The sequence below is a fragment of the Aquila chrysaetos genome, chromosome 4 (assembly GCF_900496995.4).
Source record: "Aquila chrysaetos chrysaetos chromosome 4, bAquChr1.4, whole genome shotgun sequence".
Classification (NCBI taxonomy): domain Eukaryota; kingdom Metazoa; phylum Chordata; class Aves; order Accipitriformes; family Accipitridae; genus Aquila; species Aquila chrysaetos.
The window spans coordinates 24,636,143-24,753,381 of NC_044007.1; the positions used below are offsets into that span (position 1 = coordinate 24,636,143).

The following is a 117,239-nucleotide window of genomic DNA, read 5'->3' on the forward strand; positions in this document are numbered from 1 at the left end:
ATTTTAGACCGCTTTGACCTGAATGTCTGTGCAGTGCTACAAAACCCATTAGAGTCCCACCCAGCAGCCTGCCTCCTGGATCCCCATCCCCTGCGCCGTACAGCTCTGCAGCATGCCAGGCAGCCTCCCCAGCAGACTGTAGCAGAAGCTGCCGTGCGGCAATCCCAGCTGAAAGACAGCACGTCCCAGATCCCTTTTCCCTCTGCCACCAGGGATGGACATGCATATCTGGACTGGGAAGGGCTGTGACATTGGCGTGGTGCCTGCCTGTCCATTGGGATTTCTCATCTCCCAAGCTAACCCTGCAGTACTTTTAGCAAGCAATTAGAATATTTTTTTCTTCTTCTTTTTAGTAGTCTTTGTCTACATTTGGATTTTCAAAAGTAGCAAACTCAGGAACTGTACAGGTTAAATAAATGCAATCTCAGAAGTCGACTAGAGGCTTAATGGCATAATCCCTACTTTGCCATCCCCACATCCCAGGACACAGGGGAAAGGGGAGGATATACACATATGAAAGATTCATCCTGAAGGATAACACAAAAATAGAAAAGACAGGGGGACGAGACAAGACTTTACAGAAATGGCAAACACAGCTTGCATCCAATGTGAATATTTAAGGGAAACCTGTTATATCCTTCAAACTCCAAAGTACCATTTCTCACAGAGAATCTGTATCAGCCGCTAGGAAAAAGGGAAAAAATAAAACCTCCTCAAAATGTCAAAGACCTAAAATCCCCCCTGGCTTACAGTTTCTATCTGTATCTCAGCTATTTATAAAGCCAATCTCCACCATTTCCGTCATACATTTCAGTTACACATGTCCTGAGCTAGCAAACTAGTGGATACAAACCTGATCTACATAACCATGGCAATAAGTGAAGGTATCTGTACACACTCTAAACTGTGCTTATTTAAATAACAGGAATTGCTGCATTTGATTTATAAAGAGATGAGTAGGTTTCTGCATGAAACTCTGCTAATAGTTGAAAAAACCTGTTCTGCTATGGACTGAAAATGGGCTCTCCCCACCCACACATGCATCTGGGATTTGATCACCGACCTTTAGGAGAAACCCACAAAACCTATTCCGCTTAGGAGAGTATATTACAGGGCAAAGGAAAACCTTGCAGGCTTGAGATTTGGGTGGAATCTATTTGTTCCACATGTGCAAAGACTGGATGAGGAATTGGAGGATCCGCAACAACCAAACTGAAACCTCTCCATGTGTTACACACATAAGCCACTCTTGATTGAAATCCTGTAAATCTTTTCCTTATATAATACGTTTCCTTGTCTGGTATAGCTTGATTTCAATTTATACTGCTCTTTTTTTCTTTCCATCATGTTCAAAACTATCATAAACAGTCTGTAAACTCTGTATTGCAAATGGCTTTCTAATAATAAAAAAAGGTATTTTCAGAAGAAAGATCAGTTCCTCATGTCTAACTTGAAAAAGAGACACTGTCACGCAGTCCAAGGTAGAAAAAAAAGATCTATTACTCTTAAAATCATTATAATATGGTAAAAAATATAATAAATATGGGAAGGAATGTTCTACAGACTCTAAATAAGGAACCAAATTTCTGGCAAGAAAAGAAATACTTTCCCCAAAGGAAGTTAAAACTCATGGAGCATCCCTGATGGAGGTATTTTCTATATGAATTGTTTTTAAGAACTTGAATACATATTCTGAAAAAACTGCCTATGTCTAGAAAAAACCCAAATCACAGGCAAAATATGTATTTTCTCTACCAATGAAGTTAGCTGCTTCTTCAGTGAAGTACTTGAAATCTATCATTTGTCTGAAGGAAATGTAATATGCCCCCAACAGATACCCCTGCAAAATCCTGTTTACTTATACCATGATAATATTCCTCACCAGAGCAAACATCTGCACATCTACAACAAATGCTTCAGGGATCTCTACTTGCCCTTTCAGGAAACATCTGTGTCAATACACCTCAGTGAAGATGTTTTCTGCAAAAGAAATCTATCACCATGTTCTTGATTTATTATTATTTACTGTTGTGCTGTCCAAACGATCCCAAAATTTTATCCCCATTTCTGACCATCTGTATAGCTTTTGTTTGCTTGGATGGTTTTACAAGGATGAAAGCAGCATTTCTGAAACACTATAGTGAGTATCGCTGTAGTTAAAGCAAAAAACATTGGACTTTGATCTTTGGCATTTATAAAAGCTAGTTTATAATCAGGGTGTCTTATCTGTTCTTAGAAGGCAAAATGGTACATTTATGAAAACAGAACTTCTAAGGAAATAAACCTATTGAACATTAATTTAAAACGCAAAAGCATAAAAAGATTTTGTCCTTTGTAATGTGAAGAAAGCTTGTTTCCAATTCTCCAAATATTTTAACAAGCAATATTTTGTATATGCAAGCTTTGCGATATCAACTGACTGGTTATTAAACATATTTGAGCTCTTCCCCTGCTCTCAGCACACTCACACACACACAGACGTGTGATATTCATGTTAACAATTTGTTTCTTGGAGGGAAGAAACCAGTGTGCTCTCAGTCCAGTTATCCTGAAGGTTGCCTCAGGTTATTTTAGTTTTTATGTTTAATATTTCAGGGATTTTATGGATTTACCAAAATACCATAATTTTTATTTTTAAATCACTTTTTTTTTTTTTCCCAAACAGATCCAATCCAGATCGGACCTTATCATACTCTGTTTCAGTTCACTGCCACCATATGTGAGTGCTGTCAAGGCTGTAATAGATAAAGTATCTGGCTCCAGGGCTGGTTTCACTGTGGTTTTGGAATACAGATTTTATAATATGCAGTTTCCTTCCTCTGAAGTCACTGGGCTATTCAGTAGAATAAGGTTTCTGAGGTACAGGTCAGATCTTCAAAGGCACATAGGCACCAAAATCCTGTTTAAGGATATTCTACTGATTTGAAGTGAGGTGCCTGCCTTATGCCCTTCAAAGGTGGGGTGGCGGGGAATTCCCCGCACCATAGCTGGAGCCAGGTTAAACAGGCAGTTCCCAGACAATCTCATGTCTCCTTGTCCCCTAGCCTCACTGCTAGGCCACTAACATAAGACGTAGGCAGGACATGCCCTTCTTTAGGTGAGACTCAATTGATGCAAACAGAGCCATCCTCAGATTGTTCCAATTCATGCCGTGGATGAGATTGAAAGACCTGATGGATTTTTTGCCCTTGGATTGCTTGAGTTTCTGTGTTGTTACTGCATATACACGTGCAGTGAGCTTGCTGCACAGATGGTCTGCATACACATGCCTCTGGTATGGACATCTGATGCTTCTGGGCTGCACCAGACGGGCTGAGCAGGAGCAAAGAGGCTGAATAGCACATAAGCAATAGTGTTGATAGTGTCCAGAAGCACTGTGCTTTCTATGTCTTCTGAAGCTGGCCCAAAGCTGCCCCAAAGCATCAGATCTGCTGTGTTGGTGTGTCGTGATAACAGCACATGCCTCCAGCAGAATTCATCTGCAGCAGCACAGTAGCCACGGCTGCAAAGTCTGGATGGGTGCCAGCGTACTTGGAGCTATTGTACTGGACCTTCAACCAAAGCTGCTGTAAGCCCAGAAAGTCAGCCAAACACAGCAAAATCCTCAAAACTAAATTAAATCACCAAGAGAGAAAAAGAGGACATGTGCTGGAAAATTCAGCTGTATGGCATTTTGACTCTCAGCTCCAAAGGAATGTTACCTTGCTTGGCTGTCCCCTGGGCTCTGGCTATCTTATTTGGACTTGTGCTTTCTGATAGATCAATGTTCTCTGATTTCTTGGGATGTGTGTGGACAATGGCAGATTTAGGTCAAAATTTTCAGTGGCAGAATAACAATTGCAGCTGTGTATATGTTCATTAAGAAAAACAGTTTTGAAAGGGCCCTTCAGGCCAGAGCTGCACTACAAAGTCTTGTTGCTTTAGGTGTTTTAAAAGGTGCATATGACTGGAGGAAGACGCAAATGTACAATGTGTGTACATGTGTACAAAATTTAAATTGTCAAGCCAACAGGATGTAGACTGGGCATGTTTGATTGTGTTACAGGTCCTGCCATAAAAGAGGTAATAAGAGGCAGGGAAGAAGCCTGGCTGAAGGTTCCCAAAGGTTTGCCCTTACTCTGAAAAGCTGTGTCATTGATTTCAGAGGGAGAAAATAGAGCCCTCATGTACGTCGATTATAGTCTAAAACTTGTTGGCCAAAGTGGGAAAGAGTACGTCAGGAAAAAAAAACCCACACCACAATTTTCCCGCTACTCAGATTTTTTTCCCTAAGTCATCATCAACCACTCTTTGTGCCCACCTCCTTGGTGAGTTCTCATGTTCCTACAGAGCCAGAGCAGTGTATACCACCATGATGCGGTATTTGGTGTCAAAGTGTATCTTCCCTAACTACGTATATGAAAAGCAGGTGTCCGGATCCCCAGCAAGTTCCCCACCCCTTGCCCTGGATCTGAGAAAGATGCAGGTCTTTGGACCCGTGCTGGGAAACCCCAGGGAAGTGTAGGGCAGATCCAGGCCTCTCATAGGCCTGTGGATGGGGAGAAGGGGTGAAGGGAAGGCAGATGGGCACCCCCCGAGGATGGAAGAATTGAGCAGATATTTGAGCAAAACCTTACGGGCAATTGCTTCCAGCTAATCCCTGCCATAATTTTTCCCACAGCAAAGCTGATCCAGTACATCATTTCCATGAGACAAAAGGCAGTTTTATCACTGCTCACTTCTACTGGCACTTGCTTTTAATCATATAGTGTATGCTGACATCTGGTGGCATTCAGTAACCAAATCTTCATTAAACAAATAAGTTTCATTTTTAAGGAGTCTGCATTCTTATTTTCCCTTAGTTGGGTCCAGGAACAGGAATCCTCCCAGACCACTTCAGACTGGGGATTAGTCTAACGCACACGTATGGGACTGGCATGGTCCTGGATCTCTTGCGAGACACTTACGTGGGCACTGGCCTCCAGGTAAGGAAGGGACCATCAGCCAAGGGACCTGACTGTGTTCAAACACAGTCGTTCCAGCACAAAGTGGAGCAAACAGAATCTTACCATTCCCCATTCTGAACACAGAGAATCACTGCACTAAAAAGGAGTGATGCAAAACTACCATGAGCTTTAACAGGAACAGAGCCCCTGTAAAGTCTTAGCTGGTAACACTTCTCCTGTAATTTATTTTATCTTTATTTCAAACTGGAGAAGAAGCAGCAAACCGGCATGTATGAATAGCAAGTGAGATGTACCAAAACCTTGTTTCATGGCAAGTGAGAATAAGTAGCATGGAGTCAGCTGTCATGGTTTAAAAGATATCCGTGATGTAGTTGTTCCATTAAAATTTGGATTAAAATCACGTTTAAATTTCATTTCCTCCAGTCCTTACCCTGCTTTTGATTAGTTTTAAGAGCAGTTGATGGTCTTGTGATTTGAAGATTTTGCATTTTAAATTTTGTGTACATGGTCTGGAATTTTATGTGAAATTGTGGGTTTGATCTTTGACCTCTGTTTACTACAGTCCTGATTTGCCACTAATTTGATAGCAAGCCATAAGGGCCTACTGTAAACAAGCTGCTCACTTTACATGGCTATGTTTGGCTCCTAAATGAAGAAGTATGTATGGAATATACTTTGGGTACTGTAGCCTCCTAAAGAAATAATAAAAACCACATCACTGCTTAGCTCTCCAGGTAACATTTACATTTGGAGAAAATAAGTTGCATGCCTAACAGAGAGAGAAAATGCAATTCTTATCCATCTTAGGTTTGTTTGTTTAAAATTGTTCTTTAAAGTATTTGAGAGCTCAGGCCGCCTCTTTTGAAGTCAGTGGGAACTTTGCCATTGATTTTAAAAGGATCAGGATTAAGCCTAAATTGGTAGGGTCTAAAAGGCAAAAATGAAAATGTCCAAAGTCTACAAATCTCTCACTGATCCACCATCCAGAAAGGAAGGACAAAAGCCTTCTCCAAGGTCTGTAATGTACATCTTGATTCCAGGACTCCTGTTTTTTGTACATTTGTAGACTTCAAGATGGAAAGCAACTTCCAGTCGGGACTGTAATTGATAGCATATGAAGTAGTACATACTTGCACCATGGACTTGTAAAGCTGCTGGGGGAAGGGAGGTGAAAGCTGCTTGTAAAAATCAACAGACTGTCTGTAGACATCTTCCACAAGTTATCCTGTGCTAACACTACACAGTATACCCTGCCTGCAACCCACCCCAGGCAGATTCCCCTGCTCACAGGTTCAGGCCTTCAGGTATGGCCTTACACACAGGAACTGACCCAGCAAAAGTCTGCTTGTAGACACTTAACTCAGAAACACGTCTGATCATCCTGCACAAGCTTAGGACTTTTTGCACTAATGTGGCACTAGCAGCCATGTCCTCTGAGTGGTGGGTAAAAGCAAGGTCTTCAACTTTCTCCTGTATCACCAAGCTGGGACCATCCATCCCAGCAGTGAACTTCCCATCACCTGGGCTCTATCCTCACAGTGGAGAGAAGATGGTGGTAGGAACACCTAGGTACCCTGGAGGAAGGGCAGTTTTCCTATTTGGCAGAGGAGGAAACCATAACCTCTTTCATTTTCTGGCTTAGGGAGTCTTGATAACTGTGACTAGAGCCCAGTAGTCAAGGATGTGGACTCTTCTCAGCTAAGAATTTGGGTCATCTACAGTGACGAAGTGTAAGCTCAGAGAAGTGATGGGACATGGGCAAGCAAACACAAAAGGCCCTCTTCTTTCCTCTTCAGACACCCAAGTGTATTGAGTATCTGAAATGAAGTGACCCTGATGCCAGGTCAAGCTATCCATGGATGACTTCAGGAGGCTAAAGCAACCAGAGGTAGGAAACTGCATAATAACTCTGTTGGTTTATGTGGTGCCAATATAAGACAAGCCAGAGTTCGGGAAGATACATGGATCAAGCACGGTCCCAGATCATCTGAACCTGAGGCTGACAAAGCACCCATTGCAGTCTCCAAAGCCTTGTGACCCAACAGAGGAACATCATCTTCTGTTAACAGAGACCCATGTTTGGCCAAAGAATATCAGATAGAAATATAGCATCAAAGTAAGGGAATCCATGCAATTAAAACCCACAATACTCTCTTGTGTCTGCATTGCTCAGAAGTAACCCAAGCTGTTAAGAGCCTGACGGGAATGACTAGAGAAGGTGGATGCCATTTCTCAGGCTGTGTAGCCCCTTCTTTTCTACCCCAAAATGACTGGCAATAGAATGGGAGGTGTCAAAGATTGCCACCTTGCAGATTACTGAGTTTAATCAGCCTCGAGATTTTCTAGCAAACCAACTCAAGCAGCATCTACTCCATCTTCACAGGTGCTACCTCCTGCTGTGTGGTACTCAGAGGGAGCGAGATGCTACTCACAGGGAGAATCAGTGCTGTCCCGATTCTGATGTGAGTCAGCCACCACAGCCAGACACAAACTTGTATTTCTGTTGCCTTTGCCCAGGTGTAAAGACAGACAGAGCCAGCAACAGCAAGTCAGGTCATCTTTCTGAAGATACTTTCCCTGAGGTATTTTTTGAGCTACCCCAGATTCCCCACAGTACAAGGACAACAACCAAAAATACACACACAGGGAATTATACATGGTGCATTCTGAACATGTCCCCAGCGATGTGAACCTGACTCTGGTGCCAGATCTCTGCTGTGCTGTTTTGCTAATGTATTGTGGTGCCCACTGAAAACACCTTATACTTCCATGGTTTTGAAGTGGCTCCAGTCTATTCTGCTGGCCCACCTGGCAGAGGTGCTTTGAAGGACCCTCAAACAGAACTCAACTTTGGGCAGAAGCTTGCAGCACAGCTGAGTGCCACTGAAAACTGGAAATAATGTTCTCAGTCAAAACATCCTGCAGATCCCATCTTCTGCTTCCGCTTCATGGGACACTTCCTCAGAATATTTTAAGCATCAGTCTCAAGGGCTTTAATACCTTTATGCCAATTACCTCAGCATCACTTTCAGCCTGAAAACAGCAATGTGCAAATATAGGGACATTTGCACATACTGAGTTGTTTTTTTCTAATGGAGGGTGGTGACTGAGCAGAAATAGTTTCTAAAATGCTGTTTACTGGCTTACAACGTAAAGAAAGGTCAAATTTGTCTGAATAACTTTGGGGTTTTATACATGCAAGACAATTAGAGATTTTTAATAAATAAAGGATGCCATAAGGGCCCCTGGCATGTTTAGACAGAGTGGGCATGTCTGGACCCAGTGTGGAACAGCGATCTATCACTGCTAGATCAACTTCAAAAGCAATTCAACAAGGCCTCCACATACACAACATCACAGAAACCTGTTCCAATAGCTTTCTTATGCAAGAGAAAACCACAGTCACATTTGTATTTTAGGCAGTGAACCAACAAGAATGAAGCAAAACAACAGCAACTGTCCTCAAGAGATATTTTGGGCTGCTCCTCTCCTCCCACTCCCCTTACACTCCTTTTCAATCTCTTACCAGTTTGTGCATTTTTGGCGACAGAGAACCATACTGCAGAGGTCACTGGCAGGCTGGTGGGGACCAGTGCAGCTTTTGGCTACCAAAGACAACTTCCCCAGCCTGGGGAAGCATTGACCTCTTTGCTCCCCATTTTGAGCTGGGGCAGAGGTGACTGCGGGTGAAGGAGGCAGAGGAACAGGAGAATTTTCCTCAGCCCAGCAACCCTTGACTACCAGTTGCTGCCTTTCCTCCTCGCCCCAGGATCTGCTATCCAACAAGTGTAAATTGAAGATGACAAATAAGAACATTAGCCTGGTGTTTCTGCTAAAATGATCCGCCTTGAAGTAGCTGATGTTGACACTTAAATTGTCAGCAGACTTCCAGTTTAGCGCTCCAGTTAGAAGAATGGGTCCATTCACACTTCCCTCTGAGCTATTGTTTCAACTCTCTCTAGACTGGGCAAGTATCACTGCAGCAGTTTACAATCCAGTTCCACTTTAAAGGGTTTTTTTGCAACCATAACCCAAATTGCCTAGAAACCTTTTTTTTTTAAATGTAAGCTTAGACTCTGGAGAGTAATTACGCAATGCTGTAAAAATAGTCTGCAGCAATTTACATAGCTGTGAAATATTGGAGCTGTTTTTTTCCAGTGTACCTGTGTATACATGGCTGCTCCAGTATTTACAGAGGACTCACTGGAGCTCCCATCACAGAAACTGGTATTTCAAGTTAGGCCATAAACATGAACATTGTATTTCTTGTTCTATGTTCTTGTTCAAGTTAGGCCATACACATGAACATTCATTTCTTGTTATAAGGCAAGGTTTTGTATTTTGGGGTGTTACATCATCATCTAACTGAAGCACTACCTTCCCCCTTCTGCCTTTCCTATGTCACCTTCTGGCTGGATTCAAATAACATCCTTGTGGCTAATGCAGGCATTGGTTATGTAGTCAAGTAGGATAGTATTAATTTAACTTCAGTTTCTTTCCTGTATTGTGTGTTCCTTCCATTTTGAACAATTTAATCATACTGAGGGGCTGTATCCTCATTTCTCTCTCTGCAGTCAACTTTGCTGCTGCTCACTTCTATTAGGTATTACATATCCTTGCCTACTGGGAGCTCAGTCCCCAGCCTGCTCTCCTGCATGCTGACTTGTTCTCTCTTGATGCATCTCGCTTATGGTAGGACCACCAGTCCCACTGGAACTAAGCAATCAATCCCACTTCTTCTTAAAAGAAGGTGAAAACTCTGTTGTAGCAGGTGGTAGAATAACTGCCCACTGACCCTTGTCTGCTATGCTGTTTGTCAGGACTTTGGACATTTTCAAGCCCAGCTGACCAACAGGATAAACTAATACAACCCAATCCTTTCAAAGTACAGTTATGAGCTCTCTGGATTGCAAGCAATTATCTTGTCCAGACCCTGAAGATGCAGTGGCTTAATTCTTCCTTTCTGTGCTTCTCTAGAAGCCTATTTCTGTCTCCCATGTAATTCTGCCAGGCTCCTACCCTGCTAGCTCCTCTCCCATTTAAGGAGCTAAGTTGTTGTTTTCCCCAGGAGAGCTTAAGTGATCAAATCAAAACTAACAGAATGAATGGATAAAGCCACAGCCTGGGAACAAATCTATTGCCTGAAATCTCAGCAAAGAAACTATTCAGGAAACACTTACAAACAAAGAATACATGACAGAAGTAAGAATTTAAGCAAGTGACTATATGCATGTGGGAACAACAACTTCCAAGTCTTGCAATCTAGCAGTGAAGAATTAATAACTGACCATCAGATTTAGGCATTGATTTGAAGGAGTTAAATTCCCAGGCTGCCTTTTCAGAGCAGGGTGGGGCATTGGGGAAGTCAGACAGAAAAAAAAAAAAGGCACCTGAATGCCCTGGGAAGCAGCAGCAAAACCTTCTGTCAAGCTCGCCTTCCTCTCCTATGCTACAAATACTCCCCAGCTGAGGGTCTCCCAGTGCCCACCCGCAGTCGCAGCCCTCGGCTGCACACACCTGCGTGTGGAGTGACCCACGGGAGCAGCCTTTCCCACACCAGGAAGCAAGTGCCACGTCCCGTCCTGCTCGCCTCTCCTCACAGCCACCCGTCCCCACTGGTGTGACAGCACATGGCATGGCCAGTGGCCGGGGCCTGAGGGCAGGGACATGGGCATCCTCCCCGTTTCGGAGTGGGCATCCTGGAACACATCGTTTGGGGGGCCGGGCACCGGGAGCGGGCCCCTCTCCGGCCCCTGGTACAGCACACACAAGGTAAGTCCCTGACGTGCAGCACCATGCTGGGGCCCAGGAACAAGTGGGCTCAGGGAGAGCGGGGTAATCATTTCAGCCTCTCCCCAGCGTCCTCCGAAGAGCCCCCTTCCAGAGCCTGTTTGCAGCTGACACCTGCTCCCCCTTCACCCCGTTGTCCAGCCCGCACCGCCCTGGCTTCCCCCTCCAAGCAGTCCTTTCTGAGTAGAAACAGGCAGAGACCTGTGCTGTTCTGCGCTAGAGCATTGCTGGTTTTTGTCATTGGTGTTTCTGCCTCTGTCAGTGCTGACAATGCATTTGGGCAACTGCAAAAGAGAGACTGAAGTGGCCCCCGAGAACTAGCAAGTTGAAGCATCTGCTAACAATAAAAATGAATTGGAGGTTGATTAAACCCTTTACCTTTTCCCTGCTTTTTGCTTCACAAACTAGGAGGCATGGGAGGATAGTCAACATTCTTGTTTTTCGCTGCATAAGAGGCAAACCATTTTTTTACGATGCAAAGTATTGGTATAAATTGTGCATAAAATGGCTTGCAACTAACGCTCTCCTTTCTCTGCGAGCAGCCCAGTAGCAGGACATAGCCTGGGGAAGGTCCCAAAAACTTTCCCCTCTGGATTCTGCGTTTGCTACTGGGTGGATATCCAGATGGCAGGAGGCATTTCTCCTGTTCATGTTCTCAGCCCCATGTTCTCAGAGGGAAGGAAACCTGTGAATTCCTGTGCTCGGGCCCCCAGAGCAGCAGGCCTCCTGGCTGATGGCTGGTGGCCGTGCTTCCCGGGACCAGAGCTGGAATCTCTTATGGGAGACAAGAGTGTAAAGCCAAGGGTTACTGTGGGTTTGGGAGTTAGGGTCCCAGGGCTGGGGTGCTTGCAGAGTTGCTGGAGGAAGGCAGCAACAGAGAACGCCCTTGGCATGGGGACACCCACCTGCACGTCACGGTGGGGTTATTGGTTTGCTTGCAAAACGTGCCAGCCCTGCTTCTATACTCCTTGGAGTGGTTGTGTGAGGATTGCTGTGTTTTAAGCCTGGGAAGACCTCAATCATTTTTTAGTGTTGCTTGGGCATCATGGGCGAGACCGATTTTCTGTCCTTCTACTTGAGTTGAGGCTTTGGACCAGGTAATGGGCAACTAAGGGTCATGTGTTACCGCCAGCCTTCATTTTCCCAACAGTTAAATTCTTCTGTGCACCCCCATTTTCACATTTTACATTTCTGAAAATATCAGAAACCATTTCCTCCCTCCATTCCTGGCCATGATTCAGTGGATCAGCCCAGTTTCACGTCTTCACACAGGGGCTCTTTCCCTTCCCCTTTTCCTGAGGCCATTTTATCCCCTCGGTTTGGTTTGAAGAGGAGCTCTTTGCTTTCTGCCTCTACAAGAGACCATAACCGCACCAGCTCTCATCTGCCTTGAAACATCCCAGGAAAGCTGAGGTGAATTGCTTTTGGGGGAGTATTTTTCAGCCCAGTCAGCGCCATGAACCATCAGGAGGTGAAAGAGTCAGATTCCTTTTCAAGAGCCCCTAGACATGAGGGGTTCACCATGGCTGCTGGTCACAGCTACCTAGTGCCGTGTGGGCAGCAGAGACACCACATGGGATCACCAGATCTGACACGTGCATTAGGGAAATCCATGGCACTGGAGCAAGCCTTAAACAATGTCTGAACACACAGCTCCCTGGAAGAAGTTAAAGTGCCTGTGTCCACGTGGCTGTGTAGTGTAATGCCTCCTTGTGCTGGCATTACATTTCTTTGGTTTTTTTTTAATTTGGGTTATTCTCCTGCCAGGTCCCTGATCAGGCTAATTGGTGGTAGCTGTCCGCATGAGGGTAGAAGGAGGAATGCGTGGCCATAGGGAAAAAAAGGGTGGAGGCAGGCCTTCTCCTTGGCGTCAGTGTGGATGTAGCTTGGTTGATGCTGCTTAAGGAACTGCACCTCTGAAATCAGCAACACAGGATCCCGTGCTCCCACAGCCTTCCCTGTCTCAGCGCTGCGTTACATGTCACGCGACATGGGCATGTTTAATGATGCAGTAAAATCTGATGAAATACGTACTTAGTTACTTGAAGTATTTCCTGACAAAATAATATTATTGTAATATTTTTGAGTCTGCTGGAGTAATGAATGTAAGGAGCCACCATATGTGGACTTCTTCTGCGTAATAGAAAGTGTACGTAATTGCCACAGTTTAATCCTTTTTTATTTCCCTCAGCACTTCTTAAAGGTTGTTTATTTATTTCCAATGTTGTTTATGGACAAAAACATTTTGCAAGATTAGTTGAGATTATTATCTACAATATTGATGTTCATTTGACTTTGTATCAGAGAAGGAGAAAACAGCTGGGTGAGAATATTCAATGGAAGTTCGGATGTGATACTTCTTCCATAACTCAGTATTTCACACGGCTGTTGTGTGTAGTCACTGTGTGTAGTTGTTCAAGTGCAGAAGCTGAGTTGAAGATGGAAATTCATTTCACTTCTGCTTCTCTTTCCTCCTTTGCCTCTCTCTGAATAAACTCGGAGTTATTACTGGCTGCCCAGACACTCACCTCGAGAGAATGTTTTATTTCATGGGTTGTGGTAATAAATCATTTCGGCTCTATATTTGAGGTTTAAAATGTTGACAGCTCCTTCAGATGGATCTGTGGCCTCTTGTCCCGTGACAATATATCACAGCCTGTCACAGGCCATACGCGCAGGTGGCGATTACGTGCAGCCAGGAAAACTGATCCTTTGTGTGGTCTAATCAGCGGGCGGTGGTGGCTGCTATCAGGTGTGATGAGAAATCCCACAGATTAACCACATCGTTGTGAGGTCTTTCTAGGCTGCCTTCTATCGTATACATGAAATCTAGATCTCCTGTGAAGTACCACAATTAAGGTTTTTAGCTCATTCTGTTCAAGGAGAAAGTCTTCAGTGCTTCAACACACCCCACCTTCCTAAGGGCTTGATGTCCAGTGCCACTGAGCCTCAGCAAGGTGAGGGCGTGGTCTGGTCCCAGTTCCTTCCAGTGGCAGCACAGTCTCTGCTGGTACTTCTGCTGCTGTGGGGACTGCTGCCCCTGTCCTGTGAGGGACCCAGTGCAGGACGGCAGGGAGCTGCCACCATGGAGAGGAAGATCATTTCTCTATTTCCCTTGGCTGAGGAAGCACCCCAGAAACAGTGAGGGCCTCTTCAGCTGGCATTGCCACCAGAGAAAAGGGTTGTCATGGCACATCCTATGAATATTCACAAGGATATTTTAAGCACTTAAACAATGACATTTCCAACTACAGTTTTCAATCAGGGAAAGCTCTAGAGCAAGCCAAGGTGTCCACGGAAGTGAGGGTGGGAGCCAAAAGGGCAGCATGGCCACAGCACATGTGGGTTTCAACCAGGGCAGCTTTCCTCTGCAAGAAGCAACCACCAGATATTATCAGGCTCTTAAAGGTGAAGGCAAACCCTCCTGCTTTTTTCCACTTCACATGTTTTGTAGATTTATTTTAATGCCATTTTCTCAGTCTCTGTAGGGTACCTCATGCTGCAGTCTGCTCCCTGATGGACTGCAGATGTTAACTGTTACAGGTTAATCAGTAAACCAGTCCCTGAGCATGGGGAGAGTAGAGACAAACATGTCCTCACCCAGCTGTCTGCTGCTATACTCATCTGTGAAGACTATGGTGAAAAGTTTTTCCTTTTCTCCCCCAGCTCCTTATTCTAAAACTATTCACTGCAAGTAAACAAGGGTATCAAAACACTAACTCTATTTCATTGTGTTGTTCTTTACCTGTCAGATTTCAGAGTTCACACAGTTTCAGTTTCCTTTATCTTATGGGGGAATGTGTATGGGAAAAAATGCATACTGTCTTCTTAAGTGGGAAATGTGTGTTATTTTCAGTCCTTATAAATCAAAAGTTAGGAAGAGAACTTTGTGCAGCCTTTCAGATACACCTTTTTTGAATCAGTCATAGGGAATCCAAAAGTCAAAGCTTATAATGAAGAAACATTGCAAACAGTTGCTACCAGTGCCGATGCACACTCTTCTGGTGTTGTTCTGCTGCTGGGAATCCAGCAGCATTTCCATGGCTTAGTCCCCATTTAATTAGGCTCTGCTAGAAAAGGATGTGTGGCTTTGGGTCATAAATGCAGGACTGTCAGCTGGGCCAGCTTTGCACCCAAGCTTTCAGGCTCTGCCAGAGCTGTAGGTCTCATCTGCTGGGGGTTGTGCTCTGAACAGCTTTAGTGTGAGCGAGAAGCTGACATAAGAAAGAAAAATAGAGCACTGGTTAGAAAGGGTCACCTATACCTTTCTTACAACCTCATACATCCATTCTGCCTTGCCAAACATCAGCTGTCCCTGCAGATGTAAAGATCACAACATGTCTGGTGTGAAATGAGCATACAGCTCATAAGCTGCAGCCTCCAGGTTAAAGAAAGATCAGTTGCTGCATGGGAAGTTACTCATTACTCAAAGGTAAGGGATATAAGTACAGTAGAGCCTTACCCCTTGCCTGTCCCCTTGCACAGTACCATAGGCATGTTTGTATCATTGCGACTCTCAAATTCCTTAGGGGAATGTAGCTTTTTTCCTTCAATCACTGCAAGCAGAGAGGGAGTAAGCTGTGGAGCTGTTTATACCTCTGAATATAGAGGAGGCAGGGAATGGGACAGCAGGTCTGGAATAGATGCCCTAGGTGGGAAAGTAGCCCAAAGGCTGGGGGTAGCATGCAGCTTTTTGAGCCAGCCTGAGGAGTGACCTGCTTATCTGGTTTCCACCCAGCACTACTCTGTGTCCCAGAACAGCCTGATTTCCTAGTGCTGTGTTATTGGCAGGCCTCTATCACTCAGCTTGGTTATCTCCTATCAAGGCTGGAAGAAGTCAGGTGCCTGTGGCAGTTTCCCCCCAAAGCTCAGCATGGTACTGGGCAGCAGATACAGCAAACCAACTCAGGTCTGTGTTTTGAGCCTGGGGCACAGACCCAAAGCAAATGCTATTGATGGGACAGCTCATCCTCCATCTGTTCTGGACACTTTCATCTCTTCAGCATTGCTGGCAGAGCTACTTGAATGAGTGCTTCCTAGCCTGACAGCCAACAGAAGGTAGTGAGCAAAGCTCTTTTATTTAGGCTGACAACTCACAGTTCATTTTAACTAAAGCAGCCTTGGTGGCTCCTCCTGGAAACCTCAGCCAGGACATTGGAAACAACTGCCCTCGCAGGGCTGAGGCCGTGCTGAGCACCAGCTATAGCTCTGCCGAGTGCCTGTTGCCTGATTCTCACTGGGCTATTTTTCCCAAATCTCAGACTGTTTTCAATGCTTCCCCTCCCAACGGCTGCCATGGTAAAATGAGTTTTCAGTTTTTCAGAGGACATTAACGAACACACGCATTTGATTTTTTTATTTTATTTTTAATCATGAAGGTGACAGTGAGTTAAACAGGATCTTCATAATTACGTTAATCTCTTTTAAGAGGTTTGAGAATATTAAGTTGGAAATTTCTAGGCAATAAGGAACATTAAAATTCTTGCCATTTGTCAGAAAGTGGGGTGCAGAAGACAAATGCAAGGAAACTTGAGTAACAAGTTATACATATCCTACCTAGTGCAGAAATTAGTTTTGCTTTGGACTGCTTCAAAATGGTATTTTACAGAAAGATTGGGGGCATTATACCAGACTCTGTCTGGTATCCAGCTCAGCCACTGACTACAGGGCTTAAAACACTGGCACTGCTCTTCAGCAGAGTGATCCAGAGCAGCAGAATCAGATTTAGTCTGGAGCCAGTAGAGCAGGGTGAGTGCTCCTCTTCCCTTAGTCAGCACTGAGTAGGAAAGACTGAATCCCTACCCTGCTTTGGAGGTGTCTGGCTCAGTGCAGCTCTTTGCCCTCCCTGCCCCCAACTTCTAGATTACTCTGCAAATAAAATCGGCAGTGGCTACTGTGTTGATTTTGGTGTCTCACAGCCTTGCCTGGGAGTTGCAAGGTGATGTAGGGTGAAGGTCTGGCTGCTTAGGCAAACACCTGTCTGCTCCTGAGATTTCATGAGGTTGCTGCGTGGATCTAGGACATGGCTGCCACCCAAAGATGTGGTGTTTCTCCCATCTTGAATCTATGCTTCTGCTGCTTCATTTGCCCCAGCGCTCATTTGAGTCCTTGATGAGGCAGTTTGTCTGGCTAAAGTGACAGGAAAATACTCATTGATACAATTTTTTAAATAAAAGTTGCCCTTCTCATAAAATCTCACCTGTGGCACTGTGGCCCCTTACAATTTTGTGACCCAAAGAAGACTGTATTGCTCTTTGAAGCTGAAGTATGATCTTCCTCTTTCTATAGTCTTGAAGTTTGCTTTGGGCATCAAAAAAAAAGATATCTGAATCTTACCCTTGCATGTCTCCAACAGTCCACTGGATCTGATTAACTTCTGTTTGAAGGAATCAAAAGAATCCAAATGACTCAAGTAGAAATTTGACCAAACTCAAACCCCAGGGTTTTAGAAAGATGAACAAACAGCAGACTGTGCACTTTGTGAGGACCTTTGGCTAACCTAGTAACTGGAGGTTGCGATTATTCCATTTGGTGTTTTGGTGACATGTATAAACTGTTATGCTCATGTTTATAATGTCACCACAGATTGTCCCAGAAGAATGGCATTTGTTAATGTGAACAGTTGGGAGATATGCTTTCCATTCTGTGACTAATCTGGACTTTGAAACGTACTGCCAGCAGCTTCAAAAGACAGCCAGTTGGTGTGCGAATCAACGGCAGGCCTGGAGCAGAGATCTTAAGAAATATGGCAGTGGTATTTGCAGAGTGTGCTCAAAGGAAATAGTCAATATCAAACTAAACAGATGTGTACTGCTTAAATTGAGCTTATACCGGTGTAACTTAATTATCCTCCATGATGTCCATGATTGATTTACATCATCTAGGCTAGAAGCTTTGGCCTTGTTTGGTGATATGAACTGTTTTGCCCATAATGGGGGAATGAAGAGAGATTATGGAACTGTGGTAGAGACAAATCACGGGATCTTTGGAGTTTAACTCTTGGATGAGTCATGCAGTGACTCTCTGGCTATATTCCCCTTTGTATCCTGCTGCGTTCCACAGAAAGAACCCTGTGATGCAGAGGCCTATGGTGAATACAGGGTCTGGACCATGATGAGTGCAAGGTTTGGAGGAAACCCCCCCACATGTGGAAGCAATGACTTACAGCAAAGCAAATGCTGGCTCCTTGGACATGGCTTCTTCATGCTGGTTGAGGTGAAGTAGTAACATAGAAGTACATATCCTCTTGTTGACAAGCCTAGCTCTTGCTGAAATTTAATCCCCTAGAACCAAATCAGCTTCATGGGACCTAAAAACTCCATCAGAGTCTTAGCTAACATGTCCGATGACTTAACTGTCATCCTGCTCAAAACAAAGTCATCTTGCCAGCTGATAAGGATTGCACTTGAAGCCTTTTTCTTCAGCAGCCAAGGATATCTCCACTGGAGAGAAATTCCTGTGAAAAACAACCAGAATGTGAGTTTAGTGTACATAACAGACTTGTACCCAGATAGTTAACTCCCAGTTAAAATCTAGTTTAATTTCTGGGGGCTTCAGCTTGGGAGTAAATAAATTGTGACTCCATTTACTTGCTTTATGACTCTAACCCACTATTTCTTAATGTTTCTCTTATGGTTTTGTGGGGGGTTTTTTGTTTGTTTGTTTGTTTGTTTGTGGGTTTTTTCCTGCTTTGGAGTTGTCACAAGGTTCTTGTATTTATCGACTTCTGATTACATTAATCTCTTTCCTTTGTTTCTCTTTCTTTCAGTGACAATCTTTTGCTCCCTGCAGTGACTAAACCACCATGAACATTATCATTCAGTGTCTGTGTTATCATGCAGTAATGACTCAGTCATCATGTCAAGATGATGGAGAGCAAAGCTTGTAGTGTCTGCAGAAGCTTCAGTCAAACAAATAATAGCAGCTTTCATCTGATCAAGACTCTAGCTCCATCTCTTGACTATTGTACTGGTTTTGGCCAGAGTTAATTTTCTTCATAGTAACTTGTATGGGGCTATGGTTTGGATTTGTGACAAAAAAAGTGTTGATAACATGGGGATGTTTCAGTTATTGCTAAACAGTGCTTATACAGCATCAAGGCAGTTGCTGTTTCTCACACTGCACCGCCACCGAGTAGGCTGGGGGTGCACGAGAAATTGGGAGGGGACACAGCTGGGACAGCTGACCCCAGTTGACCAAAGGGATATGCCATAACATACGACATCTTGCTCAGTAATAAAAGCTGGGGGAAGAAGGAGGAAGGAGGGACTTTTGGCATTATGGCATTTGTCTTCCCAAGTAACTGTTATGCATGATGGAGCCCTGCTTTTCTAGAAATGGCTGAACACCTGCCTGCTGATGGGAAGTAGTGAATGAATTCCTGATTTTGCTTTGCTTGTGCATGCAGTTTTTGCTTTACCTGTTAAACTGTCTTTATCTCAACCCATGAGTTTTTGCACCTTTGCCCTTCTGATTCTCTTTCCCATCTTGCTGGGGGGGGAGTGAGCAAGTGGCTGTGTGGGGCTGAGCTGCTGGCCCCAGTTAAACCACAACATCTATAGATCAGAGGCTGCCAGGACAAATTAAAGGGCAGTGCATGGTTTACAAAAGCATAGAGATGATGGCATCTGACTCATGAAAAGGGTGCTCAGTTTTCCTTCATTTTTTTAATTCTGAAAGGGAGTAGACTGACTTTATCTTCATGGCCCCATCTCTATAGTAATCCCTGTCAAGAAGAAACTTTCTAATCATTCTATCCTATACTAATGCTAAAATACCAGAAAAAAAGTTCTATATAGGAGAATCCACATAAAGTACAGTTGCTGAAAGATCAATAATACTCAAAACTGGGGAAAAAACTCACCACCTTGTTATGTCTTTAAGTGCAACAGAGAACATAAAAATGTGATTAAGGTACCTAGAAGGGATCATACAGCTAAACTGATTCCTGTTTTCTGCAGCAGAAGTCAACTATGTAGTAGATGTTTTGGATTCTTGTGAACTAGACACTCCTTACTTCAGCACCCACCATGAACTACAAAATGGTAACCAATGCTTTAAATCAGGTTACAGTTTCTAGTAAAAGGCACAACTGTAATGTGTCACAGGGAGACAGCTGGGAAAACATAAGCCCATTGCCTATATCTCAGGCCCCTGCAAGAAATTCACGTATGAGATCATTTCTTTAAAGAGTTTATTTGTTATTCCCAGATTTGCATCTTACAGTTTTGACCAGAAGTATCTGCAAATTAAAAGCATCCAGTTATATGTTTGTGTGTGTACATACCCATATACATACGTGTGAATATTTTAGAGAGTGCAAGACCTTTTGTTTTTAAATCATCACTGATAATCTAGCAGTTGTTTATATTTAAATGAATAATGTTGCTAACCAGAAGGTTCTGCCTTCTGGAGTCCAGTCATTTCTTTTGTATTAGGAACTATCTGTAAATGATTAAGACGCTCTGTGGAAATGAAACTAGGAGACCAAGTGCGTGAGGTGCAGGAAGGAAAGCAGGGAACTAATGTACAGCACCCCTCCTCTGCAGGAACAGCAGACTGGAAGGGCCTTTGGGCTGCCCATTCCCCTACCATAAAATCAAGTAATTCTTTTAACATATGGATCAAACTTCATTCTAAATGCAGTCAGTTCTTTTCTTTTTCCCCTCCCCTGTTGTTACTCCTGTTAGAAGCCTAACACAATGAGTGTCTTCATTTCCAGCCTACGTTTACCCCTGGCCCACACATATGACATCAGGGTTCAACAACTGAGCGCGTTCACTCGGGTTGTGATGTGGAGAAGCGTTTTCTGTGCACATCAAAGGAAGGGTTAGTTATAGCTAACAGAGGATTAATTGAGACAGGATGGGAGACAAGCCTGCCTTTGTTGGAAAATGATGCTGGAGAGGTGCATGCTGGAAGAGGCATGTCATTCCTCTCGTGAGCTCCTCTTAGCTGGTAAAGGGAGATTTTAATGTAAAAGTTCTTTTTAGGATTTGGTAAATAATGTATTAAGCTGGCTACATTTCTGTCAGGGTTTTGTGTATCTGATTTAAATGGAATCAGAAATAGCTCATTTGTACTCCAGCAAGACTTGCACTACAATAACAAGAGGGAATGAGCTAGCTATGCTTGGTTTGGAGGCATGTTTGTGTGCACATGCGGAGTGAGCCATCTCTCCAACCGTACTCTCTGTGCCTTGTCCTGCAACCTGATGTCACTTTTAACAGCACTATTTACTCGGTTGTTCAGATAGCTCCCTTTTGAGCTTGCCTATCTCTCTGAGCAGAGGCAGAGCTAGCTCCATCTCGCAGGGTGTGAACTGGTACACTCCAGCTCCCTGTGAGCCTTGGCTCTCGATTTAGGGGTCCAGGAAGCCACATGAAGCAGGGAGAAGAGCAGCACAGCCTCTCAATGTGAGCCAGGCTGTAGCTTCTGGGAATTAATTACCTAGGCTTTGAGTGGTCTGGCTTGAACCTTACCTTGTACACCAGGAATTAGACAGGGTCAAACAGGAATATCCAGAAAGCCTGCTCCTGGGCAGCCATAGAGGAGTATCCCTGAGCCAACTGGCCATTTTGTGGGAGAAGCTGGTCAGGCAATGCTGGCTTGCCTCCTTGTTTCTCCTGAGGGACCTGCAAACTGGCAAAAGTTTATAATCCTATTCTTGCTTTTCCTGGTATGTAATTTCTGTAGTTGCCATAGAGATGTTATGTGATGGTCCTTAAGAAAATCTTTCTATTAAGATGTTATCAAGTGTGATTGAAATTTTTAGACCCTCTGTTATACAGTCATTGGAGAGGTTTTTATTTGCAATCTAACAGGCGGTATTAAAACCATGAAATGGTCTTTGATTATGCAGCAAAGTATCCCAGGCTATTCACCTGAGGAACAGTGTGAAAATCCATCCTGCCTCTTCCCCATTCTCCCATTTATTTCTAATTTTGAGATTTGTTTCCTGAGAATAAGTTGGAATTCAGGAGTTGGGAGGTTTGGTTGTAACTCTTCAAAAAGGAAAAAAATTACTACTCATAATGCTTGTTAACATTAAGTGAGCATATTGAAAGTTACTTTAGTATATTTTACAATTCATATTCTTCGTCTCTGTTATCCATTACGAACATTAATTGAAGTAATCAGACTGATGAAGATAAATAAGATTGCATGAAAATGATTAAAGCATGGAGATGAATAGAAGGGTCCCACTTCTGTAGTTGCTTTATCCTTTCAAGTTCCCACAACTTTTCATAACTTACCAGGGTCTCCTTCCAGCCTTTACAGTATGTCTTTTTTCTGGAAGAAGATATATTTTAGATTTGTGAGGTAACAAAAAGTAAAACCTAGTAAAGGCAAAGATGCTGTAATATTAATGAGATAGGAACTTTATCTACTGTGGTCTGGAATCCAGCCTGGTGACCTGTGTAAAATCTACAAACTATCTTGTCTTCACTCACATTTATCCTGACTTATTTACCAAGCCTCCTCTTTCCTTCTGTTCCTAACAAAGATGGCGCCAAATGTTTTTGTTCTCTCCTTCTTGTATATTGAACAATGTCTTTTCTCTTTTATGTCACAATGAACGAATCAAAGGTATTTTCATTACATGTTCCAACACTGGTAATTGCCCTTTTACTCTTATTTCAGCTGTCCTCCAGTACTTCATATGGGCCTGAACCCACATATGAGTATATGAATTGCACTGTGAAAACCATTGAAACAAGGACCTTGTTTTCTTTATACATCTGTAAAGCACCGAGTATAGCCAGAGCTCTGTGAATAATAATAGCTAGATGATAAGCCTCTCCTAATTCCACATGGTGGCTCTTTGAAAAATATGGTTTTTGTTAAGAACTCTGAATTCCCCTTGCTTCAGAGTTAACTCAGAATTGGAACTTTAGAAGGCATTCCGCCCCCCCCCCCCCCCCCGCCCTTTTTTAGAAGATCCATTGAGATCTGACAAAATCCTAATTACTGGAAACAATGTGTAGGTTTTGAAGCAGTATATGTCATTACATTTGTTGGGAACACCTTTCGATCACAAATAAATGCAGAAATAAAAATAGGAGGAACAGTTTAACTAGCCTCGATGAGTGAGCCGTCAACATACTTTTGAAGTGTTTATTTTCTGCTCATCTGTTCAATTTATAGGCATAGCAAGTTTCCATAAATAATGGCCATTTATCTTTTAGTCACTCTGAATTAAGTTAAACTTTCTAAGTTTTTATTTCACAGGCCTGACAACTGCAGTTTAATGTGCATTAGGAAAACATACATTAACATGGATAAATTGCATCTCACTGTATAACTGAGTCTTCAATGCAGATTTTAGTCTGCAAGGGATAAATTTATTAGAATTAGTGCCAAAGATTTAGATTTCAGCCTGGCTTTCATTTGCCGTAAACCCCTTACTTTACTTTGACAATAAAAAGAGAGCTTGCATGTAAAATGCCCTTTTAAAACACTGGCAGAATGATGTGAAAAGGTGCTAGCATAAATAAGCATCAGGTCCTTCATGAATGCTTGAAGTGCTTGAAGCAGCAATATGCCATACTGCCGCTCATCTATTTTGAATAGCAATATGTTGCCACTTCACTTGACAAATGGATGCCTACTGACCGATCGTTCAAACCTCTCTTTCCCGTGCCTGGGCTTGTGCAAAAGCCTCATGCGACTGGGGTGGGGGATGCCAGGCAAGAGATGAGGGTGCCTTGCTCGAGACAAATTTGCCACTTCTTGAACTCATTCACCCCAGCAGCCCCCTGTACAGGCCACTGTCACCCCTGGCAAACCGTGCAGGGTCACCATTTTAAAACCCTTGCTGTGGCTTGTGAATTTTGATGAGCCTTTAGTGTTAAACATTGACAGGTGGCTTATAAAGAACATAATGCTAATGGGGTATATTTTAAGAGGGTTATTTCAAACCTGGAACAGTGCCTTGCCAGCCTCACAAATAGTTGTTTTAGCGCAAATGAGGCAGTGAGGGAATGGGGGGGCAGAGGAAGGCATTCCTCAAGCCAGCTTTGCCACCGAGGAATATGTTGGCAGATCCACAGCGTCAGTCCATGGTCTGTGTGCTTGGGGACTATCTAGAAAGGACTGCAAAGCCAGCAAGTGACTTTCATGGCTTGTTCCAAACCATATTAAGGTGAAAGAAATCAAGTTTCTGTGGTGTTTTTTTACTTTCTGGAAAACTTAAGGGCAGGATATTTCTGTGACAAGTCTCATGCATTTGGAAGCACTGGAAGAATGCGTCAACAGTTTGAAATCCAGGGTCCAACAAAGTGGCCTGTATGTTCAAACAGATGTTTTGGTGATGAAGGGACTTGCATTTTACGCCAACAGTTTTGAATATTTAAGGCTTTTTCCTGTAGAAGTCCTTAGTTGACTGAAGTAGCACCATGGCTCTGAAGTTGTGTCTGCAACTGAATTCCCTCACGGAGGTTTGTCTCAAGACTTATGTGTGGGAAGCCCTGCAGTGCTGTGGATGATATCACAACTGGATATCACAACTGGAAACTCTGTGTTCAGAGAATGTCATGTTTATTACTTATAAAACTGGCTGTTCCACCAGTCCTCTAGCCTCTAAAGGATGTTGAATGGCAGACGCAGCAAAAATAATGAAGCCTTTTACATCACAAGATGGGAACAGAAGGGTTGCGGTGGCCTTCAGGGCAATATAGCAACCGTTTTGGTTTGGTAGGGTGATCTATCTTCTGTCACAGGTCATCTTTCATTCATGTACGGTTTTACTAGCCTGAGATACGGTATCCTATTTTTTCTCTCCTGCTTTGAGTGCTGCTGTATGTGATAGCTCTTGTGCATTAGAAATTGCCTGCTGATTTAAGATGCAGTCTGATTTGTGAAGTTTGCAATCTAATTTTCCTCTTTACTTCATTTTTGTTCCCTGTTGTTTTCTTTAATATTGGCATGTCTGAGTATGAACCTGTACAAGACAGTTTTGAGTGCTATCGCTGCATGGCGTTACTGTACTTTCATCTCATCTCCCTGAATGGATCCATGTGATATTTGACCTCCTTAGGGCATCGTACTCTGCTTTTAATCTTTAAGGGTCTGTCCAGCCCTGGGTTTGGAAGTATGGTGCTATCACCATATTAACCAGAGCTCATTAACACATGTCAGCCTGGAGCAGGCAGCGCAGTATATATGCCAACAGCAACGCTCAGGTGAAACATGTGGTCATTACAATAAAATGACCTGAGCAATGAGGGTAAGTTTTGAGCCCAGACTGCCACTACGAATTTGCCTTGATCGTACACATGCACTGTTTTTCCTTATGTGCAGACAGAGGAGGTTGCTTCAGTTAGGCACAAGGGAGTGTCACCTCGACAGCTTTGCATGTGTTTGTCAGGCGCCCACAGCCCTACCCGTCCCTGCCCACCCCCGGGCTCTCCCACCCTGCCCAAGGCCAGGGACCCCATTTCAGCCCCCTGGGGCCGTCAGCCTCTGCTCCAGCGATGCCACCGCAGGGCCGGTCTCCAGCTCCCCACAGCCCTGCCCTGGGTCCTGCTGAGCCCGGCCCACCCACAGGCCCATGTCCCAGCCCAGCCTCAGCTGAGGGAAATACTGATCTCGGTATTTCACAGGGAAGTATTGAGACAATGGTCACACATGTCTCGGTATTTCCCAGCAAATGAGGAGGAGACGACCAAAGTTTTTGACCTGTTTTCTGTTCCTGGCAGTTTCTGGAATCTGTAAGAAGAGGATTGACTTTTGGGTGATGGTTCCTGTTCAGACACCGGGTGGTCATCATGTTAGAGATATTATGTGTCCCACAAGGATATCTGAGCCAAGCTCACAGGTGCCTGACAAAGCAACCAATGTCGTTCAAAAGCAGTCGCTCTTCTGGAGGGGATGCCAGTGATGCAGGGCATTGGAAAACTTCCTTCTGGAGTCCCTGTCCATGCAGTGTGTAAAGCCATCAAAGGGTTATCCAGAGATGCAGCCATAAGGGTAGGATCGGCCACTGAAAAGAAAAGAGCCACAGAGAGACTGGGTTCTCTGCTGGGAGTAGTGTGGATGTATTACAGTTACTGATGTGAAAGCAATAAAATGATGGGGTAAATGAGGTGGCAGTTTCTGTTTTCTGTTCCTTACTGTCTCCTCTTTCTTAAATGCTTCATGACGAGGCCACTTCTCCACCCCCTCACAAGGGAGCATGTTGTTATTTGAAAAGAACAAATCTTTGGGACCAAGAAAACAATTTTGATTTAACTGCTGTTTTATTGAAGCTGCTGTGTGTGCAGGATGATGAGGGGCCTGAAATAACCCACCTGTGAAGTGGTCAAACTTTGCGCAAGATCAATGCTCAGAATTTAATGCTACACTCTCGAAGCCTCAGGAAGGAAAACCGATCCCCTCTACTTCTGTGGGATCCTGGGTGGGGACCATATGACAGCATTTCCCCAGCGTGGAAGGAGGCTGCAAAGGCTGCTTGCGTCCCTGTAACAGTTAGCACCTGATCTCAGCAGAGACGTCTGTGCCGAGGTGTGTTGAGACGTCTTGTCACACACTCCCCACTGCTCCCAGGGAGGGCTGTTCCCAGAGCATGGAAAATGCACTGTGCGTGAGAGCCCAGGACGCGCTGATGGAGCATCCACTGGAGGATACTGGGGTGCAGGGAGGGGATGCAAGATGGGAAGGACCTCCAGTGGCCAGGCACTAGAGGGTATGGGCAAAACTCTTGAGTAATTCTTCTCATCGAACGCCTCTTGTACGCAGGCTGTGGCACTGGTGCTGCAATACTTAGCATAAAGGATGTGTGAGCAAAGGGAGCTCTCTCACCTCCTGCATTCCCCTCTCTGCATCCCCTTGTACCCGTCAGTCACATCTTGGTGACACCTGGCAGCCAGCCAAGCATTTCACCCAGAGCAATTCTGTTGTCTGCTTCTCCTTCTGAGTCTAAGCCACTACAGAAATGCATGGGCTGGAGGCAGTTGCATTCAGCTGTGGCGCTTAAATAAGAATATTATCATCCATTTGTAATAAGGCTGTTGTTTCTTCACACTTTTGGGGATGCTCTTTCCCAGTCTGGGAGTTACCTAACCACAATAATAACCCTCCCCTCCAAGAGCTTGCTGGAACACATCTTGTTCTTTATAAATGTTGAAGGGCAACAGTCTCTGTGGCTGGTAGGCACTGCCTGTTCATAGGTGCTCAGGGACCTTCTTGGAGGAGTCATGAAAGCTGAGGAGGCTGCGAGCACTGAGTTGGATGCAGCTTTACAGCTTGCAAGCAATAGTTATGCTGGGTTATGTTACCAAGACCTTGTTTATAAGAACATGTTTGTCTTTGTCTTCTCTACAAGCTAATGGGGCTCCTCACAGCACCATACCAGTGACCTTGAAAGGGTCTTGAATACACTTATGACAATATACAAAGTGTAACAACATTTTGAAAGTAGACAGGGAGCTCTACCATGTACCTGTTATTTGAGATTGCTGAAATTGCATCTTTAAATGGCTGCTTTCCAAAATAATGAATCCTGCTTGAATGTTTTTAATTTCTCAGCTTCATAGCAAGTTTGCAAATCTTACTGAAAATTAGACAGGCTGATTAGAAAAGAATTTGATGAAATAACACAATACATTAAAGAAACTGTCAGGAGACCTATGTTCCCTGCTGCCCTGTCAAATAGCAGATATGTTAACACGTAAGATAATTGTGTTCCAATATGAACAGTTTGATTGCTGTTGATTTTCCTTCTGGATTATGTAACAAAACAGGTCCTTTTTTTCGAAAAGAAGAATACCTGTGTGTAGTGTTCAAGTGAGACCTCTCTAGTTTTTTCTTTCGTGAGATTTAAGAAGGTGTTCTACTGAAGGACAGCAAAACCACCTCCTGCACTGGGATGCCCTCTCCATTCCCAGCTGTTTACTACTTAAGCCCTAGTCAGCTGTGCAGAGATATTTTTTATCAGTGCAGCCTGAACTCAGTGACTGAAAAGTGCAATAATTTGTTTTTGATTGGGTTATAATGTGCTATCAGAAAACCACCATTGTATTATTCTTCTTAAACTAAAAAGAAGTATTTTTGTATTTCTTTGTTTTGTGATCTTGCAGACTCAGCTCTTGGGAGTTTTACTTGCTGCTGCTTCAAATTTTCTGATTAGTGTCTCTTTGAATATACAGGTATGAAATTATTTCTCTTTATTCAGAGTTGTTTATATTTAGCAAGTAACTTATGTTACAATTTGTTTTTATGGTGAAGTTCAAAACACAAATTTAGTTGCATTTAATAAACATTCCCTCTCTTTAACTGTAGGTTAACAGTGCCCTGCTGTAGTTGTTAGCGGTATGATAGCTCTCAACCTGTTCTGTGCTGTGATTCTCATATGGGAACAGAATAAAAATTCATAACTCCTCCTCCTCCTCCTTGTAATGTGCCATAAGGAAATACCAGCTGTGACCTGCTTGTGGTCCCACTGGACATCACATGAACCTGTCTCAGAGTGTCAAAATCTAAAATGGACTTGACCACAAGGTCTTAGGCACTGCTTAATGAAGTGATTAATGTAATCAAATGCATAGAAACATAAAGTTTTTTGTAATATTGGACCCCAAAACAACTTTGACCAATTTAGTTTTCCTTCTGCAATTAGGATGAAATAATCTGAATAAATATTATTTTACATCATAAAAGCAATGGGAGGTGCTGACCTTACAACTATGGTAAAGGGTTGTAGGATGAGATTTATAAAATCCTTTCTGTATTAATAATTAGAATACATATTCAGTAGAAAGTTAAATAATTGATTGTAATCTGTATCTCGTAGACTTCATGGTATTTTTAGGTCTTCTAACAAAAGTTTTTAAAGTGCAGAAGATGTTGCGTAAGTTGTCCAGAAAAAGTATTTTTGCTAGCTTGTATTTTGAATTGTATATGTCTCATATAATGCTATTTCTTGTTTTTTCTGTGAAGGATAAAACAGAGAGCTATGAATCTTCTATTCATAATAACCCATTATATTAATGCTGGGAGGTTCTTTAATGATTCCCTTCTATTTTAAGTATCTCTAGTTGGAGAATCCCATAGAAAGAAATCTGTTTAGCCAGAGATGGCAGGCAGGTTGAGATGACTGATGCTTCTCTAATATGAGTTCCAACTTGCTGATGGTGACAGTACTAGGACAGGCTCTGTTTCAACAGAAAAATTCTTGTTGGTGAAGTGGAAATTCAGTCCAGCCCATAATAATGAGGTTGTTCAGACTTCATATCTTTTGTTTGCTGAGGGCACTGAGTGCCAAAGTGGATGCTTTGCCAGGGGATGTACTGAAGCATGCAGACAGACTTCTACTGACTTGTAATCATTAACAGCATTTACTGGATTTGAACAATCTTCCAGCTTTTTAAATGCTGTTTGGGAAAACCCAATAGCTCTGCATTGCCACTTAACAGACAGTTTCAACTGAAATTTTTATTTATGCTTTAAAATAGATTCTTCTCCATTTAGTAACAGTATCTTATAAATATGAATAATGACTTTCCCTACATCTCAACATTTATTTTCACACTCATATTAAAAGCACAGGCCAAATTTTATTGTTCTCTCTCCCTCTCCCACCATGCAGTCAGTTATCCTGACTCTCTTCCCTCTAGCTGGTTGTCAGCTAAAGAACAGCCCACCATTTACAATGTATTTCAGCTGGATTATAAACAGCCTCCACCAAAATACCATCCACACACATTACTATGCAAAGAAGGGAGACATCTGGAGAAAGAAGGCTGTAGGGGAGCCGCTGAGCTCACCCTCCTGTGTTCATTGCATCTTTTCCATCACACTGTGCCCCCAAGAGTTATTCCTACAAGAATCTAGGGAGAAACCAGAGTTCAGGATTCAGTTAAGAACTCATCCTATTTGGTTTTCAGCAGAAATTTGGATTCTTGATTTGAATATTATTTAATATTCATTTCAATTGGATCTTTATTGGGCTTTTTTTGGTTTTGTTTATAAAAATGAAACATGCAAAATCCTGGATGTTACTGTGAACTGCTGGTCTGTAGCTCAGGGAATTTTGATTTCCTTATGCTCCTTTTCTCCTTGGAGGGCTAAACTTCCTAGAATTTCATCCCCTGAACATGTTCCACAGCATGAAGCTGCACTAATGTGCTGCATCCTCTCAAAAAGAGGAACGACTGAGACTATGGTGTATCACAGACCTTACTGTTTGGCCCATACTCTGTAGCGTAGAATACAGAGTAGAATGGGAGTATGTTTACAACTTCCCTGGGGCTCTGCAGGGAGACTTCCAAAATCAAATATCAACTGACGGAAAGAAAAATGTAATTTACCACCATTTATACTACAATAACCATATCATTTGGTTTCCAACTTTTTGACCCATGTGCAGAGAGGCTGGTGAGGAATCTGAGAAAGGAAACTATTCTGCAGAACTAATGTGGTAAACATTGCATCCTTGCCAATCATGACACCTTCCTGATGGAGACTGCCTGGACTCTGTTTCAGAAGACCAGTGTGATCAAAGTCAAATTATCCTGTTATATACAGGTTCTTGCTGTACAGCCAGAGAGACAACAATTACATGCGTCAATGATAGTTTCTCCAACAAGAAATGTTGATGAAGTATTAGTTGAGTATATATTATACCTGTTGATACAGGTATAGCTGGTTTTCCTTCTGAAAATAATGCTTTACCTGAGATCTTCTTCTAAGGTCAAACAGAAGATTGTAGCCAAATCCTAAATTCTACCTAATTAATTTAGAGTCCTCCCTACAGCAGATATGATTAAGTAAGTGCTGCCTTTTTCCTTTTGAAATTGTATTTCTGGCAAGGATATGTATCATGCAGCAGAAGCACCAAGTTGCCTGGTCCCCTTCTCGCGGTTTGTTGCCACAGTCTGATTCTGCCCCATCTCCTGCCCTTGAGTGTTTCCAGATTCAGAGCACAGCTGCTGAGCTTTGCTTTGAGAGAAGAACAGAGGTGTGCAGTGATAGCTAGGAAGCACTAGCTAGTATTCAATTCATATTTTTCAGGTTTATTCAGAGGTCTAATTTTTCAGTAATTTCCACCATGGTTAAGAAAGCACGCATCTGAAGCAGCACCGAGTTAACACAAAGCAGTGTGTCTGCAACAACAAGCTGAAAGTCATGTTTAAAAAGAAAACCTTGACACACCTGGAATTTGAAGTTGACAGCCCCTTTAATTATTCCACTTTTGTCAGACATAAGAACACAATGGAAGCCTTTCTTTTCATGCCTATTCCTAATAATTAATTTTCTAGAAACGCGCTCATCTCCGACTGGCTTGTGAAACAGAGCCGAAGCCCTACTACACAAGCAAGCTGTGGTGGTGTGGGATTACCCTCCTGGGGCTTGGAGAGGTGGGCAATGTCACAGCCTACGGATTTGCCCCCGTTGCCCTTGTTGCTCCACTGGGATGTGTATCTGTGATAGGTGAGATGGTTTGCCATTTCTTGCTTGGGTACATACTTTAATCAAATGCTTGTTTGTGACTAGAGGAATAATACCACAGGAGCTGCAGCAGGAACACAAGGGGAAAATGTTAGTTTTTGTGGTTTGAAAAGAAATTATTCATATAATTACATGAGCTGACAGTTGAACACAAACCCTTTACTTAAGAGACTCTTCTAATATCTTTCTTTTTCTATAGTTTTGTCGTTTGTGTCACTCTGTGCTCTGCTAGTTCCTGCCAGTTGGTCACCCAGTGCTGTACCAGTGTTACAGGCTCTGCAAGCCCTCGAAGTGGGAGGCTGGCATCCTGCTGACTGCATAGAGCTGTGGTCTGATCCTGAGTACCTACAACGTGTTTTCTGTTATCGTCACACCAAGCAGTTTCTGCTCCCTGTCCCCTGTCCATCACCATGATTCATGCTGACATGGGCAAACTTGCTTGACTTTCTGCAGTGTGTGACAAAAAGGGCCTAGAGATTTCCTGAAATGTTTAGCTCATTTATGGACATTATCAAAGTTGTTCAGTTGTTCCTTCATGTGCAGCTTAATTGGACATTAGCAGAATTCTTATCCTTAGGACCCATTTGATATGAACTTACTCTCTATTTCATGTGCTTTCTTTGTAATTAAGGCATTGACAGGTGTGAGATGTCTGTTTCTTTCATAAAGAAACATAAATTTTAAAATATGTTATCATATTGTGTTAAAGCAAAGCAGAGTGGACAGGGCAATATTGTGCAGAGGCTGTGAAAGCAGGAATACAGAGTGCAGCTGTATCCCTTAATCAAGTTGCTCCATATCCACAGCTGAAACATCTAGGGCTGAGATATCACAACAGCTCTGCATACGCTGGAGCCCATTTGCTTGCTATTGACAAGTGATAACATTTCATGGTTTGTCTCTAGCTACTAGTTTCATGCTTGGAAGTGACATTGCAGTGAGTGATTCTCCATGGGAAGGTAGAAAAGATGAATTATCTTCCCGGTGGACTGCCTGGTTGAAGTGGAAGGAAGCAGCCAACAATATATGGGTGCAATTTAGCAAAGAAATATTGGGGGAAGGAAACTGCAGGCAATTTACTGTAACCTTTAATGTTAAATTATTGCAGAATTTTGGAGAATGAGATATAAAGCCACAGTAGTTCACCATTATAGGAAAGATTTCTCAAAGAAAGGAATGAGATATTACCTGAGATTAAAATGTAAATTAATATGACAAATTCTGGTGTGATTTTTGTGGCGGTAGTTATATCTTTAACAATAGTAGACATTTCCAGATGTCTCTGAATATAAAGGAACATTGACCAATCGAATTTGTTGCCCAAACTGAATAAAATGCAAATATAGAAAACTAGAAAGAAGAAGTGAGAAGCAGTGGGAAGGGAAAAAAACTCCATGGGTTATTAAACTGTTGCAAAGAAGAGGTCACATTTAGGGCTGATTTTTATCTGGGCAAATTCCTTCTTTACCTTTGCAATATGCGAAGAAATGTTGCGTGTTTCCTCCGTTCTCCATTTCCCCTTACTTATAACAAATACCAAGAAACCATTCTCCTAACTGTTATATCTTATCAAAATTCTCATCCACTTTTTTTTTTTCTTTTTTAACTGACCCAAATTGCTTATCCTGGAAGACCCCAGAAAGTACTTTAATATTTTATATTCCATTTCCATATATCAGCTGACAGTATCCATTTCATAGCCCAAACAATAGAGATATCTAAAATTTTATTTAGTCTAGCAAACATTCCCTTAAGGAAGGGAAAGTAAAAATGATGTAGGCAGCCAATTATAACAATAACTTCCCAGTAACACTTCCTACCACTAGATACTTTCCTGTCTTCTGAAATTAAAGCCAGAGAGAGAGATCATCCTTTTAATTTTAGAAGAGTTCTTCATTTAGGGCAATGACAAACTGACCAAGACACATGTGCATCATCTGCTAACAATGGGGCAAAGGATAGTTTAGGCAGCAGGTCTCCCAATTTAAAAGATCAGGAAATATTTTTCTCATTAAGTTGTGGCCTGGTTTAGGTAGTGGAGGGTGGACTTTGTACAGTCTAGTTGGCAGTTGATTTGAGGTATTGTTGAATGTGTGTCTTTCATAAGTTAATTTTTTAAATGAAGAAATCAAGCACTTGATAACAAACTCTGAATCTGAACCCTAAGTCCACCCTTCTGATAAGCATTTTTTTTCCAGATTTGGTGTCAGGACATCCCTGTCAGCTGACTCTCACTGACATTGGGTACCCAGTACCTATGGTGTACTGAGGGGAAAGGTGCTTTGCAGTATGCCCAGTCATCTAGGGGATTCTCTAAAGATCTCCGTCACTCTGGGTCTGCATGGAAAGTTTCCTTTGCTTGGAAACCAGGGGTTTGGAGGAGGATAAGGCAGACTGGAGTCTCTGCCCAGAACAGATTTGGGCTGTACCCATCATATGTCTCCAGACCTCTGAGACGGGAAGCATCCTGCATCTTAAAATAGATGGAGCCAACATCTATTATGCTCTGCTACCACATTTAACTGCATCCAACTGAATTTTGCATTTAACCCGGTACCAATTAAATAGTGAAAAGTTTGTGCCTCATTCTATTGAGCTGGGTGTTTCTGATGGCTGATTTTAGAAAGAATCCAGCACCACAGACCATGAATTGGCATGACACCAGTAGATTTTTTTTTTTCTTAGAATTAAGCTACAAAGACTATATTTTTCTTCTTACACAGTGGAAGTATTTCTGTGTGTGGTTGCAATGATGCAAGCTCTACATCTGTTCAGGGTTTTAAATAGTTTGAGAAGACAGCAGTTGTTTTCTTCAAGAGGAGAAATTGGTAAATTTTTAATTTAAAAGTGGAGGAGTAATACATGTTTAATGTGATCATTAAAAAGCTTTTTATACTTAAAAATTAAAAATCATGTTTTACATGTAGCTCGGGTAATTTTAGGCTGCTGTGGTTTTTAGCTCATTGTCTTGCTTTTGTCTGCAGAAATAACTTGGGGGTGGAGGTGGGGATGAGAAGAGGCCAGTGGTATCAGAGATCATTTCTTCTGCAGTTTTCATCATTCTGTAGAGAGTTGGTTTACACTTAACTCGGTTAGACTGACGTTGAGATCCCTTTGCATTTTTATATGCTCCTTCTAAATAGCTGTGGGGCAAGAAATTGCTTTAGGCTTTGAAAACTGATATCCCTGATGGTGCTTTAGGAAAAAGATTCTCAGATATTCTTGTAGAAATGGATTTCTCCCACTCACTGTAATGTAACATCTTTGTGGCCCAAGAACTTGGGATTTTGAGAACTCTGTTACTAATGAGAACTAGGAAATATTCACCAGACTATTCTTTAAAATACTTTATTTGTACTTGTCTAGAAGATGCAACAAAAGGATTTTCAGGGTTCTTCTTCTCTCTGCAGTGTGCATGACCTATAATCCATTTTCCAGAATTAAGCTCACCTTAATGGTCTCTCTTTTGAGCAATTCCTCTGATACTTGGCTTGCTTTTTTTATTAGGATATTGGCATTAAGCATGGGGAAAAAATGTTTCATGTTTTGTCCACCACTTTTCCAGTACTAATATTTAATCATGTTAGAAATGTTACGTGTTCAGTGTGCAGGATAGCTATCAAGAGGTCAAGCACCAACTGACTAAATTCTGTAATATCTTTCTTTGTATTCAGTGCACCGTTAATATCTACCATATAAACTAAGAATAGGTTTGAGAAGTCAATTAACTGTGACAAATTTTTTCCCAGATGTCTTGGGCAGAGCTAGCTCTCTGTTCAACTCTGGCTATCCATACAGGTATTCTTTAAGTTTCTCCAAATTTGTTTTAATCCTCCCTGACACAGAGCTCTGGCCCTGAAGGAGACCCAGGTCCCATCATGTCTAAATGCATCCATCCTTCTCACACCTGGATCGTCTCCCCTGTCTACCCCAAAATGACCCACTGTAGGTCAGCAGACTGGTTTTCCTCAAGCTCCTGCCCTTCCCTTAAGCAAGACAGTGTATCTGAGGTGTAGGCAGGAAAAGATGAAGGAGGTTTTAAGCCAACAGTCTCAGGGCAGGTTGCTTCTCAGGCATGAATTGTCGAGATGCAGACTCTACCGTGGAGATGGTGCTACGGACGCTCAAAACCAGCTGTGATTTATCTGTCAGTGCCTGCAGAGTGCACATGGACTTGCCTGTCCTGGTGCTTTGTGCATGGGCATTAGGGGTCATCTGTGCTCCCTGTCCTTCCGTCCTCCCCAGTAGCCCTTTGCATGGGAGAGAGATATTTCAGTCTGCTCCAAGGCTGTGAGCACAGCTCCTTTCTCCAAACCAGCTCCTTTCCTTCTGAATATGCTTAATAAAAATGCTTGGGCACTTTTCTTAATAATTTTTTCACACTACCCTTCAGCTAAACCACATTCTTCTCATGACCAGCAATCTCATCAGTTCAGCCTTTTTTCTTGTCCCCTTCTTAGTGTGCAACCTCTGGATCCCCTGAGGAAATACTGGAACTTGCCCAGGAAGGCCTGCTCCCCATTCTCTGCCCCCTTAACCTCCTGCTCATTTGAGCTGCAGTGATCAAATGAACTACCTGCCTCATCACCTCTCCAGATCTTCCTGATTGTGTGGCAGACTACAATAGCTTGAGTTTGGGGATGGATTAAAACATCTCCAAGTGCTTCTGTACTGTGATGGTGCTGAATCTTTTCAGCTTGGAAGGTAGACTGAGGGTCTGTCTGTATAAAGGATACTTTAAGGTCACATCTTAAAATATGACCAGCAGCAACTGCATCCTCACACCTTGAGCACTACTCAACAGATTTAGTGCAAAATCAACAGGCTGAGCTTAAACTGCTCCATTAGATGGAGGCAGACCCTTAAGTTGCATAAAACAGCGTAAACGCTTGGTCTCAAAGTGAAATGTTTTTCTTGTTGCACAAACTGGGAGAGGTGCAAACATTAAACAATAGTCTTCGAATTGTCACTAGTACTCCTCCAGTATTTCATCCAGACCACCAGTGAAATGGGTACAAAAGTATTCTACAAAATGGGTGGGTTTAAATGCCTTTACCTGACTGAATCAGTTAAGCTTAACAGAACAAACATTTGAGGCAAATATTAAATTTTGTGTTTTTATTGGAAACTATTGGACAAGACAGAAGCAGTAAGAGCAGTCTATGCATTTGTGAGTAGAGTACTAATCTATTTAAAATACTACATAAAGCTCATCTAAGAATTGAAAAGAGGAAAAGGAAGGTTATGCTAGTATTTGAAGTTATGAACAGTTATGAAAGGAATTATTTAGTGTAAAACCTGACAATAAAAATAGAGGTTAAAAGGTGAGATTCATAAATAGACTCAATACCAGGAAAACAACTTAATAATGAAATATGCTTATTTGTGAAGTAGTTTTGGGTAGGAAAAATAAATGATGGACACTCTTTCATTGGATTTTTTTAAGGCTGGCTTGGACAAAATACAGAAATGCACTCTATGGATCAGTATGTATTTTCTATCTTTAACTTCTCTGATAGTGTATTATCCCTTTCTTAAAGAGACAAACAAGAAACAATCCTAACTGCAGCTTTCATGTCTAGGAGGCAGAGGAGTTGTTTTGTGAGCTGGGTTCTCACCATTCAGTGTCTGCTAGTGGCAGAAACCACATATCACACTACTCTTTATTTCTATTTGTGCTGGAGAAAACCTACATATGGAGATAATCGTAAACGATCACTCTCCTAAGAGAATGAGCAGATGACTAAGCTATGTGTAGGACCATTACAGCCCTCCCTTAAGGCACTTAATTGCATATCATGCAGAAAATGGACATTTTCTACCATTTTTTCAATTTAAATTGAAATTCACATGCTGCAGTAAATATATATTCATTCAATAATGTGAATATATATTCATTCAATATATAGTGAATATATATGCATTCAATAATGAATACAAACCAGCCTGTTTTCTGCTGATGTATGAGGAGATGAAGTTGTTTCAGCCTAACAATTAAGCTCCTGAACAAACTCTTTTTGTCCTATTTTCTTACGCAATACCTTTTATTTATCATGATTTTGATGTAGTGCCAAGTCATAATATTTTTCATTTGAAATACTAATGCTGCATTTCCACATTGAAGAGTTTCATGAGCCTTCAGAAAGGCTCTGTCATATAGATACAGATATTTTACAGGACCTATTTACTTCTCAATTTGTGGATATTAATATAAGCGTGATGCAATCAAGGCATGAAATGAACTCGAGGATTTCATTAGGATGTGTTGGCTCTGTAAGGTTTAATCTTTAACAGATCATCTCCCAGATTTTCTGCCTTTCTCTTGATCTAGCAGGCTATCTGCCACCACTCTCACTGGGAGTAGGATCTGTACCTAGTTTTGAAAATTTTACCTTAATAATTAGTTAAAAAGATAAAAATGTTCAGATTCCCCCAAAAGTGTACAAGTCTTCTCAGACAACCAGGGATGCAGTCTTTGCTTCAATGACTTACAGACTGACAGTTCGAGCTTAGAGTTAGTTATGTGCTGTATTGCTAAAACCAGTGGTTCAAAACCAACGAGGCTTCCGAGCAATGATAAATGCTTGTTTTGTTGCCAGCTTACACTTCAACACAATTTTTTGTCTGTATTTCTGTATTGTTGTATTCTCTTGCCAACCAATTAAAAAAAATAGAGACTATTCCTCACTCTAACACAGATCTCAATCTCTATAACTGTCTATAGCTTTTAAAAAAAAAAAAATAACAAGCAAACAAATGAACAGTTGCAAAGACACATTAATACTTTTCAGCACAGCAGTTGCCCAGGTTCCTCCATCTATTCATTCGTGGAGTTGAACATAATAGTCAGTGATTTATTTCCCACATCAGTATAATGGTGTAGGAGGAAGAGGTACACAGCTTCTGTGACAGAGGGTGAGCAAGAGGACCCTGGCTTGGGAAAGAGAAAATTGGGGCTGGGCGGTAGGAAGTTAGACTCATACTGCAGTGATGGGGCAAAATCATGGTGATGGGAAAGCGGGCTAGGAGGAAAGTGCGAGGGTGTAACATCACTGGTAATGAGGAGGAGAAGTGGGGAGATGGGAGGCACCTTGCCTCTGGTCTGAGGGATAGTGGGAAAGGAGTGGAGAGTCTGGAGAGCTGAGCCCAAGGGTTTCAGCAGGACCGCATTTAGGAGCTGAATTTGGGATGCAGTAAGGGCTTTAACTCTTATATCCGGTAGGCTTAGCTTGGCCTCTGGATGCCCACTTACTCTTCTGCCAAGGGTTCACAGGGTCCTAGGATAACTCAGGTTGGAAGGGACCTCAGGAAGTCCCTAACCCAGCCTCCTGCTCACAGCAGGGTCAGCTCAGAGGCCACCAGGCAGAGAGGAGCTGGTGGGGGGAATGTGTTGGCCATCTAGCATATTGTCTTAAACTGCCTTTTCTGGAGGAGTTAATGTCTTAAGCAGCTAAATGCACCTGAGACTGTAAGCTGGAGCCCAAAGGAGTTAAAGAAGAGGGGCAGAGCAGCTGTGAGGGCTGTACATTTCTCACTGGGCTCCTGGAGTACACTTTGGTGCCTGCCGTTTGTCTTGCTGGCCAGGGAAAGCTGCAAAGCCAGCCGAAGGCAAAACGAGCAAATGCCAGCCTGTGCTCCTGGGGCTTACAGGCTCCCTTCATACCCCTCTTTCTCTGGCCCATCATTTCTAGTGAGCTACTGTCTGTGTCAAGACGATCTGCCCTTGGTTTCTTTGATTTAACCTGGTTGAAACCCACCCTGCAAATTGAAGAACATAAAAGACTATTTATAAGTCAAACTTATGGAGCTTAAATCCCAGAAAATTAACAAAATAAAAATAAAATTAAATACTGTGTTAGCCAGTGTGTAATAACAAGGTGCTCTCTTGGCTGTGCTACCATAAATGCTTCAAATTCAGCCCTGAAGGTAATAACCAGAGTTTGCCAGGCTTCTGATCAGTCATGTATGTTCTCTAGCATCTCATCAGGTCTGTGTAACTGTTCTGTGCTTCTTCACTTGGATTTACCCCATTTGCTTTTCTTCTTCACTTGAATGCATATGAAGTGTTGGTGGCTTATCCACAGGGACAGTTGTCTTTTGTGTTCAGTCTCTCCTGGGTCTCACTCTTCTCACCTTGGTGTTGCACCTTCCCTCCTACTTCAGTTTTTCCTCCAATCCCAGATGGCCTAATATATGTTCTTAAAACCTCTCCTATTTTTAGATTCCTCTACATATTACACATCATGAAGAGCATTAATTATACATACATTCTGTTAAGCTCATGATCTCTTGTGCATTACCAGCTATCTCTGGAGAAAGAGCTTGCTGCATTTGAATGTATTATTAAAGTGGATGACAAGTTGAGTGACAAGTTTCATTATCTGGCTGCGTTCCAGTGTCTCCCTGTGCCCACTGCCAGCCTCAGAGGTTGTAATCCCCCCAAGCTGCCATTTGTCATCTCCAGAGAAGTAGGCAGTGGAATTTTAGGCATAACTTATCTCACCCCAAATTGGATGCCAACACTGGAATTGAACCTGAGATTGCATTTACTAGATCTCTGCTGAATGCAGACAGCCCAGACAACAGGGTACTCAAAGAAAACCCCAAGCCATCACTGAGGCATCAGTTCATTAAGCAACAGGTCTTTGCTGTGACAGTGACTGCCTAGGTGGGCTGAGGTGGGGTTTGGGAGAGCTATGGCAGCAGGGCGACAGAGCAGTAATTAATTCCTGCGCTACCTTGGGTTGATGCTGCTTCTTTCCTGGTTTATGTCCTCTTTCTTTTCTAAAGCTAGGTAGCTCTGCTATTACCAGTGTTGCCTGGATACCAGTGTCTTTTCTCCAGCAAAGTTGTCACTGAAACATTGATTAAAGACAACCATGTCAGGCAGCTTACTTTCAGTGAGGCATTTTCAGTTGAAGATTCTTTTATTGCACTTATTCTTTTGCGTATATCTCCATCACTCTTGATACAGTTTAAATTTATGACTTCTGCTATAGCTGCTTTTTTACTGACTGGATGACAAAGACATGATGCTGAATTTCAGTTCTCTGTTTACGTCTTGGTATGAACCTCTCTAGATTTATCTAGAGTACATCTACTAGCTAACCAAAAATTAAATTTTCCATCAAAACAATAGAGATAATGAGGCAAAGATGGTTGTGAAAAGGCTGATCTGTTATTTCAAGAATAAACGAAGAATTTCATGCTGTAGGCAGGAATAGAGCTCTTGTAACAGCACCCCATGATTTAGGTTCAATGTGTCCCTTCACTGTCCCTCCCGGGCAGACTCTTTCTTTGAGGTTTCTAAATGAATCTAACATTACTGATGCACCTCTCCCAAAGGCCTTTCCTCATCTCTTTTACATAGGAGCTATTCAGCCTCTTTTGCTTCCCCTTAGAGTTAGATGTTCTAATGTTATGTGCTGGAATAGAGCCATCTCTCACAGGCGGCCAACAGTCTCATCCATCTTAAGGCCAAACCCCTTCTTCCCTCTCTAGCACATGTCCACACTGAGCTGCTTACCAGAAATGCTGGCCTGACCACTACTGCTGTTCACCCACCCACTGCTGCCCATCCCGAAGAGGCAGGGCTAGGAGCTGGCAGAGGGGGAGATGCAAGACCTGAACAAGGGAAAGACTTGCCCTGGGAACAGGAGGTCATTTCCAGGGCTTGCTTCCATTTTTCTCCTTCCTCATTCATTACAAGTCACTCTAGAAGACCATGGGCAGTGCTCCTGTATGGTACATATGTTGCTTCTTCCACGTGCTTGTTTGCAGACATCATGACCACTCTCTTAGTTCATACTAAATACTATGCTTTTGCAGTGGCTTTCTTCCTCTTGATTGTACTGCTGCTACTTATAAGCCTCTAATACATTGAAGTCTAAAGAAGCAGAATTTTATCCCTCTATGAGGCAATTTGCCTTGAGCAAGTCCATATAATGAGCTGGCAGCAAAATGGGGAGTGAAACGTTAAGGCTGATCGGTGCCCAGCTTTCCTGACACTTCCACATATGACTGAATCAGAGCAGTTTAAGCAGTGTCTGTGTGGGAGACGGGAAGGGTATCGCGTCTCTTCAACCACGTAAGAGCCTGCTGGATACGTTTAAAATCTTGTAAAAACAGGGTTGGTTGGTTGCTGGAATGGACTCCTGGCTGGTTATATCATGGTATGGTGCAACAGCAACAGCCATGAGATAAATTTAAACTTGGCCCAGGGCAGCTTTTTGCTATAGCACTTGATATTCTAACAAATATAAAAAATGCCTTTATATTTCTGTTCTAGGTAGTGCATTTATTTCTGTCTTATTCCTAAAGAAGACCATGAGGGCTGCTGATATATTGGGTAAGTAAGCGTTTGCTAATATGGACATGTGTGTCGCCATATGCTTAACAAGCTGTAACTCTCACGCAGCCCCCCCACCTTCACACTCCCACTTGCCCAAGCAAGTATTTCGAGGCAGATACTTTCAAAATTGGGAAGAAGTGACAAAAAGAGAGCGAATCTTCAATGCATGTGGAAAAGACTGCATTCCCAAATCCTCTGCTCTTATAACCATAACTCATTCCTTATGTGTCCTTATTGCTCAAATTTATTTTCATTGTCTATTTTTGCCTCTGAGGTTGTATTTAGTATAATCTTTATGAGTACAACACAATTTTAATAAAAACAATGAAATTATTGAGTTATTCATTCAAATATAAGATATTTTTTTTCTTACTGCATAGACATTGCACAAAAATTCCAGATCAATTAAAAGCGACAACTTCCCTTTTGGTATTAATTTTAACACTTCAAAGAACAAATAATCATGTTGTCAAGTGTTTTGTTGGGAAACGTGGTCTTCACTGTAAAAGCATGTCAACTTTTTGTCTGTGTCCAAGATTTTTTTGCATATCAAAACTGCCTAGCTTGAACAAAGTAATAGTGAGAGGCAAGCATATTTCAGGCTTTGGGCTTTACACCAAGCCACCTTAGCTGGGAGAGTGCGCCTGATGTTGCTGCAGGGCACCTGATATTTCTGTGGCATTCCTAGCATCTAGGCTTGATTGTCCATACTGCAAGGAGGACATCCCAGCTGTTCTCATGAACATTCTGGAGAGATCTGTTCATTATTGTTCCAGAAATACTATATAATTTTTATTTAGGTTTGGGATCCAAGTTTACCAGCTCAGCTGCTACATTCAGAATCTCCCCTCCATTGACTGATCATGTTTCCCTTATGGCCTTATACATTGTGTGTTGCTTTAACTAGTGTTCAGCACTGATTTATTTTATTTCTGTGAGTTCAACTTTGCAAGAAGGATTTAACAATGTTGCTACATTCCATAGGAATGAGCTGTATGATGGGAAATATGGTGATGTTTTTGCAAGCACATAAATATAGAACAGTTCTGCTTTTCCAAAGGAACTGTGTGCGATATCAGTGCCAGCAAAGCCCTCCGGATGTGCTTTGTTTTGTATTCCTGAGCCTTGTATTCCACACCAATTTATAGGTTTGCCAAGAATTTTAAAGATTACTTGAAAAAAAATTGATTAGCTAATATCTTCCTTAATCCAATACAGTTTATGAGCTCAGGATCGGCTCACTTCTATCTTGATACCTCAATGAACATCTGCGTTTGTCAGCTGGCTGTCCACAAGGCAGAACTTCCAGATTTTTATTAAAAGCACAATAATGCAAGTTTGACCTTGAAAAGGGGCCCAGGCAATCTAATGGCTGAACAGTCTTTTGCAAATCAACCTTTTATAAAACAGTTCATAGGTCTGCACATACAACGGGGTGCGGCCAAAATGTTGGCTTCATGACAGCTTCACGTAAGCATTGGACTGGAACGTATGTCTTGTGCCTAATGTTTCCAGGGCACGTCCATAGCGGGTGCAGATCTCTGTGGCCACACTGACTTTGGGAGAGTTATGTTTATTTACACTGGTTGATGGTCTAGCTGTCTGCCTCAGTAAGCAGCTTGTCCTTTTAGTTTAGGATAAGTTTATGTGATCTCCTTTGTGCCTGTGAGAAATACAAAGGATCGATTCTCCTTTGTCATGCACTTGGTATTAGAATAGAGAATATTTGAAAATGCATTGCTGAGTTAGAAACCTAATTCATGAGGCTTTACTGACAGCTTTTTTCATATTTCTAAAATCCTTTGAGTCTTTAATAAGAATTGCACTAGATAAGACCACAAATGCAAGGCAACCCAATTACCTAAGCCCAGATCTGATTAAATGGACTTAAATTTTCTTCTAGAAACTATTTCCAAATCAGCTGGAGAGCAAGGATGACCCTGATTACCAAATATTGTATTACCAAAATAATGTGTCCTTTTCTTTAAAGGAGGAACACTGACAGTAACTGGGACATTCTTGTTGGTGACATTCGCTCCAAGTGTACCCCAAGAGCTCACAGCAAGACGAGTACAGAATTACTTAGTGAGCTGGCCTTTTTTGCTATATTTGGTGAGTATCTGGTTCATACTACTCCCTAAATCAGAAAAACTGGGGTTGTTGGGCTTTGTGCAGCATTATGAATTAGTGGCAGAAAAACTGCTCCTGAAGGTAAATTATGTGATTTTCAAAGGAGAGAGAGCAAGTCTCTGGGTCATCACCCAGTCCCCAAGCTGAAAATATGGTGAACCAAAAGATGTCTTTCGAACTATATACCAGGGGAAAGTCACAGTTGTGGAGGATTAACAAGAATGGAAAGATTTGGGGTTTTGGTGGGCTTGAGGAAAAATCTAAGTGTTAGCACTGCTTATATTTCCTATATATGTGTTCATGCCACACTGTCTGCATGTACATCTGAGTTACAATGCTTTTCTGGAACATGATGGACTTGTGCTTTTAAAAATCAAGCTATGTATGCTCTTGGTCCTGCTTTTTTCCTTCATATCACTCTGGTTTATCCTCATGTTGTTAAGCCTGGCCAAAAGGAGCTTTGTATGGAGTTGAGATGTAGAGAGGTGGCCTGCATTACTGCCACTCAGGCTAATCTGAACCTGAGTTTGAATTCAAATACAAAAATACCATTTTGATTAAAGTATCTGTATACAAACTTCAAATACCATACGTCTTCTCTGATGTGTTTAACTAGCATCAGGAGCAAAACTAGAGTGAGTAGGAGGAATTTTTCTCTCTCTTTTCCTCTGGAATGCTGAAAATGTGTTCCTCCAGCTGAATGTAAAACATGCAATATAGGAGCTTCACAAACAGTTACTTTTTATCTAGTAAAATGACTCACTTGGGTTAGACTATTAGTGCCCAGGCTTTTTTCAGTAGGAAGCTCAGTTAGAAAGGCACTGAGTAGACATTTTAAGGACCTTAATCTTTTAGCCAACCTGCAGACTTTACATACATCTAACTATCCATGAAAATGCTGATTAAACAGAAAGTACACGCTACCACAAAAAATGTTGATCCTCTTGCTCAATTTTTTGTGCATTTTAAAAGCTCCTGAAAGATGTTAATACAGCTCAATGGAAGAAATTAATGATCATGCTGCATAGATCACAACATGCACTTTCAGTGAGGGGGTAGAGAGGCTTTTGAAGGCAATGCCCAAGAGTTTTGGAATACTCAGTAAAGGTAGCTTCAGCCTCACCAAGAGCTTCAGCAAATCCATCTATTCAGCAGAGGGAGAGGGACTTCTTTAGGAGGGGGTTCAGAACAGGGGGCTCGGTGTTCACTGGAGGACCCTCTCTCTTTCCTGCTGAATATCTCCCTCTACCATGCAGTTCCACCTATAGATACTAAAACAGCCTGGCATTTTAAGCACTGATTTTAAATTGCTGAGTCACTCATTTGTGTAGAGGTGGTGGAGGGAGAAAACTCCCCATCCACTCCCAGTGACACCAGAAATTTCTGTGCCATATGCTGTTCGCATTTTCTTAAAATCAACAGGTTGTTGGAAAAGGGCTTTTGCCCATCTGAGGACTTTTTTTACTTTATTTCAGGAAAAGTTAATAAGAACACAGTTGAATGCCTAGGAACACTGTGCTGTATTCTTCTTAGGATACATTATAAGGAGGTGGTAGGTAACTTCTGGACATTCTTTCCCCTCTTCTCTTTTCCCTGCCTCAGCCAGCATCTAATTCTGCATGTACAGCACGGGTTGCAGGGAAGGATGGAGCAAGTACACAGCAAATCTTGTTGACTCAAAAAAAAAATCAAGCTTTATTTGTTCCTTCTGCTCCCTGGATTCATCTGTTTTGAGCTTCCTCTGTCTAAAGAAGAGGGAGGAGTGAAAGGCTTCGCAAAAGACTCTGAGATACCAGCCTGATTATCCTGGTATGCTGCTGGAAGTTCAAGCAAACCCTGCTGTAAACATTCTCTTTGGGTAGGGAACTAGCTCTTCATAATTGTTTCTAAAATGCCTAGTACAGGTTGGCTGCCGAGATAAAGAAAAGTGCAGCAGAAGTTGCAGAGTTTCCAGTATAAATATATAGAGAGGAGACAGTACAGAGTATAATGCAGTCCGACAGTCTTTCTAAAAGTAGCCCCAAAGTGTGGTCTGCTGAGAAATACAAAGCCCCAGTGGTACAAAATGTTCTGTGTGGGTGACAAACCATCCCCATGTGGCGCTCCACTGGCATCAGAGGAGTTCTGCAGAAATAGCCTCTAGTTCCCACATGAGAAAACTTTGAGTCACCTTCTGAGACTTTGCAGTAGCGTAATCATGTCTGAGCAAGAATGACTATCCTAGCTTGCTTTTTTTTCTCTTTTGCTTATGTGCACTTTAAGTCACTACAGAAGACATCAATTATAGATGAAGCTCTTAGGTTTCTCTAAACAGAAGCATAGTGAGTATTCAGTTATTAATATTTAATCTCTGTAAAATCAGGTTCAAAGCGTTTCTGCTTTTCTGTCAAAGTGCCTAGAAGTCCCTCCTGGTTCATTGGTGCCTATGTTGCTGTATATCCCAGAAAAACAGTTGAGGCAGACAATTTTGTCCTGGTGCCTTCTGGTAATGCTTAGAAACATGGAAAACATCATGATTATAAAAAAATGTTGATGAGATGCGGGCTTGAGGAGACTTCAGGAGAGATTAGTTATAATAGCAAAAATGATTGTAAGCAGGTCAAGTTCCGTCAATTCCTCTAAACAGAATATTTGAAGCTGATATAATCTACACATTTCTCATTCCTGGACTTTGTATTTAACACTACCACAGTTATCAGCTATGAGAGCGAGCACTATTTCGGGTAATTCTCAGGAGGCAATCGTAGGCAACAGCTGGGGCATCCCAGGATGGTCCCTGTCTGCGTGAGGTCCTGTTAGGCACCATGCACTCTGCTTGTAGCGTGAATCAATTTGATGGCCTATCCCTTGTCTTACAATTAAAGGTGACTGTTGGTGGGTCACCGAGCGGCAGAGAACCATGGAAGAATAGTTTGGCTGCTGGGCAGCACAAGGTGAGAACTAATTGCTTGAATTTCATGCTTAGTGTGTGGCTTGACAGAGCTGAGTAAACTTAAATAACAGCCCTGAAAAGCAAATACCAGCTTTCTCCCCAGGTCTGGCTACAGGGCTGTCATCTCTGGCCCTACACCACTGCTGCTCTTGGGGCTTCCGCAGGAGGTGAAAGCAGCCAAGCACACAGACCTGTGCACCCCTTCCAGAGCTGCCATCAGGAATTCTTTTATGTCCTTTTGATGGTTTTGTTTGGCTGTTTCCTTTCAGAAGTGAGTCTTCTTGGTGGGTTTGTTTGCTTTTAAACAGGAGGAGATCACAGTGGAGCTTATGGTAGCTTTAGCAAGAGAAGAGCTGATGACAGGATGAGGACTGATAGAGGGCTGATGGGCAGAGCCAGCAACGATGACCTGGTTCAGTGGAGGTCAGTGGTTCTCGGCACTACCTGCCACTCTGGGGGTTGGAGTGAGGTGGAAGAGGGAGTGGAACGCCAGAGCTGGTGTGACAAAGCGGTTTGAGCCAGCAACTGTCCCTGGGCTTGGTTTTGAGTGATTGTTCTTGCATAGTTTGAAATCTAAGTGACAGGGCAGATGATGGTGCTTCCCTCTGTTGGCATTGTGATTAAAGTTGTCTAGGGGATATAAAATGAATCAATATCTGAGGTGTAGCTGGCTGCCTACAGTAGGGCTGTCTCACAGGTTTTTGCACACTCTGTGGCAACCAGTCCAAGGGTCTGGGAGAGGTGATGGGTGCTCAGGTTTGCACTGGGGGGGAGAAGCAGATCTCATAGTGTTGTGTCACCTGGTACCACAGTCCCATCCCAGTCGCACCATCCTGTGTGCCAAACCTGAACTGGCGCATCATGGAAGAGGATACCTGGGACATCCCTGGAACTTCTTTCTTAGCCTGGGTACATTTCCATGTGGGGAATATTTATGTAGCACAGGCTTCTTCTATTCTCTTAGCAATTGTTCACTGTCAAAATAGCAACTGAAACTATTTGGAGGCTGCTGTAGCTGCAGCCTGATAATGCGATATTCCCCTCTGGCCCTAAGATGTGTTTGCCAGTGGCAGGAAGAGCAAAGCTGCTACCTTTACTTCTCCTCTCGAGTTCCCTCAAAAACTTGTCATAGTTTTACACAGGGAGGCCAAGATGAACTCACATGTCTGCAGATCATAACATGACTTCTGCCTTGGTTCCTGATTTAGACATACCCAATGTTACACCGTTGAATGAAGCTGGGGAGGGTAGCCAAGTTACTTATTGTGAGGCTGAGGCAAAAGCCTCTTTTCTACCAGCTGGTGGCCCAGCTTTCACCTCTGGGTGCAAGCCTGGTGCGGAGGGATGTCACACTGGAGGGAGATGAGACCAGCACTTCACAAGAGATTGCAAAGATTATTAAAATGCGTTATTATATTCAACACATTTTACCAAAAAACCCCCACCCAGCACCTTTGCTTTTTTTTTTTTAACCTTGTGATATTTAACATTTTTTAAAGATAGGTGGTATAAAATCCAAATTTGTGTTTTTAATGTTCTGAAATGCAATTGTGTCTCGGTTGTCTTTGGGAGCAAGGAATCAAGGTAAATAAAAAATGAATTAAAGCATAATTATGTTCTGTTCATATTTTTGAACACTACTAAACTGGGGGAGGTGTGACTGTGGTACAGAATTTTAGTAACTGAATGTAGCTGATGACTGCTTTCCTGCTGCAGTCACTCTCCAAAATGAGAAATTGGCTATGTTACATTATATAACTGCCACTAGTAACTGTTTAGTCGCTTCTTTGGAAATTTCATCAGCGCAGCACCCAGGTATTTTCGAGTCTAGTGCTGCCTTATGGCAACTGTTGGTTGAAGAGTGGAGTGACATTATAAAACATAAAATAGTATGTTGGTGACAAAACCAAGGAGATAGACATGAGGTTTTTCTATGACTTGTTTTGTTGGCAAAAAATTACAATAACCAGATTCAGTCATGATGACAATCTCATTTTCTGTCTTATTCCCCCCATTTGATTATTTTCCAACCTGCACAAATGAACTTCTCTTTCTTCAGGCTGTCTCTAAGGCTACCAGGCTTCTGAGCACCTCTCAGTGCAGAGGTCCATCATCCCTGTTTTTGTAAGTTTTCTGGGCTTCACAGAAGCTTTTTGGTGCTTGCACTTGCTGTTTTCTTTAGGCACAGAGGGGTATTTGGGCAACATGGGTAGGAGGGAGAATACCCACGCTTTTGAGATCACAAAAGGTAAGAGTTACTAAGGGAATCTGCAAAAATTAACAGCAAGTCAGTAAATTTAGCTGTCTGTCATTTAGCTGTCAGATGTTATTGAAGGAGCAAGTTTGGATGACGAACAGTGTGGGTAAAGCTGCTTCAGCAGCTGCAGATGTCCTGCAGTGTGGTCTGTTAGTGTGTCGTTTAGCTTTTCAAGGTAAGCTCCTGACAGGTACCTGTGATTTGAGTACCACCACATGAAATAAATGTTTTCCTCCTTATGATGTATGGCAGAAAGTTTGAACAAAAAGACAGTGTTTGGGGGGAGTGGGTGTTAGTAGGACTGGGCAGAAGGGCAAAGAGTGTATCAAAAATAAGCTTGCATGTCACAAAGAGTAACACTAGGAATACCATAGCTAGAAGGAGAGACTGCTGTTCCTCCAGATAAGTGCTTTACTCCGTAGGAATTATAAACAGTTTCTGTAAGAATTATTACCAATAAATATGGGTATCTTTGCTGTTACATTAAAAAAGTCTTCTCAATGCAACCAGTGACAAAATATAGTTAGAAGTGCAAAAATAAAACGTAAGGAAATCAGAAATTCTCAGTTTAACTTTTGCTATAATAGAAAACATAAATGGCAACAATTGTTTGATAGCTTAGTCAACTGGCAATAAGGTTAGTTTTTAGCAGAAGATGCTTAATAAAGTAACTCTCCTTTGAACTGTTAGAGCAGAGAAAATGAATGTGACATCTCAAAGACTTTGAATGAAGCATTCATTATATACTTTCACAGCTCTAACTTTCTTCCCTTTTATTTTCAGATCTTAGAAATTATAATATTCTGCATTCTCCTCTATTTTTACAAAAGAAAGGCTGTGAAACACATCGTGGTTCTGTTAATGATGGTAGCACTACTGGGTAAGAACATATTATTCACTTTAATGTTCCTGTCCGTTACTTGATAATTCCTTGTCACTCAGTCTCCCCAGCTAGTTTAGATTAGAGCCATTTCAAAGCAGTGAGAGGAGAATCATTGAAACATTTCACATGATTCTTGCTGTGGTCTCTTTTTGAAGAGAAAAACTGATTATGAAACATAGTTTCTATGCTTATTGCTGGGACTATTTCTTTTTACAGATTCCCTGAAATTAATATGCTCTGTGCAATGGTATTCTGAAGCCTTTTTTAAATAACACTTTAGCTTTAGATCCTGGGAAAGCGGACTGTTTGAAACTTTGTTTTGGAGAGCAGGCTAGCTGTGAAAATCAGTTCTTTAGAACAGAGCAGCTTAAGACCTTGTAAGTACTCTGTAAACAAATGCAGAGATATGCCGTGACTGTATGGGAACTTTTACTTCGAACTATCTATGCCTGTTTGCATATGCAACATTTCATACTTTACCACCTTTCTAGAAGCATAACAAAAACTCAGTGAGTCACTGAAGTTTGCCTTCTGATTAATGTTGCCACAATCAATGCCCAGGGAAACAAGGGAGATCATTTTATCAGGCAGCTTTCAGGAAAGTTAAACTTGAATCAGTTTTGAAAAATGTCAGGAGGCTATCTCTAAAGCTTTACCACTTGCAGGAGTATGTTAAGAATTTGTCACCGCCCTGTGTCTTCTCCTGTCCTTCTCTTGTCACTTCTCCATGAAACCCTGATGGGACACCACATTTCTTTGGATAAAGTGAACGGTGCTTTTTGGGACAGTCTTCCCATTTAAGTTTCCCAGTGCTAGGAACATTAGGTTCTGTACCTCTGCAGAAGCCTTGAAGGATTTCCATGCTCCCTGCACGAGGCAGAGATGGAAAAGCCCCCAAAACCTTAGGTCTAACTGTTCACCTGCTCTTGGTTTGGAGGAGTGAAGTGTGAGTCCAGCCATTCCCCAGCTCCTAGCACAGAGCCTAGGAGCTTTGGCAGAGCTCACCTGAGCTGCTCTGCAGCTTCCAACCCTGCCATGAGGAGCGTGAAGCACTGCACGCTCCTGAGCGATGAGGGGGTCCAGCCTCCTTGTTGCGTAGCTGGAAACCTGAAGATCCCCAGATGGGCTTCTACAATTGACTGCTGCACTTCTGGGCAGACCCACCGTGATGGTTGCCCGAAGCAAGGTCAACACATGGTTCTGGGAGACCTGGGCTGTTGGGCTGCATAGCCTTGCGTGCTTACTTTGCTGTGGAGCCTGCCAGCCCTGATGCCACCAGTGCCAAAAGGACGCGTGGAGCTGCTGAACAGCAGCAGGGCTGCAAACCCGTGCCCCAGCAGGCACTAACTGCAGTTTGGTGGTCAGGCTGCAATCAACCAAAAATACAATTGCAGCTGGTGGCTGCTGAGGTTTTGGTGAGCATATGCAGCTTGAGGAAAAATGTGTCATTATTTCTGCTCTGTTAAAAAAGACACAAACAAACAAATCCTGGTCCATGGGAACTTTTGAAATACTGACATTTCCCTCAAGCAGGAAACCCAGAGCTGTGGCTGGCTCCAGTTCCTGCAGCTGTCCTGCTGCCTGGCAGTCCCCACAAAGCTACACTTTGAGCCTTCTGCTTGGTCTCTGACCTTTCTGCTGAGCAAAGTGATGGGGGGGCTGAGAGAGGGCCCAGCAGCTTTGCTCCCAGCTGTCTGACACGTGCACTGCCCCCAGAGGGCCCTGGCTGTGGGAGGGGTAGTTGAGGCTTGGGGTCTTGGTGGCAGCTTGTGGATTTCTGCCTTTTCCAATATCTGCACAGATACATTCCTGGTGGAGGGTTCGTACAGATATAAATTAAACGTAGAAAGGTTTCTTTAAAGAGGGGGCAGCCTTTGTGTTTCACTGGATATGAGAGGTACTTCCATTATGAAGAAAATAGAGGTGATCGTAAAATCTGCAAACGTTTTGCTTAGTACAACTCTGCAAATTCATTTGGTGAGAATTATCTTACCTCATGCATATACTGGGAGTTATCATAAGTTTGGGGGGAAATATTTCAGATTAAAGTGGGATTTCTGAGTTTCCTGCCCTAACAGCTGGAAAGTGACATCATTTGTCACACTAGCCTTGGGGGGTGTCGTTCTATCAGAGATAGTAAAACCATTTCCTAGGTTTTGAAACTTATTCCAGGGCTACTTTAACTAAAAAGATCATTCCACTTTTCAAAAAACCCAAACGAAACAACCAACCAACCAAAAAAACTAACACCCAAACCCTGATGATTTCTTTTCTGGTTTGTTAAAATTATAAGAGATGGAAACTGCCCTTTCATGGGAAACAATTTTTCAGCAATCTTTACCTTTAGTTGGACAATTCAAACTACTAATTTTTACCTGTAAGTGTTCTTTTAAAAGAATAACTCCCCCATGTTAAGAATGCAAATCTCAATTTTCATGTAGGTTGCTCGTTGGGGCTTGAGTGTATTTTTTGGCTCTTTATGACACCATTAGCACCACTGCAGGCCAGCATTTGATCTCCTCTGCTCAGTTTTACTGCTGTGTTTGTTAAACCACTCCACCTATTTCCATTACAGAGCAAAAAGTGAAGTACTTGGTGAAAAGGTTGTCATGAAAACAGTGAATTTCATGATGGTGAACGGGGTCATCACAAGATGTATGCAACTCTTAAACTCCCCCTGAACTTTTGGACTTGTTATAAGAAAAATGCTTGCAATCAAAACCACAGACCTGAATTCATTCTTCTTCCCCCACATTTTCTCCCAACCCTTGGCCTGAACATTCTGCACAGTGCAGCTCTCCTTGCCAATCTGAATTTTGCAGTTATGGGAGGATGAATCAGACCACCGAAATCCAACACTTCTCAGCTCTGGAAGAGGGTGGAACTGGATCCCAGCTGGGGGACGGTGCTCCTGACGATTAATTACCTTTCTTCAAAGGTCATCTCTGCACCCTGACTCTTCTTATCATTTTTTAGTTTCTTTTGAATTTGTTACATTTTATTTGCAGTAATCAGACCCTACTTGGGTTAGCTTCAACAAACCAAGAGCACACTCCAAAAGGAAATCTAAAGTAACTCTTAGCTGAACTGTCAGCCCCTTTTCTAAAAGATGTGTATTGCAAGACTTCTCTGAATTGGCGACATGTATTAAAACCGTTGCCTGCTGTCTTAGATTTGTTTGTGGTGATGCAATGACAGCGACTAAATGGATTGAAAACACACTACCGAAATATTCTATTCTGTGGGCTAAATCCAGTAAACGATCTTAAGAGCCTGGCCCCTGAAACAAAATGCAGACCTCTGTGTTGGTTGTCTGCTCCCTATACATAACCCATGGGGAGAGTTAGGTGCTTTGGGAGGTGATCCCAGAAGTCAGCTTTGGCCAGCTTTGGCCACCTCCTGTCTCAGCACAGAAATCCTGAGGGTGAGGAGTTATTTTAGGCTGCCAGTCTCACATGCAGGCTATTAGGAGGTGTCCCAGCTGCTTTGAACAGATAATGAGACCTCTCAGACCTCTCCTGAATAATGCAACATGGGGTCCAAATTAGCAGCTGGAGCTAAATACAGTCTGTCTGGAAGATGTGGAGGCTGTTGTACCACGTCTGACTGGTAGTCCAGTGTTTAGGGCATATGCCCAGCAGTGGGAAATGGATCCAGTTCTTTCCTCACCCTGAGCTCAGCCCCTCCCCCTGCCACACACACGTCGTACCTTGCAAGATTTCATCTGACTCTAACTTCAGCTACTCTGTTGAAAATGGGGAAACTTTGGGTGGATGCAGGGTTGCAGACCTCAGTGCTACAAGAACTTAAAAGCAAAACACAAAGCACACATGGAGCTAAGGCCACTCTGAGTTTAGACAGTAGCTTAGCAAGCGTTTATAAAATCACACACTTGGTTTTAGATGCCCAAATCCTACCTGAGTGTCTTTTTAGGCAATCAGACCTGTGGCTTTGACCTGGCACCTTGTCCTCCCTCACTGATGCTCTGAAGTCACTGCTGTGAATCCTGCCCTGCTAATCTCTCCCTTTCCCTTTCAGCATCGCTGACTGTCATTGCTGTAAAGGCTGTGGCCAGCATGATAACACTCTCTGTGAAGGGGAAAATGCAGCTAACTTATCCTGTTTTCTATATCATGATTGTTTTAATGGCAACTTCTTGTGCTTTCCAAGTCAAGTAAGTGAGATTCTACTTATCACCTAACCTTTGTACACATTTTATCTGTCAGTTTTATTCAGTACTGATATCGACTCCAGATACAAGTTGCACTTAAAGGCAACAAATTCCTAGCAGAGCCTTGACAGATGCATGAATTGCCTACAGCTGACTGTATTGCTTATTTAGGCTTAATTTCTCAGTTTATAATTGACTATTATAGATGCTACCTCCTCTCATTATTACCTTATACAAGGTCTTCCTAAATTTTCCTCTAGTTTTGGCACAGGTCTTGAACTCATTAAAACCTTCATCGGTGAATAATCAAATGGCCACATTTACCCTCATTATGATTCTCTTTTCCCTAGCTTATGTCACTAGTCAGACTGAAGAAGAGAGTTTATCCCAACTTTCTCCCTGTCTCTGGTAAATCTGCATGTTGCACTTTGCTACCCTGTATGCCTGTACCTTTTTAGGAAATAGTTAACTTTTGGCATGCAGGGGACAACCAAGCTTTTCCCGATGGCCTCTGGCCTGTTAAGTGATTGTTTTATGCTGCCTTTGCAGATTGCTGGGGGTGGCAGCATGGTAAAATACGGCTTGCAGGTGAACAGAGTCCATTCCCTTTATGCTGGTCCCTCTGCTTCAGGTGCTGATAGCATCATTCAGTAATCTCATCTAGACTGCTCCAGTGTGAGTCTGAGTGTTTACTTGCATTATTATTTTCCTGTAGAAGAGCCAACCCAGCTTTCTCGTGGCAGAACATACCATTCCCATGTGGAATCAGAAAGTCCATGCATTATTATGCAGTGACTCTCCATGGCTGACTGAGGAACTCCCCTGTAACAGATTATAGAGTGATTTACATGCAGCTTGTCTTTGCTGGGAGAACAGCTCAGGGCATTTAAAATAGGAAATAAAAGCTTGGTAAATAGGAAGCTGCTGAATTAACCTCTCCTTCTTGCCAGTTTTTTCTTTCTTTCTTCTGCTGGGTCAAAATTAAAACAGAAGTGAAATGTGCCCATTTCATTCCCTGGGCTCAGTGTCTCTTTCTTCTCTCTTGGACACATTTTCTAATGGAGACAGTGCTGTCAGTCTAAATTTTTCATTTTATTTGTTTCCTCTCTGATTTTATTTGACTGTTGTGTGTTAGCTCAGAACAGCTTGTGCTGCAACATCCTCCTGGATTCAATGCTGGGCCTTGGTATCACTGTTTTAGTCCCTGTGACCAAGTTTGTTGCAAATGGGAGAAAATAATGAGGTGTTTTCAATGACTTCAAAATCCTGACTATCCTGTGGATATGTAGGATTTCTTTATTTTTAAAGCACCATGGAGACTGTTCAACAGTTGCTAAAATAACCATGCAATTACTTTAATGGCTAAAACAGATCCAAGCTTGGATTTTTACTGTGCACATATATTGTACCAGTGAAACATTTAAGCGTGCTTCTTTTTATAGGTTTTGAATACACTCTGCAGCCTCCTGATTTTTCTCTTTCGGTCTGAAATGCACCGTTCACATAACAGAGTATCTGCCGGTGCATTTGAGAGTTCACACTCATGATTCATCACCCTATGGGTAAATGTTGATAGCTGTGGTCTCCATACAAGCGGATTCATTGCTTTGCCTTTTTCAACCGCTGATGCAGACTGTGCAGGCTGCTCCATGGCCAGTGTCTCAGTCCTGCAGGTTTGTGTGCAGTATATGCTCCTGCACACTCTTGCTCATGATTCTGGTGATGGTTTGTGTTGCCTTTCTGAGGAGCACAGCAGAGAGTTTCCAACCCAAGGAGCACAGGCTTGGAGCCACCTTCCTTGACTTTCCCTGCAGGACAGAGTGTGTCTAGAGTATGATTGCATGCATAAACATACAAATATGTGTTTTAGCCAAGTTGGATTGAGCAGTAGCAGCAATGTGGACTTCAGTGAACTGAAACAGTTCCTACGAGAACTCGCGTGTTCATGTCCATGCTGGGCATATACCCTTACACAAACTGTTTAAATTAGAGCAGCTTGTTCCTGGCTGCTCGCAGGCAGCACTGCTTCCAAGAACCAATGCAGACCATAAGCAGTAATACCCTAGCATTCCTCCCTTTTCTGTGGCAGTCAAAATTTTTCCAATGGTGCTTCAAAAGACTCTCCAATGACAGACTATGGCCAGAAGAATCCATGCCAACCTTCTTGCTTTTGCCTATTTGTTTGTACTCTGCATAGTCAAAAGCAGAAGGTAAATTCACTACACATATGCATCTGTCCAGGGCTACTTGCTATTGTGGTAAGAAATGGTCACACTTACTGTTAAATTGACATAAAGTGGTTTAATCTGACTTAAAGTGCAATGAACCTCCTGTAGGCCTGAGGTGCAATAACGCTTATCTTCCAGGTTCTTGAATCAAGCAATGCATCTGCATGAAGTGACAGCAGTTGTGCCCATTAATTTTGTGTTCTTCACCACCAGTGCCATCATTTCAGGTTTGTTTCTGGCCTTCTGGCTCTACAGAATGATTTTCTAAACAACAGGTTTTCAAGAATTACTGCCTGTGAACAGGAACACAAACCAGTCATGTTTGTCTTTACAAAAAGAAGTTTTTCCTAAGTGACAGGTGTTTAAGTTCTGAAAAATGAATAAGTTCACAACTTTTGAAGCAAAATAAAAATAATCAAATTCTAGCATTTCCAGAATTGACATGTACAGTTTACTGTGCCTTGCTGGCTTACTAGAAGTACCTGTATTTATCCTAGCCTCATCTTGACATCTAGTAAATGCATTTACCATGTGGACACCACCCTCTCCATATCCGAACTGGTAGAGTAATTTTAACAGCCTGGCAAACTACTCAAATGACAACCAGCTGTGCTTCGTAGTAGTTAGTGTATATTCTGTTTCAGAAGGTGGAATTCTAGGTTAAGTGAAGGAAATAAAATGACTCCAAAGACTTTTTAAGCATTTAACATTTTATTCTGGGTGAGAACTTTGAACTCAGCATTGTTAAAGAGGGACTGCAAATCTTGGAAATGGAGCACAGCATAAGAACATGAGCAGGGAGGACGACTAAGATGCTGTATCAGCAATGAGCCAAAATGATCATGTTGTTAGAACATTTATGACTCATTTTAACACACACTGGGGGCTTTCCTGTCATTGCTGTGCAGGAGTTTCTCATGCAGAGCTGCCATTAATGAGAAGGGGAGTTAGCTTCACGCACAGATTGCCTCAGCACCTGTGTTAGAAGAGACCTACACTTTGTGACTGAGAGGAGACTTGTGCCAAAAAGGGGTTGTGTTCTTGTGACCATATGGGGAATTTGGCCTTGTGCCTTCTTAAAAGATCAAGTACCTATTCAGGAATGGCTTAATAGCTTTGAGACTGGATACACATGCATTTGCACCAGGTTAGTTAAACCGGCGTAGGGCTTAGAAGAACAACCTCTGCTGAATCTTGCTGGGGTGCTCATAGAAGGGACCTTATCTCATGATTCCCCCATCCCCAGTTACAGCCTTTGAAGATACAGTCACACTTCAGCTGTGCTGGTTCACACTCTGGCGTTTCTAAGCAGAACTATGCTCATCGGTGGTTTAAAGCTAATATACTTGGCTGTGAACTGGGGCAGCTGAGATCCAGATACACATCTGGTTCTGTCACCTCCACTGCAGAGGTGCTAATTCCTGGAAGAGGGGTGACCAGAAAGAGCTAGTGATCCCTTCAGCCAGAAAGATTTGGCAAACTTGGCTGCTGGAGCCCTTAACTTGGTGTAAACATCAGGGACACAGCTAGTTATCAGAAACCTGTTCCCAATTGGAGTTAAGATGTCCACATGGTCTGTTGGAGTGGCTTAACTAAATCCATCAAGAACCTGTTAGCTATATTGGCATGACTCTGCTTGTGAATAAGACCTTGAGTTTGACCTGCATAAAACCTGCTGCTGACAATGCAAAAAATACCTGCAGCTGTGCAGTTACTAACACAGCACATGCTTCAACCTGATTGATAGACTAAATCTTCTCCAGTCCCATGCAGTATCTTGAGAAAACCTAGATATTGGAATATGGGCACATAAAGTGAACCCATCACAATGTGCATTAATACCTTATTTGGGATTTTTTTGCTCCATTTGAGCATGACACTGCTCCTGACCCTCCCAGCTGTAATTCATATCACTTGGAAGCCAGTCAAGATCTGCAATTCTTGTTTCTGTCACATTCCAGGGGTCATATTTTATCGGGAATTCCAAAGTGCAGCTTTGCTGAGTGTGTTCATGTTTCTGTTCGGGTAAGTGTATCGGCCTAAAATCTGCACTAACGTTTGTACTGAAACAGCATTGCCTTGTAGAATCCCTTCTTTTCTCAGTAAGAAGAAACCCGTCTTGTTATTAAAGTATTATGGAATAGCCATTATAGTAGGATAAAAAAACCATTAAAGGAAAGATTGATGTCTGTGCTTTGGGAGTTTGGAGGCCTGGTTTTGAATCCAAATATGTAAAAATGTAGGACACTTATGAACTACTAATCTCATGATGGAATGAAAAACCAGCAGCATGTGTTCCTCCAGCAGGAAAGAGAAACCACTGCTCTCCACCAAAGATCATGTTATAGGGGGTGCTTTTACAACTGCAAGAAATCTCCTCCCATGTTACCTTCCATTTGCATGTCCGGCTGGTCTTTGCTGCCACTAGGAGTGGGCAATTATATTAATTGCTTCCCTACGAGGCAGTACTATAAATCTCTCCCCCATCTTCCTGTGCTGAGAAAGACACACCATGCCTGCAGAAAAGTTCAGAGCATGCTAAGAAGCTGTTAACAATAAATGTTTGAAGAAGGACCTAGGTGTTGTGAGAACAGAAATCTTCTACTGACTACCAGCACTGTAAGAACTCCAGAGACAGGTGACAGTTACTTGATGATGGGCGTGAGATGGTTAAAAGCATCTCCCAGAACTGCTGGAGGTGTCTTGCCACAGTGCTGTCAAATAAACGGGTCTGATAGCTACAGATGTCTTTGTCCTCTGCAGTCGGACTGGAGTAGGTGCACACAACCTCTATCTTGTCTGACTGCAGGAAAAGTGACAAAAAACGGAGATGAGAAAATTCAACCCATGTATTTGGCAGGCAGGAATTAGTGGTTGTGTGTCCAACACAGAGCGGATAGAAGATTTATCCAAGCATAGCAGTTTCTCATTGCTCCTGGCTTACCACTTGCCCCTGAGACACACAGTCAAACGAGAAAAACAACAGAGATGTTGATTGTCTGCAGCTAGACTGAGTTGTTAATGAAATTACAAATGCTAGAATGCTTGCTTAGATGCTCTGTGAAGATTTGCTCAGGGAATCAAATGTTGTGGTCTCACACTTACAGGCATTTGATTAGGTATATACTGCTGAAAGTGTAGTTTTGCATGTGGAGCCTTTGGAACTGATAATAAAGCTTCAGGAGGCAAAAACTAGACTGAAAGGGAGCCCAAGATGATTTTATAGAGCTGCCAGGAGGAAAAGTTTCTTTATAAACTGAGCAGCTTGGGTTTGGAAGTCCTTGAAAAAGAAACATGGAAAGAAATTCTCATCTCAGATGCAGTGAACTGTTTCTAATGATACTATGCCACTGTTATTTTGCAGGTGTCTCCTATCTTTCCTTGGTGTATTTGTAATTGCAAGAAATAAAAAAGAGGAGCATTTACAAATTCCTTTTATTGACTGTGGACATATTCCTGGTAAGTAGGGCTTTTTTTCTGTCTCTGTTTAAAAATGAGATATCAGATAATGGGATGACCTAGGAAAGTTGAGTCACAAATGTGCTCTAGTCATATTTAATAAATATACTGTTCCCTTAATTTCTGTTCCTGTTCCCAACAGATTTTTCAAAGAATTTTTCAGAGTTTTTCCAAGCTATTGTTACAACCAGTCAAATGAAAACAATGATTACTAGAGCAAAGAATGTTTAAATGATGGATTGGTGGGGGATTTGTTTTATTAAAATTCTTCACAGAGTTGTTGTTTTTCCCTTCTCTCACCCTGTTTCCTTAGGACAAAAATTGACAGGCAAAATACAACCAGATTCTCACAGTTCGTGCTATGGCACTTTGAATAATGAAGACGACTCGGTGAAAAGCCAAAGCTGAAAAAAGAAAGCACCTTACATGCCAATTAACAGGAGGAACGCCAGTGGAACAAGGATCAGCAGCACCTTTTTGTTGGACTTATTCAAGTATACGTGGAACTCCTGTATGCTGATGAGTCATAGTATTGTTTAATCCTACTTAATTTATCCCATGGTTGTCCCAAGTGTGTTCTGAAGATAAAGGAAGCCTTAAGAAAAACTAAATAACCATTAACGAAATGGAACATTCTCCTAGTATCAATGCCTCTTGGGGATATTTTTAGAATCTTAATTGCCTTGAAATGCAAATAGGCACAGAACAGGATTATAAAAATTACCCTTTGAAACCCCTCAGATCTGTGTAGATGCTTAAAGATGAAGGTGGGAAATGAAGAGAATTTTCATAACTGACTTCAAAGTATTCTGCTATATGTACAATACCTTTAAAAATCTGATCCTTCCTGTTCAGAAGTCAAAACTCTGTGTGTATATACAGTATAGTAGAGGGAAAATCCTGATTATCTTCTGCCATCAGGTTAATTCTCTTATCTTCCAAGGAAATAAACACTTGTGTGAGGAGGGGGAAGGAAGAGAGCATTGCCATAAACATAGGCACATGCGTACAAGCACACATTTGAGGTGCCCAGCCAAGGCAGAGCTAGAGAGCCACGATTGACATTTTACAACCTCCCTGCAGAGTCCTGTGCACTGGGCTGGACTGGGCTGGGCTATACTATCTGTTAGTATAGGTTTATATAGGTTATATAGGTTTATATAGGTTTATACTATCTGTTAGTATAGGTTATAGGTTTAGCCTCTGTTTTCAGGAAAACAAGGTTTTAGTGAAGAAAGTACAAAGTTCTCCAGAGGGAATGGGATAGCCAGGCTCCCACCCTTCATGTGCCTTGGAAAAATACTCCCCCCAAAAAAAGTGGGGCAACTCCTGCCTCCTTCCTAAACCGCTGGTAATCCTGCATGAGGAAAGGCTGTAAAAAACAGGATCACAAAGAGTCATAGTAACAGTACAACTTTTCCTTCATTAAATGGTAGTGTCTCTACATTGATTTCAAGAGCCAGCAGTGATGGGAACCATAGCAATACAGGCTCTGTGTTCAGGTCTGGGAGGTCTCGTTGTCCCTCTGTTCCAGCCTCCCGGCAAGAAAGCTTCTTCTGGACATTCATTATGGGTCCACTTACCCCTGCCTGGTAGCACTGATCTGCTTCAGGCAGCACAGTGGGGGTCAGACACCTCCTCTGCAGAAACAAGTGAGTGTGCTCTTGAAAAGTGTTCATGTCTTGGACAAGATACTTGTTCTATGTTTGAATTAATCTGCAGTAATGGATAGGGGCCACAGGCTATTTGAATTTTCTTTCAGTGGAATATGAAGAAATGAGGTCTCTTTTTTTTCCCTCAAATAATTGTTTATTTCATTTTAAAATTGATACAGCTGAAGATTCATAAGACAGTTTCATTTCAAAACCTACAAAGCACACTCAGAGCTGCAGTTTTTCCTATGCAGCAATGTCACAGGAGCCAGGGCGTGGGGGGGGCTTGTGAAGCTGTTTTCCATCGTGGATATTTTCCAGCTGGCACAGGACAAGACTCTGTGTCTGCACCTTACTTGTACCAGCTGCTTGGCTGTGGCCTTCCTTTCCCCTCTTACAGCTTGAGTTCAAGTTTCTAAAGCTTAAAATAAAAAAAAGCACATTCTTTTCGTATGCCTTCTCCAGGGAATAAGGGCATGCCTCTATCTTTCTTTTGCAGGTCAAATTTGAGCCGCTTTCTAAGTCTCAAGTGAGAGTGTGTGCTAAAGATGGAAACAGGAGGCCTACAGGTTTTCATTCTGTGACCTGGGAAACAAATGGGTGAAAGGATTTGGTTTTGTTTCTTTTTTAAATGATTGGCCTTGGGCATCTTTCCGAAATATGTTTCCATGGCTCAGGAGGGCCGGAGGAGGTAATAAGGGTTACCAGGTATAGGATTTTCTCTTTAAAGCAAGAAATCAAATGTAAAGATTTGTGAAAAAAGTTATTATTTATTTTAAACTACTGTATTTATACTTGAACAACACCTTTTTTCTTCCTATGGGTTTATACAAAAATTATAAGGGTTAAAATGTTTTATTTAAACTTGAATGTAATTGAAATTAATTTATGGAGCAAAACATTGGTAGGAATTATGTGTAATTAAAAGTTGTGATTTGACATGGTTTTTGAGATGTGAGCATGTTCCAAGTAATTAACGTATTACAAGATTGGAAAAACTCAGTGATGAGAATTCATTACTGCTCTGCCAAGAAAGGGACATGATTTGTTTCAAGAATCAGCTTCTAATCAATGTCATTTTCAGATTCTGCTTGAGATATTTAGGTTGCAAACACCACAGACAAATGCCTGTTCAAAGAAAAGCCTTTTCATTGGAATACAAAAAAGTCTCTGGAGCCCTTCTCTTTAATGATGAGTTATTTTCTTGCGATGTTTTTCCTGACATCAAAAATGCAGGCCAGATATAAGCTGCAAAACTTGCACCTGCAGGCTGAACTTTCTTGAACAGATCCTCCATGGGATCTGAGGAAATCAAACCATGTGAAGGCGTGGTGGGCAGGCAGCAGCTCACGTGGTCCCCCAGGCTCCAGCTTGGGATTTTTGACAGACCAGAACCAGCAGGACTCGTTTAGCACTTGTTCCACTGCTGGTCACGCTGCAGTAAGAGATGAAGTATTAACTGGCCATGGGCCTGGAAATGGGAGCTCTGGAGTACAGCAAGGCTGTTTAATTTTTGCCATAAAATATCAGGATGCATTTACCAAATGGTTTCAGCTGGCAAAATATAAATGAATTTTGAACTGGATTTGTATTTCTGCCCATGGAAGGGGCCTTGTGTTCACCTGGCAGGCTTATTGCCTGCTCCTCGCTACAGCCCAGCTTTTGGTGGCCTCGTGTTTTGTGTGTAAGGGCACTGGTCACTTAAAACCAAAGGAGAGAGGCTGGACATTATGGGGGCTGGAGCTTCTGTGCTTTGAAGCTGTGGTTTCATGCACCTGGTGAGCTGCTTGAACGGTTCAGTGCTGCTAAAAGTCTCATCCTCTTTTTCCCTGCTGTGAGGTCCCGCATGGCCTGTGGCTCTCTGTGAGCCAGTTCAGCTCACTCACCCTGCAGAAACCATCTGCTTGCTTCTCCTTGCTGGGTTGGCTCTCTGACCTGAGCCAATCAATCAATCAGGCTGACTGGAGTGTTTGGTGGAAGGAGGGGAAAAGGACAAGAAGGAGTGAGACCTCTTCTTTAGGGGGAACTATTACATTATTTCTCTCCTTCTGAGGAGCTTCACTACACAGCAAGCATCCACTAAGCTCACTCTTCATGTATCACCGTGCCCCAAATGCAGCAGTTATGAGCTTCTTGAAGCACTTTTAAGTGAGTGGCTCCCCGTGGGGCTGAGATAGGCAGCTCGTGGCACCAGGAGTGTCCTAAGGTCAACTAGAAGCCTGGGCACATGTCTGACTACAACTTGTTCTAAGGACTGATTTTTTTCTTTCCAATGACTGTTTGCTATAAGGTGCATAAACAGTGCTGGAAGGTTCATCTGAAAAGTCTTCTGAACTCAAAATGGTGTCCCCTTGCAATCTCTCCTTCCAACCCACTTTATGCAGGATTGTTGGTTGCTCGCAGAGAAAAATGTTGCCTCTGGTAACATTGGGGGGCAGGCGATTAGACTGAGCTGTCTTTCAGTTTGCCCTTTTGTTACTGTCCTCTGAGGCTTGGGTGGCCTTTCTCTTGTTTAAATTTGTTTGTTTATTCCTTCTGGAGAAGTCAGCTGGACTGTGTTAGCAACTAGCCCAAAGGAGATAGGGGCTAATTACCATAATTATTATTGGAGGGCCAAGCTGGAAGATATACAACCTGAGGCCACTTCAGGAGCAAAAGAGAAATGTTTAGCGCTCTGGATTCTTAGGAGTTTGAGAAATCCTGTGTTTGCAGTGTTTCTGGGTTCCGGGATAGAATTAGGGACATCAGTGAAAAATAGTGATTCCATATATTTTTGTATGTTGTTTTAGTTTGGCTATATTTTTTTTTTAAACTGATTTGGGAGTGAAGGATGACTGTTCTTTGCCTAGAGAAGCAGAGAAGAAATAAGATATTCACTTGGCAGATGGGAGATGTTTCAACCTTTTGAAGCTGGGAGATGTGTTGAGGCACCTCCAAGCGCCTTGACTGAAGTAACCATTCAGTTATAACATACAATAAGGCAGCACTGGCAAATACATCACTACATATTAAGAAGTCATGACCATTTAGAAAGGATCCTTGTCCTCTTGTCATGTGTTAAATCTGTTCAGAGCACGTACAGCTGATCTGGCCCCTTGGGCTGTATATAAACGTATTTTTGAAACGTGCTAAAAAGGACGCCTTGAGCTTCGTATCAGTGCCTCTTTGGCATGTACTGTCTCCCATGCAGAGCTCTTGCCAGGTCCTCCCTGTGGGGAAATTAGACTGTGTGGCGGGTACACACCACGGGCTTACTCTGATAAGAAGATACAGTACTGCCATGACATTCCCATGACCTGGGAAGTGTTTATAGAGCACTGCCCTGCAAGGAAGTTATGCAAACCTAGAGTCTTAGATTATGTTCCCTTTACTTTGTGATTCCCACCAGAGTAGGCAAGGGCAGTTTTGGATATCCACAGAAGCGGAATTATTGGCACCTCAGGGACTTCGAGGCACAACAGATCAGACCCTAAATAAAGAGTTAGTGGCTGCTGAGTAGGCTTCTTATTTAATCTAAATCCCAGTTTTGCAGTTAGGCCCCTAAAGTTTGTCCAAGCCTTTGAGGGAGGAAGTGCATTTAATAGTATAAACCTGCAGTAGCGTTTTGATTGCTAATGGACTCAGGCATCGGTGCCAGGGGAATTTGTGTCAGTTCACAACGTAACGATGAGGGGGATGGTGTTCAGCAGCAGAATCAGAAATGTATCGTGGTGGCAGGAGAGTTTTGCATGAACACAGAGGAATGAATCCAGCGCACCGCTAATATACAGTGGTCTCCTGGACTCCTTGTTGACAGTGTCAACAAGGCATTTGTTGTCCGTTTTCAAAGCAGAGCTACTGTAAAGGGATGATTAAACAGGTGGTTCTGACTGTTTTACATGCAGTCAATGTATCACTGTAGCCCATGGCACTAATACCTTAAACATGAAAAGTGGCCTGTGGCCATTGATGAAGGAGCCAATTTCTGTACTTTGCTAGATCACATTGGGAAAAATAGAAATGATTGATTTAAGCCTCCAGCACAAACACATGCTTGCCAGCTCTCCAGTTGGAGATTTCCACTCTTGGAATAGGCATTGCCTTGCCTAGATGAAATCTTTGGAGTCTGCTGCCAGGTCTTTTGCCAGAATCATTAAACTGGTTGAAAGAACAGCACTGTCATTTGTCTTCTGTTTGATAGCTGGTGGGCATAAATCCAGAGCAGCATGAACACAAGATCAGGACTTTTCTCTCCATCTCCATTTAAAAAAAATTTTAAATGTTCTTCTTGAGTTTCAATAGCATGTGTACCAGGCCCACAGCTTTATGCTGTCTAATGCTCTCTAGTGCCCTCAGCCAAGAGTAAGAGAGAAAGCTTGCATGGCACAGAGGCTGCTAATTAGGCAGTTCTTACCTGTCACTGAAGGTTACTGCTGGTAACACATCGTACAGCAATAGAGCACAACAACAAAGCACTGGAGCATCTATTCAGTTTTCCAAGAACAGCTGTTCTGTGTTTTACAAGGGAAAGGAGCTGAGGAACATGATTTACTATTACTAAGCATCGCAGCTACCCACGTGTTTATTTTTTCCAGACAATATTTAACAGTTAACTTACAGACACGTCCTGACTATACTGACTGGATGCTGGGTGTGTGGATGTGCTGCAGGATTCCATGCAGCAGTGTGAATAACGGCAGGTTGCTGATATGAGAAGGCAGCTCAGTGTCATCTGGCCTGGCCTCCTGCAGAGCTCCAGTCAGGCAACCTCCTCCAAGCACTTCTGTGTGAACCCTTTGGCCCATCTACAGAAGAAGACACCCTGTCCTCTCCTACTAGTCAAAGTAGAGGATCCACCAATGCCATTAGTAATTTGTACTAGCAATGAGTCATTGTTTGCTTTTGAACTGTGCCTTATGTCTGTTTTAACTTGTCTGGATTTAGCTTGCAGCTATTTTTCTTTTGCCAGTGATTTAAAGCACACGGTAAGTCCCTCTAGTAAAATACAGTAAGATGACTTGGGCTTTTCGCTAAGCCAAACAGACGGACCTTTTAAGTCTCTCACCATCAGACATTTCTGTCAGCCCTCAAATTGTTTTCTGTGGTTGTTTTCTGCGCTCTCTCCATTTTTCCAGTGTCTGCAACTGGCCAAATACAGAGTAAAAATTGGATCCTAGCAGCACTGAAGAAGTAGCACAGAACTGGACCAGACCCAGTGCTCCATGCTCAGGTGCCCTGCTTCCCCTCTGCCCACAGCCACAGCCCTGACACCTCTCCTGGGAGGTGCCTACCCTTTCTCTTTTGACACGGTAATTTAACGGCAGCTGTTTTGCACGCCCAGAGATGCAGCAGCCTCAATTATTTTCAGCGATTTGACTTCTGACTCATTGCTGAGTTTGGTGACGGTCCAAGGAGTAGGTGCCCCTGCTCAGAGGTCCCCTGGAGGCCCAGCACAGCAGGAGACCCCGAAACCCTCTGGCCCAGATGTGCTGGCACCTGGCAGTGGTAGTAAGCAACCTCATAGAGCTGCCCTTTCTCCAGCGCCTGAGAGATTTGAGAGCTCAGCCCGGATTTGAGAGGAGGGTGACTCATTCAGTGACTGTTTAAGGTACAGTAAGTAAATAGGCTCTGGGAGGGGTGCCTGGGTGTGGGAAGACCGTGCCCAGGTCAGTTGGTCTCTCCTCAAGGATGGTGATGGTGCACCAGAGAGAAAAGATGCTGATATTTGTCATATACAACAGAAAGGCTTCTGCTCCCTCTGCGCCTTGCTGCTCTCAGGCTCACGGTGAGGCTGTGTTTTGAAAGCAGCAGTTTGGGCATCTCCCCTCCGAGAGGAAGCAAGCACCTGCTAATGCTGAATGGGGCATCCAAACCCCAAAGAGCAGCGGGATATGTGTGCCAGCCCTGGCCTCTTCGGCTCATTCAGGTGGTCAGCCATTTGCTCAGGCTATGGATGTCCCCACCCTGAGGTGCCCAAGACTCCCCACGGGGTTCTGCTTCTGGGTGGACCCTGTGCTTCTGGTTCTGCTTCTTCTCCTTGCACAAGGGACAAGTCTCCCCCAGCCCTTCTGAGGATATAGCTTTTGAAATGCAGTTGTGTTGGAGAGAATGTTGTGGTGCATTTACAGCCCAAGGTCCCGTCTTACACCACAGAGCAGGCACAGCTATTTTGCTGGTACCCTTGCACTGTGAATAGTTTGAATTCAGTGCTTTGAGGTGTTTGGGGTGGTTTCTCTTAGTCATTTCAAATGAACAGATCAGTAATATCACCTCAATTAGCCTGAGATAATTTGTGGTGGAATTCTTAATTTAAAAAAAAAAAAGCTGCTTTTAATAGTGAATTCCTTGCAAATAAAAGGCCATGCTGGAGCACTTTCAATGTGATTACAGTGACTCACATTTTTAATGGCTTTTTTTTATCTCAAAAATGGCTTTTTTCCAAACAAAGTCCTACAAGGCCTCATATAACAAACAAGGGTTACTGCTCTTTTCCACACATAACATGAAAAATATCCTTGAGCGGAGCGAACTGCAGCCCATCTGCTGTAGCTTGGCCCGGTGCACGGCGCAGCTCCCTGACCATTACGTATGGCTCTTGGTAAAGCAAACCACCTGCTTCCTGCACGAGGTCCTGCCTCGAGCCTCCCCAACGCTTCTCCGAGGAGGAAACCCATCCAAACCGCTGATGAGGGATGACAACCTTGGCATTCCCTTTCGCTGCATTTGTTCTTATGCCATTTGTTGCTCGCTCAAGTGCTCCGTGGACTTTCGTCTTCTTTTCCATCCAGACTAGAAAAAGGCAGGCTGCGCCACAGACTCTTACTTTCCTGTTTATTGCACTCCCTTGCTCTCCAGCTGCAGTCAGCAAAGTTCATTTGGGAACCCAAAATGGTACCCTTGAAAGGGAAGGAAAAGGAGAGAGAGAAGTCTTGGGGCAATTTTGCTAAGAGGTGATCTGAGCGTGAGCCCCCTCCTCCCTGATTAAGGGTCTGATGCTGCAGATTCTTAACTGAACCAAGATTTTCATGAATCCCACTTATGTCAAACAAGTACTCACATGAATTCCAGAAGTATCCCGGACATGTACTTCCCAGACACTTTACCTAGACACTTCCAGCGCAAACAAATCGTAATTTTGCAAAGGCTGTGCTGAATAAAAAATGGCATTTCCCCCAGCTGCTTGCCATCACGCTCCACAGCTCTGCCAGCTGAACGGACCAAAGCCAATGCCATTATACAGCGCATGCTGAGCATCCTCGCATTGCCTTCACTGTTGATGAGGGGAGACCTCCGCTAATCTCACCGTCACTGCTCAAAGATTAGGGACCATTTGCACAACCCCCTCCACCAGCTACACTGGGAGGGCGCCCTGCAGCCCTGGGCCGAGGAGGTGGGCATGGCTTCAAAGGACGCATCGCTTCACGAAACAAGTGGCTTTCTATGGCCTAAGCAAATTCAGGGTACGCACTGCTCTGGGGTACCTCTTAGTGGTCAAAACATTAATGTGAAGTTTAAAAGTCCGAGTTAAAATCCTTTCCCTGTCTGAACTGGAGACCACTAGCTACGTCTTCAGGAACTGGAGGAGCTGGGCTATTGGGGGCTGAGGACTTCTGCTCAGCCGTGACCCTGCTGCTGCAGTCCAGGTGGTGCTGTGGTGGCACTTCGTATGGTCGCCAGGACAAGATGCTTCCTTCCTCCTACATTAAAAAGAAAAGAAATTCAGTGCTCTTGTTTTGCTAACATATAAACAGTTTTCGCTACCTTTTCTCTGAAGAAGTTAAATCAACGGATTACAAATAACCATCAGCAGCACTCTGAGTAAACACCTCATATGAAAAATTTCAGCTCAGATGGTAGAAATTTGGCAGAGTTTTACGTTCAGCTCAAAATGGGATCTTACAGCAGAGAACAAAGCAGTTCTGCCAGCTGTGCCCATCTTGAAATAGTGTTATTTGGAGGAAAAAGTGTTTGTGGATATGTCTGGTTAACTGTTGTGTGGCACAGGTTAGCATCTCACAGGTACCAGCCCTATCACGTGTTCGTTATCATCCAATGATGTGCTGTGCCACTCGGTGCTCAGAGTGCACCTTTTTTTTTATTTCTTTCTTAGAGACTGAAGTTGTGCAACATGCAGTAAATATCATTAGAAACAGAAAAAATACTTATTTGCTATGCGTAAATAAGTCTTCTAATGCAAAATAAAATCACAACTTTAAACATGTCATCGTTAGCCATTGGCCAAAACAAAATCATAGCTTAAAAATGTATCATGTCTGGCTGGCCAAAACTCAAGCCTATGTTAATTTGTTTTGTTATGCTAAATGGTGGCTTTAAACACACCAAGCCACGGGCAGAGCTAGGCTGCAGTTGGGGCTGTATGAAACAGGGTAAAATGTGCAACACACACCACAGTAAAGCACTGGTTAAGAGGATCTCAACATCAACCTACAAGAATACAGTTGTGCTAAAAAATCATAGGAATGGTCCTAACTCTATTTCAGCAAATGTTGGTGCTCATAGATTGCAGGAGCCACAGCAGATACCAGAGTCCCCGTGCTTCCTTCAGCTGTTTAGTAACTAACAACCAAACTGCTGGGGTGAGCTGGGGGGTTACTGAAAGGCATTCAGACCCTTGCCTTGAGCCTGTGCTTACAACAGACCTTGCCCCAGCACAAGTAAGAGACAATCCTGAATTCCTGTGTGTTCGTGGGTACAGGAATGTTTTGGTTCCTTTTTTCAAAGAATCAAATTCAGGTGAGGTAGGTATAGCCGTAAAGCCTGGCCTCCTCCTCCATGGAGCAGCTACGCCTGTTGACTCTTCCCCACTCCCTCCATTTGCCTCTCACGGCAGGACTTTGGGGTATTTCTGTGTTCCCTGTGATGGAAGAGGCACCAGAGCTGTCAGCACTCAGGACACCAGTTTTAAGTCCTCTGCACATATTTGTGTTTGGCATGGTCTGCTTAGAGTCTTGTCCTGAATCCTTTTGGGTCAGCTCCATGTGCAGAGTTTGTTGGGTGCTCAGCGGCGTCTGGGTAGGGCCCATGGGTGTGACTGCAGTACAAATAATTCACTAAGATAAAAGGCGGCATAAACACAAGAATAAATAGGCCTACATGTACCATAAAAATGTGTCTAGAATTACAAAGTTTCCAGCAAGCTCCAGTAGAAGCAATCTCTGGAACAAGGCTCCAACAAGCTTCACAGTAGAAACAGCGGGAGCAAGAAACCTAACTAGTCTTAAGATGGAGCCTGCAAAACCTATGATCTGTTTGTCTGCAATAGCACAGGAACCTCTGATGTGGAGGTCTCTTCCTGTCTTATGCTCCACTATGTGATGTAGCTGTTGCATTAAGTCTTGGCTTCCTGCAGCTGTAAAGCTGCAGTGTGAACTTCTGTGCATAGCAGAAAGCACCTCCTTTCTCTATAGCGGAGCTGCGAGGAAGGGAGAAGACTTGTATTTGGGCCGAGGCTATGCAGTAGCTGGGATATTCCAGGAGCAACATTTATACTGGAAAAGCCAACCCAGCCTACTGCAACAGTGGTAGTAAGGGCTTCGGCAGCATCTGAGGTGATGTCCAGGAGACAAAAGGAGTGAAGTAAAATAATACGAAACTGCTGGGTTTTATTACTAGCACTGTTGCATCTAATATGCTTCATTCATGAGTATTAAGCACCTGGTGGAAGATGGAAGCCTGATGCAGCAATCTGTCATCGACTCTAAAGAGTACAGACAATGCATGAGGCAGATATTTTGTGTCTTCCCGAATAAATAAAATAGTGGACACACTTCTCCAAAGCAGTGTTTCTCCATGCTTTTTAAACCAAAGATCCGTGAACTTTTTGGAGGACTAAGCTGCAGGCTGCTTGAGCAGTCTTAATGCAGTGGTCTTCGTGAATAATCAACTAAAAATTAGGCCGCCCTTTGAAAGTTGTGACAACATGTATGTGTGGGTTTGGGCAGTTTTGGGATGGGGAAGATGGTGGGGAGAGTTGCTTTGTTTTAGAGTGATGTCACAAACCATTCTCTGAAGTCTTTCAGACCACGAGTGGTCCCTAGAGCACAGGTTGAGAAATACTCTCCCACGGACACAATAACATCTGAGAGCAGAACTGCATTGTTCCTCAAAGCCGCCGAGTTCGTGAGGGATTGCTCAGAGAGCAGGGGGTGGTTAGTCCTCTCCATTGTTATTCACAGCTCTAACTTACAGCGAAATAGAAAATAGCTCTCTAATTGTTGTCATAGTGAAGGAAATGTTTAAATCTCAATGCAAATGTAACCCATGCTGTTCTTCTGCAAGCACATGTGGAAAGCCTGAGATGTAAGATCTCCTGGGTATTCCCATGAACTACAGTATAAAATCAGAGCTGATACATTCAACGCCTCGTACGCTCTAACTGATGTCAGTGATGATCAAAACATGCAAGAGCTGAGAAGCAGTACAGATTTTAAGGGAAGTTGCATCAACAGTCACCAGTGTAAGAGCATCCCAAGGAAGAAAGGTGGGTGGGCTCTAGAAGAGACAGACAGTGAATGTACCGACCCCTGAAAAGAGCCAGTTTCCTAATGGGTTTCTTTCATTTTTGGGGTTGAGGAGTAGCCTTTTAAGAGTGTGGAACATTTTCTCAGTGAATGAGAGGTGTCTCAGAAATGAGATATAAAAGGATAGTCTGACTATAATCAGTACTTCCCCCCCCCCCCCCATCAAAATGCCTTTTGAATAGTAATAAAATGTAAATATTGAGGAGTCTCCTTTCAGTACTTACAATGGTCTTGTTTTTCTGTTCCTTCTGCGGAGCACTTAAGAAAGATACCTCTTTTCCCTTTGTCAGCAGGAAAGCAATAAAATTAGTCATCTGAAAAATACTGGCATTAGCTCTGAAAAGGGATAATGTAGAAGTATGTCAAAGAAAAAAAAAGGAAAATTAAATTTTTGTTATAGTCTAAGATAACTGAATTCCTCTGAGCAGCACATTTATCATCATGACTGTAAAAATTTCCAAAGGTAACCTTCATTAAGTCTCTTAAAAAGTCAACCATCAACACCCACGTGGTTCAGAGTCTGCACAGCAAAACCAATAATAAAACCAGTAGGTGTAATAATCTCTCCTGTTCTCTCTCCTCATTGTTTTCTTTCTTTATATAAGACTACGTGCGTGTGTGTGTCTGTGTGTATGTGTAAAACAGGCATAAATCTAGCAGAGAGCAGGACTTGTTTGTCTCTGCACTTATCATGCATTGATGATTCAAAAATATATCATTCTGAAAAATAAAGAAGTCTTCCTTCTCCCATATCATCCCCCTACAGGAAGAATTTCCTTTTTCCTGCCCAAATCATCACTTAAAACATTTTAGAACTAAAACATGACTAAACCTAAACATTTTCATTTGGAGCAAGCATTTTACAGCAGGTTTGGGTGGTCAGCTGTGGAGATCTTTTGGCTTCTATGAAGAAAAAAAAGGGTTGTTATAAGTGATTTCCTTTTTTTTCAAAGATTACTTTCTTGATAATATTATACAATAAACCCCTAATAGCTGGTTTATAGGCCAGCTCCACAAGACAAACAGACCAACTAGGGAAACAGTGAACAAATTGGCCTGGCCAAGAAAAGCTTTCCTAAGATAATTAAAAACACCTCGTGCCTGCACTGTGTGAGAAAAGACAGCTTTCAAAATGTTTATCTTCGAGCTGAAATACAGGTCCCAAGCCTGAGTTTGAAAAGCAGCTGAAAAATAGTTGGCCCCCGTAAGGAGCCGATGTGCAGCCGGGGGTAGGTGGGCCGGGCTGTGAGCACCACGCAGGTGGGACCGGGGCCAGTGGGTCAGCCGGGATGGTCCCGGGAGGAGTTGGGCAGGGACCTCCTGCCTCTCGTTTCTGTTCAGCCTCACATCTCGGACAGACGCATTCCCCTGGTCTCAGAGGCGCATCCCCCACCAGCTATCTCACAGTCCCTCCTCACATGAGGCTTCCCATTCACCCGCCCCAGCACCTTTAGCCTCTCGCTTTGTTTCTCCCTTTCGGTCCCTCCATCCTTTGGCACCTGTGGTGACCATGTGACACCACCGCACAGCTCCTTTGCCTCTCCCACATCTTCTGCGGACCACCCCACTGTTGGATATCCGAAAAGCCCCTTTTTTTGCCAACATGTCCTTCTCCTGTTGCTTCTTTTCCTCTTGGCTTCATGTAAGTTATTTAGGCAATGGTTTATATGAAAACCTAGGGTGAGAACAGAGGTTGACAGAGTAAAAAGGCTTTGGTTGTAACCTCCCTTTCAGTCCCTAACTTTAGGAAACTGCTGCCTCTGGGTTCCAGGTTTCCCGGCGTCGCGGCTGCTTGCAACTCGGTGGTTTTGCTTATTTTGGAACCTTTCCTTCACAAGAAGAAAGGAAACAAAGTTCAGTCATTACCGCATGAGCGGGAAGTGAAGAACCCCCCCCCCTCCTCATTATAAAAATATACTCAGACCTTTTCCCTGCCTTCCCCCACCCTCCAAGCAAGACTTCAAAGCAAAAGGCAGTCTCAGGCAGTGACGTTTGCTATGGAAATACAGTCGTGGAGTGGAGTGCAGCACGGGGCTGGATCCCAGAGGAAACTTTTGATGCTGACTTGATAGTTACAAGGATTTGGAAATCACCTAACGAGCATGTGGGGTAGGGTGTTACTGTCTCACTCACTCATTAAACCTGCACCTGGTGCATTTCTGTGCAGCAAACAGCCACATGCAGGACTGCCGCCTCCAGAAATAAATGGCCTGAGGAAGCCAAGTGTCTGGAGAGAAGGACAAATCCCATGCCCAGGGTGAACTCTTGCAGATCGCAAAATTGTACAGTAGTACCCTCCCCTATAAGCCTCAGCCCGGCCCATTTGGCTGTCTGTTGGCTGCAGAGGAGAGCTTTGCCAAAGCTTGTGGGCCAGCTCCTGCTCACCGGGTTAAGTTCTTCTGCTAGTGCTGCCTGCAGATGCTGTTGGGCTACAAAAATGCAGTGTGCTCCAAAAATGCAAACAAGTTGGACATCTAACTAGAGAATATGGTCACAGTGGAAGTATAGTTCTGAAGACCCATTTCTCTAAGAACTAGGGAATAATAGAGCCTGAAAAAACCCACAAGAATCCAATAAGCCATCTCTTCAGAGAAACCTGCACAGCAGAGTGACGTCTTTGGACAGGGATCATCTCTTATTTTTGTCTCTTACTTTCTTTTGGCTAAGAGTGGCATCTCTTACTCTTAGTAAGTACCTGATTTGTCCTCACTGCATTTCCTGCTACTAAATGGCTTTGTTGAGCCAGGAGATGGCACAGAAGCCCTGATCTCTTGCAGGGCCTCTAAGACATCACATCAGCTGTATCAGGAATAGTATGTAGCATCCAAGGGGAAAAGATTAAACCGCCATACTTGAGAAAAAAATTAAGAAAAAGTTTCAGACCCAGCGCGAAGAGTTTCTGAGGCTGAGAACCATGTGTTGGATATCCTCCAACACTGAAGGACTATTAAACTTATGAGAGACATTCAACATCAGATAACACCAGTGACGCATCCAGATCATTATCCTGTGTGTGGCCACAACCAGGTGGTGCCAGAGCAAAGGGCAAGAACACCTCTATCTGGTAATTGCATGTCGGGTGAAAGTGTTGATGGTCTCCTTATCAAGAGTCAAGGTTTCTAGGAACTCATTCTTCTAGGATGAACACAGCATTGCCTCATTGAAACAAAAAAAAGGGGGGAAGGATGTGCCACCAAATTTTAAGGGTAAACACCAGGGCAATGTCTCCACGTGCATATGTGTTTACTGCTGACAAGTTGATATTCCATTAAAGCCAGATTTAAGCCCTGAACACACCAGACACACGAGTAACCTTGCACAAATCTGGAGTTAAGAGGCTACCTTGTTTGTTGCATAATTAGCAGCTAACGCTTAGGCAGATTCATTACAGCTGCAGCAGTTCTGCAGCACTTACTTGCCCAGACAGAGCACAATATGAAGCTGATAATTTCAGCCGTATGTTAGAGGTCTCTAGCAATACAGGAAAGGGCCAAAATGGACGGTGGCAAATAGTGGGGGAAAGGTCATGAGAAAAAAAATGAGGGAAGTAAATTGTATTAGCAGAAAAACAGGGCATGACCCTACCATTTGGCAAAGTTACAGAAATGTTAACCTTTGGAAATGCTATTAGTTCATTGCTGTTGGAAAGTTGGCTAGAAAGGCAACACTCAGGACTGACTCAGTTCTAGGGTTTCTGCTGTGCTAAGCACAGTAACACATGAACACACCTCCCCTCTCGGAGGCACGCTCATAAGGAACAGTCACTAAATACTGTGTTATTCCTAATATTTTGCTACCCTAGGCAACCAACCACCAAGTCTGCTCGGCATGACACAGCCTGGAAGAACTAGATAGTCTAGAATCAATTTGCTACTCCAGTTGAGTTTGATTTTACGATCTTAACACTTGTCATTTTGGGAAGGAACAAAACATTCACTGTTCCCAGGGTATGTAATGCTACTGGGAAGCCATAAATTTTAATTCAGTGCTTTATTTCCCTTGTGAAGAGATGTTGTTCACATGTGCTGTCACAGTTGGGGGTTCCTCTTTTTTTTTTCCTTTTGGTTGCTTGTCCCTTCATTAAGTTGGAACACACTCAGAAGCACGACAGCTTTTGTTTCTATCAATGATGGATGTTAAGTGAGAGTTTTGGTTTGGTTTCCTTGGACCAGGAATTGTTTCGCATGAGTTTTTCTGCTGGATGAGCTGGCACTCTTTACTCCTCCTGGCTCCTTCTCCAAGCTCTGCCAATCACTATTTTTCTTCCTTCGGCATCCAGCTTGAATTTGAAGTGGCAGGAAATAGAGATTGATGGTTTTATTCTTTAGAGGAAAGGAATCAATTCAGAGTGCATGCTGGTGCCCAAAAGAGACTTAGGGAAGAGAAGTGCCCTGCAAGTTTATCCAAGGGTATTTCAGGGCTTGACAGTGGAAACAGAAAACTTATTAAAAATATTTGTATCTTTTATTTAAATTAATATTTTAATTTATTGGAAAAACATACTCCTATAGAGTTTTCTATAAGATATATTGCTTCATATTTGAGAAAAAAATACCTGGATGTCTAAAGGCTCAGAGAAAATATCTGCTTTTCATTCCTTCCCCTTGTATTTTCCACTTTAAAAAATTTTACCGTGGCAAAAACTGAAGGTACATACAGAAAAACATCCAGTTAATTGAAGGGTGCCTACTGCAGTCTATGAAAGAAGATAGGTGATATCCTAAAGGAAAGAAACTTTAATGATAGCAATCAAAGTTCAAAGGGGAATCTTTTAAGGGTTTTCTATAATTTTATGTTATGGGATAAAAGTATATCCTGTCTGTGAGGTCAGAATCCCTGCTTAGCTCCCGTTTGAGAAGGAGACTCAAACTTCAGTCAGGAGGTTGGCTGAAGCTATTCATATTTTTCAATACTCAGTGGTCTTAACATTTTGAGGACTGAAAAGGAGGAAACAGATACTGCAACTTGTATGTTTTTCTCCAAGTCTACGTCCCCATAGACTAATTTATATTCTTGAAAATATGCAAATTAATTTTACAAATGGATCTGGATAAGAATCAATTTTTAATGGTCATCAATCTAATGACCTTGCAGATAGAAGAGGTCACCTCTCTTGTTTCTTAATAAAATCTGAAATCTAGCTGACATGTGGAGTTCACTGTTTTCAATGGTGAAAGGGAAGTTGTTATTTTTGGTAGGTTTTTTGTTCCCATCCCTGAAGACCACATGAAACCTGGCTACTGTCCTGGGACTTCTAGTTCAAGTTATTGTCTTTACAGTCCCTGGAGTTAACCTAATAGCCTGGGATCTTGTCTGTAGAAAACATTTGGGGAGAAATGAATTTATGTTGTATTTCCTGCATATTTTTGATAGCTGCTTGGCCAGACTAACAGCATCCCTCCTTGCACTATGGGACAGTAATCTTTCAGCTTTTGATGGCCTTTTACAGAAGGAAATCTGAATAAAAAGTACACAGTATTTCAAAATGAAGGGATTTACTCAGAGTAGGACCAAAGAGGAATTTAAAACACAGCTACAGCATAAATGTGGCCCTTCCCTCTTCTCTGGTCTCTATTACAGTTCAACAGTAAAGCTGTCAAAAAATAAACTATTCCACACCAAACAGCGAGGACAATAAGTAGGAACTCATGGGGGGAATTCAGCAGAGGACCTCACGGAAGGATTTGATGAGAACCAAAGTGGGGGCTGCAGACCTAAACGCTCCATGGGCTGAGGTCCCCTTTGGGGTGCTGCCCAGCCGCACACTGCTGGTTTGAAATACTTAGATCTTCAAACCCAAGCATTTTATCTACCGAAAGAGATCTATTACTTGAGACATGCTAATGCTGTGGACTTGTATCTGACTCTTCATTTGATGTGTTTTAATGTACGCATTAAAGCGTATATGCTGTAGTGTGTGTGCTATGGAATATAATCTCAAGGCTACAGCATTACAATTAAAAAACTAAAGTGCTCTAAAATCATAAGGAATTAAATAGAAAAAAATCAAAACAGCAAATGGATGACTGCTACTGTTTACACAGGAGACTCCAAGAATCAGGCTTAGTGCCCATCCAGAGAAACAGCCAAAAGTTTGTATCACTGGTGGCACGTGCATCACTTTCCTTGCTGTCCTGTACGAGTACAGGTCTTGGAAAAAAACTACAGGTGGGAACTGAATCCACCTTTCTCACCCTGGCAGGGATGGATGCCTGAGGCACTGCAGGCAGGCCAGAAGACAGTACTTGGGGCATCTTTCTGCTTCGTTTAAAAAGGTGAATGACAGACCATCTTCCCCAAACATTATATTGCTGCAGTATGCTTTTATGTTCTATATCACAGGGAGGCCTTTCCTAGGACTTCCATTTTTCTGATGTGATCTATTTTACTGCATCTGCAACATAATTTCAACAGGCTGCAAGGACACCTTCCACTAAGAAAAAGGAACTGAACTTGAGGCATTTTTATGAGTTAAAATATAGAATAATATTAAAATTACCTTTCTAAATAAAGAGAAAACTCAAGTTTCAAACCATAGTCCTTTTACCAGGAGAGATTAAAAACACCTCCGGCTTTGGAGGCTTTGATTTTAAAGCTGCATCAAGCCTCTTCTGCTCCTCAGGCAATCAAAGAAAATTATTTGCTCCAAGGGAAGAAGCGATTTAAATGTACATTCACAAGGAAGCCTCTTACCATGTGTGTCACGTGTGTTTGCCCATGTGCAAGCACTTGCACAGGAACATCATGTAACATTGGTGAGCTCTAGCTTTACACCAGCGCGTTGTACAACAAAAAGGGGTTAATTGCATATGATGTGAGAACCAAGCCTTCAGGCAGGGAATTGCTATTTTCTGGATATTTCTGGTTTTGTCGGACAACTTAAAAAGGAGTAAAACTAGCCTTCTGCACGTCTACTAACCTAAAAAAGGAAAGTTGTTTTTCTTTTTTTCCTTTCTTTCTTTTTTTTTTTTTTGGCAAATGAACCCAGAATGCCAGGATCAGGATCTCTGAGCTATTTGTCAGACTCACCCTTCCTTCTCCAATATCAAAGGACTCCAGAGCTTCACCATCAGCACGGGAAAGATGGGCTTCCATGGCTTTTGACAGAGGGTGCCGTCATGTTGCTCCAGGAGCAATTTCTACAGAGGGGATCTTCCCATGCTCCAGCGCCTGTCTCAGCTGGTGGCTGCTGGGTGTGCGCACCCAGGTTGGGCACTGCCCTGGAAACCTCTGTACTCCCACCGTCAGGTCTGGGGACACTTTAGGGGCTATAGAAGTCTGTAGTTTTGGACTTGCCACTTTAGAAGTTGTGCCACTGTGTGCTACCTATAGGCATAAAAGCAAGTTCTTAAAGACACTAATAGAAACTACAGCTAATTTTTTTAAAAAAGAATTTACTCCAATGCTTACAGATCATTAACGTCTCAAAATAGAGTAGCTCAGTGAAAGTCTTAAAAGGACTAATGGAAACTACTATTAATTCTCTTTTAAGACCTTCCCCGGACTACTATTTTATTGATGCACTAATGTTTATTTTCATCTACTTCTCTTTGAAAAAAAATCTGGTTACAGTTCTTAGCCAATTTCATACGTTTTTGTGATTTCATTTGGAACCCCCTTGATATATTTGCCAACTAACTTACAAGAATTATTGCATTGTAAAAATATTCAGAAAACCTGGATGCAATTGATTCCTGTAAGACAAAATGTCTTACAGGAAAATAAATTATCTATTGTTAACCCTTTAATCCCTGGTGGCCTGTATCAAAACCACTTCCACAAAAATTAAAAATCACTGCATTAAGCAACTGCCAATCTGGAAAGTGTATTTTTAATTGCAGATTTACAATTTGCTCTTCTGTGCACATACTCTGGATTTTTTGGAGTGCTAAGGAGAAGTAACAGACTCTGACACCTGTGGTCCCACTTTCTGACCCAGCCCAACCCATTCTCAGCAACTGGCTTTGCCCATGGGTGAAGCTGCCTTGGGTGACACCTGGTACAATGCAGGTAAGATTTTTTCATAAGTACATGTGTGGTATTTATAATTAATTACAACTGTAGACACATAGGATTCATCACTAGAGCCACAGTTAGAACAACTGGGGTGTCTCACAGGGGGAGGAGGAGGAGGTGGCTTATTTCTGAGTGGCATTTAAACTCTTTTTTGAGTGATAAAGCTCTAAACTCAGGTTTTGCTTGTCCAAATTTGCTTTCACTTCATCCTTTTGCTAAAAGACAAAAAAAAAAAAAAAAAAAAAAAAAAAAAAAAGGAGGAAAGAGCTTTTTTATATTACTCAATGTGAAAAAAAAAGAACAAAACCAGAAATTAAGAGAAGTGATGTGTGAGAGTGAGCCCTGACAGGCACACAGGTTTACAGATGCATGAGCTCTCCCATCCATCACAACCATCGTATTCTTTTTAAAAGCAAACATTTTCTGGGCTAAGAAACAGGATGCTGAGAGAAGGACTGAGCTGAAACAAAGAGCCTTTCTCATCCTGGCTATTTGTTTGATCTTCTTGAGATGAAATGAAATATTGAATTGCACCATCCTTTCTAGAAATTACAGCAAATCCTCACATATTTGGATCATGAAATTTGAGCCGTTCTCTTCCTTCAGACCGCTTTTTCATTCTCTGCTTTGCTCTTGCTGTGTCCTGGATGTCTTTTTGATTTCTGTTTCTTAAGAATGGGGCTTAGCTGTGCAAGGCTGTCAGATTAGCAGCACTGCTGTAAGCCCATGATGAAAAGACAGCTAAAATGTGTCAAGCAAGCTGATGCTGGTACATGTTATTCACATCTTGGAGTGTCTAAAAAATTAAAAAAAAAAAAAAAAAATCATTTTGTGTAGGCGTTTTTCCTACTATAGAAGAAACCGTATTTCTTTAAGAAGAGACCCAATACAATAAATGAAAGCTGTGTTTTGTTTATTCTGTTGTCACCCCACCTACCTTGCAAACTACCTTGAACTCATTAATTTTATTTTGTCCAGGGTCAAGCAGGCTCTGACTTTCAAAGGTGCCACAAAACGGTTTCAGCCCATCTCCTCTGTCCTTTCCCAGAGTTCTCATTACTCAGTACAAGTTTACTTGCTCTTCCAGGGATTTCATAAGACCAGTGTTCGCAAAGAAGAATTTTAGTACAGCTGAGTTGAATTTGCAAGAAGTAAACTGTGGGTGCTACTTAGATTATTGACTTCTGGGAGGAGCATTTAGAAGCATGGGACCTTGGGGGCTTTGGGTGGGGGGTTTCTGCGTGTTGAATTTTTGGAAAATAAAACAATGCTATTGCTTTTCTGCTTTTCTCAGTCTTAGCGCTTCAGAAACCTGCCTTTGGTAGTTTACTCCCCTGAGCTCTGTTCCTACTACCTACCTCACATGAATGGGATCAGGTTTGACATATCTGGCTCTTCCAGATTTAGAGCACAGAAAGAAAACTGTCATGCTGCATTTGACTACCCTCTGTCTGCATGTGCCATGATCCCCCAAGGCTTCCACCACTATCGAGTGGTCTGTCACCCTGCCAATTATTTTCCCAGACTTGTTTCAACAACCCCAGCTGCCTTTCTGCCAGGTAACTTCTTCCATTACTTACACACTGCTAAACAAACCAATTGCCCTGAACATCTTTAACAAACACACAACAATCTGGCCACAGTCCCACCTCACTTCATTCCACAGAGTAATCGCCACCATCTTCTGCAACCTCATTTTCTGGATTTGCAATGGTAAAGAATGCGTATCTCAGAGCTACGAGACCCTTAGCTTGCTAGGTCCATTAGTCACTGTGCCTGTCTTAACATAGTGGGTAGCTACCATGTAAGTCATGGTTCACGCTGGGACTCTTCACCAGGTGAGTCTCAAGCACAGCATTTATTCAGCTGTTCTGAGGGAGCTGTAGGAAGAGCTACAGGAGCAGCACATTAGCATTCAAGCTCTTCACAGTGCTACAGATAATGCCAGAAATGCCTTCTGTGCTTCATTTCAGCTTCCAAAAGCTCATGCCAAGTAAGGAACAAGAGCTAAGGGTTTGTGCTCGCATTCATTTTGAGAAAGTTATCTGGAGAACAGCAAGGGAGCCAGAGAGCTTGTGAGACCTTCTTTCACTGGGTGAGAGCTTCCCAGGTTCCCCAAAATGCTCATCTTTCAGAGCCCACAGGAGCTGATCCAGATGCTCTGGGGTAGTTAACCAACAGGTAGTAACTGCAGTAAGATACAGCCCCAAAACAGATGTGTGCTGCATTCACCTGATTCAACATGATGAACACAGACATACTGTCCAGCTGATGCACAGATAACACAGGTTTAATTATCCACAGTTTGATTATCCGGTGTTGACATGGTTTTTATGACTAAGTCACTCATGAGACACTCAGAATCTGGAAGTCCCAACCACAGATAAAAATTTCCTTGCAGCTACATAAAGTCACAGTATTTTTCTGACAAACTTTGGCTGAGAGTTTTGAGCATTTTTAACTTATCGGGCTTGCAGTGCATTTTACAAGGAGAGTGAAGTCTTAAGGCATAAATCATTGACTTAAAGGAAAACAACTGTGTAACAATATTACAAGATACACAGAACAGGATGCACTTGGATTCCAGTTTCTGTTCATTAGCTCACCAGAGACAAGGATAATAAATCAGAAATAGAGAATGGAAATCAAAGAAAAGTAACAGGAAGTGTCAAAATGAAAACCTGGCAGAAATTACCAATAGGAGGAAAAGAAAAAAGACTCCAGATGTTTTTTAAAAAAATAAAAACCTGGGAAAGATTCAGCGAACAAAAGATCTGCAAGCAGAAAAGAAAAAATGATAGCTTGGGTGGGGGGCTTCTCCTCTTTCTTTCTCACATACAAGCCAGGTCTAGGGAAGCAAGAAAATATGTATCTACTAAGAAGATGAGGGAGGCGAGGGGGGAAAAAGCCATATAAACATCACCTCCCTTCCTTTCTTCCCATGAAGCACAGCTCTGGAAACTCTGATCCTAGAAATATTTCAATCAGGCTTACAATTCAAAAGGTTCATTAAATACAGGATTATTACCACGAGAGAACTTGATCACAGCAGCCAGGCTGTAACATTTAAGGGGCTCCTTATTCACACATACCTACAGGCTGCAGCGCTCACAGTCACACAGCGAGGAGCGTGTGAATCCCAGCCCTGCGCAGCACCAAGCTTTTTCCTCTGGGGCCATCTGCCGGCTTTCGCACAGACGCGTCTCAGGACATTTCTGGGGCGATGATTGCTTTATCAGGTGCATCGAAGGTGAGCGATGCTGGAGCCGTTCGGCATGATTTCTCATGGAGCTGCAGTCCAAGCTGCGCTGGAGGCTGCATCTTTCCGTCCGACATGCCACTGTAACTCCAACTAGCGCACAATTTTTAAATTGGTCTTCTGAAGACTTAAAAAAAAAAAAAAAAAAAATCCTGCCCCACTTCCGATACTTCCCTTGCCATCAGAGATGTTCTCCCCTGTCCCCACGTGTGCCATATTTAATCCAACAACGGCCCTAAATTTTAATAATTGTGGGGGTAAGGTACTCTAAATCCTTCCTCCAACAAACAACTCCAGCCAACATTAATCTATTCACCTAAGACTTCGTCAAACAAAACCGTGAATGATGGAATTAATTTGCAGACTGATACTTATAAAGACAAAGTCATTAACTGATCCATATTTAATTTCTTAAAGAATCAAGCTTAGTCAGTAGACTCCTGAATCAAGAATAGATTACATTTTTATTTATACATGATCATTTCAGGGTAATTTTACCAACTGGCATATATTTGTATCATGCTACTACTAAACTACAGTGTATTATGGTAAACTCATTTTCAAGCTGCTTAACTCAAGAATGGCTAGAAGCTTAAGGCTATTATTAAAAAAAAAAACCAACAAAACACCAAAACCAACCAACCAACCCACACCACCCCAGTCAAATCAAACACCTTTCTCCCCTCACCACTCCAGCATACTTTACAAGTTTTATGACTGTTTGAACAACATTCATAAACCATACTGTAACATGAAGAAACCTTAAATCCTAGCACATTCCATACGAAAATAATCTCATGTTTTAAGGAACCAAAATATCCCCTATTATTAACAGAAAATGTATGCTGACACACCAACAGCAATTTGCATCTGAAAGCCCTATTACCTTTCAAAAAATAAGAGTATTCTCTCCCAAACTAGAGTGAGTGATACGCTTTCCAATTTTAAGAGCTCCAGTTGCTGTAATTCAAGATTACATAGCCAGGCAATATTTTATTTGCATTTCATTTAAGCATAGAGCTTTTCCATCACAGTAAGTACTCTTCTGATTCCTAGGCTAGGTTTCTCTACTTAGCTCTGTTCCACTGCAGCCACATGTCTTCAGACACAAGAAATGAGGAAAAGCCACTTGCTATACACACCAGTCCAGATCACATGCAGTTACATGTGAAAGTGCACTGGAAGGTTACAAGTCATCTGACCAAAAGATTTCTAAAAGGAAAATAATTATTTTCTGTGTATTGTTATAGCATCCACTGCTCTGAGGTGAAAAATTAACAATATGCTTCTTTAGAGATAAAGATCATGATAATGGATGCGTTACTGTTAGAAATCCTTAGCAATGCAGACATCAAAAGTAATACTAGGTCTGTTTATGCATTAGTTATTTTCATGAATAATGCTACAAAGCTTTTTAATTATTCCATAATCCTCAAGATGTTGTTGGGGCTCAGAATCACCTCAAATTTCAGACGTATCAGAAAGGCCACAGAAGACAAAACAGACATTCTTTGGTTTTGGCATTCTACTGCATTGCAATGATACTTAAACCTCAATATTAAGTCTTGCAAATCTGTACTGTAAAGATGCTGGAGTTCTTAACAAAACAAGCCCTTTTTTATCTGCTGGCTGTTTGTGTAACATATAAAGTAACCCCGTCAAGCTAACAAAACCCAGTGCTTCTCCACAGCCCGCAGCCAATGAAAAATCCCCTCGAGTAACATATCCCAAGAGAGTTCTGGAGCAGTGGGAAGTAACATCTGGGAGAGCGTCTGACCAAAGACCAAGAATGAGGTCTTCATGCTCCTCAGTTGTTTCTTTATCTGGAACGCTTGGAGGGTCACCTTCTAGAGCCTTCATGTTTTCCTTTTTCTTCTTCTTCTTCTTCTCCTCTTTTAGCTTCTGTACCTTGTGCTTGAATATATCACGATGTTTGGGTTCTTGAGGACCACAGAAGAGTTTGTCTTTGCTTAGATGCAGCAAGTCATCTTCTGTTGGGATGCAAATCATGGCATGTAATTCAGGGTTCCCTTTTCTCAAGAGGGACAAGTTGACCCATACAAGAGCCCTTGGATAGCTCATCAAGATTGGCAAAAAGATGTCTTCAGTCATATCCTTCTGTCCCAGTCGAGAAATAAGGCGGACTCGACGGTCTCTTCCAGCAGTGGGATAGCACCAGGCTGATAACTGCATTAGTAGTTTCTCGCTCCTATTAAAAGTTTTTAAAATAAACATCAAGGATAGTTGTTAACAAGTAGTACAACAGAAATCCAGCGCACTGCATATTTGCAAAAGCATGATTAAAAAAAAGCCCTGGCACTTTCTGTAACCTTCCAGCTGGTATTTGTATTACTCTTAGCACAAAAAGAACGTGGGTGAGTGGAATTCATGTGCAAGGCTATTTCTTCAGAAGGAGACATTACTTGTTAAAACCCCCAAAACTTGTTAAATCACAAATGCTCTAAAGCCTTCAGTGACATTAATGCAGTCCAGAACTGCCAACATTTTCTTCCCCTGATAACTACACAAAAATGAAAGACCTGCATTCAGGCACTTTCCAAACACTGTTGCTGCCCTCATGCGTTGCATTGGAATGCAGGGGATTCTCTATTTTCTTTATAGACCTTTACTAAGTAGTGCAAGAACCACCTGTGGTGATGTATTAGAAAAGAGAATGCAAGCTCATTTACATAGCAACAGCTTTAAAATCACAAACATGAGCCTCTAAAAGCTCCATCTGCCTGGAAGCAGACAGAATATGCCAACTCCAAGAACACACTAAACTCAAGAGTGTTAAAATTTAAAATAATTCAAGAAATTTACTTCATCCAGTCACCAAGTTTGCTGGGGAAAAGCAGAAGGACTTCCACTCAACAGCAAATTCTGATCCACAACAAAACTATTTAATCTCCTCACTGTATTTGGATCAAATAATTTTCTCATCTAAATAATCACGGCTGAGGTCTTTCCCAATTCAGTAATTCCCAATAAAGAAATAACACCTCACACATGTATATCATTTTGACATACCTGAGAACAATAAAGCCATTTGTTGTCATAGTTTCATCTCTCTCACCAAAGTCTTGGGTGCCTGTAACATCCTCCGTCTTTAGGGCACCTTCGGAGCTTGTTATTTCCATGGTCTCCTCTGCCTCACCAGTCTTGGGGGAAGCTTCTTTGACCACTTCTTCCTTGGGGTAACAAAAGCTATGCCCTTCAGTTGCACAGCGCTCACGGTGTGGGGAAGAAGGTACAAATTCTCCTGAAGCTTTCATTCTTACTTCCCAGTTCTTTGTCAGCTGCCCCCAAGGACAGATAAAAGGGGATAGAGTGCCCAGCTTGACATAATTTGCCCTTTTTGCAGGCGGACGTCTAAATGATAAATCAAGTAGGTAAGAATATTTGTTTCCTGGGCCCTTATTCAGTCCCTAGCACTTCAAAAGGCTGTCTACTTTGTCCTGCTGGTCTAATAATGTTTTCTGTTTTCAAACCCAAGTATTTAGAACAGCAAGTTAACTGTGCATTCCCTTTGTAATCTCATTGAACAAGAATTTTATAGTTATACTTCTAGACAACACTGCTGTATTTCTGACCACCATATCCTTTCAGCCATGCTGGATATTTCTATCTCCTGTTACTGACATCACCTTTTCCTCTAAACTTCTCCTACTTTCCCCTCCTAACAGGAAGGGGAATGGACACCAGTTGGTGCAGAGGACACTTCCGGTTACTCCATACTCACGGTTACAAGTTCTGTGTTTATTGTAGTGAAAATGAAGGCAAACTTCAGAATACCTGGTATTTAAAAAGTGAGCACTGAAATATACCTCTTCATTCATTTTATTCTTTAACACTTAGTACATACTTTGATGTTCTGCCTTTGCCTTCTCCCACCTCCTCCCTCATTTGCTGCTAAGGGAGCTTGAAACAGCTTTGTTTATTTTATTGTTATGCAGCCTTGTTATAGCCTTATAACTGAGCATATCTCTGGGAATAGAAGGTTTTAGTTGATTTATATGCCCTGTTAAGCAGAGCTTTTCTGTTAAATATATCTAGGATTCTTTTCTTTTTATAACACTAGTGAAAGATCTCAATAAAGTCCAAGTCTAAATGAACACAACAGATAATTAAGGGAATATTTTAAGCAGTATTCATTTTTTTCATTCTTGCAATCAATTTTTAAGTTAATATTACCGTTTGAATTTTTCAAGAAGAGTGGCTTCCAGTTCTTTGGCAAACTGCATTCCTGCCTGGGAGTCTGGGAAATCATTTGGAGTGTGAGGTGTTCTTTGATATTCAGAATGTTTTAAAGCCTCTTGCAAGCCACCGACTCGTACACCTCGATATATCTGTTATAAAAACCAAAACCCAAAAAAGCAATGTTTGTACTGATTGCAGGCTCCTAACTGAAAGAAAATATTAATGCTCCAGAAACTACTGCCTTAGAAAATGGGAAGTCTGTCACTTTAGCTTTCAAAAAAATAAACTTAAGTATGGTTTTCACAGTTCTAGATGCTCATTTCAACAAAAATCTTAGTCATGCTCTTTAAATTTAATTCTGAAAAGCTATCAAAAAAACTGAAGAGAATTTCACAGGTTCTGACCTTGTACATTGCCAGCAATGTTGTATTACTTCGACAAAGTCACTGCCCAATTTATTTTAACTATACAATAGGTACCACTACAATTAATCCCCCTGCACATTCAAAAGCATAAATGCAACTGTGGACATTAAAACTGCCATTTAAACATTCAAAGCAGAACGCTCCAAACAGCACCACAGGAGTATTCAAGCTTAATTCAAACTTTGTGTTTCAAGCTTTCTCTCAAATCAGAGGCAACCAATTTGTTGACAGAGTGGTGGAGATAGCCAAGCTGGAAATGGATTAGCAGCAGGCATGAAATGATTTCTCTTTAGAGGCATATGCCTGTCAAAACACAAAACCAAAGAGCTATAAGCATCAGCTTTCCCTCCTTACTCCCCACTCTGATTCCCTGCTTTAGACTGTCATGTGGGCACAGTTATACCCAACAGAAGATATGGAAAGCTATTGTTTATTTCTAAGATTTTAAGACCAAGTCTCTGTCATCAACCAGTTCGTACACCCTCATTTAAAGTGGGATTTTGATCCTATAATTGTGAATTGGTTACACAATGTGAAGTATACTCTCTGAAATTGATTATTTTGAACCAAATTATATAATTTTTCATATTTACTTGCAATTTGCAATGAAAGTCACTTACAAAAGGAATCCAGAAAGCCATGCCCCAGCCCTTTGGGAGATAGATATCCCAGCCACTCCCCCATCCTGGTCGATCTTCTCCAGCCATTTTCCCTGGCTGCTGCACCAACAGTATGGGAATCTTAGATTCACAAGGACCCAAATCAAGGTGTGATCCAGGTACCAGTAATTGAGCTCTCATATGGTTTAAATCCTGAGAAGGAGGAGACATTTCCCATAAGTTAGTAACCATTTTTCCCTCTTCCAGATACCCGTCCAAGATATAGAGAGGAGGTGAGTTTATAACTAGGAAAAATATACTAGTAATATGCTACATATTTGAACTGACCTTCATTGAGGCATGAAAAATATTTTTAGAAAAAAGCACTAAGCACCCTTTTTCTCCCCTTCTTACTTCCATGACCTTGATGGAGAGCAGGTACTGAAACTCAGAGCAAAAATGTACAGCACAGATGAAGGAGGAAAAACAAGTATTGCAACTTGATATTTATAGATTTGTGCACCAGACTAGACTGAACAGGTGCTTTCAGACAGTCTGTCAATACATGGAGCAAATCTGAACTACATCCAGGGAGATGGGAAGAACATTTGGTCATGAAACATTTTCACACAAAGCATGCTGGCACCAAGGCTTTGTCAATCACCAGTTGTTATATTTCATTGTACCATATTAAGAATACATTTATAAAAAAATAGACCATCAGACTGCCTCTTTACGTGTCCCTTCTGCATCAGCTGTTTTATACGGTAAACATTACATTTTATGACAGCATGAAGAACGCTGTCATGTACAAAAAGACTGTGCTGATAACTGTTATGTGCTAGTGTAATATTTTGTAAGTACTCTGCTTTTTTTACACTATGTCAGTCAGTTTGAAAGAGCACAAAACTAATTTTCATAAAGAGAGTATTTTCATTAGAGAGATGTTTCTGCCATACAAATATTTTCTCTTTTTGATTACAATAATGCCGAAAGTTCATCACCTCTTGTGACTAAATCACCTTTTTACCCATGCGTTTTATGGTTTGCTCTTCCATTGCCAATGGAAATGTCAAGACAGGAGATTTCAAACCTGTAATGGCACATTTAAAGCTCTCTAGATATTCACAGGTTATTGCCCAGAACGCCCACAACACGGTGGGCTGCAGTTCAGAACCAGAGGGATTTATTTCCTTCCAACTTCCGCAAATCTCTTGTCAGGAGAATCATCCTGGCTATGACTGAGAAGTGAATGGCCAGCACCCCTCTGTGCCACTTCATCCCTTTTATCTGCTGCACATGAGTCAAGGTGATGTAGGAAAATCCAACTGCAAACCTTTCTGATAAATAAACCTACGACTATTTAGTCTGTAGACAATCCAGTAAAGCTTCCTTTTAATTGAATCATGAACAATAGTTGTGCAAGAACGTTACACAAAGGCTACAAAATAAACACTTCAACTCAGCAGCTAGATACTACGACATTAGGAAACTACTGCTTTTGGATTTATACAAGTTTCAAGAGTCTTGCTATATGGACTTTATAGACCATTAGCCATTTTCTCCACGGCAATCCACCTTCTTAGTTACCTGCTCTGAGATTTTATTTTCAGTGACGTTCTTGCAGATATCCTGGTCCCAGATAAAGCTGTGTGCACAGTCTACAGGTACACCCTCCAGGTACAGCTGCCTAACTTTATCATTATCTACAAAAGAAGAGAACCTTCAAACAAAATCGAAACTTAAGTATCTTGTGACTTAAGTATCAAATTACCAAAACCACTGCACTATCATAAGTACAATGAGCAGACAACTAAGGAAACAGACTATTAGAAGCTTAACAAACATCATTGCTTCTGGAATATCTTACTATTGCATGTTTTTCCAAATACAAAATATGAAGTAAACTGTTAGTTTTAGAAAGATTAACCCGGCATTCTCTTACAGGCATTTCTTATTACAAATGACATCACCTTTGTCAATGTAATTTACATCTTCAGCATGCCACCTTTAATATTCTGCAATTTGACCTTTCAGGCAGAGTGTGAAGCTCAACAGGTTTGGTGAAAATCAGAAAGAGCAACATTACAAAGCCTGAAATAAGTCCACCTAAGTAAACTTCTAAGAGAAGCGAGGCTGACCTTTAAGAAATGTACATATAAGAAATATTTTTATGGATATGACTAGCATGCAACTACTTATTTAGCACTAGCTTCCCACTCTGGATCTTTTCAGGCTCTGCACTTCAAGGAAGGGACTATTCTTTCCTTATGCACAGACCAACAGTTGTATGCATTACTGAAGATAAATAACACTTCTATCTTTAAAACTGATTGTTGAAGTATTAAATAACCTAACTCTTCTTCAGCTTTGCAATCTAACCAAAGCAGAGAAAATGTATACCTACCTTTAGTGATCTATGGATTAAAAGCCTTCAGTGTACAGTATGTAATGCATGCTGACCCATATTTTAAGTAAAATAATTCTTACCAATAAAATTAACCTATTAATAGTTCTGTGATTAAAACTTACAGGGACTGCTGCTCACTTTGTCATCTACAAGGGCTTACATATTAAAGGAACATAATGTGTTGGGGTTTGTTTTGTTTTTTAAATTACTTAGTATTTCAAAAGAAATTCAGCTAATTTTTCCAGTTAATGTTGACAAAGACTTTGAGCACAGAAGATATTGATTATTCAGTGATACTAACAATACAATAGGTACTGCCAAACATAATTGCAATAATGATTTATTTAAAATCTATAATCTTTAAGATGTCCACACTACCAAGAGTTGCAAAATCCTTCAAAAGAAATATTAAATACAGCAGCATTCCTGACAGTTTGATGGTGTTATTAAGCTGATACTTGCTATGCATTCTTGCTGATGAGTTACATTTACATGAGAGGAAGAAATACTAAAGAAATTATCAGATTATGGTGACATTCCTTCAAATTAATAACGATACAACTGAAAAAGAAATCCTTGCCAATTCCCTGCCAACTAAACCAGAAGAATTCCTTCTCAGACCAAAAATTAAGGACAGGAACCTGAGCAGGAACCTAAAAAAAGCTCAACACTCTTAGAGGCAAGGCACAAAACCGTGTGTAGGGGTGGTGAGGAATTCCTTCCTGACTCTTAGAGATGACCAAGGGGGAAGGGCACATAATTACAAGCAAACCTAAGATAAGGAAAGTGACTTTTCCATCTTCTGTACAGAAAGCATTCGTGAACACCAGAATCTCTTCATGTTAAATTATTTAAACATGTTCTAGTTTCTTCAACTGTAAATTATTCACTGTAACTTTGACTGAATTTTTTTTTACCACTTTTTTTTATTACTACAGTTCAGGCAGTCTATCCTTGCCATACTCTTTGAGTTCTTCACAATTCCTATATTCTACAATGGCATGAATATGGTTTTTTCCACTTCAGAAAGCCCTTTTAAGTCAGTCTCTTCCCATCACCACAGTCCATCCAATATCCTCACCACCCTAAAATATCCTTCTCTACCTTAGTACATTCTTTCTCCTTGATCCCCATTGAACTTGGAGAATTTAATCTCTCTACTAAGCATACTATAATTCAAATCATAATCCCAAATCCTCACATCAGTTCTCTTATTTCTTACCTCTCTCCTGTTTTCTTCAGTCCACATTTTAAGATTGCTGGGGAAATAACCCTACTGATGAATAAGTTGCTGATGATAGTGGAAGTAAGATGTTAGAGCTAGCAGGAAATAGGGAGTTGTATTACTAAGCACACAAAGCTCAGAGACAATCAGCACATTATCTTCTTCTGCTGGTGTCAGTGGTTGGTGCTTAGACAATAAAGGCAGATAGAGGAAGGTTTTGTTCCATTTCAAGCTATTGTTCTGATTAGTGTAGCTGATTATCTTAACAGTCTTAGAAGACAGGCCTAAGAGCAAGAGTTCTAATTGAAATTTTTCCTTCCCTCTGTGAGGAAATAGCAGTAAAAGCAAAAATATAAGCACTGCTAGGGAGCAGTTTCAGAGCCATACGTATGCAGGGGTGCATGGTACCAGGACAACTGATGCCAGATACCTAAACCTCTGCAAGAGGTGCGTTTACAGGCAAGGACTCAGGCTCTGTGTCTGCATTCTCCCTCTATGCATCTCATTCACTGATTGTTTAAAAGCTCCACCATACTCCATGTTGAGCAGTTTTTAAGGCAGTGGAATTCACATTCTCCCATAGAAGACAGTAAAAGTGTATCAAAATGTCAGAAGTGTACTTTAAAATGGAGAAAAGAACAGCACTAATTTGCAGCCTTGTAAGCACTGACTGCTTACTGGGAGTCTTGACTTCCAGAAGGCATAAACCTGCTGAGAAGGCAGTGAAAAGTGATTTATTCACAAAATTTCTATCCCCCAGCCTGAAGAAATGAGGACAGTTCTTTAATTAAATCCCATCAGCATGTGTCTATAACACACAGCTTGCACACATGCATATGCATTCAGGAGTGAGAGTAACTGGGCAAGACTGAAATTACCTTTGATTTGTTAGCATGTCACTCACAAGGGGAAAACTACACAGGCATATCTTAGAACAGCATTTAAAAAAAAAAAAAAAAAAAAAAAAAAGATGGACAGATGTGTATCATTTCCCAGATTGCATGGATGACAATCTACAAGCTAAGATGATGGCTGTAACTTACCTAAACTATTCACTCATTTGACAAACAATGCAACTTTTTAAATTAGTAGATTTCCTAAGAAAATCTGTTAGCTTTTATACAACATTAAAGAACAAGAGAAGCTAAAGCACATACAGAATCTGCTAACATATGCAGTGTCATTTCAATCTTACTAATACTATTCCTAATAGTATTTGAATATCCGGGAAGCAAAAAGGGGAAAAAAAAGTTTGGAATACAACAAGGGTTCCTTTTTATTGCTCAATCAACATGACATGTCATTAAGGCAAATGAATGACTACTAACATTTCTTAAGTAAAGATCAGCTCACTATATTACCACATCTCAGTAAGGTTACAACAAAACCAAGGCTCAGAAAGTTTATGTAGTTCTAAGGCCCATAAAAAGATTTCTTCTTACAGAAGGGGCAAATACCACCCAAATGGAATTACAGAACTTAGAGAAGTCTATGGTTTTTTGGGGTGGGTGTTACTGTGGAAATGTTGGTAATACTATTGCTGTAGTGATGTATACTAATGTGCCATGATTAAATTTCTTCCGGTTTTGGTTAAACAAATTGCCCTTCAAAAAATTGAAGAGGAGTATAGTTCCATTCCTGGGTCACTCTTGACAAAAGAACCAGTAGAATGAGGGGACAGAACTGATTGGAAAAATGCTGGCAAAAATGCTAAATCAAACTAGAATAATCTTTGGGAATATGTTGCTTTTGATGAAATTCTTGCTGGATATTTCAGTAATCTGACTCCAAGTGTGGCCAATAACAGGGTCCTGGGGAATAGTACAACACTAGAATCAGTATGTAGTGTGGCATTTCCTCACTCTGCCAGTTCCTAGCCACTTGTGGCTTACAGACTTTTTCAGTTAGAGGTGATTCTTTTGCACTGAGTGGCCTTCAGTAGGTTCTCCTTCATATATTTAACTGATTTTTTAACTCCTGCAAACCTGCCAGGTAATCAAGAAGGCTTATAGGAAAAAGGAATAAATCTAATTGGCATATAGAGGCAGTGAAATATGCAACAAGACCCCACACTCCAAGGGGATTACAAACTAAGCTGACAGAATTCAGGAAGACCTTACAATGGATCCTGAAACAGTGGCAAGAAAGCATAATGCTTGCATAGAGAGAACAGATTACACATAAAATGCATTCTGCACAATAACTGATTACGTCTAGGCTTCCTCTTATTAATACATATGCAATTTTACTTTTTCTTTCAAAACCACCAAGAATTAAATGCACTTGAATGCTTTCCCCTGACTAGAAAATTATAAAAGCATCCAAGCTTAATAATCTAACATGGATTAATTTTCTAGAAGTATTTAAAAAAAATTTAACTTCTCTGCTTTTAACTACTTGAACAAGGAGGCCCATTAAGGCAGAGATATAGCACAGGTAGTAGCTGTCACATAGTCAGCTACAAAATTAGGTTAGGAACAACAGTCTTTGGAGAGTAACAATAGCCTCTCTTTCCAACTAACACCTAGGAATACTCAATGAGGGAGACAGTAGAGCAGCAGTTAGACCTCAGTTCTGAGTTTCTCAGGTAGGAGAGATGAACGATGCCACAGGATTCCCCCATTGCACACGTAATAGCTATGCAGGAGATTGTGAATGATCATGTAACTCTTCCCATATGGCATTAGGAAGTCACTCAGGTGGGGAAATGTGGAAAACAGCAGCCACTTTCCCCGCTGAACCATTAGTCCCTCCCATTCTCTCCTTAACTGCTTCTTGTAGGAGGGCTGCCCTCTCCTTTTCTACTCCCTTACCATGATGTCCTTTTGATTTTCTACTAGAAGACAGCTGTATTGTCTGTCATCTTTCATCCTTCTGCCTACTCAACTTACTTAGTAGTGTGTAACATCAAGTCCTTTAGCAGAACCTAAATTAGAAGGTATCATGCAGTTTACCTTTCCTTGCTAGCTGAACAAGGACCTTCCCCCTCTCCTGAATAAAAGTCAGAGAGGACAGATACAGTTTTAAGTTCATGATGAAACAAAAAAAAACCACTCAGAAGTGAACCAGAAAGCAAAACTAGCTTTTCTGAATGTTTGTGGTTTAGAAGACTTGGCAAGTGAAGGATAACGCCAAGTAGAAAGATCTTGAAGATGGCCATTTCTAGCCAGCCAAAGGAAAAAAGGCATAGGTATTTTCTTCCTCTTGACTCCCTATCTTACATCATTACCTCTTTACATTGGCCCTCCTTCCTGAGGGACAACCAGCTCTGGCAGTGGGAGAGAAACTACTATGAGACATTTGCAATGCCTAGATGCCTTCTGCTGATCTTTCCTTCTTGAACACATCTTCACAGACATGATAAGCAGAATGAAGGGAGCCAAATTACTTCTTGTAGTTGCTAACTCCTCTACCAGCTCAAACCAGTACCTGTAAACAAGTGCTATACAGCTCACCTTACTTCTCAGCAGGAAGGAACCAAAGTAGAGGTCATGTATGCTGCAGCATTTCCAACAGGAACATTAATGATGACAAAGTTAGCTGAGCAGAACTAATTAACAGGAGAAAGGCTGTTCTAGATACAGAGGGTAGAATAGGAGGAGGTAAGAAAACCCAAATAACAGAGTTGTGCAGAGAACTAAAAGGCAGTAACTGAAATACGTGTTCAAACTGATTTAAGTAAAAGGTAAGACTAGATTATTCTAGTGTCTTGTAAACACACACCAAGGAAATGAAATATTTTCAAGTCTCGGGAACCTTCAACTTGTCCTATTTGCTACTGCTTGCTAGCTGGCTATTATGTTTCTCATATTAGGTGAGTCAGCATGTATCCAGTCAACCTAACTGGAAATGCCTACACAGCACTATACAGAAGTGCCATTGTATACTGTATATGCTCTTGCACATTTTTCAAGGACATTCACATTCAACTGAATTTGAATTTTGCACTGAAATATCGTGTAAGTCAGCATTGAAACCAAAGTTTCAGAAGTCATGCTTGCATGTTTCATTTTTTAACATAACCAGCATCTTGGCCATCTGAAATACCAATCTTGCAATGGTAATTTTTTTTTTTTAGTGGAATCGCAACTTTCATCATTGTAGGACTATCAACCAGAAACAGCAGATAACTTCTTGGAAAGATAAACAGCATCAGGAAGACTAAACACCAAACAGAAACTTACTAAGTAGCTTTTAGCACCTGGTTGGCCTTGCCAGGATTCGAACCTGGATCATCTGTATGGTCAGACAGAGGCTTCCACTGAGCACAAGACCAGCTTTGGTGCATGTCCCTCCCTCACAACTGCTATTCTCAAACCTATGCAACTTTCAAGCTGTTTCTGTTCTGCCAGGGGCTGTGAAAAGGGGAAGGAAACATTCTGAAATCAAATGCTAGAGGAAAACAGCAAGAGCCAATCAGTAGAAGTTGACAGTAAATGACAACAAAAGCGTAGAGAGAAACTTAATCTCTTGCCTTTGGCAGTTCCACCAGATGCATAATATAAGCAAGGCATTTTACCTTGGTATTTTTCAAAGTCTGGCACGGCTTTTGTCTTCTTTTTTGGCAAATTGACTCGAGGATCTCCAACAGTGAGGCCCAGTATTGTACCTGGTGGCATTTCTGATGGTGAACTTATCCCTTTAAAAATACAGAGATGAACATTGCCATGAAACCACCAATTAAGTTGTGATCTTTTTCTGCACTACTATTTTGTGCATTTTTGCCTGCAGGGATGTGACACCCCTGTAAGCCAGAGAAGCAATCCAGAGTACTCAATTTAACATGTTCTGAAAACTTGCCAATGCTTGTTAGATGTCCAGAAAGAAAAGACAACAATAGCAGCAAGACTTAGTTTGCAATTACATTTATGCTTAGCATAGAAGTGAGGTCACTCTCACAACTTACAGACTCAATTCATCCTTTGCATTTGGCACATCTCTTAAAAAACAAACAACCTTTGTTTTATACTTGTCTTCCAGAAAAAGGAAATTAAAAAGTCTTTTTTAAAAGTTTTACCTCATCTCTGCTTAACTGCCTCACATTGGATAGCTCGAGTATAGTGTGAGATCTACCAAAGCCAGTTCCTTACCTGCTTCAGTGCTAGAAAGTGAGGAAATGGTGTTAACTTTACAATACTTTACAACTCAGCCAAATACAAAACTGTTCATTAGAAACAAAAATATATAAAGCAAGGTATAATACTTTCACCTTGGGTAGGAGCCTACCATTTTATCTGTGGAGGTATTGTACTACTTATTGCCTTAATTTGGTGTGTATGGGGGGAAAGAGTGAGAGTATATGTCAGACTGTAGATACCATCAAAAACCTCAAATATAAGTTCATGAAGATAAGAAACAAGATTCAGTTTATCTATTAAAGAGTTTGGACTACACAGAGGATTAAAATTCCCTTTAAAAAAACTTAATGTAACATTTCTCATAGCTTTGACATGTCACGATAATTACCCAAGCACATGCTCAATGGCATCACTTTCTTGATCAAGCAAAAAATAAGCTTTTCCAAACTGAAGTCAACTTATTAGCATGCTAGTTTTGACCGCTAGAGTTTAAGAGTTTCCCCTTCCTCCCATAGTACCCACATGCCCAAATACCTTCTAATAGTTCAAAGATAGCACTTTGACGCTGATGAAGAGATACTTTTTCAGAGTCCTTGCAGTTTTCTACCCACCAGTTATTCAGTTCTGTCTCTGAATCCGCCATCTCCTGGAAAACATCCACCATCTCTTAATTAAACTCAAGTGGTTATTCAGTATTTTCTGTCAGTATGAACTCACTCTCAGTTTGCCTTGACCACTACAGTCACTTTCTTCCTCTTCCAAGTTTCAAATCAAAATCATTTTTCCCTGATGCAGTCTATTCCTATACTCCACTTTACAGTAACACCCAATAAGCTGTTCAGTTTAACCTGTGTTCCAAAAATAACCAAAGCAATCCACAATGCTTCCTAATTCTGTGGCTAATTATTTCTTACAGAAAGCCAGAGATTTCATGACCTCATCATGTTTGCTGCAAGAGACAAAAAAACCCCCGTTAAAACCTCAGTGATGCTATGCGCCAAGAGGTGGACAAAATACTAAATCCTGGAGAAATTGCATGTTTGATTGAAAACACAGAAGTTTTCTATACCTTACATGTCTTTAGCTCTAGGTGCTCTAGCTCATTGCTCGAGAAACATGATCTATGGTTTGTCGAAGAGAATATGAATTATTCTGAACCTCTCAGCAGAATGCACCACTACAGCAGAAACTACATAGCCTGCTCAACAGCATCATTGCTTCTATTTTCTTCCTACCCCCACTCAAAATCCAGATTGGAGTTCTTCCCAAGATCAGTGTTAGTCAAGAGGCTCAATATAGAGAAGCTAACAGAGTAGAAATACATAGGTTAGCCTTTATAATAAGTAAGGCTAGATAGTTTATGATTCTTTCTAGCAAAAGCAAGCTTGCACATTCTAGAAACCTTATCAAAATTACAATAATATCCAAATTGCCAATTTTCTTACTGTTTGGAGAGAAGCAGCTTTCAAGGTCTCTGTAAGGACGGAGTGTGATAATGGGCCAATCAGCCGATATCTGAGAATCTCCATGGTTTTATCACTGAAACAGGAAAATTTCAGGTGAATGTACAATTGTACAACACACAATTTTTTTCCCCACTACTGTTAAGCCAGAATTCAGCTATGTTAAGTGGCTAAGGGTCACAGTTTCTGACTCTACTATGAACAAACCTGATGACAATGCCAGTAGTCTGCGAGATCCAAGAGTAGGACTGGAATGGATCTCTAGTGCCATCACCAATTATTTTTTTCACTGGCACAGCTTTTTCTCCTTCTTTATCCTCCTTCTTTCTTTTCTTGCCAAGGGTCAGAACAACATCCATTCGTTTTTCCTCTTGAATTGATGTTGCAACAGGCTCAGGAATATAGATTTCTTCAGGCTCTGAACACTGAAAAATTGCTTTTAACTCTCTCAGTATGTCCTTAAGAAAAATAAAAAGTTTGGATTAGGATGATAAGCAGTGCCTTGCAAAACTTAAGTACAGTTTTAAGAATTACACCTACTATTTTATTTGTCTATATGGATTTAAGAGAATAAACTTCATTCTGCTGAAGTCCATGACTTGCTAGCAAGAGCTGAAAGTAATACTGAATGTTGCTAAGAATTTATTCTTACTCAAATTAACATAAGAAAAATTGCCAGTGCACAAATTTTTACTTTTTTTTATTTTTTTTTTTTTTAAAGTTCAGAGCTAAGTATCAGATTATGTTTATCTGTGATGAGACTAAACTTAGCCTGTTGGGGGTGCCAGTGGGAAGCATGTGAATCAAGCAACATCATATTGCAAAAGTATCCTGAAGCAAGTGAGACTAGAAAACTTTTAACAAGCTCAAACACCAGAAAAAAAACCCTCAGAGGCATGCACCTTCTGTGCAAGCTTTATAAAAATAAGCTGCAGAACGTAAACATTGTTAGAGCAGAAACAGTCTTCCAACTTTTAATTCCTAAAGCCATGTATTATATCCAGAGCTTCGCTTTTGAGAAGGTATCTTCAGCATTAAAAATGTACAATGCATAAAGAAATCAGAGTTCAACTATATAGAAAAAAAATACCTGTTTGAGAGCTGGATGCACCCAGATCCACAACTGTCTGTTTTCAGACCCATCCCTGGGTTTCCAAAGAAATGTAACAGGACCAAGCATATCCTCAGGATAGTGATCTGCTCGGTAAAGATTCAGGGAACCCTCAAATCTTCCAGACAGACAACAAGCCTCTTCAAATGTTAATCCTAAAGAAGAAGATACTTATTGAAAAACAAAATACTCTCTTGTTTAAAAAACAAAAAAATTGAAATTCAGTCTGGCTGCTGGGCTGCTAATGCTGTACCACAATTAGTTTATTAATAAGCAACTGAAAATAAGATCTAGTCCTAGTAGGAGACATTTTAATTATGTTTTTCAACCAAAATGACAACTCAGTATCAACTGAGTTACTACTACTGAGATTGGTAGGATATTAAGAAAAGAAAAGGATGGGTCATCCTTTAGTCTATTCAGAATCTTTTTTGAACTTGTCATGGTTTAACACTAGTCAGCAACTAAGCACCACACAGCTGCTTGCTCATTGCCCTGTCACCCAGTGGGATAGGGGAGAGAATCAGAAAAAAAAGAAAAGTAAAACTTGTGGGTTGAGATAAAGACAGTTTAATAGGACAGAAAGGAAAAAAATAATAATGATGATGATGATTATAATAATAAAAGAATTAGAACATACAAAACAAGTGATGCACAATGCAGTTGCTCACCACTTGCCGACTGATGCCCAGTTAGTCCCCAAGCAGCGATCCACAAACCCCCCAGCCAACTCCCCCCCAGTTTATATACTGGGCATGACATCACATGGTATGGAATACCCCTCTAGCCAGTTTGGGTCAGCTGTCCTGGCTGTGTCCCCTCCCAACTTCTTGTGCCCCTCCAGCCTTCTTGTTGGCTGGCCATGAGAAGCTGAAAAAGACTTGACTTGGTATAAACATTACTTAGCAACAGCTGAAAACATCAGTGTGTTATCAACATTCTTCTCATACTAAATCCAAAACATAACAGTATACCAGCTACTAGAAAGAAAATTAACTCCATCCCAGCCCCAGGACAGAACTATATAAATTTTACCTGTGTCAATGCTACATATTCGTGCAAGTTGCTTCAGAAGCTCATTCTCTCTACCGGTCAACTCCAGGCAACAATAATATGATAAGTCCTGAAACAACAGGATAGTGGTAAAGTGAGAATAACTCTTGAAACTGAGCCTGGCAAGGAAGAACCAGACGGAACTTCACAATTTACGCTGAAGTAGTAATTTTTCATTCACTAAAATTTGTGTCAAACAGAAAGAAGTTTTCTTTTTTAGCTTAAAATTGTTAGTTATAGGAGAGCTGTCAGGCATTTCTCATTTGAGGGCCAACCTGCCTCTCAAACCAACAGACCAAAAGGGACATGGAACAAAGTGCCTGTCTTCAATAGCATCCTGCTCAAGAAGATAATACAGGGATTAACTGAATCTCTTAGCTCTTGAGAAGACTCAAGATGTAGTATTTCAGTCATAGTTACTATAAGACTCTTCTAAAGGTTCATCTTGTTCTCTCTGATACTCACCAACCTTCATTACAATTACGAAATCACTCATTTCATACTTAGCAGTTATTAACTTAGCTGACAGAACAGTCCTTCAAAGAGACAGAAATATTCATTATAACTGAACAGTTGATTACTTCACCCTGGCAAAATAACAAAGAAAACAGATGTAAACGTGGTACCTGAAGAAGGCAGTGTTCTGTCATGGCTCGGTAACAAGCCCTGTAGCTCTTCTCCGTAGGGCTATTTCCTAAACAGTATCCCCACTTCTTTACCATATGAAATCTCTTTGCATGCCAAATATGTGTCTCCAGCCAAATATTCTTTCTTTGCCTGCGATTAAACTCTGCTACCAAATTTATGTGGCGCCTTCTAGCTTTGCGGCATTTAGTCTTTGACTGCTCTTTTTTTTGATGTACAGCTTTCTCTGCCTGTTTTTAAGAGAGAGGATATTGAAGTAAATCTCAAAAGGACAAACTTCTGTAGAAGAAAAAAGCTGACATACATAAGGATACAGAAAGCACTAGCATTAAGTTATACTTTATTCTGATGTTAGTTCTCCACAATTCTTGAGGCTAACTAACACTTTGAAACTTTATACACAAGCCCCATCCACACAAGTGCATCAGGGTTTGACTGAAACCCATAGATAAACCAAAATCCCCACACATTCAGAAACTTACCAGTGAACAGTAAGATCTGCTACTTCCTGTGTGAAGTTTTTGCCCAACATCAATATATCCACAAGAACAAAAGAACAGGACATTAGGAACACCTGGAGATTTGAGCTCATACAGAAGCAGTATGGACTCTCGGACTGCCAGGTAGGACCCTAAGGATTCTAGAATGTGTAGAAGTGAACAAGAAAGAACTGTGGTGATGTCTTGACCAAATTCCTGATAAATACCCAGTCAAGGCCTGAATTATTATAGGTGAATGCATGGCTGGAGAGGAAGGCTTGACTCTCTCAATCAATGTTTGATCTGCCTTTTTGTGAAGAGAAGCGGTAGAAAGAAATAGGGACTATAAGACACACAAAAAAATTCTTAGGATGTCCTTTGTAAGCTCACCAAGGAACAGTTGACAATAGACCACTGGTTATAAGAATAACAAAGGAACGAGAATGCTAGAAGATCACTGCCAAGAGCACAGAAGACACTGAAGCAACCCATGAAATCAAAATAGAAATGCACAAAAAAATAAAATATGTTCCCATCAGACCCATCATTCCACCACAGAGAAGGCAATATAAGCCACTGGACCAATGGTATGTGACTGATTGGTTCAGAAAGACAATTAGAGAAAAACGAATGTGGTATTGTAGATGAAAAATGTATGTCTTTAAGCTCATGAAGAGGTAAGAGATGGTCCAAGTAAATTTTTGGATGAAAATGATCATGATAAAGGATCTAAGAAAAAGGAAGAAAATGTAGCAGAATCAGGACAGTTAACTTTGAAGAAGCAGACTTCAAACACTGAAAAGTAATAGGCAGAACCTTTACAAAAGTAAATAGCACAGGAAATATGACAAGCTGCAACAAAATATGAGACAAAACAGCCAGTACAAACACACAAACTACACGAAAAAACCCCGAGAAAACATAGCAGAAGAAATACAGCTGCACCAGGGCCAATTAAATAATCTCAAAAATCCAAGAATCATACAAGGAGTGGGAACAAGGATGGGAGAATAAGTGTGAGCATGTACAGAGAAGTTAGAAAGGCTATCATGTGAAAGGAGTTAGAAAAGCAAGACACAGAAGAACCAAGCATAAACATTAAAGAAATCCAGATTATTTAAGAAGGATAGAGCACATAACTAACTACACAAAACAGTCCATGCCTTCTTCCTTGAGTTCTCAGAAAACAGGCCAAATTGCATCTCTTGTCACAACTAACAAAGCAAAAAGAATGCCAACCAGAGCAGTAAAAGAAGAAATACAGGTTATGAAGATCCAATAAAACATGCCCTAAGGAACACGTGAGAAGTACCCAAAGCAATTTCTGAATTATGAACAATTATCTTCAGGAACTCAGGGTGGAGTGGGTAAGGTCTCAAAGAACTTAAAAAAGACAATGCAAGGAAAATAGAATGCAAGAAATACGTTAATCAGTCAACCTTAATACATAGAAAACTTACCAAGCAAACTCACTTGATCACTTTAAGAATTGTCTAGAGACGATAAAGTGATCAATGCTAAACATCAGACAGATATCCTGCTGAATCAATTTTTTAATTTTTTTTTTTTTTCCAAAAACACACAGGAATGCCACGGTGGGTAAGGAGCAAGTAACTCCACAGGAGTGTTCTGACTAAGCATTGACAAACTGCCACAAAATGAGAGAGTTTCATGAGCAACCAGGAATAGCCAATTAGTAAGTCTTAAGCTGCACGCAGCCTGCCAACAACTCCAGCGTACCTCCCACGTTTGAGCTATAACACATGAACCATTGTGCCAGTCATGAATGGGCTGTGCTGGCTTGAGGCTGGCAGGGTCACACCCCACAGCTGTGGTGGGGTGCAAGGCAGACAGGTGTTACTGAGGACTCCTGGATCACCTGGTACCAATGCACTGCCTGAACCACCCCTCCTGCAGTGGACCCTTTCATCATCACTACTCTAATAACTTCTCAAGATGTCAAATAATCACAAAGCCAAGTGGTTAGTGAGACCTACTTGAGCTACCATCTAAAACTGAGGCGTTCCTGCTTTTTGAATCCAAATGTCAGTCAAAGTTTGAGAACCTGTGTACGCAGGGAAGTTTTGCAGATAAGCTCAGGTCTGAATATTAATAAATGTACAGCTGAACAATGTGCAATAGCTATGCCCACTATGTAATTTATCAAATACTATAAAACACACTTATACCTCTTTCCTGGCAACCTCTTGGAGCCGCCTGGGTAGGCGTTTAATATTGTGACTCATAGCTCGCCTTCGCATATGCCTAGGTAGAGTCTGGAAAACTAGAGAGTTTGAAGACTTCTGCGCAACTGCTTTCAACATGGCATTGATCTCAGCAGCACGAGCTTGAGCAAAGGTAGACACTGGAATGAAAAGAACTGCATCAGAGCATGACAAGCGGCAAACATCAAAGAAGGGGACACTACGTAAATTACTGAATTCCAGCAGAGTATTCCTAGTACATCCGTCTAATGACTCCCTGAGATAAAAATAAATACTGTACACTATTACAGAAGAAATTTCAATTCTTTAGACATTCTGAAGCTCACAGCTATGGTTAAGCAAATACTTATACACAAATTAATCTGAAAGCCATGGTATAACCAACAAGTCCTATTTGCATTAAGTACTTCTTTATTAAATTAGAGTAGCAATCTTTTCAGATGATATTCAGAGAGATGAAAAAAACTTCAGCACGGAAAAAGGAAGCAGTAATCATATTACAGACTGTTTTAAAATGATCAAATAAGTTGGTCTTGTTTTATGCATATGGAAGTGTATCTACTATCAGAGCACTGCCACATTTTGAAAAGCTAATCTGCTCTCCTAAAAAAACGTTCTGTTAGATTAAAAGTTGTCTTTAACTCACATCATGGGCAAAACCAGTTTCACTGGCTACATTAAAAGCAGATGACTCTTAGCACACATTTTGCTGGCAAACAAAACCCAAAATGTATATCCCTCATTACAAGTAAGTGCAACTTTTTAACTCAGAAGTGTGAAAGGACTCATTGAATAAAATTGGTCATTCATTCCAGCACACAACTACTTCTGTATTTTGGAGAAAATTAGGAAAAACAGAAGAACATAGCATCAGTTCTAATTTTTGCTCTTGCACAAAAACAAAGACAGCAAATTCAATCACCAGCAAGTTACCCTGGACACATAAATTATGACCTTTTTCTTATATACGAACCTGTTATGTATTTCGGCATTTCCTCAGAAACGCTCTGGCATCCTCCTTGCCATCCTCCTCTTCCTCGGCCTCTCTCTCCTCTATTTTGCCCTTTTGGAAAATATTGGTCTTTCCTGTAAGAAGGCCCAGATGACTGATTCGAAAATTTCTGCTGATGATACTGCTGCTCAGAACGAACATCTCCTGGAGGGTTTAGAGATGAAAAGAGATAACAGAAATGCAAAGCAGTTTAAGTAAGTGATAACTATACACAGTCTTTCCTCATAAGATTGCATAGCACATTCCTCCTTTTATTTTTAATATATGCACCTGAAAAAGCCATCAGAAATCAGAAGAGTTAAATTCTTTTTTATAGGAAGAAATAAAATTTTTGCACTGTCCAGCAGCAAGCCTTCAGTAGATTAAGTAACTTTTGCACATTCTGAAAATGCTACCCAATCCAGACTTTGCCTCCAATACTCTATCAGACCCAATAGGAAAGACCTGACTAAAATTGGTCTATGCAACATCAGTAGTGATTTTTACTATTGTCTATTCAGGGTTTTAGTACCAAACCGGCAGAGTTAATATTTTTCCCTCTTGCCCCTTTATTTTTTTTCCCATAAGCAAATGTATTCTTGTCTCACTTACATGTATTTCTGTTACAGCAATAGATAAGGTAAGCATGATACATATATGTTGGGGCAGTAAGTTACTTTTCTGGTACAGGCATTTAAATCAACATTGAAATTAAATAACTAAAGACTACAGTAAGCTTCCTAAGGTACTGAAATACCTTTCAAGAGTGATAAGCACCTAGCAGTACTTCAAGTTTAAGAGGGCCTTGAAGTCCGTATTTAAAGATTAGTTTCTATTTAACCTATTCAGTTAAGTCTTGGTTAGATTTCTAGTACAACTTGAGATATGGTTCTCAGGCAGCTCATGCCGGACAACTGGACTAAAAATGGCTCAGACAGCCACTCCCACCACCCCACCCCCTGCATCAAGACGAGTGCTTGAGGGAACATGGGCCATACAGCTCAGGGTGCTTCTGTAGTGAAAATCAACCTGTCTGTCAGGAGAAATGGGGTAAGAGATTAAAATAATCAGTTTTCAGGTTGATCAGCTTCTTAAACAAGCCTATCCCATTGTCCCAAAAATGCTACCATTGGCATGAGGAACAGCCAGGAGCAGATTCACCTCCAGTATCATCAATTTATGTGAACTTAAAATGGCAAAGAACCTCCTTTTTCCATTTCAAATAAGCATGAAGCTGAAGTTTTATGTTCAGCAGCAATGCTGTTGCAGCCCCGATGCAACCACACATCACGCAGAACTTCAGTAATTCAGATGAAAGAATAATTTGAGGTGGAAACAGAACTTAGTTTTTCTGTGGAATAACTCCCTGATCTGGGTTCTCCACATGGCTGAGAGCAGCACTGTCCAGTGAGGTGGGTGAAGGTGAGAAGGAAATAGCTGGGAGAGAGGGGTAGATGCTGCCTCATTCAGCAAATCTGTGTAGACCTACAGCCCAAGTCAATCGTGGGAGGGTAACCTGACAGCAATTAACTCATATCACAAACACACCCTTTCACTACCACATTTGCCTAAGAATGGAAGAACTAAATATTTTAATCAGAAGATGGAAGAGTGTTTCAAAAGACAGTGACTGACTTAATACCTAAAGAAAAAATAAGTTATTTCAGGTACTATCTAGATCCATAGTTTTATAACTACTATTTAGATTGTTGTCTTTCCTGTTTCTACAAAATAGCCCTGTAAAACTGAGATACTCACACTACAGAAGAATGTTATAGGGATGAAAATGCATGCTAATCAACACGACAGAAGTATATAACCACATAATCTTAGAAGTTCCCTGCTACAAATAAAGTTAGAAAAATGTGTTTAATCTGGCAATGCTCCTGTAATGATATTCCAAAATCTTCAGACAGGGCTGACCATAATTTGCTATGTCATTCTGTCTGCTTAGGAACTCTTCAGTCACCTACACAGACAGTGACACTTAAGCGTTTTTTTGTTCAACCACAAAGATGCAATTTGTCAACTTCTGAAGGCCTCACAGTAACAAGCCCTGCTCTTATGTGTGCTTTTTCTCCAGAAATAATATAGGTAACAAAATAAAAACATGAAATGGGGGGTGTGGGTGTGGAAATCAAAGTCCAATTGAAGCATACAGGACGCAGGTCAAAACACGCAGACAAAAAAAGCATCTGGCATACAGGTTGACAGGATCCTTCAGTCTTCAGCTGCAAAGGTTACCTGTGCACAAAATGCTCCAGCAATGACCTAGCAACACTGCCATTTTAGGCAACGCCTTGCTGCCTCCTGCCAATACTATTCCATAGATACAGGAACCACAAAGGCAAATAGGTTGGGCATGCTGATCTAACGGAAAAAACAGTGCATTTATCATAGGGAAAGCAGGCTAAACCAGCTCCTCCTGCGGCTCCTAGCTCTGACAGAAAGAGAAGGGAGGTCACTGGGTGGGGTGTAACATTCAAATTCAGTTTAAGACGAGAAATCGCAGCGCCCGGAGAGGGATTTGTCATGTAACCAAAGGGATAATGCAGAGAAGCACGTACTGACGAGATTTATGGCAGAACCAGAGCTAAAGGAGTCAACAGCAGGGGACCAAGCCCTGGGGCACTCCCACACCGGGCACGCCTCGCCGGCCGCCGGGGCTGAGGAGAGGGGGACACCCAGCCCTGAGGCGGGGGGGGTGGGGGACACCCAGCCCTGAGGCGGGGGGGGTGGGCACTCCCTCCGCGGTCACCCACCCCGGCCCTGGTTATGGGCTCCCCCAGCCGTACCTGAGGGCGGGCAGGCTCTGCTCCCGCCGCCAGGGAAGGGCCCCGGCTCTGCGGGAAGGGTCACGCTGGCCGGCTGGTTCCTCATCTTCTTGGCCCGCTTCTTCTCCCTCGCCCCAGACATCTCCGGCAGGGCCCGCGGGCTGTGGGGAGAGGAGGGTCACAACAACCCGCCCCTCAAGCAGGCCTGAAGACGGCCGGCGGGGGCTGCCGAGCCTCTCCGTAGCGAGGGAGAGGCGCGGAGGGGCTGGCGAGCGGTGCAGCCGCGGGCGGAGCGGGCATCGGCCGCGGCCCGGTACTCACCCGCGGCGCGGCCTCCACCCACTACACGCGGCCACCAGAACTCTCGCATCGCGCATGCGCGCGCCGCAGCGCTACACCACCCACACACCCCCAGGACTACATTTCCCAGAAATCCCTTAGGAGGGGAGGGGGGGGGTGCGTAGTGGGCAGCGTGCGCGTCGTGCCGTCAGAGAGCAGAGGGGAGGGGGCGGGTGGGGGAAGGCAGCAGTTGGCGGGACGCTGTGGAGAGGGCAGGAGGGGGCCGGCGGCAGCTATGGCCTCGCTCGTGAAGAAAATAATCAGCACTGCTAAGGCTCCTGCTGCATTGGGTCCCTACAGGTATGCCTTAGCGAGAGGGAGCAGGTCCCTGGAGGGGGGTCTGTCAGGCAGCCCTGGGGGCTGCGGTGAGGGTGCCCCCCCCCCCCCAGGCGGGGACCGGTCTCCTCCCCAGTAACCCCCCAGGGAGACCTGAGGTCCTGTAGCACGAACGGGTCTGCAGTACTAGCGGCAAACTGCAGCCTGACTGGGGCGGCGGGGAGTCCTAATCGCTTTAGGTGAGGTTTTTAAAACGTCCCTCAAAAAGTCAGTTTGGGAAAATAATTCTGAAATTAGTGGTAAGCACTGAATGAAAAAACCGCAAGAGAAAGAATGATTCCTCTCAGGGAAAAAAATGCTTGCCTAGAAGAAAGCACGTTGCATAGGGAAGTTAGCAAATGCCGACTCTGGAGGCGATGGAAAGTGGAGGCTGAGCCCGACCCAGGACGTGCTTTGGCACTTGGAGAGTTCACTGCATGGGAATTGCAAATCTCTTCTTATTCTGAACGTGACTGCCAGCAGGTTATAAATGCTTTTCAGTCTAAAAACTAACTGCTGTAAAAATATATAAGACCTTGTTCAACGTTTTCACAAGTAAGTTGTTGCAACAGTTCCGAATGTAATTAAAAAAAAAAAAAATCCCAATTTTAATTGCATAAAGGTTTCTCTTTGCTATTTGGGTATGAAAAAATGTTCAATAACTATAGTAGACTCTCATAGCTAAGGTACTGAGGGATTTTTACCAGGGCATTTTCTAAGAATTTTTACTTCTGCATTCAGGCTTTGTTTTCCCAATATAAACACAGACTCTGTTGGTTTAAACTTTTCTACTGGTAGCATCTGAGTGCCTTCCAGGTGCATTTTTGCCTCCATTACTTTGAAACTGAACTTCCTGAGCTTCAAACTGTGTGTTCTTTATAGGAATTATAAAGAAAGAGAAATACAAAGTGTAGAAGCAGAGAGACATGACATGAAGGTTAATTTCTGTAAACAATAAACTATTGGTGGATTGCAGCCAGGGGGCTGGCATTGCTTGTAGTTAGGAGAACATCTAACACATGGGAAGGCAACAATTCTTCGGCTGCGCACAAACGCCACTGGCCTAGCCTTCAACATAGCTCTCCACTTCTGTTGTGGATTAACTGCACTCCAACATTTTGTGCTTATTGGTAGTTCTTGATGAAATACTGCTTATTATGCAGCCTGTTAATTGTATGATGGGTCTAACATCAGTAAGTTTATCACTAACTTAGTTTATCAGGTTTCAGGAAACTTGCCAAAGTCCAGTAAGCAAAAGTTGCACAAGAAATAACTGCTACATCTCTGCTGTGGAGTCTGAGCATGGTAACAGAGGAATGAGGGCTTAACATGGAATGAAGAATTGGGATGTATGGGCTGCATTCCCAGTTCTGCTACAGCCCTTCAGTGTGATTTTTGGTGACCTATTTTTACTGTGGTTTTGTATTTTCTTCACTGCATCCAATTTCCAGTACCTTGAGGTAGGTAGGTAGGTAGATATATAAAAAGACACATATGTGTGAGTGTGTATGTGTATATATATCTCTCATTAATGCTTTTAAACTTTTTAAAAGGCACAGCAGAGATGCTGTTCTTGTATTAATCAATAATCATTTGTGTAAAGAAGATCTAATTAACTTTGCAGTCCTTGTCTTTAAAAAACGTGCTTCTTAACACCATCTCTCTGATGAATGGTGTTGTTCTAACATCATAATGTCCATCTAGTTATGCACTTAGGTATACTGAAACCTGAAAGACTTTAGGCACACAACTCAGATCTCTGCTGAATCAGACATTAATGAGTAACTATGATTGACCCTAGTTATAGGATACATCGGCAGTTAAAATGTGATTGGGGTTTGTGTAGTTGAAGTTTCTCTGAGCTTCGCTCATGCATTTGACTGCAGTAGAAGTATATGCTTTAGCTGGTAAATTGTTAATAGTCTCAGTGAATGGAGGATTCCACTAGTAAGCATACCAAGAGAAGGAATTTGAGGAGCAGAGAAGGAGACCCAATAAGACTGCTGCAGAAGTTGATCTGGCAGTGGTATCAGAAGGCTTCAGCTTGTTTTTTCCCCAATTATTTGTGATTTAGGACTGTCAGAAGGCCTTTGTTGGGATAAATGTTTTGTTGTGTCATTTGCTTTATAATAAGCAGTACAAGACAATGTCTTTTTTTTAGAGAGCTCGTACCTTCTCGTTGCATGGTTCTCTGCACTTCAAATGGAAACGGAATTTTGTGGTCTGAGGGCCTATGCCTCAAACAAAGCAGGACATGGTAGAAAAGAAAATAACCAAACGCACATACTTCTTTAATTTTCATACACACATTTTCTATCAACAAGACTGCATCAGCTAGAAAACTACTTCATTCACTAGCTTCTGTTCTTTAAATGGTGTAGTTTTGTGATTTACTCCAGTTTTGTTAGTTGATGATAGAGAAAATGATGACCATGTAAGATATTTTACCATATCAGATAAATTACTGGCTATTTTTCCCCTTATGAAATTACAGGAGAATGTAAGACAGGGATAAAAGGAAAGATGGGAGTGATGGCACTGTTTGGATTGCCTAACTGTAATCATTTTACGGAGTCCCTAAATTAGGTTGGTCCCCTGTGAAGTCAATGGATTGAGACAATCCAACTGAGTCAATCTCAATTAAGAGAAGAGATGTAATAAAAATGTTCTCTTTCAGAGTCCCTTTCTTTTTCCATTGACATTAAAGGGAAGCTAACCTCCTAATTTAGGTAGTTCAGGAAGGTGCCTAACTCTAGTTTGTGTAACTTGAGAGGCTTGTTGAACTGTCAAAACAATTTTCTTGTGGAATGGGACGAGATAAGAAAAACAGTGTTAATACACCACAAACACTTTCAAAAGAATATTTCTCTAATTTCTTTACAAAATATTTTTAATCACCAGCTGAAGAGAAGTAAATTATGTCTCTTGCATAATGTTTGGTAGGTAGTTTAAGTCTTTGTTTTAATCTTTTAATCTCTTTGTGGTAATTAGAGACATTAATAATTGCCAACTCTACTTCAGCAAAAACACACCTGACATTTATATAAAAATGTTTTGTGAATTCTGCATTCTTCAGAATTAACCCAGCCAACAGGTCACTCAGGTTATTTGGTGAGAGGAGAGTGATTGTTCTGGGAATGGAGTGATCAAGGTGTTGTGCTGACTGGCCAATTTTGTGACTCTGGAGGAATACTGCCAGAGACCTAGTGTGCAGTACTTCACCTCACAGCTGTAACTCATTATCATGGTGCCTGTTTGAGAAGAAAAATGTTAAATTTTCTAATCAGCCCTCTTTTGATTTTTCTTTTTTTTTTTCCTTCATTGCTCTGCAGCTGAGATGTAGATGAAAGGTATTGTCTACTTCTCAAACAGGTGCAAAAAATGTGTTTGTTTACTCTGCCTCCCCTCTGTGATATCTGCAGTGTGGAAGCTGTGTAGCTCAGTTTAATGTTTTGTCGCTGCGCTTATACCTTGTGCCTTTGTGAGAAAAAAGGTTTATTTCCTAAAAAAAAGACCTATGCACTTCCCTAGGTGGTCTAATCCCACCTCTCCCAAAACCATAAGGAGATTGAATGTATGACTGTGTGTACAGACTTGTGCGTGCATAACCTCAGTCCTCTATCTTTCTGAGGTATTACAAACTACTGAAGAAAATGTGAAATGTGCTTTCAGATAGTTAAATGTTTTGATGGGGAAACACTAAACCTAAAATGTCACTTGTGTTTTCAGTCAAGCAGTGCTGGTAGACCGAACGATGTACATTGCAGGACAGATAGGTATAGAACCTTCCACCGGGCAACTTGTCTCTGGAGGGGCAAAGGAAGAAGCTAAGCAGGTAAGGTATCTTCTAACAATAGACTTGTAATGGAGTTAGCATGTGCTTAGTTAGACGGGGACTTATGAGAAATTGAAGAGATCTAGAGAGCACATTTCACATCCTCCAAGATGAAGGAGAAGCAGGAGGAAGTCCTTCCATCCTAACCCTGTCATTTTCCACCTGAACAACTTGGAGGTCAGGTGAGGAATCTGTATTTCATGTAGGAAAGTAGGAAAGGATCAGTGTTTGTAACAAAGGTTCAGATCCCAGTAAAAACCCTGCCTTGACTCAGGGGAAGATTGTTCCCCCAGCAGCAAAGAGGTGGTATGAGGTAATAGGATGAGATGGAGCTGCATCATTCATTTACATCTAATGAATGGGTGGTTTAATATTTGTGGTTTATTAGAAGCTCCCTTTTAATTTTTGATTTTGCTTACCCACTGAGGACTGTTGAAGATTTGCTGGGTGAACTTATACCATAACATGGATGTAGCCAAGATACAACTCATATATACATACTTACCTAAAGACAACCCTGCCGATAGTTAAAAGATTTTTGTCTTGCTTTTCTTTAGGCTCTAAAAAACATGGGAGAAATCCTGAAAGCTGCAGGCTGTGACTATGGCAATGGTAAGTGCTGCTGTGATGGTGGCAAACAAGTGGTTGTTTTTACCTGGATTAAAAAAAAAAAAATGAAGTGACCTTTAAGAAATAAAAAAGCTGTTTGCTAAACATTCAGTTGGTATCAATAGCTGGAAGAAACAAAAGGAATCATGAGTCTGGGTTAAAAAATAAAAGAAATAAATCAACGTGCAAGTCTTTGTGATGGGTATCAATGGAACACGGCCTTTCACCAAATATTTCTGCTCATGGTACTAATATTTTAGCTCTAACTAGGGAAGCTCAGGTATAGACAGAGCTGCAACTGACTACAGATATTTTAAGCACCCTATGCTTTGCTCCAGGTAAAAGCAGGTTTCTATCTATGGTGTTAGTATTCTAGGCACTTTCAATACTTTTTTGGGGGAGGATTCTAATAGTGGAGCCAAACCAGGATTAATGCTGGCTTGGGCAGCCATGGGTAAAAAATTCTAGCATAGACTATATTTTCAGGCCTTTTAGGGACTTTTTTGGTAGCAGATACTACATATGATATAATCTATTGCCAACAGTTGGCTAAGAACAGCTTTTTTAATAGACCTGCTTATCAATTGTGTGCCTCTTGGAAGAATTTGGCTTAGAATGAAATTTAAACCAGATATTTTCAGATATGGTCAGGAATGTCTAATTCCTTAAAGTTTTATTACATACTAGGTATTCAGATTTTTTAGGTGGTTCTCTAGGTAGTGGCTCTAGTGATCAATATCCATTTGCAAAACTTTTCAAAATGCTTAGAATACTTGAGGGAAATTTATGAAATAAAAGGAAGAAATGCACTGAAGATTTTGAACTTTTGTGTACAAGTCAGAGGTGTAAAATAACTGCAGTTATGTAATTTCTAGTTGTGAAGACTACAGTTTTGATGGCAGACATGAAGGACTTCAATGATATTAATGATATTTACAAACAATGTAAGTAGATCTTTTGTTTCTGTTTTACCAGTATGGCTTCTGGAACAAATTATGTTCACAGTAAGCAAAGCATTTTAATGACTCAGATGATGTAGTTCCAGATTCTTTAAGATTCCAGTAGAAATAGAGCAATTGCAAATTAAATTTTATTTTTTTTTAAGCACCAGATCAAGCACAGCCTAATTTCTTGTGAATTTGTGTCCTACCATCCCACTAACTCACTGTCATGTGAAGATCAGCTCCTGCTATCCCAATAGGTTGATCTTCCATGCCTTTTTAACTTGATAGATGCTGTGTTGTCCCTAATATAATTCTACTGTAGGCAGCCTTCAAATGCTTAATTTCAGATTTTGTATCTCCATCGCTTTAACGTCTGTTTGTATCTTTGAATGATTTGTGGATTATTGTTATGGGACAGGGCTCATTTTTATACAAGGGTGAGCCACATTGCTCCACTTAAGAAAAAAACAGAATAATGCTTGCTTAATAAAACTGAATGTAGACTGAAAAAGGTGATTCCAATGAGCCATATTGTGCAGAACAATTTGGGCAAGTATGCACATAAGTTCCTTATTTACATGGCTTTTAATTAGATAGCAACATCTGGTCTTGAATGAAGTCTTTTATTGATGAGCTATCAACACAGTCTTCTGCATGTCAAAATGGAATTGTGTGTGCGTTTAAGCAGGGTAAAAACAGACCAGCTGGATACTTAATTACTTGTTGCCTCCTACCTGTAGTTCAAGAAAGCAGTTGTTGCTGTTCTTTGGCTGGACCCTGAAATTACTATTTCTAAGCTTAGTGTTAACTTTCACTAGTAAAACTTCAATTTAATTATCAAATTCCTTGGAAGTGTTCAAGGTCAGGTTGGACGGGGCTTTGAGCAACCTGATCTAGTGAAAGATGTTCTTGCCTGTGGCAGGGGGGTGGGTTGGACTAGATGATCTTTAAAGGTCCCTTCCAACCTGAACTATTCTATGATTCTATAAATTCAGCTCATATATCCTTACCAATACCCACCCCCCATTCCCACCCACCCCCTGTTCTTTTAATACCCTTGAGTGCCAGGCCTAATTGGGAATGGAGGAATAGGTCAAGGGCCTATTTTTCCTCTGCCTTCCCTTGATATAAGTAAGGCTGGCCCCCTGTTGACTTTATGCAAACCTGGGATATTTGCTCATGACTCTTTTGGCAAGGGCCTGTTTTTCCCTCTTGCTCTTTTTGTGAAAGAGGCCTCTCCCACTCCCTGGTGTTTGCAATTGGATGATCACGATTTTTATTTAATCTTTCTTTTTCAGCCAAGTTGGTGTTAAGGCCATGCAGTGTCAGCAGAATGCAAGTTATCACTGGCCACTAGATCACAACTGTAGCTGGCTTCTTGGTGATGAATGGTAGCTTGCTGAGATGTTAGAGAAGTCAGTGACCAAAAAAAACCAGCAAGGGGGAAACAATAGCTGGCACAGAAGATTATTTGACTTGTAGCCTTGAACCTAAAACTGTTCCAATGACTGCATTTTATACAGATTACTTTGAACTGTGTTTTATCAAGCAAAGTTAAGTGATTGGTGGATGTTTCTGTTTAAATTACAGTTTTCAAGACAAACTTCCCAGCCAGAGCAGCCTATCAGGTTGCTGCTTTGCCCAAAGTAAGTGTCCCTTTTCTGCCTACAAAAAAAAATAATTTCTGAAATTCCTTACTTCTGAAGCATTCTAACAGCTTTTCTTATTCTGGAATAGCTTCAGCTGCAATTATTTTAATGAAGACTCTTAAGTATTTAGTTTTTTTCTAAGTATACCAGTCTTATTCCCACATATAAGAGACCTGAATAGGAGAGATACATTTCTTTATGGTGGAAGAGGGCTACAACACTAGAAATAAGGGGTTATGATACTTAAGTAAGAATAAAGTGAATTTTCAGTATTACTTAACATTGCTAAATTAGGTTATACTTCTGACAGTTGTATTATACTCTCTCAAATGTCACTCTGTTCTCACAAGCTTGTGTTATACATCCAATCTCTTCATAAAATAGATATATTAAATTCCTAGTACATTTCTTCATTGTTTTCTCACAGGGTGCCAGAGTTGAGATTGAAGCTATCGCTATTCAGGGACCCCTCCAAGATGCTTCAGCCTGACTATAAATAGAGACTGAATATCTTATGACAGCAGTTTTAGATTTAATATTTCTCCCTTACATCCTACTCCTACAATTGACTATCAGCATTTACATACAGTTGAAAGCTAAACTTACTGAGGATGGGTGCTTTCTTCCGGATTGTGGCCTTGGATCCTCTAAAATAGGAACTTACAGTGAGTTCTCTGCTGGCAAACCCTGAAACCTCTGGGAGTCCTGCTAAAATCAGCTGAGCTTGATTGCAGGACAGGGCCCTTACTTTGCGATGCTGACTGGATATTCAGGTATTAAAGTACATGTTTGGGTGGATGTATGACAGTTATACTATGGGTGATCTGGACATGGAAAACTGTGATGATTTGTAATACTAGGTCTTTAGTAACAATTTTAAATAAGAACAAATTACAGAAATGGGAAAACAGAACACTTGAATTGTTTAGTGTATGTCTTCACTTTCGTGTTTTAGGGAATTTTGCTGTCTTTGTTTCTGAACTGTGTCAAGCTCTTTCTTTACAGAATAGATTACTGTTGGGACTCACATTTTTGTTCATATGGAAGCAGTTGCTTAAGAAAGTTAATATTAATGTCAGAAAGAAGAAAATTATGCTTTTCTGAAGTAAAGTGCTAACTTTATAAGTCAGCTGTAAATTAATCTCTGCCTGTAACCTTTTTCATAATCTTTTTCATAGCAGTTTAACTTTGACTATCTTTTGATTTAAAACAAAACAAAAAAAAAACACCAAAAAAAAAAAAATTCCTGTTTAATGAGAATAAATGATAATTGCATCTGTAAAACTGTGTTTGTCTGTTCTGGGAACAAACTTTTCTTTTCCTGATTATGCTTTGGTACTCCATTACAAAAATGTCCCTATATTGCTTATTCAATAACAAATAATTCAAACCAAAAGAATAGGCTTATTATCTATCTCCTAATAGCTAAGGTTGAAAATAATCCTCCAAGACAGGAAGCTTTCAGCTACTGTGGCATTACAGTTCTTGGCATTCTTCTCTCTGCCATTAAGGACAGAAGCATCTGCTTGATGGGGTGATTAAGCAGTATTGAAAAATCAGACTGGTCATGCTAGTAAGTTATGCCATCCCTCCGCATTTATCTTCTAACCAAGTAGAAATGGATGCTGTGTTTTTAAGGAGCTAGTTTGAAAGTTGGCTACCTCATTGTAGAGTTGATTCCCTGTCTTCCCACAGCCATGTGACTAAGCACAGTATTGGTTTATTCAGGGGGAAATGAGCAGAAATTCTTTTCTGTTATAGTCATCTGCCTCAACCATCTTTGTTTTGCTGTCTTCTGTGAAGATGGCTGTCCAGTTACATATGGGAT

General features: G+C 41.6%; 3 protein-coding genes across 5 annotated transcripts; 2 read left to right on the forward strand and 1 right to left on the reverse strand.

The window, feature by feature from the left end:
- Window positions 1-10,337: 10,337 nt before the first annotated feature.
- NIPAL2 (NIPA like domain containing 2) lies at window positions 10,338-62,422 on the forward strand. Of its 2 annotated transcripts, XR_003923176.2 has the most exons (12): window positions 10,338-10,718; window positions 27,815-27,883; window positions 30,995-31,166; window positions 41,473-41,532; window positions 43,526-43,647; window positions 49,638-49,734; window positions 53,776-53,911; window positions 56,275-56,363; window positions 58,098-58,161; window positions 59,501-59,595; window positions 59,909-60,730; window positions 60,778-62,422. XR_003923176.2 is itself a non-coding variant. In XM_030012808.2 (11 exons), the coding sequence occupies exons 1-11, from the start codon at window positions 10,614-10,616 to the stop codon at window positions 60,001-60,003; spliced, it is 1,104 nt and encodes a 367-aa protein (XP_029868668.1). In that variant the 5' UTR covers window positions 10,338-10,613; the 3' UTR covers window positions 60,004-62,422. The 2 variants fall into 2 exon arrangements, 1 of the variants encoding a protein (XP_029868668.1); XM_030012808.2 differs by having other exon boundaries at window positions 59,909-62,422.
- Window positions 62,423-83,480: 21,058 nt separating this feature from the next.
- Window positions 83,481-108,082, reverse strand: POP1 (POP1 homolog, ribonuclease P/MRP subunit). Its single transcript, XM_030012521.1, has 16 exons — window positions 108,042-108,082; window positions 107,742-107,881; window positions 104,929-105,111; window positions 103,920-104,095; window positions 101,233-101,481; window positions 100,589-100,676; window positions 99,533-99,708; window positions 98,650-98,900; window positions 98,425-98,518; window positions 97,514-97,625; window positions 96,421-96,540; window positions 89,857-89,972; window positions 88,288-88,479; window positions 87,237-87,391; window positions 86,073-86,414; window positions 83,481-85,251 (listed from the first exon to the last, which is right to left on the reverse strand). The coding sequence occupies exons 2-16, from the start codon at window positions 107,860-107,862 to the stop codon at window positions 84,588-84,590; spliced, it is 3,039 nt and encodes a 1,012-aa protein (XP_029868381.1). The 5' UTR covers window positions 107,863-107,881; window positions 108,042-108,082; the 3' UTR covers window positions 83,481-84,587.
- Window positions 108,083-108,215: 133 nt separating this feature from the next.
- Window positions 108,216-116,695, forward strand: RIDA (reactive intermediate imine deaminase A homolog). 2 transcript variants are annotated; one of them, XM_030012355.2, is made up of 7 exons: window positions 108,227-108,359; window positions 109,826-109,834; window positions 112,104-112,209; window positions 112,767-112,821; window positions 113,694-113,762; window positions 115,353-115,408; window positions 115,839-116,695. In XM_030012355.2, the coding sequence occupies exons 1-7, from the start codon at window positions 108,295-108,297 to the stop codon at window positions 115,899-115,901; spliced, it is 423 nt and encodes a 140-aa protein (XP_029868215.1). In that variant the 5' UTR covers window positions 108,227-108,294; the 3' UTR covers window positions 115,902-116,695. The 2 variants fall into 2 exon arrangements, with proteins under 2 accessions (XP_029868216.1, XP_029868215.1); XM_030012356.1 differs by lacking the exon at window positions 109,826-109,834 and having other exon boundaries at window positions 108,216-108,359.
- The last annotated feature ends 544 nt before the right edge of the window (window positions 116,696-117,239 follow it).

What these genes read in the sequence shown, in the direction of transcription:
- NIPAL2 (XM_030012808.2), top strand. Translation starts at nt 10,614, where the DNA reads ATGGGCATCCTCCCCGTTTCGGAGTGGGCATCCTGGAACACATCGTTT. An exon ending in GGCCTTTTTTGCTATATTTG is followed by an intron (nt 43,648 to 49,637) that starts GTGAGTATCTGG and finishes TTTTATTTTCAG; the next exon opens with ATCTTAGAAATTATAATATT. An exon ending in TGACTGTGGACATATTCCTG is followed by an intron (nt 59,596 to 59,908) that starts GTAAGTAGGGCT and finishes CTGTTTCCTTAG; the next exon opens with GACAAAAATTGACAGGCAAA.
- POP1 (XM_030012521.1), bottom strand. Translation starts at nt 107,862, where the DNA reads ATGTCTGGGGCGAGGGAGAAGAAGCGGGCCAAGAAGATGAGGAACCAG. An exon ending in AGACTTTGAAAAATACCAAG is followed by an intron (nt 89,973 to 96,420) that starts GTAAAATGCCTT and finishes CTTCTTTTGTAG; the next exon opens with ATAATGATAAAGTTAGGCAG. An exon ending in CTTCTTGAAAAATTCAAACG is followed by an intron (nt 86,415 to 87,236) that starts GTAATATTAACT and finishes TTTATCATTTAG; the next exon opens with ACGTCCGCCTGCAAAAAGGG.
- RIDA (XM_030012355.2), top strand. Translation starts at nt 108,295, where the DNA reads ATGGCCTCGCTCGTGAAGAAAATAATCAGCACTGCTAAGGCTCCTGCT. An exon ending in AGGCTGTGACTATGGCAATG is followed by an intron (nt 112,822 to 113,693) that starts GTAAGTGCTGCT and finishes TGTAATTTCTAG; the next exon opens with TTGTGAAGACTACAGTTTTG. An exon ending in TAATGATATTTACAAACAAT is followed by an intron (nt 113,763 to 115,352) that starts GTAAGTAGATCT and finishes TTTAAATTACAG; the next exon opens with TTTTCAAGACAAACTTCCCA.